Source organism: Pseudopodoces humilis, chromosome 1, assembly GCF_049639895.1.
Source record: "Pseudopodoces humilis isolate 2021_Gansu_Grassland_sample_001 chromosome 1, ASM4963989v1, whole genome shotgun sequence".
Lineage (NCBI taxonomy): Eukaryota > Metazoa > Chordata > Aves > Passeriformes > Paridae > Pseudopodoces > Pseudopodoces humilis.
In genome coordinates, this window is record NC_142200.1 from 68899670 (window position 1) to 69021803 (window position 122134).

General features: G+C 38.8%; 1 protein-coding gene across 13 annotated transcripts; it reads right to left on the reverse strand.

The window, feature by feature from the left end:
• Nucleotides 1–1245: 1245 nt before the first annotated feature.
• IKZF1 (IKAROS family zinc finger 1) lies at nucleotides 1246–70177 on the reverse strand. 13 transcript variants are annotated; one of them, XM_014256818.2, is made up of 11 exons: nucleotides 69642–69682; nucleotides 59072–59150; nucleotides 56844–56897; nucleotides 48524–48643; nucleotides 24221–24274; nucleotides 22123–22182; nucleotides 19813–20073; nucleotides 13613–13780; nucleotides 11696–11821; nucleotides 7236–7370; nucleotides 1246–3058 (listed from the first exon to the last, which is right to left on the reverse strand). In XM_014256818.2, the coding sequence occupies exons 3-11, from the start codon at nucleotides 56881–56883 to the stop codon at nucleotides 2355–2357; spliced, it is 1668 nt and encodes a 555-aa protein (XP_014112293.1). In that variant the 5' UTR covers nucleotides 56884–56897; nucleotides 59072–59150; nucleotides 69642–69682; the 3' UTR covers nucleotides 1246–2354. The 13 variants fall into 13 exon arrangements, with proteins under 13 accessions (XP_014112293.1, XP_014112290.1, XP_014112291.1 ...); XM_014256815.1 differs by lacking the exon at nucleotides 69642–69682 and adding an exon at nucleotides 69429–69493; XM_014256816.2 differs by lacking the exon at nucleotides 69642–69682 and adding an exon at nucleotides 68573–68958.
• Nucleotides 70178–122134: the final 51957 nt, after the last annotated feature.

Sequence of the window (122134 nt, forward strand, 5' to 3'; positions counted from 1 at the left end):
CTCATACAGGATCTTGGGCTGGAAGATAACAAGTGATAAAGTCTCATTATAGTTATAATGCGGGAGTAGAGGGCATCAATAAAGTCCTTTAAAGTAACTGAGCTCTAATGTGGGAATAGAGTTGACCACCTTTGGGTCTGTAGTTCATGCTGCTCATTTTTGGGGCATAACATGTACTAGTAATGTGCTTTCCCTGCTGTGGATGTATCCATGGGTCTGTGGGCATTCCTACCCAGCATTCATCTCTGGTGACAAAGCCACCGCAATGTCAGGCTCTCCTGCAGGTTCAGTGTAAAAACACCACCATGCTCACGTGTTCAGTGAAGCAAGTGCCTCACAGCTGGCATGAACAGCCAAGGCTTGAGGTTGTACAAGCACACATTTGTGATTCATTTTTTCATCAGCGTCCTTCCTCAGCTTCAGTGTTGTTTCTCCTGACCTACACCTGCAAAAGTGAAAGCAGAAGAAGGAACTCGGCATGCCTGTAGCAGTATGTGTATGTAGGAAATATTTATCAAATATAGCTGCAAGTGTAGTATCAGGCCACTCTGGCCAAGGTACAAGCAGTTCATGGTCCCATTGAATCTGTTTTATAGTAAATACATGTGCTTGTGTGCACTTGTGAGTGGAAAATGTGTGACTGTATGACAAGACTGCTAGTCTTGTTTGGTATTTGCCTGTGTTTATTGTAAAATGTCCATTCCTTATGCAGAGTGGAAGTACTTACAAATTCAGTTAATAAGATGGGTCATTTTTATGAATGTTGGCCAGGAAATATTGCAGAACCAATGACATATTTTTATGCAGCTGCAAAAAATTTTTTACCCAGTCTTAAAGCATGAGGGTGTTCAGGGACAGAAATTAAATATTTGGAAGAGGAAGCTGAGTAGAAGCATTAAAAAAGAGGTTTTTATAAGATGTGTTTAGAGTTAAAATCTGTTCATAGAAGTTTTGATTCTAACTGAAGCTACAGTACCTGCAGCAGAACCTACCATGGAGAAAGATTTTGGTGGACTTTTCTGCTTTCTGCAAAGTGCTGCAGCCTCTGGTCTCCATTCTGCAAAAACCAACTTTTTTTTTTTTTTTTTTTTTTTTTTTTAATCTGAAGATTAGTTCTATTGAAGGAAAAGTAACTCCAAGCACTTCATTAAATGACTGGTTGGGTAGGAAGTAAAGGCTCTCCACAGCTTGTGGACCTTGGTCCCTCATTAAATGGCAAATTCCAGGAAAAAAGAAGACAGCTGAAAATTTTGACTGGCTGGTTTAATTAATCTCAGTGTTTTAAAAATAATCAAGTGCAACACTTATGAGTAGAGCCACAAAATTTACAAGAGGACATCTTCTGTGCAAGCAAAATGGGATTTTTTTTATATCTAAGAGAAGGACATTTGGATATTTCCCAGACAGTTTAAAAAGATGAAAAATGTGCTTTAGAAGACTCTCCACACATATACCTATCTACTTTCTCAACTGTACATCATACTTTTCTAAATAACTAAAACTTTAAAGAAAAATTAAATACATTTTAGCTTTTATATGCAGAGAAAGGAGGGGTTGCTTAACAAAAAGTGGGGGTTTATTGTATAGGAAGAGAAAATATTTATTCAAAAAGAGCCAACAATACTCTTTTTCTATACATTAAATGCAATTCATACTTCACAGAGTATATTACAAAGGTGTTTCTTCTATCTTTTGCATTCCTGTTTGTCTGCCTAGTGACACAAACAAGGCATGTTGTGATGTAAATACCAGTAGCACCCTTCCAGGTGGAAATGTTCTACTTCTTACCACCAAAGCAACTCACAACCTTCTGGCTGGGGGTGGTCCCATCCCACCCCAGCTGTCCATGATGTCATCTGAGATGGGTCCCTCCATCTTTAGTTGAGTTCAATCTTCTCAAAACAGTCAAATAATACCAGAAGTCAAAAAAACACACATCTGGTAGAAGAGCCCTATGCTCAGGGTGTTAAGAGAGAAAGCCTGGCCACTGCTGCCTGTTGTGTCCTCGTTGTGTAGAGCATCCTGCGCGTGGTTAAGAGTTCTGGCAAGGGGGGCTTGCAAGAAGCATCAGTTCAGGGAAAGGCTTTCAGCAATGTGACTACAAAAGCTCCTACTTACATTACTAAAGGTTTTTGGTGATCAAACATTTTCAGTAAAAACTCATTTTAGAAAACTGAGTTGCAATGCATGCTACCAAAATGAAATCCCTGTTCTTGTGGGAGAACATTGCTGAACTTCTGATTCTCTTGTGATTTTTACTGTCCAGCTGACTTTTGCTTTATTTCTGTCATAGCTCATGCAGCTCCAGTAATGCAGCTGTTGAGGCTCAATGTGTGTGTGTTGAGGCCAGTGTCTTAACCCATGTGGAAACGGTGCTCCCCTCGAGTTATGTGGGAAGAGAATTCATACCTGTCCTGGCTGTGGTAGCCACACATGTTGCATTCAAAAGGATCACGGAACCCATGGCAACCCATATGGATTGTATACATCACGTGATCCAAGAAAAGGACTCGACAGTGTTCACACTTGTAAACCCTTACTTGCTCCCCATTGCTGCTGATCACTTTGAAGGCATCCTGGGAATTGTCACTACCTGCTCTCAAGACATCATATTGCCTGTTTTCTTCTTTTATAGAGATGCCATTTCTTGCATGAGCACCTATATGGTTTGTCAGGTAGATCAACCCACTGCGCTCCTCATTATTGCTCTCTGTATCTGTTGAGTCTTGGCAGCTGTTGCTGGGAGAGACATCTCGTTCAGAGGAGACAGACTTGGCTTTGGAAAGCAGCAACAAGTTTTCCACTGTGCTGTCCTGAGGGAGGTTGGAGCGAATCTGACTGTCCCCGAGAGGTTTGTGGAGCTGATACATGGGGCTGATGACAGGCACCACCTCAGAGCCACTTGGCGGTGTCTGGACAAGGGGACGCAGGGACTCTGCCCCCAGGTAACTGATGGCATTGTTGATGGCCTGGTCAATCACGTGTGTCTGCATGAGTTCATTCTCCTTCTCGTAGTTGATGCTGGCATCATATGGAAGATCGGGCAAACATTTGTCACCTGCAGTGAAAAACAGTGAGGAGTCAGAGGGCTGATTTCTACACGATTAAGGAAATTAACATAATGGATCAATAAAACAGGGAAGAAGAGAGTTGACTGAATCCACCTCTGAGATCCACATAAGGTATTCACAGTTCTCTAATACAGCTGCAGAAAAGTGGTCTGTTGGTGGTCTTTTTTAGCATGCAAAATAATTTGAGGGCTTTGGAAAAGCAAATGGATTAAAGAAATACTGGAAATAATTATACGGGGACTCATGGGAGCTACAGATCTAGTGCTTTGTCATGTCTTTCTCCTTTCTCACTGACATCTCTCATCTGCCTCCTACAGTGAGCAGAGACACTGCCTTTGTGGCTGGTGAAGCTGGTGTGCCCACACAGCCACAGCAAGCTTGGCCTGATGCTTCAGAGCATGAAGCATATTATCAATATTTTTACCTAAGGTATTAGTCCATTCTTAGACTGGAAATTGTATGGTTTAGTTTCAGACCTTCAGTTTCTTAGAAATAACCTACATCATCAACATGGTCACATACATGTCATTTGGAGAACAATCAACAAAAAATTTATTTTATGTATTGCCACCATCCCTACACACCTACCATAAGCCATGTTAGACACATTACCAGAAGCTACCCATGTTCCTAAATATTTTGTGTCAAAAAGTTATTGTGTACAGGAGTAACCAAGAATCACGGAAAAAATTTAAGTGCATTTGTAGTTGGAGCATAGTTTTCAAGGTAGAAAGCCCTATCTAGAGCAAGATTACTTGTTACTGGTAACTTTGGGAACTGATGGGATGCCAAAAGTAATGGGTAAATCTGTTTGGTTTTTTTTTATTTTTTTTTTTAAATCAGACAACACTAATGTATATTTAGCTGGATAACCCAGTAATGAAAGCTGAGTTTCACTACAATTTCCCCCCCTATTACTGAACAGATAGGAAAACATAGAAGGGAAAAGTTAGGAGTGGAAATGTACAGATGCTGATTTTATGAACATGAGCAGTCTTCTCTAACAGTGTAAACCATCAAAGTTATTACCAGGTCCTTAATAAACTCATGCAAATGTAAAGAGGTAAAAGATTTTCACAGGCTCCTATGATCTACCAATAACATATTGTTAATAGTCTGGATGGATTTTCTAGCTCTTCAGATCTGGGGAAACACTAAAAGCCACAAACATCTGTGTGAAGTGCTATCACGATTTCCTGATCAACGTGAAATTTACTGGTATGTCTTGGAAAGTCCTAATTTGTCAAAAGAAATGCTAACAGAAGCATGGAAATTTTATCAGAAGATCTGCACATTATTTTATCAACAATTTTCCACACAGTTTCTACTGAGATTGACCATTCAAAGTCAGTGAAGAGACCAAAAACCTTTTAGCATGGCACTTCTGCAATGATGGGGGCTAAAGTGTAGGAAGTCCTGTGGTCTGCATTTCCCACAAGATATGGCTTCATACCATCTCCATGCTCTGAAAGCAGAGAAAGAAATACCCTGAGCATTGCATAAGTACCTATAGCTGCTATGCTACACAAGCTTCCAGTTTCTCTTGTTTTCTTTCCCAATCATTTTGCCAATTTGGGCTAGATTATTTTTTATTCCTGATTTATCCTTTATAATGTTATACTTTTCAGGCAGAGTCGCCTAAGATTCAAAGTACGCGTTGCAAAAGACTCTTGAATTAAATACAGAAAAACTCTCTTAACGTGAATGTATACACTTTATTCAAGGAGGAAAAATTAAGTCAAAATCATTCATATTCCATGGGAATTGCACACCACTGAAAAATTGAACTGATCTTCATTATAAACAAAATTTTGGGCATCCAGAAAGCATGATTTTAATATCTGTTTCTTGGGTAGTATTTGCTTTATGTAGCATAACTAGTTGGTAGTTGCGCTGGGAGGATCAAGTGTTCATAAGAAAAATTTGTTTCCAAGCAAAGTGTCTGAAATAGACACAAAGGTAGGGTAGGCAGGTACTATTTCTATATCTGGGCAATGCAGTAATATTTGCACTCATTAAAAATAATAGCTCATTTCTGTGGTTATTAGAGCATAAGTAAATTAAACTGCTAATGGTTTGACGCACTTCAAGGTTTGCACTGCTCAGGGTTCTGCATGAGGTACTTAAACAGTAAAAATGCACTCAGAGCATGTGGGCACCTTTTCTCTTAGTATTTTTTAATCCCTCTTTTGGTTGCCTATTCTTCATTATAGCCATATGTCAACCTTTCATGAAGTTCTCACTCTCTGTTTTGGATGGCCCAGTTCTTTTGAGTTTGGGAACTATTCCAGTTTGGAATACAGAGAGAATTTTACAGTATAACTGGCTGAATTTGTTGAACAATCTCATTTTTGTAAGGTAATTAATTTTTAGTGAATTTCATTAAAATTAATTCAATTTATTCTTGAGAAAAACTAGTAAAGCAGATAACACTCCTTCCCTTATGTGAAGGATGACATTTGCTCCTTCTCTCTGGAATTCAGCACAGTATTGGGATGACATGATAATCTCCAAGAGTAATAAACATGTACCCAAAAGCTCTCCTCACCAGCTAGCCCAACCTTGTGTTAATCAGGATTTTTTCTATTGTACGAAGAAGCAGATGAGGTTTGGAAAGGAAAGGATTTGGGAGCATTTTCTTGTTAGAAAACTTTTTCCTTTTGAAGGATAGCAAATTTCCACAAATATCTGCTGTCAGTAGGTTGTCTTCCTACACTTCACCCTGAAAAACTGACAGGAAACTCTGCCCTCCTAAAACTCATAGTTAAACTGGCTTTCTTTACAGTTTCTCAGGGTAAACAGAGGAAAAGAGAACTAAACAGCCAGTCCACACTCAAGGACACATTGCATAGTACCTTTAAATTTTAGCACTTCTGGTCTTCCTGGAGCTTTCACAGAATTGGTACCTTGCCTAATGCAGTTACTAGAGTGTCTAAACTGAGTCTTTGCCTTACATATATATTGTAGTTGATATATATTTGGTATCTATCTCTACCACAACTTTTGCTCTTTAATAAGCATAAGCATTTCTCATCCTTGACGACGTCTTAGAATTTTTGTCTTTGGACTTGAATAAAGCCTTGGAATTTAATTTAAAACATTTTGTTGCACCTCCTGGCATAGCTGAAACTCCCTTTTCCTTGTCTAGGAAATACTAATTTTTCTTTCACATTTTCCTTGTTCAAGAAAGTATATTTGTATTTTCTGTCACATAAACTGGTCTCTTTTTTTTGCCTTGACTTTTGACTGAAGACTTTCTTAATATGCATTTTGTTTCAGAAAATTTAATCTGTCTCCTAGATAATAGCATTTTAAAAAATATACAGTGAATTAGAAAAGAACCTAACTAGATATGAGTATATGCTATTCTCTGATCTCCCACATTTTTAGTTATTGAAGACCGACCTTACATACCTGACAAAATATTGTCTGTGGATCTCACAAAACTGATGTAATCCCTACTTAGACAGGCCTACTAAACAGAACAATATGGGTAGCCTTCATTTTTATAGGCTTAATGTCAAATTTGTCATTATTAAGACAAGAACTGCTACGTGCAAATGGGCATGAAGTTTTTGCATCATTCATAGAATGTACACAAAGGTCCTTTCATTTAGGTACTATTTTCAGACATATTAGTGTTAATATTCACATATTAACATATTAATTTAGGCTGTAAAAATAAACAGATTTTACCAACAGGAAGAAGATTACCCAGTCTATGCTCAACTATTCACAAATGCTTTCAGAAACACCAATATGCCCAGATCTGAATGTCATTCAAGAACTGAATAAAATAACTCTGAAGGTGTGGTCCAATGCTATCCCAACAGGAAACTTCTATACCTATCTTCATGTTCTTAGGGCAACTTCAAGAATCTGTTCAGATTTGTAATTATCTGGCCTGTAAGCTTTTAAAAAGGCAGGAAAAAGACGTAAAATTGATCTCCAGATGTGAAAAATTAAACATGCAGAAATTTATGCTGGAGATGCTTAGGTGGGTTTTTCTTTCCCCAACACATCTCTGTATCTGCTTCTATAGAGATACGTATTGTTAATTTAGCAAAACAAGTAAAATTATAAAGCAAAAGTAAAAATGCTGTGATCTTTTAGGGGGCTTTGTTTTATTTCATTTTTAGGAGACAGCGAATGTTTAACTCTTACCAACAAATTTCTGAGGCATAGAGCTCTTACGTTTGGCGACGTTACTTGCTAGTCTATCCAGTACGAGGGCTCTTTCTGACCCTATCTTGCACAGGTCTTCAGCCATTTCACACTGGTTACTTTCGTCTTTTATGACTGAAATCAAATGACATCAGAAGGGTTAGGCAGGTTCCATTTTAATGGAACTGTTGTCTTAGGTTATTATTTGTCAGTCAATGTCTTTTAGCTCCCAAGCAGCTGGACAAAGGAGCTTAGCATATGAGACACAGGACAATTCTGACTCTCAGTAACAAATTACCTCATGCTGATTAATCTATGTACATGCTCATGTTTTCCTCATTTAGGACACAAAAGTGAGAGGCAAGGTTTCTGCCTGTATGTCACATAATCACTCCACCCTTGTTCTACAGCAACTTGGCATTTCTGTCAATAAATTAGGTTCTAACTTTATCCTAGACAGAAATGAAGTTCATCTTTCCACTCTACCACTGAAATCCCCCGCAATGTCCTTCCACACCTCTCCCAGTGAGACCCCCGTATGATAGTTGCTTCCTCAGCAGGAAAAATGGATAAACTTCTCAACTCCAGCAGTGGAAGCTACACCAACCCTTGTCTCCAGCCCCTTTTATCCTATAGCAAATATTTCAATACCTCCTTGATGGTATTTTAGACTTTAACAATTTTAATTTATAAAATCACACCTTCAGTGGAATACTGATTTCCAATAACCAAACCTGTTTCCCAACCTCCCGCTGCTGCTGAGGCTGTAGAATTAGAGGCTTAACTGTGAGGCTTTAGAAAAAGGAGGCTATCTCACTTTCAGTATATTTTACTTCAGTACTTTCCTGCAGAAACAAAAGGGATGTATGAAAATGCACTGTCAAACAATGACTGTGAAAAATGTATGGAAAGGTATTTCTGACTTCTAGTATTTAATAGGAAGGTGAATGCACTGAGATCACAGCACAACTGTTTTGCTGGTGGGGTTTGGAGGCTTTTTTGTTTGTTTGTCAAGGGAGAAAAAGGAGTTAACTTTACTTTTATCTGCTACTAAGATAGGGACATTTTTCCTGAACTTTTCAGTTGCTATTGAAGACGCAAAAGATGATTTTTATACTTCGATTATTTGAGCTGTTTCAATTAAGTGATCCCTTCTGCTACATTTTTCCTTCTGTGCCTGCTGAGAATTTATTTTATCACTGGATTTACTGGTTCACAGGGCCCATTGCTCTGGTACCTGGGTGTTTCTCAGTAGCTGAGAGCACATCATTGCAATCCAGTGTTATTCTAACAATATACCACAGCCATAAAAGGATGATTGTGAAAATTTTGTTGTTCCTGACATACACGAAATCAGTTCTGGTGGATAACTGTGAGGAGCAGGTGAAGTGTCCTATTCGGCAATGCCCTGCACAACCAAACTGAGTACACAACTGGTTCTTGAGTCCCTGCTGCAGCATCACATACTACAGTGACAGTGATAGTGACAATGAAAATGCCAGTGCCAATGACAGTTACAGGGAGTTTCATGGAATTATGTTCCAGTCCCATAAGACACTAAAGATTGTGACCAATACAGGCAATGTGAAGAATTTAGTCATGAAGGTGCAGAAGAGTAAAAGGTGATTATGGTACATAGTCACCATTGAACAAGCACACACCAGCATCTCATGCTGACCAAGGCTTTCAGGTACCACCTCAGGAAGAGACTTACAGAGAATGTTTTAAAGCAAACATTCAACAGGGACACAAAAGACCGAGCATTTAGTTAAAAGTTGCAATGATCAGGAAATATCTGATTAGGATATAGTGGCGTTCCTTTTCTAATTGGTTCAAGAGAGGGTAAGTCATGTATTCAACAGTCAAACTTTCAAACTTCTAAAACTATTATTAAAAAGGGGGGGCAAATTGAATCATGTACTAATCCCCAGCACTTGCAACTGAAACCCTCTGAAATTTGCTAACAAATTAATAACTATTTCTCTACAATTTGGTGTCTATGAACTGAAAAAAAAAAATTTTATCTTTTTAAACAAAAATTCCCAGTGACTGAAGAACTGTAATTGAAGCTTTCAAAACTTCATAAACTACTTCTCCTGCTGTTTTATTTAAGCCTGGTAAGACTTCAGCACACTTCCACTCAACTCAAATGCAAAACTCTGATAATATCTCTAAGAGAAGAATTTGACATGGACAGTGAGATTATAGTCCTCTAAAATAAATATTTTGCCATTAAATTTGTCAGGTTCCAATTTTGTGCTATATTTTCTTCTCTTAAAGAGAGAAAACACAAGTTAAAATTTCTTGTTCCTCTTACTCCCTTTTACTCTATCTTTCCCTTATTTAAGTTCTTTCTCAATTACATTTGTTAGATTTAGAAGCTGAGGGAAAGCTTCTACAAGTTTAGTTTCTCCCTACTGACATTTTTCTATGTATACTGCATGAAGTATTTTAAAAATGCTGTAAAAAGCAATCTTGCTGTGGCAGAATGTCAAATCAGACGCTCTAGCAGATACTTCTGTACCAACTTTTCTTGAGGCTGGGGAAAAAGGGGTCAGAATAATGGCTCTAACAGATCCACATCACACCTTGAAATAGTTTAAGAACAGTAGTATTATAATTACTAGCTTTTCTAGAGACATTATAGAATACACTAAAATTCACAGGACATCCACTCATTCTCAACTGTTTTTTCTACATTTTCATCATGCAAAATACTAGGAAAAATGCAAGAAAGTTTCATTTTTTAGAACAGTATAGCATTGACTTGTTAACTGAGGACTAAATTTCTTTAAGCATGAAGTCTTTGGCTGAATATGAGATTAAAACTCTTTAATTAATTTGATTTTTTTTCTAATTTTCAAAAGCAGTCCTATTATGTCAAATATGGAATATACAAGAAGAATATACAAGAAGAAATACATATATTTTAATGTATATACAAGAAGTGATTATTTCAAAGCATTAATTAATTCCTCAAGTTTTTACCCCACTGAGTTATTAGCTATTTAGTTGTAACTAGTGCAAGCTCTCTTGTCATGATTTGATATAAACAAGGGTCAGTCTCTAAAACTGTTTAATTTCTCATTAAAGTTTATGATTCCTGACATCAGTTTCATCTTACTAAGAGTTTCATAGTAGTTCAGCCACTCATTCACACAGATTTTCAAATTCAGTGTGCAGGCACTTAAATCGATGTGCCAGACACTGAAGACTGAAATCCCAAACCAGAATATTTGCTTCTAAATCCTGTTACCTCTTTGAGAAATAATTATTGCTGCTTTCTGTATATTATTACATTGAGGTTTTCTATTCATATATTCTGCAGCCCCTAAATAAAATTAGAAGGGATACTGCTCTAACATGCTGTCTGCAGAAGCATCTCAGTTGTATTCACGGCTATCATTATGTGCATATACTTTACATTATTTGATAGCTTGTAAAAACATATTCATGTTCTGTACAGATATAAAATATTAAATGAAGCATGATTGCAAAGAGGGCAGAGAGAACTTTTCATTTTTGTCATTTGACAAACTAAATAACATATAAATGACAGGATTAAAAAGATATGTAGGAAATGGAACTTACTGGCTGGGTTTAAACTCCACCAGAGAAGCTGGATCTTCTCCATCTAAAACTGCACATGCAAGAGGACTTTGCATGGCTAATCACTGTGATCAGTCCTATACAGATCATCTGGATCTTTGTTAAAAAGTATAATCCAAGCTCCAATATCTGCCTCCTCTCTTTCTGAGCATAGTTTTTTGATATTCTCCCAGAAATGGGCTTTACCTTCATCATTACACTAGTCTCAACACAGGTCCTTACCTCCCCCCAATTTTCTTTCAAAAGGAAGCTTGGGAAGAAGGTTGTCAACAAATTATTAGCCATTCTGGCTAATTTGTCTCAAGTCAAACTGCCTAAATTAAATATCTCTGGCTTTATGTCCTCTTGCTTGGCAGAATAAAATCAAAGCCAGATAGCTCATCCTTGTTAGATGAATTGATCCCAGTGATCAAGTGAGCCCTTTAAGCTGTGCCAGGGAAGGGGAGGAGATGTGCAGTGCAGATTATTCAGCCCTATCTAGAACACTGGAATTAAGTCTTGATTAAAAATACATTCACAAGTGTATTGCAATTTAGGCCTCCAAGAGAAGGTGGTGAGGTGATATAAGCATATTGTCTTGAGATGACAAACTGATGTTTTCCAAGCCTTGCAAGTGTTTTGCTACATGTTTGAATTGTGCTTTGGCTTTTTATTGGAGCTAAACAAAGTGAAAAAACAGCCAAATGTTTATCAAATAAAGAGTAAATCCAGACACAGTATCATACATACGGGGGATGTGCCTGACTCTCCAAAGCAAAAGTTGCCACAAATGGTACTATCGATTCTTTTGTCGTCCTTTCTCTGCATTTATAACAGGACAGCAGTATTCCCCAAATGGACACTTTTATTACCTGGATAGATGCTGCTTGAGAGATTCATGGTTTGAAGGTAGTTATGACAACGTTCTTTATGTTCTTCCAAAGAGCTGCGCTGTTTGTAACTGCGACCACAGTATCCACACTTATGGGGCTTGCCAACTGGAGAAAACACAAATTATTATGAGATTCAGATGAGACATTCAACAGAATATTAGCAATGGTAAGGACAAGAGATAAAAAGTCCACCCCAAAAATAAATACATGCTGTGGTGAAGGAAGATTTCATCAGTTTAAAAATCTAAGTGAAAAACAACTAATGGAAAATTGTTTGCATATCTTTACATCAACAGGCTAATTCTATGGGTGCTGCAAACTGATTTTAGATGATTCAGATCAGATAAAGACTGTGACATTAAATCTTTAAAAACTGCATCTACACAGGTTAGAAACTGAGACACCTTCAAAGGTCTGGGAGGAGTTTCTTTAGTGTCCAGTCGCACAGAGACTGCCAGTGGATGAACTGGTGGTGCAGGTAGAGACTTGCTTGGTTGGAGGTCAGTTCTGGTTTAAACAGAACCAGAACAACAGATCAACTCTTTTAAGAAGATCTTAGATTTTGCATGTTTTCTGCTTCTGGAAATTCAAGATAAATGGCATGATAATTTATTTTCTGTATTACACCAATCCAGATCTAGCTAGTTCTAGGAATTTTTCACCAAAAATACTGTTCTGTATACTTCTGGACTTTAATTTTCTGTCTTAACACAACAAGACTGTAATTTTATATGTGATTTCACAATTTTAAATAGTTACACAGTTTAATTTCTGAATTTTATTTATGGATTCTTAGGTGAAAATCAGATTCAGACATCCAACTTCTTTTATAATATATTGGTGTCAATTTGCCAATTGCAGGAAATAATCATTATCTATAGTTTAGGCATTGCCTCTTTAACTATGGAATTCTCAGTGTTTGCCAGGAGTGTCTAGACGAGATTTCATACATATATATATATGAAAAGCTATGTTTCAAATTGTGCATTCATGAAGATCAATAATAACAAGGGAGAGGGAGGCAAAATACTATATGTGTCCTGCTCAATCAGGCTGGGAAAAAAAAGGAGAAATGGAAATTATTTTGGAAATCTGGGATCAACTCTAAGGATCTTATTATTCAATACATGTGCTAGAGAAGAATTTCCCTAATTTTTTGGAGCACAAAAAAATCACTTTGAGAGCTCCCCTTCTGCCACCCAGAAACCAAAATCAACTAACACAGTAAATGTGCTAAATTGGTTTTACTTCACAGAAGGTATGTCACTGTGGCTTCTGTCAATGAGAGGTTCATGGTAATGGGGGAAGTGCATCTATTCAAAAATATTTATTCATGTCTCCCTATCACTGTTGAGAGAGACATGGAGAAACTCCGCCAGAGTCCTCTTCTGTGGAATTATTAACTTTCTTTCTCCCACCCTCTACCTTCTTCCCACTCTCTCTTTCAAAGTAGTTGTAATAACAATGTGCAACAAACAACTCCTGCTAAATGCTGTAAGCAGTGTTCATTCCTTAGGCTGAAGATGAATACAAGACTGTGTTTCAACTTTATATTATCCCTAACCTTAAAACATTTATCAACTTAAGTAATTTTTGTACTTCTATGAAATTGATTATTCACATGAGGCTTGTAAGATGAATCTCTAATACAGAAACTTTGAATCAGCCAAGAAGTATGGTAAAAATCCCAGTTCTTCTGGTGAAGGGTTGTGAGTGTGACGTGTTTAGTAATTTCTTTGCTGCTAACACGCTGTGGCCAGCTCACAGCTTGGTTAACCCCAAGATAGGGATATTCAGATCCTCAGTGTGAGAAGAGCTCTCAGGACAGTGGCCACCCCCATCTCCTCGGCGGGTATGGTGATAAGCAGCCCTGGTTATTCCAAAACCTTCACTTACCTGAGTGAGTCCTCAGGTGTCCCGTGAGGGCATCCCTGCGGCGGCAAGCATAGTTACACAGGTGACACTTGAAGGGCTTTTCACCTGAGTGCAGCTTTATGTGGCGCAGAAGGTTGCCCTTCTGCGTAAAAGAGGCTCCACACTGATTGCACTGGAAAGGGCGTTCTCCTATGGGAAGAAGGAGAAAATATGTGAGAACAAAAAAATCTTATGTGGTAACAAGAGAAAGATTTCAGGGAGAAAGTTGTTTTCTCACTGCTGCTCTGTGACTTCTACCGGCTGCAAGTTTGATATAACATGAGGCTTTCAGACTAAACCTGCCAGTTTCTTAATGCTTCACTGGCTGGGTCAATTTGATCTGAAAATCTAATTTTTTTTTTCTAAATCAGAATGGCACATCACAATGCAAATTCAAACTCATTTAAATAAAGTGACTGCAACATTTTGTGTTGAAGAGCCACTCTTCCTGATCAGCAGTTTTGGAATAAACCAATATCCAATTTTGCATGTTGTGGCATTTGGTGGGGTTTTTAATGTGGCTTTTTTCAAAGGGTCTTTAAAATATGCCACTGAAGCAGCAAAATAAAAAGGAAACTCATTAAAAATGCATTTCAGGATCACAAGTTCATTTCAGCGTTACATTCTTATATTTAAATGAAAGGCACTTCATTATAACAGTTATAATAACTTCTTTTCATTTACATTTTCCCTGTATTTTCCCTTTCAATTTCTTCTCCATTACCTGTCTGTCCCTAAGCAGCCAAATCAGGAAAGAAGCAGAGAAAAGAGAGAAAGGTAGAGAGTAAAATGACAGAAGTTAAGACAGTGCAAAGGAAGCTCTGTACTTCCATACCTAAGTCCAACACTTCTCTAGGTAAGGTATGAACAGAGGAGCTGCACAAACAGTCTCTGATGGTTTGGACAGATGTGGAAAAACTTGAAGAGACACAGCCTTGATTTGTCTAAACTGGTGCCTGTTATCAAGGAAGTGGATCAAAGCCTTTGCAAAAATTAATACGGCTGTTGTTTGCTTTTTAGTGTTGTTTAAAATCAATACGATATTTTATTAGTTTGGGGTTTTTTGTTTTCTTTCTTTTTTTTGGTTTTGTTTTTTTTTAATTTAAGATGCATGAGGTCTTTTCTGAAATCAGTGGGAAATAAAATACATTTCCAGTTGTATCAGATAGGAATAAAAGAAAAATTACACATAAGAGCATTCTATCAGCAAGAACTGCTTTTGCATGCCCTCAACTAAGTCAAACTAGTCTTTAAAACACATTTGCTGAACTTTGTTTCTCTTAGGCATCAGTTCATCCTGTTGTAGTAACTATAATGCATCATCATTAGAGACATCCCAAAAATGACTTATTCTTAGTTTTGATTTTTTTTGTGTGTAGAAATAACACTGTGTTTAAGATTTCAGCGCTAAAGTTAAAATACTAAAATAAAAAAAAATTAAATTATTTCTTCTCTCTCATTTAAACATCATGTATCATTTTGCACACCTAGGATAACCTTTTATGTCCATATATGTCCATATACGTGCAGCATAATAATTTTTGACATCTGGGTAATGCAGCAGGACAGCTGAAGATCAATTAGAGAGCAGCACTGTCCCAACCCAAAAATATGAAAACTCTGCCTTCAGGGCCGGCAGCTTTAGCATTCATCAAACAGCAAAATTAATCCCCTTTATGGCAAGACATTTTCATTGGTCACTTTTAAGCAGAGCAGCATAGTGCCTATCAAGGTAAATGAGCTCACTTTGTCCATCAAGTATCTCTGTTCATCTAAACTATTCCCACATCTGGTTCAGCTGGGATGGCATGCAAAAATGCCAGCATAAGCCTGATAGGACTTTGCAATGTACTTCTTAAGCCATGCATGGTATAATTAGGGAGAAAAGAAAACAGGCGTCTCTCTACTTCTTAATCTTTGGGACAGTTACTTAGTGCAGAAAGTTTTTTTCAGAAACGGACTGAAATAGTAAATAGAAGAAGTCAGCTCAGAAAGGGGGACACATTCAGGAGAAATAGTTAATTCTTACAAAGCAGCTTTTCTAGCATTCATTCCTGTTATTTTGACTCAGAGGGCCATAAGAAGACAAAACAAGAACCATAAAAGTACTCCAGGAATGAAATGTAAAGCAAAGTAAGAATGAAATGTATCTCTAGCCTACAGCTCTCCCAAGTACAGAGTGAAGCCTTGCACTAGGTGGAAAAGACAGAAGGAGCATTTCAAATGAGACTGCTGCAAACTAAATACTTCACAGAACTTAAATTGGGATTAGATGTAAGGAAGCCTGAACTCATGTTGCTGTAGAAGGGAAACTATGACCCTGAAGCTATGTGTAGCTTGGCTGGCCCTTAGCTGACCATGCTGCAACTACTGGGGTGAGGAATGCCTCCTTTATGAGCCCAGCAAAATTCCCAGACATGCCAGGACGCTGACAGCCACTGATGGAAGGCTACTGGGTGTGGTGATACCTCCAAAAATGTGGATGGAACAGGATGGAAAGAAAAAATATATAATTACTCTTTTTCTAAACAGTCTAAACAGTGTCTTATCATCTCCAGGTCTGCATACTACGTACCTGTCCTGGGCACATAGTCATGACCAAATATAGGCCCAGGAACAAAAACTGCAATGGAACCCTGAATTCAATCAGCAATTATCACCATTGCAGTGATTTGCAAGCCTTAGTAGGAGCTTGGGCCCTGGACTACTTATTCAGTGAAGAATACTTATAATCTTAATTAAAATACTTCTAATTTCTTAAGCAATGATAAGATCACCTAATGCTTAGAGACCTGCAGAGCTCTCTAAGTAAATCTGAGACATTCAGAACCAAGTAACAAGATGTGAGTGAACTAACTGGTAACTTAACTTAGTGTACATATAAGGAGGCCTTATATACACCTATGCACACACATACACAGATATCCATATATATGCAAATATATGCAGAGTGAGCAAGAGAAGCCTGAATATAGCCTGAGGTTTCAGCATCAGGGAGCAGGAGTTTCTTTCTCCTTTCAAGATCTCCTTTTTCTTAAAAACCAAACAAGTCAGTGGCAAGCTGGAGAAAATGAACTGAAAGGGAAGTGAGAAGAGTTGGGCATCTGTGAGTTGGGATTTGCTCTGAAGATACAAGCAACAGGCAAGGTGCTAGGAAGCAGTCAGTGCTGTACAGCTGCCTGCAGACAGGAGAGGGCAGAAATATCAGGTGCTGCTCTGCATATCAGCACTTGAGAGGTGTATTCATTAAAAGCAATTATGTCTTTTATCAGGTCAGGCAGTCATTTTATTTTGGCATTTAGTGTGCTAGAGTTTTGTTCACTTATCAGATATTTATTTAAGAAAACCTCACTGCATATGCAGGTTTTACATGAATTAGCAGCAAAGTAATTCATTTATGAGGCTTATTCCTTCACCAGGCGTGTATTGAAATGGGCTTCAGCATAGTAAGTTAAATGTCTGTAACAGTATATCCCATTTTGACTTTAATTTTCACAGCACAGCTGAAAGGAAAAGCAGTCACCACTGTTTCGCCATGACATCCCCTTATTTTAAACTACCAGCTCTGAATTACCACTCCTTTGCCAGCCCCTGAAAAACCACCTGAGCTCATTCAAAGAGGCTGCTCAGGATTGGAGGTGAGGATGAGGTAGGTGGGAAACCAAAGGCATTCTTTCCATGGAAGGACCCAGGGACAAAACTTCGCACCCTTTAGTTTTATTAAGTATAAAGGAAGGGGATCTCCTGAGCAAAGTGCCCCTTGTGGGGTGCTTCCACTGTAGGCTTGAACTACATTCCCTTATTAAAGAGAGGGTCTAGTTGGGAAGGGAAGAGCTCTGCAAAGGGTGGAGAAATCTTCAAGTGACAATCCTTGTGTGGTAGCACCCAAAGCACCCTTGGCAGGCAAATGGGTCCCTCTGCCAGGCAAGAAGTTCGGGGAGCTGAAGGTCTGTGCTGGGGAAATGACCTGGCACTGAGCGAGGTGGCCCCTGGGGATATTGTCACAGGGACCAGGCAGCCCAGCTCACCCTCAAAGACAGCAGGCTGGGTACCAAGGAGTGTACGAGAAACAAAGGCAGCTGTGCCCACCACCTCCCTAAAGGCAGGTATGTCCTCACACAGGCCATTCAGCCCTGGTGCAAACACTGCCATGGACCCTTAGGAACCTGAAACAGCTCCTCTGATCCAGCAACAGTGGGGGCTTTTTAACAAAAGAGCAGTCTGCTTAAACAAGCACTAAGACTTCTACCTCTAAGTACATTTCAAGTTGCAACATATTGTTTCAACCACTACAGCCTCCTCTTCAGGCTGAGGGTCTGTTTAAAAGAACTCACACAGAAGTAAATTTACATTTTAATTTTATAGAAAAGAAAGAAAAAGGAGGGGAGGGAAGGGGAGGGGAGGGAAGGTGCGGGAAGGTGCGGGAAGGTGTGGGAAGGGAAGGTGCGGGAAGGGAAGGTGCGGGAAGGTGCGGGAAGGTGCGGGAAGGGAAGGTGCGGGAAGGTGCGGGAAGGTGCGGGAAGGTGCGGGAAGGTGCGGGAAGGTGCGGGAAGGTGCGGGAAGGTGCGGGAAGGGAAGGGAAGGCAAGGGAAGGGAAGGGAAGGGAAGGGAAGGGAAGGGAAGGGAAGGGAAGGGAAGGGAAGGGAAGGGAAGGGAAGGGAAGGGAAGGGAAGGGAAGGGAAGGGAAGGGAAGGGAAGGGAAGGGAAGGGAAGGGAAGGGAAGGGAAGGGAAGGGAAGGGAAGGGAAGGGAAGGGAAGGGAAGGGAAGGGAAGGGAAGGGAAGGGAAGGGAAGGGAAGGGAAGGGAAGGGAAGGGAAGGGAAGGGAAGGGAAGGGAAGGGAAGGGAAGGGAAGGGAAGGGAAGGATCAACAAGCACTTTGTTATATCTGGGAGGTAGGCTACAGCATCTCTTCTGAGTACTAGTTGTGGCTTTTCCAATAATTATCTGCTCTTCCCTGACAGAGGGATTTATTACATACAGTTGAAGAGTACTTTGAAGCAGGCAATGTAACAGCATTGCTTCTGAACATGGCTAATCCATGTTACACTAGCAGATCGAAGGCTTCCATAGCTTGAACAGACACAGTTACTGTGACAGACAGTAACACTGAAGGCAATGGAATACACTCAGGGGCTTTTCGTGAATACTCTCCATTTAACTCTGAAAGCATTTTGTTAATCTCATTACTTAGTAATTCTGGGAAAGTTATTTAAGAAAGACTTTGAGGAAGAAAGTATCTATGTGTTTATCTCTGACTATTTCAGTCTAGTGTAACTATAAGACATTCTTACCTTAAAAATATTTTAAAATTCCCTCTCATTGGAATATTCATGTAAAAATGCCAAATCCCCAATTTATTTTCAAAGCAACTTCTGTGAAACAACAGTACAGTTTAGTTCTTCTCTTTTATCCATGAATGACATTATAGTTTAGATTGGAAGCCTAACTTTTAGAAATATCAGGCAAGGTGAGACTCACTCTTTACTTTTTCATTTCATTTCATACTTTTTACTTGTTTCAGCCTCTTAATTTGTGGCCCTCTTTGAGACTAATCAGAATTAGAAAATTGAGGCAAGAATATTCAGAACACTTTACAATGAAAAACCATCCCTATGGAACACAAAAATTTACGTGTCTCTTTTAGTGTCCCGTTCAGTGCACATTTGACCCACGACAATACTTGTTTTTACTTTGTGAAACACTGGACATGAAATGTAAGTATTTTTTGACTAAGTCTGTCAATACAGTTCTCTTAATATGTATTTTTCCAATCACTATTATAATCACTGATCCACAATGAGCTTTGCTGTTTTGTTGGAAACATTACAACTGGGTTAATTTCAGAGTTAGCTACTAATGGGTTTTTCCTCAGCAGTTCTTAAAAATTTCTTAGAAATTAAACAAGACTTGTTTAATTTTCTTTTAAATTTGATTTTTCATTTTTTTTTTGTTTCAAACCAAACAAACAGCATAATTTCTAGCCCAATAGATGGACCTCCATGAATAAGTCTCAATTCTGGTGAAGGCCAAAAGGATGTACCAAAATAATTGATTTCCAAAGGCTCACCAATGCTACATTACCTTACAAGAGGCAACACATGCACGATACAGAAAAAAAGTCTTAGTTACTAATATTTGGCCATTTCTTGTCAACTACAGGAAAAACTATGGCAGGCCTTACCAGTGTGGCTTCGTTTGTGAACCATGAGCACATTGGGACCGATGCAAATTATCCCACAGATATCACATTTTAGCTTTCCATTAGGAAGTCGAATGCCTCCAACTCCTGACAAAGCTTTGCTGCCTGAGCCATTGTGTGAGCCATTCATTTTCTCTCCTGCGGCATCAAGCATTCGTAAATCCTCTGCACATTCTTCCCCATTCAATTCACAGGCACGCCCATTCTCTTCATCACTCTGAGTTTCTATTTTTATATTACCGGCTGAAAGAAACAATACAGGATGCCACTCAGTTTGGTTACAGAACAAATAATGTGTCAAAGAAACAATCACATGAAAGGAGTTAACTTCTAAACAGCAGGTACAAAATTACTAAATAACAAATGCTATGACCTCAACTATAATTCTATGGGCAATGTGGGGAGTTTGTAACACGTGGAGCAATGAACAGTGAATATCAGTAAAACAAATACAAGGCACCCAGGGACCTGGGAACCCAAACAATATTACAAATCTGATTCTAGGTCTCTGCGATTTTTTGCATTTCTGGCTTTCTGACAATCAGGTCAATTGGAATGAAAGTTAAAATGAATCCACTTCACAGGGATTTGTCCAAAACAATTGTAAAAGTAAGTAACTCAATGGATAAAAATGAACAGAAAATGCAACATTCTCCACTTGGCAGGAAGACTCTGAGGGCTGTACTGAATCCAAATTTTTGGTTTGCAGTTCTATGGGGTAAGCAACAACAATGGGAAAGCAGAGTACAAACACTGATAAAGAAAGCAGGGTAGGGAAGGATGGAAGAATTTAAGGATATTAAAAGAGTGACAGTTGTGTTTCTGGAACAACAGGATTAGGATTGCTGAGTAATAGAAGACAATAACTAGAGTCAGAAGCTATGATTAAAAACCATTCAAACAAAAAAAGGTGTCTGGGAAAACTGTTATTACTTTATTGGATAAATCCTTTTCATTTTAATCCCATAGGTGACAAGTGCTTGCAGTAAGAAGAATTTAGGTGTAAATTTGCCATAGCCCTACAACATGTGATGACATAAAGGCTAGTAAATTTGATCTGCTATGAACAGAGAAAACTTTAACATTAAGGAAAAGGATCAAGATTCAGACAAGTTCATGCCAGTATTCATTCCTCTTCTCTCCACAGAATTGTATGATGTTTTACGTAGAAAAAAATAATCCTGGCTGTTATTTCTCTCTTTTCTAATCCACGATTTTGGTGAAAAAATACTTCTTCATTAGGCTGAAAAACATCATTTTGTTGGCCAAAATCTCACTTTCTATACAGTAAAAATCCCTCTACCTTCATTCCACCCCACCCAAAAAGAAGAAAGAATTTACTTCAGAGGGTAGCTAAGAATATGAGGGAGCTGTTTCATCCAATAAAGTCCAGGTCTTGTCCTTCTGTGGAGCATTTTCATGGCAACCTCATTCAAAAGCAATGGTGTAGCAATGTGAGAACAATGAGCTACGGACAATAATTACCTCAAGAGACTGAAAGACCTTCAAAATACCCCTTTGAAATGGAGAGGATTGAAAAGCTCTTCTCTGATACATCCTGCAACCTCACAGGTGTCCCAGAAGGACTGCATGGATGTAACTGATGAGAGTATCTGACTCAAAGTCCTACTGGGGAACAGAAGCCTAAAGGTGTTCACATTTATGAATACTGTTTGATGGGACACCGCTTAAAAAGTCTACCAATCTAGGTATTTTAATGATTTTTTCAAATATTGCACTTTCAATAGAAATCATATGTAAAACAGAGTAAGTGCATATCATAAAAGCAGTTTTCCTTTAAATTGTATGTTCTAAAAAGGGGAATAATTTAGTGATAGACAAAAACAAAATCAATGACCAAACAATGACTTAAAAAGACAGTATGACTGGTTAAACAGAAGTGATTCTGTAAATTTAATGGGCTACAACTTCATATTGCTGTTTTCACCATGGCAAATGGAAGGAATAGAAGTATTTGGCTTGAGTATATGACAAGATTTTCCACAATTTACAGCTAATTTTTTTCCTTTCAGTTATAAGAATAATAAATATATATTTATACTAAAAAATTATAGGCTCCTTGCCTGCCAGGGATTTGGAGAAGGTGGCTTTTGAAGCAAATTTTCTATTAAGTTAAAACAAAGTACTTATGAACAAAACAAAAAGCTCAGACTACTTAAGTGCACACAGACAAACATACGTTATTCAGAAATAAAATGACACAAACAAAAATCGTAAAAGTAGGAACTAGATGGAAATGCTCTGTAGTGAACTGAGTTTCAGTATACTTACTGGAAAAAGATTTGGGAATTATTGCATGAAAGTCCCTAAAGCCTTCCGCCCCGTATGCAGCTGCAATAAAGAAGGCAAACAGGATGCTGGTTTGTGGTACTGCTAGCAGAAATGTAAAAGAAGATGGCACTATTGCTATAAGATAAATACCTAGGAGAAAGACAAAACTATCATCACAGAAGCAACATAAGCAGTTTAGGACAAAGGAGGAACAGGAAAAGGACAGCTGGCAGGGGAATCCTGACTTGTCAAGAACAATTCCCATTTGTGAAAATGCCCTTTTCTTCCAAAGCAGCCAACAAGTTTTATCATGTTATCTAGAAGCATAATATGCTCTTGGGTGTTCCCCTTGCTTGAGCATTAATTCCTGCTGAAGAGGAACTCTTGCAAATGGGTCTCAAAAGGATCAATGCAGGCTCCTACAGTGCAGCTTCTTCAGAATTTATTTTTTGTCAATATGCACTCTGTCTGTGACAGAGATCTCTTCTTTACACATCCTTGTTTCTAGTCTCTCCAGTTATAAAAAGTGAAATTGTATTGTTTTATTCTCACGCCTGCTGGTCTTATGCAACGGAAGAAGAGGAAGCTCAGGTTTACATAAATATGTGTTTATTATTGTGTATATTGGCATATTTTTGGTTTGTATCTCTAAGGCTTGTCCTCACAATGTATTTATAAAAAGCAGTTGTACAGATATATTATGCCCTGCGTACTATGAGTAGCCACATACAAATTACCAGGCCATTGGGCATGCTGATACAGGTAATGCTGGAGTTCATTACTTGACATAAGCACTGACAGAGGTATTGATCCAGCCAATAGTCACTAAAGCTCTCCACAGCTATGTCCTGGACTGCTGCAGCTGTACTGCTCATTGAATATCCCCACGAAGACCAGGCTGAGTGTCCCGGATGTGCATTCATTCGGCAGTGCAGCTCATGACAGAGGCTCAGTTCACATGCAGAGTTCACTTTGCCAGTGAGAGCTGATGGACATTGAGGGCACCTAACTCACCCTGGATCCTCACAGAAATTTTATAGGTCTAATGAAGAAAAAAAATCTCTCCCTGTTCAAACTTAATACTTCTTGCAAATCTGTCTGCAATACAAGAACTAGTGGAAAGAGCCCCACTGATGCAGGAGACACAACAGGAGAGGGAAATAATTCAGTAGAAATGCTAAAGACTTTTATTAAATCTGAATAATAGGGATAGCAGGGTACACTTCCCCCCCCCCCCTGCCCCCGCCATGGGGACTTATACTGGAAATAAAAACCATCAGTGTTTTCTACCTTTGTGAGAGTGATTCTTGCCCATCCCTTTTTATAGTGGAGAAATCACTTATGGAGCAAAAACAACGTGAAAAATACCATATTTTTCATGTGCACTGATTAAGAATATTCTCACACTTTATACTGATTTCTGAAACTGTTACCCGATACAGTTTTTGTAGAAATTATTTCTACATACACACATAGCTATGTACACACATATGCAGACATTAATTAGCTTTAAAATTACTCATGGTAATAATTTCTCATTGGGTCTACTAACGCCATTAAGAATTTACTCACTAATTAATTTACTTCAGTTTGGTTGGAGGTGACTTTAAAAGGCCCTTTTTTCTATTGAAGGGGTACAGAGTTCTTTGATGTCACTGAATTGATAGCTTTTCCCCACTCCCCACTTTTTTACCTTTCCAGAGTGTGGAAAAATTACCCAAAAGCAGGGCACTGTCTGGGTCCCTTGTGCTCTCTTCTATATACTGGGAATTTCACTCTGGATTTTCTGAAGAGCATTTTAAATTAATGTTAAAACATCTGTTCAGTATTCTACAGCTAAAGGTGATTTATGTAAGTCACAGAAAAAATTAATTGATATGTCAAAGGGGAGAGAGGTAATGATATAATTTATCACTGAAGAGCAGTGTTGCTGGCTCTGTATCAGACTTAGGCTGTAGCAGTCACGAAAGCAGGATGGTATGAGAACAAACAGCGTCACACTTCCCTGAAAAGAGCTGAGCAACATGGAGATGGAAGGGAGGCATTTTGCAATGAGTGAAAGAGTTGATAGTAAGCAGAAAGGAGAAACCAAACAGACCTTCTGGGAAGCTGGACGTAGAGGGTGGCTTTCGAAGGACAGAGAAATAGGCAGCTGGAAAAAAGATGCATGGGAACAATTAGTAATTTGTTTTCAATCTACTGCCAATTTACCTTCTCTTTTAGCTATGGGACTCCCTCCCAGCTGCAAAATCCTGTGAGAATTTAGCAATGCCACTGTTCTAAGTACCTGGCTCATAATTCTGTTTGGAAGGGGAAATTCATCTTTCAAGTAATATTGTTCTCCAGTGAGATTTTTTAAGAAGTAAAAAGCATTAGACCTGGATATCAAAGGTGCTTAAAGAGTACCAGAAAAATCACTCTGAAGCTTCTGAGACGTTTAAACAACAGAGTTCCCTTATTCCATTTGATTTTTAATGGGATTTAACTTTTTATCCCAGTAAGTACTAAACTGTAGCTTGTGGCATATATCTGTCTTTAAGAACTTATCCTTTAGACTTTCTTTGAAAATAACCCAGATAATTTGGTTTTGTGTCATGCAATGTCTTGTTTGTACTTTGTAGACAAGAGCAGAGAAAGATCTCTTGAAGTTGCTGCAAATAGTTCAGGTTCATGTAATTTTTTGTTTTCATGGCTCACTTGTTCTTCCAAGAACAAGTTGATATTAGTTGATGCTTAAATGGTACCTTTAAAATCTAGGACTTCTCATGAAGACATCATAACTATTCAACCAGCAATCATACCTGATTGATTTGAACAGTACCTTATCACTCTAACGGTGAGAAAAAAAAAACTTTCACACCAACCTTTCTAACAAATGATAGAAAATGTTGCTAAAAAGGCAGAATAAGATGAAGAAATCCCACTTATCAGGCCAAAATGAATCACCTCAGCATGCCAACATGTCAATAAATGCAGGCAGGATCTCTTCTTCTTTACATAGGTACTCAGAAAACAGAATATTGTCAGCAATCCCACCTATTATTCCTGATACAAGACATAGCAGCCATTCTGTTTTGCAACAGCATATGAAAATTTTAGCACTTGGCTTTATGCACTGAAATCCTTCCCCCTTTCCTTTTTACATCATGGTCATTTACTGTGGTGTCAGCTCTGTTCTTACCCTGCAAGAGCACTGCAGGTGGAGGATGCCATTTTCAGAAACGAAAGTTGTTTTTCTACAGAATATTTAAGGAGACATTATTCACCAGCCAGACTTGACAATAAACAATGAAGGACAATTCTTTAACTTAAATTATGTTTCCATTAATAGTATCTTTCCCTTATGAGCTCTGAAGCAAGAAGAATTGTGTGGGTGTGAAAAATGACAACAAAAGATCTGGGAAGAAGAACCATAATGCCATGTCTTGTGCTCTTCCTCAGTATAATTCAGATGATACAACAGAACACAGATGGGACTGATCAAACTAACTGTTTATTTAGCTACAGAAAAAGCAGATGTGCCCAAGTGCTCTTAAAAATTACTTTTCTTCTCCCTCCTTTCTACATATAGCACTGCATTGGCCAGTTAGTCAAGCATTGTGGTATCTCTTTGTGTAAAATGCTGAAAGTTAGAGGGCATTTTCAAAGGGAAACAGAAAAAAAAAAAGTAAGGATGAATAGTAGCAGGAACAGCTGGGACACACCTGCAGGTAGAGAAGCTGGTGCTGACGGATAAGGAGATCCTCTCTGCAGGGTCCATGCTGCTTCCTTTGACTCCAAGTGCCAATCAGCCCTTGGCAGCCAATTTCTTCTCTACTCTAATTCTGGCTTTCAATCAAATGGATATTATTCCAGAAACACAGGCGTCCACAGATAAGCTATCTCCCATGGGACAACTGGTGTGAGGAGCTCCACCCATGCCATCACCCATAGCTGCTACTTCTCCCTGCTGCTGTCTGGGGGAGGTGCTCAGCCCACGTGCCAGCGCCAGTGCCTGTCAGTATGCACAGCCTGTCCTCAGGAGGAAGGAGCAGGGAACTGTGCTTCACTGCATTGCAAAGCACATCAATATGTTTTTCTAGGGGCTGCAGAGAAATCAAACTGTATGGAATCAAACAAGTGAACAAAACAACTAACAAAGTATGTCCTCTCTAGGTAAAAAAGTGGCTTTTGGTCCATTGTGCATTCTCCCAGTAGCCACCTGTTAGTTACCCACAGGGATTTTCTAAAGGACCAGCAAATATGCATTGGTTAAAGACAGATTCAAATAATGCCCTCAAATATACACCTGAAGATATGAGCCTTTTACGTAACTTCTAAATTTCTTTTCAGTAGGAAATGATCTGTAACCAAACCAAAGGGGCTGGTCTAGTACATATTTCTTGTCTTTGTTGTGACACTTGCTGGTACATTTTGTACTAGATTCAAGTTGATTTTCCAAAGAAGAGTTAACTACCTGGCTGCTTGATGTTCATCATCTGAGGTACAAGTAAAACTAAATCTTAAAGGCAAGAGAAAGAGCGCTGTCAGGAAATGCCATACTAAACCTGTTTCCCAAGTTCTACATGTATGTGTAATCCATGCTTCCTATATTGGAAATGCTCTGCTTCTTTTACTGGCTGCATGATGAAGTAGCAAAGGGAACTGCTGCAGGTTTGCTGGTAACAGACTTTATTGACCCTTCTCTGCTTTGAGAAGTAAGCTGGGAACACTTTCAAACTGGAGAGAAATATTTGCTTACAAATTATAGTAAAAACAGCACTTTTCATCCGTAAATTTTTTGTCTCTTCTGCTTTCACCAGATTTTTTTAACATGGGCATTAAAGGATGAAGGAGTAGTAAAAGGAACCTTAGCAGGAAATCTTTAAAAAGCAAAGTAACCTTAAGTAACAATGCACAACAGTGAGGTAAAAACACTACCATGAAAACATCCTCAGGTCACACAGGTGTGTCTGTGAATACACATGCTTATGTGCCGAAACGGGAACCTCTGAAGTGGCATTCTCCAAAGTCTACAGGCACAATCATTGTGGCTTATGCTCTTCCCCACACAGCAACAGTTATCCAAGAATAGCAAAGCCTCAGATGTATGATATCCTAACATTTATAAGGCATTCCCCACAAAGCATGCTTTAGTGAAAGTCATGGGTGCTAATCAATCCTCAACTAATGAAACAAAATTCTAACTAAAGGCAGTCGCACATGGCAGCTGGGAGAACATGAAGGGAGTATCCACCTTCAAAGATTAGTGTTCTGGAGAAGAGGAATGCCTATATCCAAGATTCAACAGGCAGACCAGAAGCTCCACAAAAATGGAAGAGACAGCCAGGCTCTTCCATGAAGCCATGCTGCCAATGGCTGGATGTTGTCCTTATCTGGGAGTTTCTGTGGGCATACCTTAACAACGCAAGGGCTTAAAAAGTGCAGAAACATGGTTAAGATCAGACAAAGTGATCAGTTACATATAAATAATGTGAAGTGTAGTTGGAGGGGGAGCTTGACGAAGAGAAAAGCCTGTGAAATCTGAACACACACACAGTGTATTGGTCAGGCACCAGATGAAGGCAACAGTCACTGCCCTGAAGAACAGAGCTACCACTTGGGAGCAAAGAAGTACCCTTGATTCTGTAGTTTAGGGAAAGGCAGGAAGATGAACTATTTTGTATATTGCTTCAGAGAACCTAAATTTGCCTTGCCCTGAATGCAAAGTTAGCCCTTCTTTGCAAACCCTCCCCTTTTCATATACCATTTCAGTGAGCTGCTTGCATATCCTTATTTTTGTGGCTGGCGTGGCACAGAGCTACCCTGGTTCAGAGTCAGGCCCTTGCAAGTCCATCCATGTAACAAGTCACGCATGTTAATAATATGCTGTGCCTTCACTATCACTGAACGGACACAGGGGCTTTTCCAGGGACCATTCAGCTGCCATGATGATGCCTTGAGCAATATTTTATGCAAATATACATAGTTCCCCATAGCTGTCAAAGGGTCAGTATTTCTAAATTTAGACTAAGCAGCTGTGTTTAGGTTTGGGGAGGAGCTTTTGGGTGTCGTGCCAAAGCTGTGCACTGTCAATGTCCTCTTCTGAGAAGAGGTCAGAGGATGAAATGGAGAGGAACCCAGCCATTTCAGCACTTGGGAGGGAATACACTATGAAAATTTTATTATCTTGCCTAGTCTAAAAACAAATTGCAGAGCAGAGTCTTCTGTGCTGCCCTTACCTGACACAGGGAAAAAAAAAAAACACAGGGATATTGAATGTTTATTTTAGACTAAAGCAAATAAAATACAGTCATCATTTTATGAGTGATAAAGTAGACATTCTCTCTGAGGACTGCCCAAAGAAGTTGATGCTGAGTTATGAAGCCTGCTTTAGGTCTGTTAACCCTGAGTGCTCAGTTATTTTTCTAGATGCTATTACAGATTATTCTTTTTGGCTTTTAGAATTATTATGAAAAAGTTTTGCAATCTAAATTGCTGTTTACTTGTTAAGAGTGTACTCAGCATTCCAGGAAAAGGAAATCCTAATCTACATCTTCTGGGGAAGAGGCAATATTTTTTTTACAGAAATCTCAAATAAATTCTCTGAATATATGGACATACCTGCTAGCTCCTGAGGGGAAAAATGTCAGGACAATATAAATTCCTTCTTTCTGTGTATCACAGGTAATGCTTTGCTACAGGGACCTGTATTCCCGTTCTGGCAATCACTCTGCTATGCTGAAATGGCAAGAAACCCCAAATGATGCTGGCAGACTCTCAAGCACTCAGAGATCTGGATTATTCTGAAAGTCTACAAACTCAGTTTAGTACAAATTTTTAAGAGACTTCTTGTCTTTCCTCACTTCTTGACCATTTTTTATGCTTGCAGTTTTCTTGCTTTTACCTCAGGAAAAAGAAGCACACCTTCTCTTTCCTGAACAGAATCCATCCTTAACCATACTGGTGCTATGATAAGTCATCCCTGACATTGGATGCCTCTTCTGTGAGGCATACAACAATTGTAAAGTTGAATACTGTCTTCTTGGGTCTTTGAGTGCAGAGCTAAGAGAAAAACCTAGATTTCACTAGCTTTCTGAAAAAGCTGAAGGAGATAATATTTTAAAAAGATCCACTTCTCAGAAAGATGTGGAGAAAAATGTCAGAAATTAAGACTAAATTATTTTATATAGAAAGGATATTGCAGCATCCTACCTGCACTTACTAACTCTGCTCTGCAATCACACCTCAGCTGTGACTTGAAACTACTGAATTTAGGAACCCCTGTTCCTGTCCTGAAGTATGTCTCCAAAACCAGAAAGTAACTATGCTGCAGAGTTGAAGTTTAGCTGAGTTTCTAGTGCAGTTATGCCATGCCTCCAGAAGAGAGAGGCAATTCACTCAGGCGCGACTTCCTCAAACTCTGAACAATTCTTCAGCAATATCTAAGGCTGGTGAGTGTAAAAGGTATTTTAAAATTATTTTACCTCTGTTGAATCAATAATCTGACACTTGAAACTCACTGGAAACACAGTCAAGATCACCATCTTCAGACAGTCACAATCACCATGCTGGGTATCTTACGTCAAAATGCAAACATTTTCTTAACTTGGATAGAACAACAAATCATCCAAGCCAACACCTTGCTGACAGAGCTTCAAGAGACAAGTCTTTCAAAATAATAGTTTTAAACTAAATAGTCTCGAATAGCTCCAATCACTCAACGAAATCGTGACAAGGAGCCCAGAACTGATTATTATGAACATCAGAAACATATATAACTCAGACCACAGAAATTATCCCATCAAAACCTTTATTTCTGGATGAGGTATAGAACAGAATAATCCAATATGGTCTAACTAGTGTTCAAACACAATTCCACTCATTTCAATAGGCCTATTGATTACTTTAACTTTGTCTATCAGCAAAAGATTTTTACAAAAGCAACTAAAATACTGAGGCAACTTCAGATACTAATGCAACTAGATTATCAGAAAAAAGATCACCCTGGAAAATCTGATCCACTAAGAAATTAGACCACTGTCTCAAGGAAGCAGCTGGAGAAAGTCCTTGGGACTAAGTTTTTTCAACAGCCTGATATCTCAAGGGAGCTACAGCATCTTATTTTCAACCATGTTATCTTCTAAAGATTTTTTTCATATACATACATGGGCCCTAAGAATAGTTTTTCTTTTGAGGTTCTATTATTTATTTGTTTTTTGTTTTGAAAATACAGTTTTAAGAACTGTACACAATACAGGTCTAGATCTCTGCTCAGCTTTCATTTCTACAGGCAAGTTCAAAAACACATCATGGCTACATCTCTGTTGCAGTAGTATTGTGGGAGGCCTCTACACTGGTACTGCTTGTATCTATGCATTCAAGGACACAGTGATGGTTCAGTTTGGGATTATCTTTACCTATGTGGAAAGCTTTTATCTCAAGTTACCAATCTGGAAACTTCCTGACTTTTTGTCATTTCTCTTCCCTATTTATAAATCTCTTCCCTTCACTCAGCTACCCACTCCTGCCTCTCCACTCTGATCTGCTTCTTTGCATTCCTGGAGGTGAAACAAAAGAGCTGTAGTTGTGACACTGCAGTTTCTGTGTCACATTGTAACATTTCCACATCCTCCTCACTGTTATAAAAGTACTCTAAGAGGAAGAAGGGCAAATAATGAAATATAGGAAAGCAGGAAAAGAGGAAGCAGCCAAGAGACAGCAACCCAACTGAAATGCTAAGAATTATGGAGAAGTGACAGAAAGGGAAGCATAGACCAGGAATTATACTTAGTTGCTTAGCAGAAAAAAATTAAAACCAACAAAAAAAATAGAGAGATTTAGCCCTTTTTGCCTCTACAGTAATCTTCCAGATTACAATTCCTCTCTGACATTCACCCACTTGACATGTATTCCTTTCCCCACCTCCTTTAAGACTGGCACCAAACTGTGGTGCTCTATGTGCAGCTGGACTCTCCCAACCTGAACTAACCACCAGCCCATTCCTTACCTTCATATCAAAGGCACAATTAGGCAACGGTCTTTTTTGCTGAAGGCAGCCGTGGGGGACAGAGTGAGAGAAGAGTACAGAAGGAAATTGGCTAAAGCAGAGTAGGGATTGCCTAACTGGGCAATCCTGCCTGGCTGACAGTGGATGGAGCAGACAACTTAGGAAGTCCTTCCACTGAGACCATGTGTCCCACTTGTTCAGAATGAAACTTGGCTGGAGCAGAAAGTATTTGAGATTCACATGAAGAATTTTCTCTTCTTCATTTCAAGGCAAAATAGATACAAAACAGAACATGGACTTCTTTAAGAACAGAGTGGGAACACCAGCTTTTAACAATCTTTCCTTACCTGGGGACCTTTCAGCAAGAATTTTTCTGATAAAGAGCTAAGTAGAAAGTAAAAACATGAGAAATTATTCTCTATAAATGTCACAACACTAACAGTTATACATAATTTTTGAATCAAGCTCCAGTTTTTGTCTTATCTGCTACCTAACTGAATTTTGTAGTTTCTCAGGAAGATAGTGGTGAAATCCTGCATGTAAATAAAGACAGGAGTGTTACAGAAGGGTGTATTGTGGTGTATTTATTTGTTCATCATTGCATGAAAGCTCCCTTATTGGAAGAACTGTCAAAACCATTTGAGGCTATTCTCCACAAAAGAGGTTGTCAGGTGATAAGAAATGGGCTTTAGTAAGGCTTTACTTTCTCTGAAATACTCTTGAACAGAGAATATCAGCAGGTTCAGCTCTTCTCCCTACCATCTATCTGTAAATTAGAAAGTATCTTCTGGTCCACTTAAGCAGTGTTTATTTCTTCAGCTAAAGTTAATGTAATTTAGGACATGTGGGACTTCCTACCTGAGTAGGAAGGAGTTAGCACTATGGTTCAGTGAATGGCAACAGTCCCTGAGATGGAATCACTGCTGGAGACCTGCACAGCATTTCCCATCCTGCAGCTGTGACTGTTCTCCCAGTTCCCTACAGGTACACCTGTATCTCTAGTCTACAAGGGCAGAGTTTATGCAGTGCATTGTTCTTGTAGGGCTGGTAGTGACCATGCTGTGCAATACCCAGCATATTTATGTGAGAGGAACTATGACCACTGGGAAGGTTTTGCCTAGCTTGTCATATTCTACCTACTATAGAGATGGGCTTCTCTTTATTTCATATTTGAGGGGCATGAACTGCTTTCTTCTGGCTTTACTGGTCCTGGTCTCGTTTTCACTTCAATGGAGCCCCTCTTGATGTAGTTCAGCATTTCCAAGGATAAAATTCAGTCATGCAGCAGTTAAAGAAATAGAATGTTTTGTTAAATCAAATGAACATGGTAAGAGAGAAAATAGATATGGATGTTCTCCACAGAAAATGGATGTAATTTTTCTATTTGACTTTGGATGAGAAATGTAAGGCGAAAGAGGCATAAATAGAGTATTTTTTCTGTCAATCCAGTCATAATGTTACTTACTGTTAAACCAGAACAGCTGGAAACAGCTAAGCACTGTGCTCCACTGTAACCCTAGCCATAGGAAAAGGCACAACTAGTTTGGTTAAGGAACAATACCACAAGGGGATTTTTATACTGATGTAAAGTAGGAAAAAAGAGGACATTAAACAGCAATAGAAATGGGTAATGCTTGATCCAGAACTATTCTCAGTTTCTCACCTATTATTAATAGTATTTATTCTCTAATATTGCTCATTCTCACACTTAGTGTCCTACTGCTTCAGCCTACAGAGAATTTGGTAACAAACAAGATTTTACAGCCTGAAATGGGGGCAAGACATTGGAGGCAGACTGAGGAAATCTAGGTTTAATTCCTAGCTTAGCCACAGACTTCCTGTGTGGCCATGGGAAAGGCGTTTAATCCATCATGTGCCCTTACTTCCCTATCTGCGCATTTTTCAATTCTTTTTAAATGGGGATAAGACATTGTTTTGTTTTGTTTTTTAATGGGGAACTCAAAAGCCATTTTGCTGCTTAGAGTGATTCCTATATTCAGGTACATGCCTCTAAAATGTCCTAACACATAAAGCTGAAATTTGGCCTTGCACTGGTCACTCTCCTGTTATGTGTTCCACAGAAGATTAGGGACCATGGAGCAGGCAGAACTTGTAGTTCCAAGAAAATGTATAACTTAGGTATTTGTGAAAATACTGTTCATAGTCTGTGATGTAGCCTACAGAATTATACAAAGGTAGAATTACTGTCCAGTCTAATAAACAGAAACATCTCAGAATAAAGTCTGAATAAGGATCTGATATCCTGAAATTTGGGCTTATGCGCCTACTTTATCTTCAGCTGCCCAGCCTCCCACGACCAGCCTCACTCACTTCTGTCACATCAGCACCAGGCTGGAATTTCACTCACTGCACTGGTACATCCCAGGATTTCTGCCTTTGCAAATCAGGCACAGAGCTTGGAATCAGATCTCCTCTTTTTCCAGAAGACCAAGTGATACAGTAGATTGCTTCTCTGTACTAAGATCTAATTAGACTTGAGAATTAGACTAGTTAGTTCTAGACTAATTAGAAGTCAGAAAACTAATTATTTCCTGATTCCTTAAGTGATCTAATAATTCACAGACAATATTTATTTTATTCCCTCATGTATGATCACCAAACCCTTAATTTAGTTACTTTTACCTGCTTTATATTTTTCAATTGTACTTTTCAAGCTAAAGAGATGTAGTTTAAAACAAAGTTGAGTACTTTGAACCAAACCAATCCCACTGCACCCTGAAGAAGAACACACAAGACTGTTTTGCTGCATCTGTTAGAAAAACAAATTTTCTCTCTGGTCTCCAGAATACAGTATATGGTTTAGATTGCACAACACAATTGATTATATTTCATTCTGCCCAACCTTACACTTACCTTGGCTAGGACTTGTAAAGTTTAATTAATCAATTATGTATATATATGGCCTTAATTATATTGTAAACTCTTTGGGGTGTTCTGTTGATGTTCATGCAGTGTTTAGGAGTAACAGAGGTTCTTTTCCAAGAGCCCTGTGCCACAATGTAAAATTAGAGACAAAAAAAGTCCCAACAAAACAATTGGGAAAAAAATGGCAGTAGAAAAACCCCAAGCATAATTCATTCCCTTTCTCAGTCTTACACTGACAGGAAGAGCCAAAATGGACAGAGGAGACACAGTTACATGCAACTAGAATAAGATCTGTAATAAGCTGTAAAAACTGGTGCCATGCATTCAGAAGGTGATCCAAACATGGTCACCTGTAAGGGTTAATTATCCATTTAGGCTATCATTGTTGGCATTTCCTGCCATCTCAGCATTTATGGAATATCTGAAAGTGTCTAGCAGGCAAAGTTTCTGTCAAACTTCCTCTCTGCTCCTAGTCTCATGCCCTAGCAAGTGTAAATGCCTTTTACTTGGAAGAATCCTTTTAAAAGCATCTGCCCAGTTTATGTTTAAAGTGCTTTTCAAACATTCCAAAGGAAAAGATACTGCACTGCATTTTCACCAAATACGATGGATTCTCAAGGTAGAAACACACAAATGTGTATCTTAACATGCTGTAATGTACGAACTACCAAGTTGCAGCTCTTTGTTGCTATGAAGCCAAAGAGAGTACATCAGCAGCACCCAACTCAGGATTCATAAAGCACCTAAATTTCATAGCAACACCCAGACAGTGTAGTGGGACTAAGTGTGAGGCAAATGGAAAGGTTGAAAAACCTTTCTCACTAAAAAGAAAAATAGATTTACAGAAGTTGCTGCTTCTTAATAGCTAAAATAAACTGGTATCTGCCATGGCTGTGTTGTGCTGGGGAGCATAGTGAAGTCAAGAAAGGAAATGAAATCCTGCTAACTTCATCACCTACAAACAGAAATACAGTTTGGGCTATTCGTCATACAGGCTGAGCCAGGTCATGGCCAGGCAAGTCTGTCAGAGGCTGCAGAAAGTGTGCAGACTTTCAGAAAATCAGCCTTTACCTGGTAAACTGGTCAGCAACTGGAGACAAAAATCTGGGACTGATGAATGATGCTTTGCTCATTTAGAAGAGAGAAAAAGTCAAGTTTGAGTCTGTGATAGATTGGCATTTAGGAAAACAAAGAGAAACACCTAAGGAAGTTAACACTGCTGAAGGCTGATGGGAGTTTGTCTCCTAGCCAAAAGCTGGCCATTTCTAAGAATTGACAGCAGTTTTAACCATTGAAAAGTGAGATCAACCTGTGAACATTACCTTAAGACCTAAGTCTGGGAATTTCTTGGTCTCTGTTCCCTGGCCGTGAAAGGTAACAGAGCTCCAGCTGGCTCCCGTCCCCTGCCCAGGCCATGCGGCCCGGGCAGGGGCTGGGCTGGGCCTGCCGCGGCTCCCAGCCGGGAGATGGGGCCTGCGGGGCTTGCCCCGGGCTCTGGCCGGGCCAGGCCGGTCCTTGGCTCGGCTGTAGTTTTTGCTGTGACTGAATTCACCACAGACTGCCGAGTAAAGGAAAAAAAAAAAACTCTTGACCTGCGGAGGGCTGAGACAGCGACCACACTCTCCAGAGCAGCCATGAAGAATCTTCCATCGCAGACACCTCCAGCCGCTGCTCCGGCAGAGATCACAGAACTATCTACAAAGCCTGGGCAAGATTTTAACACTTTCATTACCCAGACGAGACTTGCAGATTAATTCTTTTTTCCAGAGAAAGAAAAAGAGAGCAATCAACATGTAAAGAGACTTTATAAACTATCAGAGACAGTAAAGAATTAAGCTTCAGAAAAGGTAGAGAATAAGGAGATGCTTCAATTAAGCTGAAATATTTTTCTGTTAAAGCTATGGAGATTGACAATAATGTTCTGAAAAAACTCCTTTAATTCATGACAGAGGATATGGGGAGGAATGGAGTGTTCAGAGTTTGGATTTTGAGCAAAAGGTGGAGTAATTATGATACAGTGAGGTGCTGGAACAGAAGGGGAGAAGTAATAGTTGAAGATTTGGGGCCTTGAGAGGCAAAGAGAAAACTTCTGTTTTCCAGGGAAGCTCACAGAGACAGATGAAAAGAACTTTTGCCTTTGAATAACTCATCCTTAAAAGTGATATCCCTAGACTCATGGCCCATAACACACCTCAGAGTGATGTGAAATGGGAGGAGAAAATCTGATGACAGATTTCTGGGCAGCTGGCATCAGAGAAATAGAAAGCTGCAACAGAAATAGTTTTCTTGTGAGAAACTCCATAGATTAGCAGAAGAAGACTTCTGTTTCCCTACAGAGACTGATGAAAAGATTCTAGCAGGAATTGGGGACTGTTTAAACACCAAAGTTCCAAAGTTTGTTTTCTCTATGTTGTCATGTGAACAAGGAAATGGTTGGGTAGTGGGGGATAAAGGAGTTTTCTGGAAGTTTATTCTGGTGTTGTTATTCTTGTAGTTTTGTTAATAAACTTTCTTTACTCCTTTTAAGTTTTAAGCCTGTTTTGCTCTTGTTCTAATCCGTATCTCGCAGCAAGAAATAAGTAAGTTTTCTTGTAATTTTTTTAGTTACTGCTTTAAAACCACAACATTTATTTGGTGCGTTGGCCGGGAAATGAAATTAGCAAATCTGAACCACTACAGAGTCTGAAGTGACTTACTCAACACAAAAAGACAAAATTGTAATAGCTGATTATTTCTGAGCATAAGACACTCAAATCCCAGTAATCTTAATATTCTACTTGAAGGCCTTTAGACTCCTGGAAACTGTTAGCCATGAGGATTGTCACTTGCATTACAGTGGTTCTAAGAGCTCTCCTTGCCACCTGGATAAATGAAGTTCAGTTCATACATAGCTTTAAATTCCTTTATCTCAAAGTCATCATAGAGTCCCAGGAAAGATGATGTGAATCACAGGCTCACACCTTCACAGTAAGGTGCTTCTCAAGCATTTGAAGAAGAGAACGTTAAAGGTTTCATTTTCTGTTGTCATCTGTTTTATCAAATGGATGTGCAGTGCCCGTCAGTGGGGCAGGATGGTGGCATGCTGCAGCAAAACTTCTCAGCAAGTCTGCTGAAACTAGCTTCTGCTGATGCAAATGTGCTATTTGCTAGAGCTGCCCATGGCTATCTGATTAACTCCCATCTATGCCTGAATGTGAAAAACCCACAGTCCAGAAATGAGGATCACTGTGTTCTCAGGAAGTAGACAACTATTGGTACTCTGTCCCACTGAGGGAAAAGAGAGGGGTAAAAAACCATTTTTTTAGTTTTCAGTTTTGAGAAAACATGAGTTAACACACAGGAAGGCAGAGGACTGCATTGTGCTCAACTAGCCTGGTCTTTGTGAGGAGTTATATTTTGAACTTACCTAAAGCTCCCCAAGATGTGCATAAGGAGATTCCCTGAATACAAACTGTTTTCTGTGACAGAAGAGCAGAGGGTTCCATCACTACCTTTATTACAGTGGTACTTTTAACTGTGCTTTTGTATTTGTTAGCTCAGTTAGGTACTGAAACATCTCTAAGAAAGTTATCCAGTTAGGCAAGCATAAGCTTTTAGTGGAAAGTTGTATCGCAAATGAGAAATACAAGATATTATATCTGCATTTTCCATTAGATTATTTCAATATGTCGCCCATCTCTCCCTGTGCTGTATTATACACCCCCCCAAAGCTTCACTATGCAAACCTCAATTTGGTATTGGACTGCAAAATAATCTTCTAGAGAAAACCATTTCATGAATGTTTCCCTGTCTCTCCATTACAAACTCTACTTACATAATACTGCAAGTTAATAGAACACCTGAATGCAAGGAGGAATAGCACTTATGAGCTGCACAGGAGAATCCTTAGGGGCCCCTCACTGCTAAGACAGTAGTGGCTGGCAGGAGAGCCTTTACAGGCAAAGAATGCTGGCAGGAAGACTTGGGGGATGTGTGTTTCTCTCACTCCTTTCTCCATCTCCCTCTATCTTCATTAACTCCTTGGTGGTCCTTCTAGTACCAAGACCTTCACAGCTGCCTTGGGCCAGCAGCTTTATGCAGACTACAAAAGCCACAATGGGTACAAGTGGATCTTCCTCAGCTGTTACCCACTTCCCAAATGGAATTCACAGTTAGGTTTCTTATAGGGATACCGACAAGCTAGCAGGAACTAACCCTTTCCTCTTTTTGGTTTGAAAAAAATATTTTTATGGCATGTGTTTGTGTTGCAGAGTGTATGTTTGCTTGGTCTTAAGAAGGAAAAGCTCAGCTTTCAAGATAAATGTTCTTTTGCATATGGGGACTGTTTTTACAGAGACATAAACATAGAGAAACTTGGTTTTGCAGGCACATAATTCTGTGTGCTTGACAGACACATATTTGTATGTACATATGTGTATGCATGTACATGTAAACATGCAAAGGGGAGAATATGAATAAATGGCTCCTGATGGCTGGAAAATACACTGCCATTACAAATTTCAAAGGGAGTATTAAAGAGTATTAAAGTATTAAATTAATTATAAAAACCTTTAGAAATGGAAAACATATTTACATTGTCTTCTAAACACCAAGGGCTGTATCATGAATGATATAAATCAGCCCCTTTCTTTGAACACAGGAAAGCTTATTATTAATGCTTATACTGTACAGCAAATGTACAGACTCGTTAATGTGTAATTACAGAATAAACAATATCAGACTTCACTAGTCTATTTTGAAAGGAGAAAAAGAATTCCACTTAACACCACAATAAGCCCATTACAGGATACCAATTTTAGTAGGATCTACCAGCAATGTAGTGGCAAGATTAAACAAATGCAATACTACAGTAGAGGGAATGCCTCATTACCATTATTCCTCCCTCATATATTACATGTGTTGGGCTCCAAAGCCACTGAAGCCTTTTGCTAGCACAATTATCATTTCTCATTTTTACTTCTACTTGCCATTATGTGGACAAATGGGCAGGAAACTCAATCCCTCCCCAGAAAAGCCTAGTTCCCATTTGACTTCCAGATAAATTGTTGTAGATCCACACCTGCAGTAGATAAAGCTTCAGTGACCATGCTGGCGTTTCGGCTTCCCCACCTCCCCTCCACTGTCCAGCTGCAGGAGGTGCCAGTTACAAAATTAATTGGATTCTGGGAGGAAAAAGGACAAACCCTGACTCAGAAAGGAAGATACCACATCAGTGTGGAAGGGATGTTTTCACCTCTTTGCCCATGGCTTCAGTCTGGGAAAACTGGGAGGAGTGCTCTGCTTTGGAAGAACAGAGACATTCACAGCCTGAATTGTGAATAACAGCCAGCTGGAGGTCAGGGTACAGATGGATCATGCACAATTTGACATTTCCCTCAGTCTCACTGGTGTTTTTGCTTTGCAAACCTGGTCACAAAACCCAAGCACCCCACAATAAGGCAAACATTTTTCATAGTGAATTCTATAGGTGCATGTCCCCCTGAAAATAATTTTTCATATGGAAAGAACTGGAAAGATGTATTTGAAATCCAGACACAGCATGAGGGGTGCAGAAACAGCAGTATTCCCCAGCTTGCAGTCCCCATTTTGGGGCTAATGAAACATCCCATTTCAATGCCAACCACTGCCACTACTACTGAGTATTGCAACACATATTCACAGCAGGAAATAACAGGTTCCATAACTTGGCCCATATAATGCTGAGGTGCACAGTACTGTGAATGAGAAGGGACAGATCTCCCTCCAAAAAACCCCTAAGCCACTATTAAAAATCAGAACACAAAACTCTTAGCTTAGACAAAAACCCCCAAAACTCAAAAACCACGAAAGATTTGGGAAGTTCAAATCCATAGCAGGGATGTTTGCTGATCACAGCTTCTTACAAACACAGGATGCTTTTAAATGATGAAATATGGAGAATTAATATTTCCTCTTCTATTAATTGCAAAACAAGCTGAAAGTGTTGCCAACTTTAGTTTAAACCCACCTTTCCATTGCATTAAACACTTCTGTTGTTACTTAATCAGCAGGGAGGAAAAAATCATGCACAGATACTCTGTTATATGATGGAATTAGCAATTTATTCTAAAGATTAAATAAATAAATAAATAAATATTTGGTTTTTTAAGGAAGTGTCAGGGAACAAGTGAGTTTCTCACATCATTCCATGAAATAATCTAGAAGTTACTGAAAGCTCTGGTAAGAGCCACTTCCTTAGATGTAACATTTCCACAGTAAAAAAAATGGTTCATGTGAAAGTTCTCCTTACTCTTCAGTTTCTTCTCTTTTTTTTCCCTCCTTTTTTTTTTTCCTTTTTTTTTTTTTTTTTTTTAATTTAAACTCTGATATGTGGCATGGAATAGTGGAAGTTAATTCATGTTGTCATATTTCTCCATTTTTGCTACATTTATTACACTTCTCAAGCAAGAAAATTTTGGACTATCTTTGGTGGAGGAGAAACAAGGGAAATGGAATGTGAAAAACAAAGCAAAAAATATGTGCCTTAGCTTTTCTTTTTGGATAAGGCCTGTTTTGGCTGGAAATTGAGAGTAATTCTGTGCTTGCTCTACCTTTTTTTTTTTTTCTGCAATTCTTCAATCAGGTTCTTAATCCAATTTTTAGGTATGGATTTTGCCATGTTAGGATTGAAATCTCATTTGCATGAATAGAGGATGAGTTACTTTCAAAAATCCTATTTGGTGCCTGTGGTGTCACTATGGCTAATGGTAAAATAATAGATTAGATATCTTCTTGGGATCTCTTTTTATGCAGGTAACTTAGACACATAAATGTTTCTGAGAAACATGACCCTAAACTGCAATATGAGAACTGGACATTATTCCTAACTTCAAAATGTGTAAAAAAACAAAGAAAGAAGTGCACACCAGGGTTAATTTACTGGGAATTATGTTCCTGCATGTGCACCTTTGTAACACAAAATCTACCTGTGGGTGAGGGAGAAGGCAACAGAAGGAAGGAGCAGCAGGATATCTCTCATTGCAGGCTGAGGTCTAGCCTGCTCTTGGGCTGCTGCTCTGCTCGCTTGTTCAGGGAGGCAGCTGGATGAGGCATGACACTTTCCAATAAGCTCTCACTGGAAGCCAAAATCTTTGGATGCTATTTGATCCACTTTCACAACTTAACAGCTTGTTGTGGTCCCACACAGTCACCATAAATGGCATGCTGAGGGTAAGCCTGCACTAGTGGCTATGTCACACCTACCTACTGCCCAATAGGCAAAGCTTTTCCTGAGAGACCATCTGAGGCTTCCAGAAACCTCATATAGTGAGCTCAAAGGAAAAGGTTTGGGAACAAACCTCTCTCCTGCTGCAATGAGTGGTGTTCACTCATCCAAACAGGATCTCTTCCATCCCTCTCTATATAAAGGGCTCATTCTACATTGGGGAAAACTGTGAAGGCATGGCCATGCTGCATTCCTTCTTTGCAAATCTCGAATCAAGCCAGAGTGGCACTGTGTTTACACATTTTACTGTCGGACAGAGCCTGGGAAGTTCACGTCTAAGGGAAGAGCATAGCTGCAGATCCTCTGCAGCCAGAAACTGTCTCTTTCCAGGGAGCCACCACAGCTGGAGTTGAAATTACAGAAATGTGGAGTGGCTGAACAAAACCCAAAGAGCAGCTGGTTCCAAAACAGCACCTCTGTAGAGGCAAGCAGTCCCTGCATTGTGCCTCAGTCCAGCAGTTCAGTTTTCTGTACAGCTGCAGTACTGAAGAGCATTCAGGGAGAAAAAAAAATTGTTCAAGGTAAAAAGCAAACCTACAGCAAAGAGCAAGCAAAAATTAATACAGAACAGAGGAGTGGCTGGTGTTGGGAGGCCAGTCCAACCATATGATGAAGAATCATTCCCTTAAAACAACCTGAATTTTTGGAAGTTGTAGCTACAGATTTCTTCCCTGGCTTAAAACATGCCCATCTTCCAGCCAGAGCCTAGTGTTTCTGAGTTGAGCTGCAGCCACTGCTGAGATCCTGCTAGATAAATTTAAGTCCTGAACTAGAATGGGGCTTATCTCTGAGGCACATCTCTTCTGCTCAGATAAAGAGAACTTCCTCTCACTGCAGTTTAGATCAGCAGACTCAATCTCTGTACCTAAAGCCACACAGATAAACACACTGCATCTCTCCTATTCAAGCAATGCTCACCACTCTCCAACACTGAAGAAAAAAAGTTGCATAGTTCCCAGGCTTTTCCTGACTTTCGTGCTAATGTTCTGTTCTGAAAACACAGCTTTACCCAGCTGGTGCTCCTGAAATAGGCTGCAACTCCACAAGCTACACAGCTCTGGAGAAATAGGAGCAAAAACCCCATAGCTTCAGCACCTCCTGCAATATCATGTTGCCACACAGTGGCAACACAAATCATCCTGCTGTCATATTTCTGAGTAAAAGAATTTCTCACAAAACTAAATAAAAATAATTGCAAAAGTACAATTCTTTTTAGCATCAGTTTTGTTCTCAAGGATTTGATTTTTTTCATGTGCTATGGTTGTGACAAGAGGGCAGATTTTTACATCCCTGATCTGGCTTTGCACAGGTTGAGAGAACTGAGCTCATAATACAGCACAGCCTTCACTGGGGCTGCGGTAGCTCTGTTTTCCAGGCTAGGTCACCCTTACGTGCAAGTCTATTCTCAAAATGTTCACTCTCCATTACTTGAAGCAAGCATTTTTAAATTTTATAGAGGAATTCACCTTCAGTAACAGGGCATTTTTCCATTTGCCTTTGTGCACATTTTTCTAAGTCCTAGATCAGAACTTGTCTCCGGCACAACAGGAAATTCCCAATGGCTGCATAGACCCGGGTCTTCTGCACCTCACTCTAGCACACTGTTTCACACAACACTCATGAAAAACATACCTTTGATGGCTAGAATAGAACTTATATCCTGTATGGCATATTTAAGGACATTCATTAAATTTGTCACATGCATTCTCTAACTTAACCACCCCCATCTTCCTCTATACAAATCCCCATAAGAGTTTTGCAGACAAAATAAAAATAAGCCTGACAAAACTATCTCTGCGTTCTCCTTAAAAAAATACACATCATACAGGCAGGTTCTCACAGCATACAATACCAGTCCATAGTGGGGATTGTTACTTTGGGGTTAGAAATAGGAGCTTCTGACCAAACAAAAGGGGAGATTCCCCGCTTCCCTATTTTTAAAAGTTCCTAAAATATTTCAGCTTCAAGTTTTTCAATTCCTTTAGAAGCCTCCTCAGTTGGACTTTCAAGCCTTGTTTCAATGTGGAGGGTAAAAGACAATTTTCAAAGCTTCCAAACCATCTCAAATCTTCTGTCTGCTCTCATGAGGGCTACATCAGTTAAGACAGCAATTACCACCGATTATTTACAAAGGCTCGTCAGTTTCTACACACTTCCATACGTTTGAGCAGCAGAAATATCCATCTGAAACCTGAGCAAATAAAACATACTACACAGCCCTCCAGGTTATTTCAGGTCTCAGAATTTGGTTCTCTGAATGTCCAGGCACACACATGCCACACTTTATTATTAATCACAAGACATTGCCTTCATAGCCATTGAACATCCATAAGGAGGAGTGTGCAAAGATGTTTAGCTCCAGCGGTCTTTCTCCTCAGCCCCTTTGCCTGCCCAGTGGAATTACCAGGGCAGCAGTGAGCTGGACCTGTCTGAACCACAGGACCGATTTTGCAAGCTGGGGTGGGGCACTTCCCCTTTTGTCCTTCCTCACTTTTCCCCTGTCTGCAGCCTTTCCACACTTTTTCTCTTCACCCAGCTGTGTGTGAGTTGCAGTAGATTTATGTAATGGCAATGGTTGTGGTTGCCTGGTGGCCCCTCAGCAATGCTTGTGCCCATGCTCTCAAATGGTTGAGTTCCTTTTAAGGAAATAAAGCATCAAAGCTGCTCAGAGAGGGGACATTTGCATGCATCAGTAATTAGCACAACATGCAGGTTACAACCTCTGAATGCCCATGGCTGGGAGGGAAGACCCCAGGGTGTGAAGGCAATGACAGGGTCCCAGTGATTCCAGGCAGCAAAGTCTGCAACTACACAGGCTTCTGCTTCAATAACTGAGTTGTGGGAGGGACCCAACATCATCACTTGGTATTTCCCACTGGAAGAGAAAAATGTCAAAAAAAATCTTCCTTTTAATGTCTCTTCCCATACTTATTTATTTATAACAAATAGAGTTTATAACTTCATTTGAATCTTGTCTTTTTTCTACTGATGTCTATCACCCTGACTGGTTACTCTGGGTATACCCTATGACCGTTTCAACCCAATTTTGTGAGATTAATTCTCCCCACCTCTTAAAAAGAAGATCTCTACACATTAATTCTTCAGGCCCAGACTGTAATCTGTCACTACAGTAGTAACATTTGACTTCTCTCTTAGAATTTTATGGCCATCTGCAGCACCAGACAGCTATCTGTGCAGAAATGGTGAGCCCACATCCTCTTTCTGAGGCCACAAACACTGTGAAATTCTTTATAGGTGATGGCCACCTATGGAATGGGCAGTTATCAATAAAGCAAGGCACTGCCTACCTTTCTAGACAAATACCACCACTGCAGCAAATGGTGCTTTCTCCATGAAGTAGGGTGTGATCTACAGCCCACTGAGTCATTAACTTCCCACACAGGGGTTGAATTAGGATACAGTCTCAGAGCACAAACAGCCCCAAATTGCAACTGTTTACTACACACAGGATGTTCAGTACTGATCATCCACAAAAGGTGCACACAAAGTTTAACCTGAAACTTGCAGAGACTGAGAATTATGAAGTAATATTTCCAAAAGTGTACCATGGGAAATAGCACTGTTCAAAATAGGCCACAAAGCACTAATTCTTAATGGAATGGACTTTCAGTGGGATGTGTATTTCTAAATAAGTCAGACCAAGATTTCAAAAGGATAATTCTCTAGACCCTTAAAGAGCTGTGATAATCTTTGCTGAAAATTCACTGTGTTTTCTAGAGAAACTATCTGTAGAGCACATGGGTGAAAGGAATAAGAAGAAAATAATAAAATGTTATAGATGTCAGATCAGCCTGAGAAGCAAATTTGGGATGGAGAATAGGATAAGGAAATAAGACGATCTAGTGGACAGAGCAGCAGAAATTAAGCATGCAGAAGGAAGCTGCTCAACACATAGTGGCTTTTTTGGGGTTGCAACATTAAAATCATAGTAAGCTCATCGAGGAAATGAGGTGCCTTGATGGTGACCAGAACATCTCTTCCAATATGTTTCTGCTTTGCTGTGCTACTTGGGGTTATTACTAGAAACTGTTGATGACTTCACTTCCGCAAATTACCCTTTCACACCCGTTGATTATCTTTGCACTGGTCATAAGAAACCCATGTTTTGGGCATGAGTTGTCTCCCCTGCCTGGGGAGACAAGCACCATACATTTCATGATCCCCTGTGTACCTCCTTTATGAAATTTTCACACTGTCTAGTCATTTTAAATGGTAATTCAAAAACTGATGACACCAAATAAAATCTGGCCAGTAGAGGACTTCAACACCTTCCTACTCAGAGCAGAAGAAATATTTCAAATGTTTCTATCAGCTCTGTAGCACCACATTAAAGTGCCAGTACAGGTTTGGAAGAAACACAAAAGGAGATTTTTGAAAGCATGTGGAGGAGTAGAGCCTATCTTTTTTTTCTAAAAAAATTATTTACTGTAATCTTTGACCTTTGAAATGCTAAATTGATGAAAAAGGTAATTAAACTTTTGGGTCCAGGGTTAAAAATTATTTCATTAAATATTACTACAAATCTGAGTAAGCAAGTTGTCACTTGAACATTTCTATCTCACAGGTTGATTAAAATTAAAAACAGATTTCTCACCTAATTTCAGTAGGATGAGGTATTTATTCTTTTCATTAAACAAACTTTCAATTCCCATTGTTACTGCTATAGCCCTACATGTACAAAAAGTCCTCCAGAATGTAGAGACCCTCTTCATTAAATGTCTGACTCAAATTCCTTGGTGTATGCTTTACGGACAGTTGATCTCTCAGGGTGTTACAGGTTAAGTGGAATGCACTGTAAATCCTACACTGAAATAAATCCAAATGCTAGGGAATTCCCTTTTGATGAAGGAAACAAATGGAACATTAGGAAAGTCATACAGAGAGAAATTGCTGGCTGGCCATATCTGCTCATGCAGGGCTTGTTGGCTACCACAGGACACAGTCTAGCTCCCACCTGCCAGATGTACACAGATAACATCAGTGGGTCTGTCTTTACAATACTCTCCTGTCTATCTTTCAACCTTCAAACTACTTTTTCAAATCATTCTTGTCTACCTAAGCTTGGTGATAAATAGCAGTGAAGAACAGATCTCGGGACTTGGCAATGACAGTGTTGTACTAAACACCAAGCCTGTCTACAATGCCATGCCACTGCCTACATGGGAAGACAGCCCCCTTCACCCCTAAGACATCTATAGGATCACATAGGCCAAACACCACTCCTAAGGTGTTATTTTATTCCTAGGAAATCTTCTTTTGATGAAGATCCAAAATGTGCACAGCAATCATATTGCTCCTGATATGCCTGGGGCATGTGTTCAGATCCTCTGTAAAAAGGGAGAATTAATTTTTTTAGTATACTGCTTTCAGAGAGCTAGCTTAGAGCTAGCAAAAAGGAGCAGTTGAAGAGGTAAAAATGTATGCAGCTTTACAGAAAAGACAAACATTGCAAGCACTGGAGTCGATACCTACAGCTCATCCATAAAGCAGACTGTGAATTGTCTTTGTTTCTGTTGACTGTGGTAAAAGTCTAACTACAAGATGTAACCCTTGTAAAATAAAGAGCTATGGGTAGAGAAAGTGGCTGTAGAAAAACTGTTAATGTCAGGACATCTAATCTAATGGGTGGAAAATCTAATTTATTGCTGAGTAATGAGAATAACAGATGGAACTTATATTTAAAATATGTGTACATATTGATATATGACTGATATGACTATATGATATAGTCATATGACTATATCATATCATATATATATATGCTGAAGAATCATTACATCATCAACAAGTATAAAGTTCAACTTTGCTGGATCTGCACAACATTTATGTGCATATTAAAGAAAATTCAACATAATGAAAAATCCTGTTTGGGTTTGAACAAAGAACTTAAAAATTAAATTTTTGACTCAAGGCTTAAATATTTTGTAGGGCTAGTTACTGTGAAAGAAAGGAGACATAATTCCTTTTGAACTGATAGACAACCATTTAATGAAAGATTTTGTCCAAAGATCTTTGGACTGAAAAATAAAGCATTTAATAAGTGATCAGACTGTTAAAAAGCTTTTTTAAATACGATTTTTTTTCATAAAGTATGTCAATATGCATGTAGGAGCTGAAATTTTTGCTCACATTTTTGATAAGAGGGGATCAAATGGTAAATGAAGATGCATAAGATGATGCACTCACTACTAGCTAGTGCTGGAGTTTGGGAGTAGGTTCTATTCCTTGTGCTGACACCATCCTGCTGTATTACGCTGAATTAATTATTTTGCCTTCTGTGCCTCCCTTTCCACCTATATTCTTTACTGGACTTCCTTAGACAATAAATATTTAAAAGCACTTGCAATCTTTCTGTAAATCATCCACCCTGACCCTTACTCTTACACTAACATAAGAATGTAATAGTGAGCAATATATTTATTTGTGGGTAAATGCTTGTCCTTTGATAGTCATCCCTTTACAGAAATATTTTTATCATATAGGGCATCAATCACAGCATGCTGTGAGTCAGTGTGTTTTTTATTCCTCTTTTTTTTTTTTTCTCCTATTAGTAAACAGGCATGGTGCTCAAGTAGTGTTTAGTCTTTTTAGTGCACTACATGGGAGTTAGTGCATGAGGTAGTCAGCAGCATTGCTAGTCCTTGATGGGAGTCTAGGATCCTTAAGAATAATCAGAATTTTGCACAATCATCTCTGGATAACAATTTTAACCCAATGGATTTTATCAGTTGTGGTTTTCTGTCTAAAAGACAAGTGTTTTCTAAAGTCCAGGTGAAAAATCAAGGATAAATGGAGATCAGATATTAGAACCACAAATATATAAATACTATTTATGTTCTAATATGCATTTCTGAAGAAATCTGAATAGCAGATAACAAAATAACATTCAAGATAGAATTCAAATGAATAATAAAAATTATTAAAAAATACCTGAGCATTTACTGAATTTTTATCAAATTTGACTTTGACCTGGATCCATATATTTAATTCAATTTCCCAAACAGAAAGAAAACTGTCTTTCCTGGGGAGAATTTCATGCAACAATCATGTTTTAGAAAGAATTTAAATAGTAGGATTTTTATAAGTTCTCTGTGGATGAAGATGCCTTTCCCCAAAAAAAGGTTGCACAAAAAAACACTATGTACCTGAAGAAGATGAAAAGGCACAGGACCTGCTTGTTTATTAGCTTGTGAAAAAAAAGTTTAACATTATTACTATATCATCTACTATTATTTCTTATTATAGTGTATTTGTCATCTTACCCAAGATCCTGTCATTCTTAGAACTCTGCTGACCTCCACTACTAGTTGAAAGGTCCTCTGGTATAGGCATAGGTTCATCTGGATCATCAGGGACATCACTGGTTGGAGGACTTTCCTTTCCTAATAATGAGAAGAGCATCAATTAGTAGTCAGAGTAGTCTCATTTTCAAATAATACAATAAGAGGAACCACAAACCAAATAAAACTTTAAAAATCCCCTAAACACCACTAAAGCATGATATTCTTAGGACCAAACCCTACTCTCCTGCCAAGAAAACTTCTTACGAATACAGGGAAATTATTTTTTTTAAAAGAATGCATGCCAATGTCTCCAAGAAATTTACTGAGATACTCAGTTATTAGCCTTACCATTTTGGGTATTTGTGAGATATGTATGTTTTCCAGCTGCTATGCTCAGAAGATCCAATTTAGCCAACACAGACTGACAGATCACAAAGGTTATCAAATGTTCAATTATCAATATCAAAGGTTATCCTTTTTAAAAACTCTTCTTTCTTCCACAAGTTCTCCTTGAGAACTGTCATGGAGTGACTTTACCTTTAAGATAGCTTTGGGAGCTGAAGAAGTTGAAGCTGCTGGTGGCTGATGGGAGTCTTTTCTCCTGACCAATTATCGGTCATTTCTAAAAACCAACAGCAGTTTTGACCACTGAAAAGTGAGATCAACTTGTGAACACCACCTTAAGATGTAAAGCCAGAGCTCTCCTGTTCTCTTTGTGTTTCCGGCATCATTCAAGGCTCTGTCTTGGCCTCCTGCCCCCCCCCCCCCCCACCCAGGCCAGACAAGGCCGCAGAGGGCGGGGGCAGGGGGGAAGGGGAGAAGCAGAGCCGGCCAGCTTGGCTTGGTTTGTAGTTTCTGCTGCTGGACTGAAACCTGACACCATGAACAGCTGCAGATTTTCCAAGACTTTAACTCTTTTACTACCTGGATAAAACGTACAGATTACTCCTTTTTCCCAGAGAGACAGAGAGAGAGAGAGAGACAATCAACATGAAGAAGACAGTGAAGAAAAGAGTTAAGTTTTAGATGGAGAAGAGAGAATAAGGAGATGCTTTATAAGTTGAAATATTTTTCTGTTAAAGCTATGGAGATGGACAATAATGTTCTGAAAAAAAACTCCTTTAATTCATGACAGAGGATATTGGGAGGAATGGAGTGTTCAAAGTGTAGATTTTGAGCAAAAAGTAGAGTAATTGTGATACAGTGAGGTGCTGGAACAGAGTGGAGCAAAAATTTGAGGCCTTGAGGGCAATGAGAAAACTGTTTCCAGAAAAGCTCACAGAGACAGATGAAGAGGACTTCTGCCTTTGAATAACTTATCCTTAAAAAAATGATATCCCTAGACGCATGGCCCATACACACCTCAGAGTGATGTGAAATGGGAGGAGTGAACTGATGACAGATTTCCGGGCAGCTGGCATCAGAAAAATAGAAAGCTATAACAGAAATAGTTTTCTCGTGAAAAACACCATAGATTAGCAGAAGAAGACTTCTGTTTCTCTACAAAGACTGATGAAAAGACTCTAGCGAGAATTGGGACTGTTTTAAACACCAAAGTTCCAAAGTTTTTTGTCTCTATGTTGTCATGTGAACAAGGGAATAGTGAGAAGTGGGGGATAAAAGGGTTTTCTGGAGGTTTATTCTGGTGTTGTTATTCTTGTAGTTTTGTTAATAAACTTTCTTTATTCCTTTTAAATTTTAAGCCTGTTTTGCTCTTGTTCTAATCCATATCTCAGAGCAAGAAATAAGTAAGTTTTCTAGTGATTTTTTAGTTACTGCTTTGAAACCATGACATTTATTTGGTGCGTTGGCCGGGAAAACGAAATTGGCAAATCTAAACCACTACAGAACACAACTGGATTTACTTCGAAGACATAGTGAAGTCTAACCCACAGGTATTCTGGGGCTCCAAAAGAACTACCTCAAAAATAAAGTTTTATCTTTAACTAAAAATTCAGCTACAATGCCAGCAAGCTTCACTAATACCCACAGATAAAGCTCTGGCTGGTCCTTGTGTCTACAAGTAGTGAAGTGCCTGTAGGTAGCAGGACTTCTTAAACATGTACAATTAGCAGAGTTCAGTAAACACACAACATTGAGGATTTTATTGTCTTCTGTTTGAAAATACGAAACAAACCCCAATTCTTGAGTACACAAGGTTTTGCAGAGGCAACCTTGTGGAACTGTTTTAGTGCCAAATACAATACAGTAAGAAAAGTAACTCTCTTGCCAAGTATTGTGCTTCCAAAAATGGTGAGGTTTCTTGATTCACCCCTCAGTCACAGCATACATCTCTTGCCCATAGTAGTATCACAGTCTTGCAGAACTTCTAAAATGACTGCATATATCTCTAACAAAAGCATGCCTTGGAAACATCTACTGAAGGAATTATCTAAATGATTAGTTTAATTGAATATTATTAAAAGACTGGCCTTTGCATTAATAGAAAAGAACAGGCCCAGAGCAGAATTCGAATGCAGTAATGTTCACGTAAGACTTTTGTCTTGAAAACGGAGATGTTACCAAATTACTCTGATGTAATGGGTGCCCTTACCTTACACTGGTAAGGACAGTAATTTCATAGCACAAAGCCCTGGCAAATTAGTGAGTTTTTTTCCTAATGAGAATTCCCTCATTAAAACACAAACATCAGTTAAATCTTAAAACACTTAAATGGAAAAACTAACCCAAATATAGGTTACTTTAGTGATAGCAGTTTAGTGGTGCCAGTTATGGACTTGATCTGAATGAAGTGAATGGTTTCCACCCTGCCTCTTGGATGGATCAAAGCATTGTATTTTCCAATTATACTGATTATCATGGGGAGAAATTACAGCTAGTTTTAAGTCATCTTCCACATCAGCTGTTTTGGATTGTTTGCACAAACCTATGTTTAAATGAATGAAATGAGTATGTGACTGCATTTCTTAAGGACCCACCCATCAAACTGTGGAATAATCTCTGAGCAGGAGTTTTGAGAGCAGCATCAGGTGAACCATCCCAAACTGCAGCCAGAGGACTCCAGGGTATTGAAGAAACAGTCCTGCACCAGCAGGGAGACTAACTAGATGATTTAATAAGGTCGCACTCATACCCAGCTTCTGTGGGGTATTCTTAAATGGGAAAAGTCACACCCAGTGGATGTCAGTGCAAGAGCAAAGGCAGATTGCATAAATGACCAAGAGGGAATACAAATTTTACAGCAAAAGAAAATAAAAGCAGGAAGTAAATTCACTATTTTTTTTTCCATTCACTATTTAACTCCTTATTTAGTTTTTTCTTCAGATTTCTGGGATGTAGGGAACTTACAGAACTGACAGCAATTTTCTATTGCAAGTCCTAACCTGCCAAACTGAAGTATCTCTTATAGATAAGATGCACAAGTGAGGAGAGACAGCTGAAATATTTCAGTTTGTTCAACACATTTTGCCCCACACACAAAAAACAAACAAACAAAAAACACCAACCAAAAAATCACAGAGGTTTAATTGGAGGGCAAGCAACAGCCTGGCAGCTCTCTTCACACTACATGTAAATTATGGAAATTTGTTAAAAAGTAACAGTAATCCAAAACTACTTGTGTCTTCCGGGATTAAACTGTGCTCCCAGTTACAACATGGACATTGATGCTTTGGCTGAGTCTACGCTGAGAAGAACAATTATCCTAAAAACCTGAAGACTATTTTTGACTACAAATCAATATAAACTCATAATACCAGAACTATGGGATAAGAGATAACAGACAAAATAATAACTTTATAAGTGTGTTATTAGGCATCCTACATAGTCTAAGTAGGATACTTTGAAGTCAAAGCAGTCTTTTTGGAATAGAAACCTGTTAGCATGAGAGTACATTTGCAGTGGTGAACTCTTTGGTTCACTAAATGGGTATCAGTCTTCTATTTTTTAAATTAATAGCAGTTTTTCCAGATGGTATGAATTGGACTCGCCTCATGGACTTGGTGAGGCAGAAGCTGGAGATCAGGTCTGCTTCCCTCTTTGCAGGAGGCTACAGTTAAAACTTTAGTAAACTTGTCTTTAATGACCCATTTAATATAATTTGTTTTCTTCTAGTTACACATGATTGAGAAATCCCTACATGCAGAAGAAAGGGCGAAAACAGTGGATTTAAAATACATCCATTTATTGAGTTCTGTTTCTTGGATTCTAGAGCATCACATTTGTATTTCACACCTTACCTACATCTAAAACATTACACCATGGCAAGTTCATTACTGCATGACAATCTTACACATATAAAATCTCACTAACATTCTTTCATTCTTTTTCCGCTGAATTTAGAAATGGAAAGGGGGGGGGGTGGGGGGGAAGGTGAGAATGCTTTAATGCTTTCTATTTTAATTTCAAACAGACATGCCCAGAACAACTGGTCAAAGGAAAGGGAGCTAAACCCCACTCCAATACTTAGAGGCTAATACTGAGGAAAATTATTCAAAAGTCACATAATAGAGGAAAGTAGCATAAGAAGTGATATATAAAAAATAGAATCTAATCTTGGGGTGGATGGTGTGCTTTTTGGTTTTTAAAATTAATTATTATAAAGAGCCACCTTAGATGTAGAATTGAAGTTCTGTTTCTGGTACTGCCACTGATTCATGTTGCTCTCGGTTAAGTCATAAATAGAAAGAATTACAACTGCAGGCTGTGTCAAATATTTCTTTATTTCATTCTGCATCTCTGCAAGATGCTCTCAGATTTTCAACACTGCCATTTCTGTATAAAAATAGTCGGAGAAGAGCCTAACCTACCAGTGATGCCTGGCAAGACCCTCAGCTTCTCTCTATTTGAGTGCCCTCATCTCTGCCCTAGAAATATACTTGAAGCCATAAGGAAAGACAGGAAGGGAAAAAACTACTCAATTCAATAAGGTTTTAGTATCCTTTATTTCTGTCAAAGTCCTCAGCCTGGTGTTCCTTTAACATGTACATCCAGATTTGACAGTGATTCAGTTCATGTCAGAATGGTACTGCTGGCGCTATGACTGTTGGAAAGAAAGCCAAGGCAGGATATATTATAAAAATCTCATTCCCTATCCTTTCACAAACTAATGCTGGGTGTGTGTGTATTTAATATTGAGGGTTTTTACTTCCTGCTTTTGCAAAGTGCAGCACAGCCTGGTTTGTTCTAGGAGATCTCTTAATGTTAGATGTGGAAACATTTGTACTGTTTTTTCACCTTCCTTAACAGTTAGGCCCTAGAACCGAGAAAAAAAAAAAAAAAAAAAGAGAAAAAAAAAAGGCAGGAAAAATATTGCTTGTTAAGTGAGATATTATCTGTGTTTTCTGACTCTCTTGCATGGGTGCCGGATACCATTTGCTTAAATGTATGTCAGCTCTCTCCTCATTTCAGAACTGCAACTGCTTGTCTCATGAAATACCACTTTCAGGAGAAAAATAAAAAGTGTGAACTCTGTGCTAGTCACACAGTATTTCAGTTCCTCTAAGAGTCAGCCATGCCTGGATTCCCTGAGGTGGGAATGCCTGTGTGCACACAGAGTTTGGCTCACCCACATTAGTTTCATACTCTCCTGGCCTGGCTGGCCACTGCCACACCCGAGTCCACTGCAGCTGCATAAAGCACATGGCCGCAAAACATGGCATTTGAGCTGGGGTGACTGTTTCTAGAGACCTTCTTTATTTCTGGGTTGAAATGAAAAGCCCCAAAGAAACCCATCAAACTAAATTTATTTTTTAATTTATATTTTTTAAAAACACAACCAAGTGTGCTAGTGAACCATACCCCCTAATTCCATAGGCCTAGAGAGCCAGCTACACCTGATGAGCAATACTCATAAAACAGGAGAAATAAATGTTTTACAGTTGACAGGACAATCTCACACTCCTGAAACTGTGCAGTTATTTAACTTGTTCCCAACATATAGCAGAGCTCTGTCATCATGCAAAGAAGCATCCCAGAAGCATGTAGAAACCCAGAAGAATCCAAGGGGAAAAACTCCTTTCTGCATTCACCAACCTATGAGAAAGAAGTAGTTAACATCCCTGTATCTTCAGATCCTCTACTTTTGAGGTCTAGTAAGAACTTACAAAGAGCCAGTATCTGTGGAATCTAATCTGACAGATGCTAATTTCCAGAAGGTGAGTTCCCACATAACTCTTACCATAAATGAAAGTAAATTAGGAAGTTCTTTCTTTGGCCGGTTGTTCATAAATTCAGCTAAGAACCCAATACAAGTCAGAGCCTTTGCTCACAGAAAGTACTAGGTGCTCAGTGACAGAAACGGCAGGAAGAGCTCAAAGCAGGCTTGAATCTGTTTGTGTAGGTCTCCCTTTTATCAAGGGTAACTTTCTTTTTCAAGAAAACCCTCTCTCAGCATAGAATAGTACTATTGCATGATATGCTAGAAAAGCTAAAAGGCACTTTTAGCAGAATACTACAATACTACAGTGATTCAACTACAGAAAACTTAGAGAATTACAAATTATAGATATACATCTATTATGTATATATTTACATATCTACAAGCATTCAAAATGGCAAAGTTCCTTATAAGTTTTCCCTCTGAAAGGAAGAGGCAGACCACAAGGAGGGCAAAGTGTTTTTTCTGTTTTTCACCAATCCAATCCTTGACTCAAGGCATCATCTCCCCTGCTGCTACTTTTCACATCAAAAGAAAAACAAGCAGTGCTTTACTAAGAAGTAGCAGGTGTTAAGCTCAAATTGACACCATTGTAAAGAATAGGTGAGGGTAATCAGAGTAGCCTTTGCTGCTGCAGAGGAAGAGGAGGCCAGCGTTCCTTCCTGAAAGAGCTCATGCAAGCAGGGAAGGGTTTCTGCAGTAGGCAGAGGAGCTGGACTCAAATCATGGTGCCTCTCACTGCTCCAAGCAGATCCAAAGTGAATAAACTACTAAAACCCCACTGTTTTTCTGCAAAGGCCACAAATACTCCAGTAACTGCATGTATAGGACAGGTTTTACTTCATTTACAAATTGGGTCAACATCCAACAAACTAGTGATGTGGAAGTTTATCCAGTTTAAATTCCAAATTTGTTACCTGAGGAGCGAGTGCAACATGTCTCCACAGGGCTAACTAGGAATTACTTCTCTATAATAAACATAACTTGTAATCTCTTGGCATGAAAGATTATTATACTCTTGCTCTTTCAGACAGAAAATGTGTTTGATTTTTATTTCTCAGATGACATTGAAACTTCTGGGTTCCAATTTTTGACAAAACTTTCCAAAAATTTTTAGAAAGGAGGCAGAAAAATAACAAAAGAGAGAGGGAAAGAAAACTGTATTCATACATTTCAGGAAAACCCAGTGACATAGTCACCTACACTGTGCCCACGCCTTTACCATCTACTTCCTATAGCTGGAACCCCCTAGGTCCTGAGGCAGCAGTGACCAAGAGCTGCTTCTGAAGCAAGAGCTGCAGGCCCAGGTGTCTGCTGTGCGTGGCCTCAGTGATGGAGCTGTCATGTTCCAGGCTGAGTACTAAAAGTGAAAACTGAAAGCCATCAACCGTTGCAGTTGCCAACGTATTAGGGAAACTGGGAAAGACAGTAACTTGGCCTTTTTCAACTGTGGAGGCACAACAATATGAATATGTATTATCTTGCTAAGCCAATTTTTTAAGGAATCAATTTCCAAGAAAGTTAAGAATACCCCCAAGGAATATCAGTATGGGGTAAGACTGTATAATGACTGTATTCATGCGACTATGGGCCAAGTTTTAGAAAGCCAAATTCCCTGCCATTTAAACATATTTCAAAATATCATCTTGGACGAAAACAATTACAAGCATAAAGTCTCATGCCAATCAGTTCTCATTTTCTTTTTTCTTTTTGTTCTTTAAACGTTTTTAAACATGTATATGTAAAACTGAATGCTTTGGAAAAAAGTAAAATAATCCTATGTGGTAAATACCCTTTGTTTCTTTTTCATTAGTATTTGTTCCCTCCCACCTGGTGAATTTTGTTTGTTCTATTTATTTTGTAACAATCAGAATTTTTTTCCCAGAAGAAATGGTGTAAACATGCACCTGACCATGGTTTAGGGATACGCTACCACAGGTTTAATGCAAAATTACATCTATGCTTCTATATTCCCTTGACTTTTTTATTTACCCAGTCCCTTTTAAAAAATCTATGCATCATTTGGCTTGATATCAAGTGATATCGTTAATTATATCTCAATTCCCACTTTGGTTTTAAAAAAGACCCAAAGCAATTTTATTGACAACAAGAAAAACATTGTACTGTGCTAGAAAGATGAGCAGGAATTTAGTATTTTCTTTGTAGAAGTAAGGATCTCACCTGAAACCTGGGACATATCTTGAGCCTCGTCTGTTTCCATTTTCCTCAAGTTACCTGAGAAGAAAGGAAGAGCCTTATGTTAATGTAAAAAAACACACACACACACAGAGAAAGAAAAAAAAAAACTACCTCACACACACAGAAGGAGAAAGAAGGGGAAAGGAAAAAAACCCTTTGCTATTTAACTATAAGATTATCTGGGAAGAATAATGTATTTTTCTCTTTATTTCCTCCCTGCATACTTGCTGGAGTATCAGACTGGCACAGACCTTGATCCTTTGAAAAACAGCATTACAAAGATTTATAAAAATATCATTACAAGCACAGGAGGACCAAATTTGTTATTTATTGTTAATTTCCTACTGCATAATAACCCAAAATGCAAACTGACTGCAACAAAATTAAGCAGAAAATTAAATGGCCCTGGGTCATTGTAGGCACAGAATTCATTCTCTTGGTTGATCCATAGTTATGTTCTTTCTAATTTACTGAGCATGCATCGATGAACCTTGAGTCAGCTTGGTGACACACATACAATCAGCAATCAAAAACTGAAGCAATTTGCTGAAGAATGTCTCATTTACCCAGGCAGGGCTGCATATCTGAGCAGCAACAGCCACTACCTCCATTAATAATGAATACACCTCCAGCCACAGCAGATGGGCAGAGCAGCAGCTCCAGGCTTTGGCCCCTCACTCGCCCGGGAGCCCTTTCCTCAGATCACACCAGCCTGGTGCTGCATGGGGGAGAAGTACAGCTCCTGAAAATAGCGAAACAAGCCCAGGAGGGAGAAGGAACCCATGCCTTCCTGTTTTGCTGACAGATGGCTGGCTCTACAGCATGGTAAGCGATACCAGGAAGCTCCTGCCCTCTGCTTGCGACACACCATTTTCTGAGGAGCCAGTGACCAGTGACCACAAGCACCAGAGAGAAGCGCATGGAGAGTTAGTGGGGTAGAAACAAAACTCAGGTTCTCAATCAAAAGGGGACCCTGCAGGTCCCAGGGCTCGAGTGCTGGCTACAGACAGCTGGTGGCCCCTTGGATAACAGATGTGCTGCTGGAGCAGGTAGTCCCATCACAACTTGGTCCCCACCTTGAAGTATGGCATGGGCAGCTGAGGTAGCCTCTGGTGGAGAGGGGACAAAGAGCCCTTTGTTTAGCCATGGAATGTTAGGTGACATCTTCACCTGCTATGGCTGGCTCCACATCCTACCAAGCAGAGAAGCTGTTTCTTGTAACTGAGATGCTTGTACTGTCAAGTTTGCTTCCTGGAATTAAACAAGCACTTTATTGAAGGATGGAAGTAGAGGAGGATGTAGTTTGAGCTCCTGGGAAAGGGTTCAACTTTATCCTAACCTAGGGTAGCCCAACTTCCATGATTATTCTTTTACCAAAGCAAGACCTTCAACCTCCAAATTTCCAATCTCCAAAAATTTGGAGTAGGAAAGTGTAACAGCTATTATTATATTTAATAACTTCATAAATTTGATGGTTCACTAGCTTCTGAATGTCAACAGTACAGCTCAGATGTACTCCAATGTATTGCTGCCCCCCACCCTCCAACTTAGAAGTCCTGGCTTTCCTCACCAGGCCCATGCTAGAACTGCAAAAAGAGAATGTGCAGACTGCAGGGCCACAGACATACAGCCATAGGATGTTGAACAGATTATGGTTTATGCAGTTTGCAAAAAACACTGGGCATTCTTACAGAGCATTCTGGCTTGTTGCACATGTACCATAACACTGCTTAATATCCAATAATGCTCTGTCTTGCTTTATTCTGCACCTAAACTTTAATTCCAGACAAGCAATTTGTTTAATGTCTATATGTAGTTCTCAGAAATTACTACAGACATGCAAAATGCAAAAAAGCCACCTTCCACTCAACAATTTGCATTGGTTCTTATGGGAATAAAGAGCTTTGAATAGCTCCATTTTTAATAAAGTAGTCAGTGGGGAAAAGCAGCTTCTCTCACAGGAGGAAAAACCCTATAACTGTAGCCTGGTCAGTTACTGAAAGCATGGTGTATTTATGGCAGGTGGTAAGTACAAGTGCCTTACTTCTCCTGCAAGTATGACTTGCAAGGAAGAAGAAAAGAAAGGCAGATGCATTTTATTACTGCCTTCTAGTGTCACCCAGCTACTATTAATCAGTTGATTACTACACATTTTTCCAGAGGATTGTGAACCCTAACCAACTGAAAAGCCACTCCAAGAATATACCCACCAGAAAGGGATCACACTCAGGAAGGGCTCTTTATTCCAGCTTCACCTGCCTTCTTGCTGTTGCTGTGGCTTCAGCAGGACTGGGAGTACCAAGGAGAGGAGGAACAAAGAAGAAAGTTTCTTCAGTTTTTGTATTCCTGAATTTAACTGCCTTTGTCATGACAAGACTTACTTACACTCAGCATTTCTGCAACCTAAGCCACACACTTGTCAGCTGTACTCCTTCCTGCCTCTTACCGTCATCAAGTGGAATTCTGTTGGAAAACACTTTCCAAGGAGAATTCCCATTTCCTAATTTCTTAAATGCAGAGCTAAACTACAGGGCTGATTTTTTTTCTTGTTTGGTTTGTTTTTTGTTGTTTTATTTTTTTTAATGAAAGTAAACGAGTACAGTTTGTTGTGGTGTTTTGTTTTCTTTTTTTTTAGTCTAATAGTGTTAGCTTGCTTTCTGTGAGGTTGGATGTCTGCCTGTCCTGAAACACACACTCTCAGATCTCACACTGATGGCATCAGGGTTTACCCTTGAATTAGGTGACTTTAAGACATTCAGCAAAGCTGATCCATTTCACAGGGATGAAACACTGAGAGGAAATAGAGCTGGTGGAAAAGTGATAATGGAAATATTTTTTTTTTCCTTCCCAATAATTACTTAGAACAATTAAACATGGTTCCTAAATGTGGGTTAAGATCCACAAGCACTACACAAATTGATAAGAAAAAAAAAAACAAAAACAAAAAAACAACTTTAAAAAATGCTCAAGGGGTTTTGAATCCCTCCCAGAGGAAGATTGTATTCTTATTGTATCTCATAAATACTAATGAAATCCCAGCTAACTTCAACTTAGGCCCTGTATCAGCAAAGAATATATGACAGGACATCTGGCACCCCATCTCAGTTCTGCAATTGGTCCTGTATAGGTTTTGGCTCTGTGTCTGTTAAAAGGTTTGTCACACCAGACTTGAGCACAACAGATCTTGGGCTAAATTTTAAGTGCTAGGAGTAGCATTTACCCTTTTGCCTTTGGTATGGTAAAGCTATGAATAAGAAATCATGTCCTGATTTTCTCCCTTTCCTCTGCTCTAGAATCAGCAGAAACAAGAATTGTCACCACCTGGAAAATAAGAGATCCTATGTACGGATATGAAAATTTGCACTAAAGCATCTATTTGTTATCAATTTGTAAATAAATAAACCTTTACAATGATATATCTAAAAGAACAATGTTTTAAAAATGTTTCTGACATAAAACCCTAAAATTACGGTCTGTTTTGGTTTGCCACAAAAAAGATGATTTTTAATTTTTCATTGTTTAAGTTTTACCCATGAATCAAATTTGTCACTAGCGTAAGAAGTGTATATGGCTTCATTGTCTTCAATGCAGTCACATCTTTTTAGGTTATCAGCTAAGTTAGGAGCCCAAAGTTAGAAATCAAAAGCTGGGTGGGCACCTGACTGAAACAATCTTGCTCTCAAATGCTGAACCTGTCTCACTCTCATTTACAGCAGGAAAGGGATTAGCACCTAGGTGATAATAGATAATTATTCTATTTAGGAATACAAATAGCTTCCAAGTTTGGCCCCTTATTACAAGAGCTACAAAGAAGATAAAATTCCTTTCAAAATAGGTAAAATTATTTCTTCAAGGCTCTTCAGATAAGGAACTGTAACCTGTACACTTTCCTCTTCAGACTATAAATACCAGATTCAGAAATGACACTACTACAGTCTTTTGGAAAAAATAATGAAATATTGCAACTTTAAATTACATGATGATCAACACACAACCCTTTTGAGAGGTTATGTTGAGTTTGTTTTAAATAAGGAAGCATCTAAGTGACCATGATCATACAAAAATTTTGGATTTAAGTTAGTCAGCATTTGTCCTGAAGAAAATTTACATGTCATGAATTTCCCTCCTTGCAACTTTCTCTTCAATATAACTCATGCTATGTCTTAATAATATATCAAAATACACCCCATGAAGTACTGGAAGTACTGCTTAATTTATATCTAATGTCAATTACAACCAGAAGTAGATTTAGGACCTTTTAGAATTCCACATGTGAATAGGAAGAAGTCATTGTAAGGTCAAGATTTTCTAATCTTTCAGAATACAGCAAATTAATTATTGGCAAATCTTGGTTTATTATTTTGTCTCCCAGCAAATTCAAAAGTAAACCTCCTTGTCAAGAAAATTAATGCTTAGCATTTATACGAGGCTTCATCAATTGATATAAAGTATGTGTAAGCATGTCAGTCCTTCTACAACCCTCTTTTCTTTGGATATTAAAAGACTGCAAGATTGGGCCATTGATGTGATTCAATGGAATGACCTAATCCAATGCCAAAGAGTACCCATTCTTTTTTCTCTTCTGTGTTTCCCAAGCTAAGTATGTACTGACTTGTCTGGGACAAGATGTGCTGCACACTCAGCACAATGGAACCTTATGGTAAGGAAATGAAATCACAAATGCTGATATTTGTGGAGCCACTTTGGTCTTACACCAGCACACCTAAACCCAGAGCTGTCCTTCCATCTACAGAGAACTCTGCCTCTGGTACTGCAAGGGCTCCGCAAAGGTACACCACATCCAGATGCACGTTCCCTGACATTTTTTAGGTGCAGCCATGCTTAGCAGACAGAAAAATGCCTGAAGGAACACTTCTGTCTTGAGTGTGGCTCGCAAGGGCAGGTACACTTCCATGAAACCTCAAAGCAGAAATAAGCACTCACAAAGTCTTGAGGGGAGGGGAAATAAGCTTTTACAGGGGACCTGGTGCTCTGCAGGTGCTTCCACAAATACAAAAAGTGAGGGGAACATACATTCCTCAGTGGTGGCAACTCTGGGTAAACTGAAAAATAAGCAAAGAGGCAAACCCCAGCTTTACTCCCAGCCACGCTGGGGAAAGGCCTGACTGTGTGACCCCCACTTCTGTAAGCAGCCCCATGGCAGGAAAGGGACCGCTCACATTGGTCACTGGAGCAGCTGGCTCTAATGGAGCACTGGTGTGTGAGTATGTCTCATCTTTGTGGTCTGTGACAAGCCTCACTAGCTTCTCATCACACAGGCTTCATTTTTAGCAAATTAAAACTCCAAGTCAACAACCAAAACCGTAAAACCCCAATCCACTTTAAAACCTAAACTGAAGTGAAACTCCTAAAATGGGTCCTAGATTCAACCACCCAAGACACATAAATAGAAGTTTAATAAATAAATTCATAAAGGAAAAGGAGGTTGCAGCCTGAAAAACACAGTAAACTCCTATAGCCCTTAACACACCTGATAGGAGAATGTGCACATTAAAAACAAGTTAGGAGTTGTATCATCATATATGTGTCATCAGCCTTTTGGGGTTTAAGCTGGGAGTTGCATCTGCCTGCAGAACAATAATACAGCTGCATTTCTAATTGCACCAGAGGGTCTGGACCTAATGGAACCAAGCCTCTTGTATCCAGGGAAGTCAAGGAACACAGGGCAACCAAAAGAAGAGGTGAATGAAGACACTTTTTAAAAAGGATTTAATGTTTAGCTTCATTTTAAACCAAACATATATATACATATACATATATATACATATACATATATATATATATACATATATATATAAACAGACTTCTAACTTCATGTACAAATGTGCTAAATACGGTTAAACATTCAACGGGAAGACTGTTTAACATGGAAAAAAGGTAATCTGTATTGTATAACCAATCTTCAAATACTTGAAGAAAACTGCTAGAATTATACAAACTCATTTTAATTAAAAGCATTCAATATCTCAGCAAGCAGTTGATAATTAGCTTTATTATTGTAATTTAATATGCTACACTTCACAATCTCTGCGAATGACTCCATTTTAGAACAATTTTAATTCTATTTTTAATTTCCACCTCATCACACAGCTCAATGTAAATAATAACTACCAAGGTGAGGGGTGGTCCTTTCTGAAAACTGAGAATCGTAATGAGCACTTCTATGTCCTTCCATTTCTGTTCAAAGAAACAAAACAAATACCTCCAGGTCTTTTAAAGGACTGCATTAAAAAAGAGGTTTAAACTAAGTGGATCCATTTCTTTCCTCCTGCACTAATTCTGTATTCAGCACTTTCTACATAGTCAAGGGAGATGTTTAGTTTATTCAGTCATTTCTCTATTCCTGCCTAGTGTAAATGCTGGCTAACTACACAAATTGACAATACAATTATGAGTATACAGTGAAATTTCAATTGAAAGCTCCTGTCTGCAAAATGAAGGAAGCACTGTAATTCAACACACAAGATTAAGAAAGGAACTCTGCTAACAGTGAAGATGTGAAACATTTAAATGTCTGGCACATGTAAAATTAATTTCTGTGTTAGGGAACAATTGTGAGGGTGTAAAAAAAGTTGTCTCAAAGATCCTACATAATTCTCAGTTCTTTGGGAATTCTTTTTTCAAATCACTGACAAATGATAAAAAGCGCATCTTGTATCAAGTATGTGTTTTCCATATGTGCTCTTCCTAGCATTTTCTGTGCTTGAGCTATATTCATGTTAACAATTCATTGCTAAAGGAGATAATAAAAAAATCCATTCTTTTATTGACTTTCTGTGCAAATTACTGGACTTGGTATCATTGCAAATATGAAAAAGGTTCTTCTTTCAAATTTTTGAATTGCAACCAGAGTCATTACAAATTGTTTCCACAATATGAGAAAAATATGAAGGTAATTTTCTTAATTAAGGGCAAATATTATTAACTCATTAAACCCTGTCACCTTTATTCACTAAAAATCAAGTAGAAAAGTGGAATAAATTCACCAGAACAAAGAAAACGCACACATTTCCATCTTATAAATAAACTGACTATAAAAGGTGAGGGGTGTAAATTAAGGCACTCAATCTAAGAACACAGCATATTCTCAAGATGCCAAATAGAGCTCTTGGATATCCTTCCAGAGCTCTCATTCAAGGGGAGGCAAACAGCAGACAAAGAACTGTATTTTTTGTAAATATCTATTAGTCTGATTTAAAAAGCGGAGGATGTCCTCATCACAGTGTATCTAAATATGCAATAAAGAAAACATAAAAGTACCTCTTTATGTTGAGAATTGTTATTGCCAAGTATACCCTACAATATATCAGTAGTCAATTTGTCTGAATTATAGAAGGTTTCAGTAACTCTGCTTCATGATCACAGAATTGCTTCCTAATTTCCCTTCAAACTGTTCAGGCTCTTATGAATTATTAAAGGACATTACTAGCCTGAAAAAGCATATTAGAGACTGGTGTGATTTTTTTTTTTACCCTTAAATAAACCTAAAAATAATTCCTAAAATTAAAACAAATTAGCAAGTTCCTCCACACTATATATTTTAGTTAACTCACTCTGCTTTTGCAAATATTTTGGATCCAATCCACTATGGTCAATTCCAGCTTTATACTGTGATTGCTCTGCTGTTCTCAGTGATTTGAAACAAGCAGAAAAATGAAGCAATTCAGCGGGGAATCTGAGCTCTCTTACAGAGCAAGTTTCTCTTTCACTGAGAAAGCTAGAGCAAGTGGGATCAGAAGAAGAAATGTAAATCTTTCACATGAAATAAGCAAAATAAGCAAGAGAATCAGACAGTTCCCACTGCTTAAGAAATACGATGATTTCAGTGTGACTGTTCATCCAAGAGAGTCTGAACAACCTCTGGAAGCATTGATACAAGAAGCATGAGTGTGCCATGCAGTTCCTGAACCTGCATGGTCGTATCCCCAAGAATCCGCAATGGTACAAAGCTAAGAACATGCATGTATCTTTTCAGAACTAGGACTTACTTTTACAGCCACCACAGTGCTGGCAGTAACCTGCTTAGTGCAAAAACCCCTGTTATCTCTTCTTGTTCACCACCTTAAGGCATGGAGGAAGCTGTGCTCTGAAGAAGGGTGAGGCAGAAGTTGTCAGGGTTTTAATAAAGATGCATTGCAACATACCTTAAGGGGTACACATAATTCTGTTTAAATTTAGGAAGCAAACAAAACTCTTGTTGACTTTTAGTTAAGTTAATGTATAGATTGATGTAGGGACAAGTTGATCTTGGAAGAAGGGAGTTTTCCAGTTGAAGTCAGTACACTTTTCTGGATAGCCATTGGAGAGAGAAAACTGCTGCAGCTACTTTGGATGAGTGTAAGGTATTTAAAGTAGCCTCCTGTTTAAAAAATGCCATAAAGCTGACAAGACTGACGCTGTCTGACTTGGCTCAGATGGCATTCACACTCATCTCTAAACACTCCAGTGTCAGGTGGGGGGAGCAAAAATAATATTTGGATTACAGAAAAAATAAGTGAAGAAATACCAGGGTGGTCTTTCATATTTTGACTCTTGTATTGAGTTGCAAGCATTTTAAAAGGCTTCTCAAAGACTTATAGTCCCAGAAAACACTGATGAGAATCCTTATCTTCCACTTTTCAACTGGCATAATGTATTCCTACTGTTCTTGCTTTCTGAGTAATTTTATACTTGCTAGAAAAGTGGTGTTTGTCACTTGGGAGGGGAATTCCAGGGGAGCCAGCAGCACATCCTGCTCTACTCTCACAAGGATGACATTTTTCAAAGATTCCATTATTGCTACACTAAATTCTACTATTTTACTATTACTCTTTTTTTGGTCTAATTCTATTACGTTAAATAATAGTAGAAAGTAATGACTGGTCAAAATGTAATGAAGTACATATGTGAATCTTAACCAAAAAACAAATATTACTATAGACCCAGCTCTTCTTGCACATAAAACAGGAGAAAAAAAAAATCCCACAAGCCTTCAATGGAAGTTTTTCCTGACAAAGAGCCACACAATTAGGCTGTGATCCATGACTTTTGATATCTTCTGGACTTTTTAAGAGAACACTGCCAAAAATGATCTGCCAGAACAGCATACAATTCATTATGCCCTTGTTTTCTGTTGCTGAAATACAGACTGGACCCATTTCCTTGTTTTCTGCAAAATTGTGGTGTTAGTATAAGAAGTACCTAAGCTGGAATAAAATATATCTGGAACTGTTTTTGGCTTCATTTTGGAGTTATCCAATTTTAATGATGAGAAAGAAGTTTTGCATTGCTGTAAAACTCTGTGGATTGGTTATGCAGTTACATTTCTGCATTGCTATGCAGTGGAAGTGGAAAGCAGACAAGGTTTTTGGTATTAAGGCCCACAAGGGAAAGGAAAACTGTTATGGTAATACTGAGATGGAGACTATTGCATTTTTTAATGGTACGCTGAATGCAACACAAATGACAAAGGTGTTATTCATGTTTATGTAAGGGAACAAGCAACAAGATCATTCCTGAAGGGAGTACTGGCAGCTGGGAGCTGGGGTGGAAAGTCTGAGGTATATGACAAGCTTGTCCCTCTAATGCAACTCAGAAGTATGGGACCTGCTAAAAACGCACCAAAGCACTTTGCTCACTTAAGTGAAGTGAGCTTGTAAGCTTCACTTGTAGTTAAATAGTAAATGAGAAATATTCAGCTGGGACAAAGGATGCACATAGGATCAGTGCCTAAGCTTCTCCACTTACTGGGAGCATGAAGGGCAAAGAGAAAAGAGTCCTCTGCCCTGTCTTCCCATCATTACGATGGTCCAGAGACATTAGTGATTCCTCTTCAAATACTAGGGTCCATCTCTCCTTCCTGACTGAATTAGGACCATCAGTACAATTTCATATTATGCTTCTGTGTTCCTGTCATTTGCCCTGGAAGCCATACCCAGTAGGTAGACTCTTTCAAGGATCAGTGCATTAGGTTTGAAGTCCTGGATGTGATGGACATCCAGCATTGAACTTCCATTGACTTTAGTTTGGGCAGTCTTCTCACTCAGTGGATAAACCTGATTTCTCTTTGGCTTTTATCATAAATTTACCTTGTAATTAGGGACATAATTTCTATTTCTATTTTTTTTTTCATAAACTTGCAGTATATCATGTTCTGAGCTTCACCTACTTTACTGAAAAGAAAAAAAAAAAAAGGCACATGGGTAGTCACCAATACTAAGATTTGTGAGAAAATCTTTAAGGCTGGAGCAAGTCTGGGATAATAGAAACATGAACTACATAAAGTGCAGAGCTCTGCAGTATTTTGGACACTTCCCCCCTGCTGTTCTGCTACAGACAGCTATCATAAGGACATGAACTGTTTTAAGACTTCTTGGTCTTACACATGGTCTGCACTTGGTTTCTCATGTCTCCGGGCTTCAGTTTCAAAGGCTTTGATAAAGAAGTAAGGCATACAGCCATCTAACTAAAACTTGGTAGAGTTTTGCTAAGGATTGAGGGGGTGGGGACATAAGGCACGCTAAAGCATAAAGACATAAGGCACTGTCGTTTTAATTCAGTTTTTTGACCAACACGAGTTAAAATCAAAGCAGAGCATGCAATGTTATAAAGAAGTTATATTTCTTTATTCTATATGTTATAAAGAATGTTATATTTCATTGCATGGGAGCAATGAAACCTTTAGAAAAGAGACATAGTATCAACTACTGTATCTACTGTTATATTAACCCATGAACTGGGTAATTTTATGGCAACATGGACAAATCCATTCTCACTTTTTGGACTTACATTTTCTCCCAGTAAAGAAGAGAACAAAGAATAAACAATTTTACCTAAGTACAAATAATTTTTTTTTTGAAAATTCACAGGCTAAAGACATTGCATCCTTCATTCTTCTATTTCACTCAGGCTTCAAAACACCTTAAACTATTCAATTCACCAGCAAGTCAGAGAGCAGTGCCACAGTCCACTCAGAACATGCCCCTGCTTAGCTGATTGAGATAAAGTATTTCCAAGTATTTGAAAGGAATTTTAGTACTTATTTCTAAATGCAGCATATTATTATGCTTTTCTTTACATTTCAATGATGATTTTTAATAAGGTTTAACAGCAAGTCATACTCCATGGTACTGCAGAGTGTGTGTGAGTTACAACTGATGTGAGCAGTCAACTGAAACTAACAAAGCGTGTCTTTTGAAGGATTTGGACCTTACAGTGCATTACAGCTTTGAATTTTAAAACTAAACTATTAAAGTCTAGAAAATGTGTTGTTAATGTGAGTGAGCGAAATATTATCAGGATTATATACCTGGTTTATTTAATTTGGGTAGGGTTTGGACATCTGAACAGTAAATGCATATCGATGTAACCCCGGTAGCATCCAGATATCAGAAAGAAAAATATGTAGTCAAGAAGCTCTAAATCCTAACTTTTAACCTCCACACAAAGTCCCTGAAAACACTTCTTGCACTAAGATTCAGTGAAAGGGGAAAAAAAAAAAAAAAAAAAAAAAGAGTAAAAAGAAATAACATATTCCTCTACAACAATTTACATAGTTTAAACCAGTGGCCATACAGGTCTAAAAATTCTTGCATCCCACAAAACATCACTTTTTTAAGATAATTTGTAATCATACACTACAAAATTTTCTGACACAGAATTATTAACTTTTAACAATTTTGGAAGCACAATATCTTGCAGTGTTACCATACCTTCTAAACCAAGGTAGAAAAGCAATCCAAGAAGTAATCAGGTTTCTTGAAGCACAAAATTTAAAGTTTCCTTAGAACCGACTACTGCAGTGGGAACTCATTTCTTCACACACACATTTTCTAACTACACACATCTTCTTTAGCAGCGACAAAAGAGCGAAACCGTCCCTTCACAGACGGAGTAACTTTGCGAAGCAGGGTGAAAAAAACCCTCCAGCTGTGACAGGGTGTATGGCAAGGAGGAAAACTTCTGGTCCTCCCGCTATTTGGAAGTCTGCAACTTCTCCAATGCCGTTCCCCTCAAGCGTACTGAGGCGGCTAATTTTACAATTCCTTAATAGTTTTTAAGACCTTCGTACCTGCCCTCCCCCCCCTCGCAAACTACAGGCGCAAGCACTCGGAACGCGGGCTTTGACTGAACCTAAGTGCTATAGCTGACTCGAAGAGAACACAGACCAATCCGCATTTGAATCAATGAATTAATACTCTTTCTCGGCCAGCTCCTCATGGCTACTCATCTCTGAAATTTTAAGGAAGCACTCCAAAACACCTGGATTACACCCGAGCTGTATGTTCGGCTCAGTGTTTCAAAATTAAAAAAAAAAAAAAAAAAAAAAAAAAAAGCGCGTGTGGGACGGGGAGAAGGGGGAGAAAGGGATGGGATGGGATGCGATGGGATGGGATTGGATGGGATGACTGGGCTCTGTAGTCTGCCACTTAACGCGCCCGGCAACAACTTCTCGGCAGCATCGGCTCCGCGCAGCCCCTCCTCACCCGCGCACCACAGCCGCCCGGGGCTGAACCCCCACTCGCCTCGGGGGCTGGTGCCCGCCCGGGACCCCTCGCCCCGCGGTACCTGCTCTGCCAGGGTCGGGGCGGGCGGCAGCTGTGGCTTCGCGGCTGGTGCCGCTCCATGTGCCGGCGCTGCCCCGCGGGCGGCGGCTCCGTGCCCGGTCCCTCCCCCGCCGCTCCCGCCCGCCCTCCGCCCCGTGCGGCCCCCGCCCCAGCGGTGCCGGTGCTTGGGACGGCGGCAGACGAGCGGCAGCCCCCGTGGCGGACGGACATTTACCTGTCAAGAGGCACCTGTTCTCCCCGCTGGAAGCGCGGGAGAGGGGCCGGGCTCCGCGCCGCCCCACGGACGCTCCCGGGGCCGGGCTCATGCGGTGCCGGAACTCGGGTGGCCCCGCGCTGCAGACAGCGACCAGGCACAGCGATACGGCCGACAGTCACAGGCCGTCAACTGCAGACATCCACCTGAAACGCTCCAGAGCTAAGGGGTCAGATCATCCTTCTTTACTTCAATCTAGTCTTTCGCATTCCGTGCAAAACGCGTCCGGCGCTTTTTGTGCACTTGAATTTTATCTCCGGACCAGAACTTACGTAGCGTACTTAAAATCGGTGGCAGAGACAGTCGCTGAAATCCAGACCTTACTCTTCAGCCTAGGGGGCACGGCAAACTTGATGGAAATTGCTCATTCCTAAGAATTAAGCACATTCACACTCTGAGGAGGATAAGAATCTCATTTTTTTGCTGTGCTTCAGTTCCTCATCCTCAAGATGTGGATAACAAATACTTCCTTTCTCACATCCTACCTTTATCTTTGCTCTCATATGACAAAAGTTTAGGCATAGCTTTATGTTTGTGTATAATCTCATGTAATTAAACTGGACAATAAAAAAGAAGTTAAACAAGTGCATAGGCATTGGGAAGGAGTTTAGAATGCAAGCTCTTTGAAACTGAAACTGTTTACTACTTCCTAAAAGTTTGTACTATAGAATAAAATTAGGTCTCTGAGGGTAAGTTGAGCTATTTTTTAAAACAGAAATGGCAAGACTACCCGGGGATTTATTTCAGTTACTCCATCCCTCAGAAAAGCTCTGCAGATCTGACTGCTGTGTGCTTCACAAACTGGGATAGTATCTGTGTATGTGAGATAAGCCAGGTAGACCTGGTGCTTCTCAATTTTTTGATTTTTCACACTGCATCTTTAAAGAGATGCATAACCATCTTTTTATTGTAATTTATAGGTAGACTTTATGGATCTGATAGGGTTGAAACTCAGAGGCAAATTCTCCTCATATTTATTCCAGAAGAACCCCATGTCTTCCATCAGGTTTGCATACAGGGAATCAAGAGCATTTAATCAGTAGAAGGTCTGGTAGTTACCAGGTCATAAAAAGAAAGAAAGATATTTACAAAAGATCAACAAAAAGATGCCAGCATGTGCCTTGCAGTTAGGACTTTTCTCCAGCAAATCACACAGCATCCTCAGCAGGACTGGGAATACAGGCAGGAAGAGCTTCACCAGACACCTTCAAAAGTAGAAGCTGGTTTACTCAAGGGAACTCAGCAACTTTGCACAGATATGTGTGCTTGGATACTTCAAAGTAAAAGGACTGACACTCCTCTGGGGAATGACTCTTAGGAGCTGTGTGCTGCTCTCCTGTGCTCCAGCTGCTGCAGGGCTCATGTGGTCCAGCACACAAATGGGGAACTGATTTGGCGTATATTTTTAAAAGCAGATTTTACACTGTGCAAGCCATGCCCCATTAAATACTTGAAAAAGTTTTAAGATCAACTCAATATTGAGTTGCTAGAGATGTGTGAGCTGAGCCTGATAAAGTCAAATCTTGTGAGATGTGATCTTCTCTAATTCACTGTGTTTAGGTTTGTTAACATTTCATAGGAGCTCTCTATATTTAGTAGATGTTGTGCAAAATCCTTTTACCACTGGCATCCTGGAGAGTGACCAGCAGCAAAGCCATGGCAGTGCTCAGGTCACTGGTGCCAGGCTGCTCTGAGGTACAGCAAGTTCCTTGCTGGGAGAGCAGCAGTGGCCAGTGTGAAGAAACGTTAACTGTCTCTGTGGTGTCTCCCAAGCCCAGACAGATTTGCTTCTAACAGATCTGTTAAGGGATAGTTGCAGATACACCCTCAGGCACTTGCCTGAAGAGTCATATTCTACAATCCTCCTCTTGCAGTATTTCCAGTGACATTACTGGGAATTTTGGAGGAGCCAAATTGGTCTGTAAAGGGAGAGCAATGTAGAACAAACTAGAAGCGTCATCAGTCCCACACATTCTGTCATGTCACTTTTTGAAAAGCATCCCTTCCAAAATTTCCTGCTCATAGCTGCATCTGGACCAAAGCTAAGAACAAACTCGGGAAAAATTCAGGAGGTCTCATTCACATTCAACTTGTTATCTCCTTGTTTTGCTGGTTGATCTCTGGCATTTTCACTCTGATGGCTTTGGTAACATGAAGAATCTGTTGGAAGAACAACTAGCCTTTGGGTTTGCCTACAGGACAAGTATGATGGAGATAGGAACTAGCTACAGCACTACTCCATTTCATAGGGTAGACACACTCTAGTTATTGCTGTTTATCTTTAGGCAGTGCACAGAGATGCTAGGTAATAGGTGTCACTTTAGCACAAGCTGTTGTTTTCTCAGGCAACATCAGTTTCCCAGTCTGTTGAGTAAGATGGGGCATTCTTGTTCACAGGCTAATCAGTTTTGTCAGGAACTTGGTTACATACAGTAATACCTTGGTGTCAGGGGAGGAGAGCAGGACACAATTTCCTTCTACTATGGGAAAGTTCTAACTACAGAAGACTAAGACACTGCTGTCACCAACAGCACCCTCAGGTAGGATAAAACTAAGACTTGCAGGAACCACACTTCTTGCTTCAAAGACTGCCTAGCAATGACTGTGCATATAAAAACATGGCATGTAGGATTTAGTCTAATGTAAATGAAACCACAATTCAGTCTCTCTGTTTTGAAATACCCCCTGTGGCTCCTGGAAAAATTTTTGCTGCTTCAGCTATTTTAAATGAAAAGTTTAGTTTATACTTCTTTTTTTTGCAACTAGCTTTATATAGAACATACATAAGATTCAACTTCCATTTACATCTGGAGACAGCTACTGAAGTCAAATAATTACTTTAGATTTCTAAGAAAACTAAGAACAGAAATATTTTATTCAGAATTACAAATGTAAAATTACTTGATATTTCTTTTTCTTCAAATGCCTCAGAACAGGACCTCAATAATTTATGTAGCAGTACATTTCTAGTAATACATTTCCAGTATGTATCTGCAAGGTTTCCAGAACTCCTTAATCAGACACGAGGAAAAACATGCAGAGTCCAACACAGGGCAAGAAAGACAATGAAGGGACTAGAACACCTCTCCTATGAGGAAAGGCTGGGAGAGCTGGGACTGTCCAGCCTCAGGAATAGATAGCCCAAAGGGATCTTAATTTCTTAATACATAATGGGAGAAAAGGGAGAAGAAGCAGCCAGGCCAGGTTCTCCTCAGTGGTTCTCACTGATAGGACAAGAGACAATGGGTGAAGAAAATTTCACCTGAAAGCAAAGAAGTACTCTTTTTACTTTCACTGTGTTCAAACATTTGAGAGATTTACCAGAGAGATTGTGGAGTCTCCATCTGTACAGATATTCAAAACCCAGATGGACTTCGTCCTGGGCAACCTGCTCTGGCTGACCCTTCTTCAGCAATGGGGTTGGATGAGATGATCTAAAGAGGCTGTGAAAAGAAAAAGGTCATCATCTATTTTTCAGAGATCATTAAATATACATACAAATTTTAAAAGAAAAATGTTCTCTCATGTTAATTTTTCTGTTACTGATCCCTTCCAAACTTGTACAGCTAAGGCTGTACTTCAGTTTAAATTTCTCGACTAATTTAATTTTCAGGTAAGTGTGATAAAAATATTCTATACGAAAGGGGCTGAATTAAGAGGGTTTTTCATACACTTCCTGAGGATCTAAGTATTTGGTTTGTGCCTTTTTTTGCATTTTTTTGGTGGTTTGTTTTGGGTTTTTTTAAACATATATTACATGGATGTGCTAGAGCTGTCCATTTACAAGGTGAAGATCACAGTGTTTACAACTTATATACCCAGGCAGAGATGAAGATGTTCCTGAGCCTAGTCAGATACTGCATCTATTCCAAGAACAGCATTTGTAATCAGGCATTTCCCCACTTATAGAGTTGTGTAAGGGCTGACTAAAGTTTCTCTTGGGGAACAACTCCCAAAATTTATTCTACATGAGAAGGTAGCTGGAAGTAGGAAAAAATTATAAGTCCATTTTTGCATGGCGTTAATCTTGACTTAATAAGGAAGACATCAGAAATTTAGAATGTACTGGTCGGCAAATGGACACTTCATCTCTTTCTCAACTACTGTTATGATTACCCCCTAAAAATTCATATGGACAGAACAAAAAAGCTTAAAAGTAGGTATCTGGTGGATTTTCTCGCAAAGGTGAAATGATACAACTCTGCTGTAATTTCAGTGCTGCCTACTAAGAGGCAGAAAGCAATGTAGAGTTGTGTTAATGAACTGATGTACTTATCATAAATATTTGCCTTTTCGTTTTCTTTTAAATCTATCTCTTAAAGTCTCTTGTCTATTTTTTTCAAGTCACAAATCTCTAATGAAGCCAGATCAGAAAGATTCAGAAGTACGTTACTCTCAATTTTCAGAAAGACTAAACTATTAACAGCACTGCTAATATTTGAGGGATTGATTCAACATCACTGCTCACAAAATCTTCAGTAACAAATCCTAATTTTTAAGTTAATTTACTACTAATACATTTTTAGTGAAGATCTCTGAACAGTTGCATTGCCTGCTCTTTCAACATTCAATTGTTTTATTTGATTATGTGAATCATAATCAAATCAGTTGTTTCTGAACTGTCAAAAAATGGCAAGAATATTCACCTTTTAGTGAATCTCATACTCATTCTGTGACAGATTTGCTTTCACTGAACATTTGTATTAGTAAAGTTCAATTCAGCTTTATAAGAAACATATTCATTTGGCCCTAAAAAACAACACTGGTGTCTGTGAGATGTGCCATCTTCTACAGCCTCACTTTGCTCAGGAGACTGTTCCTGTGCATAGTTAGTGATGAATTATAACTTCCGATACTTGCTGCACTTAAGTGAAATATCTTGAGCCTAGAGAAACAAACCCATTTTAAGTAAGCTTATTTTCATGCCTTCCTATTCCAATGTATTTCAATATAGCTGAGAATATACATCTCTCTGGATTATTTTATTTATAGTTAGTGATGGCAGGTATGTGGTCAGAGTGCCATTGTGGTACGAGTACCATTGTGATCTCCATCACTTGTTCAAAACCTTTTTTATCTAACAGCAGTTAAGAGTTTCTGTTTAGAAATCCAAGAGGTAGCTGTCTTCTATTACTAACAGATAAAGCAAGCTTTGGAGATCAGTGCTGCATTCCAAGCAAGAGGTTTGGATAGTATTCACAGTGTAGTTTTACATGAACCATTCAGTCTCTTTGTACCACAGTTCCTTGGAGAAAATGGCATTGTTAACCCTTCTTTATTTAACAAGGGTATTCAGAGAACACCATAAACATTTTGAGAATTTCAAAAAGTGTGGTAAAGGAATCCATTATAAAGGCACGTCTGCAGGGCAGGCTGAACCTTCTCTGCCTTCACATTGAGCTGGGCAGATGACAAGCCAGCTGTGAGTTTGTGATGGATTAACTTTGGCTGGCTGTCAGGTGCTCACCAAGCCAGTCCCTCACTCCCCTTCCTCAGGGAGACAAGGGGAGAAGATACCATGATCATGGGTCAAGGTAAGGACCTATAGCTCATTCACTGACTACCATGATGGTGAAACAGACTCAGCCTGGGGAAATTAATTTATTTTATAGCAAATTAACAACAGGGAAGGATAGGAAAAATAAAAAGCCCCACAAAACTAAAATCCACCTCCCTTCCATCCCTTCCTTGCCAGGCTCAGCTTCACGCCTGATGCTTGTGTCCTCCCCCCTGCATGATGCAGAAGGTTGAGGAATGAGGTTTGTGGTCAGTTCATAACACCTCATTTTTGCTGCTCCTTTTTCATCACACTGTTCCTCTGCTCCAGTGAGGACTCCCTCCCAAGGGAGGGACTTTGTGTACATGGATTCCAACATGGATCCTTCTCATGGGCTGCAGTCTTTCAGGAGTGGGTTACATCAGAGTTGCTCCAGTGTGTGCTCCTTTCCCTGGACTGCATTTCATTTCCTGTTAGGAGCCTGCTTCAGCATGACCTCTGCATGAGATGCAGTGTCTTTTGACGCACATTCACCTGCTATGGCATAAGGTCTTCCATAATCTTCAGAGTAGATATCTGCTCCACTGAGATTCTCTGTGGGCTTCAAGGCACAACCTTCTTTGCCATGGTCTTCTCCATGGGCTGTTGTAGAACCTCTTCTCCAGCATATGGAGCACCTCCATTTTCTCATTCTCTCATATTTGCTCACAACTACAGCACAGCTTTCTTACATATGTTTCCTCAGAGCTGCCACCAGCCCTGCTGATGGCCTTGGCTGTTGCTGGCTGGTACTGGATCTGTCTGACAAGAGGCAGAAGCTCACAGAAGGCAGGCCTGCAGCTTCCCCTCCCTACCAAAGGTGTGCCATGTGAACTTTGATGGTAGCTTGAAGATACCAGTACAGCTGGTAGACTCCCAGTGTACAGCTGCTTACTCCAGTGGATGTACAGCAGAGGAAGGGGACATTGTATCTCTTCCCATCATCCAGATGTAGGGATGCCTGTATGTCAGTGTTTTACATCTGGGCTTCTAAAAAGCTGTACTTCAGCTTATTTTTGTTATTTACATTACCTGAAAACAGGCAGATGCCATTCGGGGTCTAGGAGTCCATCACACATGGTAGTGTGCAAACAGTTCATGACCTATATTTAGTCAGACAACAGATAACCAACAGCTACACACAGCTCAGGGAACTCAAGGAAGAGGTGAGATCCTATCAAGCAAATAAATAGGCCAGGGACTGAAGTGCAGCCTTACTGTAGTTGCTATCAGGTTTTGTACTATTTGTATAGTTTCTCTTATCCCACAGACAAAAACAGGTTCAAAGGAGAAAATTCATTATCTGGGGTAGAACATACAGATACATCCTTCCCAGCCCTGCAAGAAGAAAATGATGATTTGAAAAGAGAATGAGCAGGCTGGGGAGAGTGGTCAGGAACACTTCCAGCAGAAGTACATAAGTATTAGATTAAACCAAAGATGAACGACCTGGAGTGGATAAAAACTCCCCAAACCATGTGCTAAGGCAATGATGTTTCCAGCATTTTGAATGCACATGAACAGGAGAGGCCAGTTTTGTCTCTGACAAGGGTGAGACACAAGGTGATGAGAAGTTGAACATGAATTTCAGCTACAGACAGGTTTAGGAAGTGCCTCACCAGGGCAAAGCCATGCAGAAAGGATCCACAGCTTTCAAGCCTATTGCTTAGGTGAGGATATAATAAAGACCTTTTGAAGGGTCACCTTATTTATTCCACTCTGAAGCAACATGTATTGCACATTTTTATTATGTATAATGTTGATCCTGTTTAGAATACATACTAAGGGTGTAACTGGCACAGCATCTCTTTATCCCATGCCTGCCCCTTCCCTGGGTGTGTCCTTTATAGACAGTGCCTCAGGAGACTCAAGATAGAGATGGGTGATATTACGGTGAAATTAACCATAAAGAAAACATTTAAATAAAAATTATTAACCAGTGTTGGAGCTATTATGAGACAGAAAAGAAATGTCAGAGAAAAAAAATGTGTACCATGACTGCCCCATTACACTATAATTAGTTTATCTCTGTATAATTTATACTTAGCTCTATGTCAATGAATTCCAGACAGAGGAAGTCCCTGGCCTGCAGCAAGGCTGAAGAGAGAGAAGCCCTGGATAGCAAAGAATTTTTAAAGGTATTCTCTGAACTCAGATGTGTCCCATCCTTGGAAATTAAAAGGAAACATCTCCTTTATCTACAAGCTAATTGATATCAAACTAATTACAAGCTAGGCACCTAAATATCTTCAAACATCTATGTTTAGATTTCTAGTTTTACTTCGGTACAGTTAAATACTTCTAGGAGGAATTTTGAGTATTTCTCACTGCATATATTATATAATCAGTCTACCATCTCTTGATAGGCATCAGCTGAGTTTAATGAAAACTACTGTTTATCTCAAGGGAGGTGAACAATTATTCTTTTTTTCTGGTTCTCTAACTCCTTCTTCCCTTTAGAGACTAATATTTGACTAGAAAAATAATCATTAAGAGAGCTTATACTGTTAGATGGCGATCTAGCCCAGTTACCTGACTTAATGACACATACATCCAGTAATATGTATATATTGATGCCTTGAAGTGAATACCAGGATGTTTTGTCCTGCAAGGTAAATATTGATCAACATGTACAGTGTATTATTCCTTTGGATCAATATGCCTGTTTCTTCTTAAATCAATAAGTACTTATTCTTACATAGAGGAAAAGTTTGTCTCATAATTGGAAAAAAATTGGTATATAGCAAATGAGAACATTTTTCTTGCTTAGCTCCAACAGTTGTAGAGCTCAAGGTTCTTAAAATAAAAAAAAAAAAAGGCAGAGTGAACATGTAAAATGCTGCATAGGAGGTTCAAAAAATACTATCACTCACATCTGCTGAACCAGTATAATACACACCCACATATATGACCCAGTTTTTCAGTCAGAGAACAATGGTGCTTGCTGAACTCAGCTGAAGCAGTCAATATACCACATTAATTTCTCTGCTTTTTTGTTATTTTTAAATTCTTGGGCTATTTCTCTGTGTGTATGTTTAAACAACAGCTACAATTTTCCAGGGAATCCTGGGACGTGTTTCATGATCTTCAAGCTCTGTGTCCTAACTGTTGCTTGACATTGATAGTTGCAACGGATAGCCTGACTTTGAAATAAGAAAGATGAGAATTTCAGAACCACAGCATTTTCAGAATATGCTTTTTCCTTTATTTTAGAAATACTTGTAGGAATCATTTACTACCAAAGCTTTTCCTGACTTTGTTTTTGTGATTGCTGCTACAGGTTAATATTAGGTAAAAAAAAGGGTAAAATCAAAACTCTTCACTCCCAAACATAAATAGATTCCACACTTCAGTAAGGCAAAAAGGCAAACTAGCCAACTAGGAAAGTGGTAGTTTGGTCTACTGTAAGTGAGATTTTTTTTTCTTGTAGATCTCAGACTAAATAATGGTAATATTTCAAGGAAAAATTCATCAGGAAACAAAGTTAAGAATGCTATTTAAATACACAAAACTGAACAAATTAACCTCCTTTATGGGTATTCTCTCAGTGCCTTTCCTTCCATGAAAAATTCAGAACACGAAGAAATATCAGAAGCATTGTCATATTTGAAAAATTTAAGAATAGAAACGCTTAACAGAAATAAAAAAAAAGTAACTTCAGATTATTAACTACATCAAGGCAAAGCAAGAAAAAAAAATCATGAACATGCACTGGTTTTAATTTATTTTATGAGTAAATGCATAACAAAATAATGTAATAAAATGCTAGTTGCATCCTCTAAAACATAGTAGTTAGGGTTCTCATTTCTCTCCTCCTGCAGAAATAGTTAAGCAAAGTCAGAACCTGTCTGTTGAGCTTGGCTTTTGAGGAGGAACCTCTATTTTCAATCTCCAATATTGTCAGGTGAAAACATCTTCCAGTTCATCAGGTACATTTATACCACTACATATTGACATTTGTATCCCTCAAGTGAGTTGAGATCTCAGTGTATTTTAAGTAGTTTTAATTGACTTCTCTGTGGAAAATTAAGGTACTCTTGTTAGGACTAGTTGCCACAAGGTTGCTATTTTGGCCAGGATGGAATTTTCAGACTGCCTAGAGGAAAGCCAGTATATGGTGTCATGGGCTTCCAAAATTCAATTAGACCATTTGGGGAGACATAGTCTCCAAAAATATTTTTCCAGGGAATTGCTGAATATAATGCACACCTTCCAGCACTTGCCCAACCCATTTTATACAATGGATTTCTGAGCTCTGTGTGAGACTGCTCAGGGCTAAGCAATCCACACACCCAGTCTCCCACTGACAAGGGAGATGGAGGTCAAGTGTGGGGAAAGTTGACTACTGCTGATGCAATGTAGGAAGAAGGACCTATCCAGCAGCCCCTAGTGTGAGTGGAAGAGGCACACATCTGGCAGCCCTGAAGGTAAATCCAAAACACTGAGGGAATTGTGCTTTTTTTGCTTATTCTGAGGCAACTGTAGCACTTGGTCACCACTATGTACAGCTGTTTGACCAAAGTACTGCAAGCTGTGTGTGCACAAAAATACTTATTTTGCATCCTTATATTAATAATTAAATATCAGATGGTTTAAATTTTACTTCACTGTAACTTTATTTATGTTCACAATTTGCAAAGGTGTAACAATTGCAAATTTGCTTGGTGTGACCTCTACACTCCCAACAGACCACTTTTCTTCCTTCATGTCCTGGAACTTCCCTTCACCACTCCCACAGGCACAGGAATTTTGCAATTATTTTCCTCTAATTCTTCCAGTTTCCCCAGTAACTCTGTCCACCAAATCTTCCCTCAATCTCCCTCACACCCATTCTTACTCTCTTCATTAATTGTTCTAATCCATCTCCCCTGTTCCCATTCCACTTCTACAGCAGGCTTTCCCATCCTTAACTTCCCTTGTTAGTTACCTCCTACATTTCCCCTTTGTATTTGAACACATTGACTGTACTGTCTGCAAGCACTGATAAGATTTCCTGTATTCCATTTCCACCCTAAGAGTGTCTAATCTAGTTTCTGCACCTTTTACTCCACTGAAATTTGGAACAGCTGAACTTGGTCAGATCAGAGGACCATCTAACCCAATATTCTTTCTTACACAGTAGCCAAGTCAGATGCCTGTGAAGTATAATCAGTATGGGCAGGAATATAGAGATATTCTTCTCACTACCCCCAGCTGTTTGGGTCAAAATCTCTAATGATCACTTTAGAGCCAATTTAACAGCCAGAACTTGTTATTTTTCCCTTCTTGCCCTGTCTGCATTCTTTAACACTACCTCCCTTTGTCTTGATGGCTTCAAAACCAGTACTGACTTTAGGTTCTCCTAGTTTCATTATCATCTTTGGAAATCCCTCTTGTTCCTTAACCTTTTTTTTTTGGGAAGACTTCTGGGAACTGTCCTAGACCTCTTCATCCCAAAATCCTCCTCCAAAATAAGAAGATGTAAGGTGTTTTTCTAATTAACGTTTTAGCTAGAAATTCCATACTGACTGGTTTCTGTAATTTTCTGTTCAAACTGAAAATTCAGCCTTCTCTAACATGCTGTTGAGAATATTTCTCTAAGCCCAAGTTCAGCAGTGCAAAACCAGATGTCATTTCTCTCCGTTGGGTTCTGACCACTACCTCCTTCTCAATAATAGTATGCAAAATCACTATCCCGCCTCTTTTCACACTTTGTCACCCAAAACCCCCATCCTGAACTCGGACACTCTCATGTTTTTCACATTCAGACCATTTCAAATACTTGAAAACTATTTCTATGCATCCAACAGTTATTAAGAATTAACTCTGGGTTCTCATCCCCTTGTATCTTGGTTACTACAGTATTCTTTCTCATAAATTATTTTTTCATCATGACAAGCTCCAGTCATTATCATTCAGAATATGGATAGAGGGTTCATTATGTTTGCCTGCCCCTTTAACTGAATGGAATATTTTCCTAGATACCTTCATCCACAATTCATTCCATCACTAAAAAAAAATGAATCTGAGGGGTTTTTTTGAATCCTTTCTGACCTATAATCTTTATTGCCTATCAAAATGTAAGCTTTGATATTCAATGGGCCTTTGCAAGTTGCCTCCACCACTGAGCAATTTCTTTTTCAAACAAGAATCTTTGCTCTCACCCATGTTGCTCCTCCTCTGAGAACAGATCCCAATCTACCATTTCCTTTGTTGTTTTGAAGTTCGCATTCTTTGGCCTTGAGGAAACCAGAATTAAGGTTTCTTAAAGTTAAAAACAACAGTGTGTTTTTAATAGACATGGAAAGACTGACATTTATACTTGTAATATAGAGGGAAAGACTTCATGTGGACTACAAGATGGTTGTTTGAAGAATAAACTGGAAGTTATTTCCAATCATAAGAAATCAGTGAATATGAATACTTTCAACACCAGTGTAGCTTTGCTTCTCTTTGTAAGATACTGATTATTTCCAACACTTATAGACATAGAGTCATCATTTCAAAAGCCCTCAATACAGAACAGTGATGATAAATGCAACAACAACAAAAATCCTGATTTTATATTTTTTCTTGTAATATGTAGATTACCTTCCCAAGAAAGTGAAATACTAAACATTTTATACTAGTATGAAACCAAATTATATGAGGTCCCCTTCCTTTTTTTTTTTTTTTTCAGTTGGTGAGGGTGCTACTTAGTAGTCAGAAGGAGGATAAAGATCAAGGCAATCAAAAAAAAACCCAGGAATGATGGTAAACACTGATTGGGATAGAAGACAAAGCCTCCAGATCCTTGTCTCACCCCTGCAAGAATCATTTCAGTAAGATGAGAAAAGCCAATGCTGTCTTGATTAACTGAGAATTTTGAGGGGGTTGCTTTTCTTGAAGCACAAACAACAAAACACAAGATAGAGGAAATCATATCATCACCAGCATGAGTCTGTGGTTTGGAAAGATGAGCGGTTGGCTTCTGGCAGCTGCAAGGAATGATGGGGACTCAGATAGTGCCAGCCTGTCACATTTTCCATATGCTTTTTTGCAACACTTCCCCCCTGCCCCCTACCCCATATTTTAAAAATGCAGTAAGTATGCTGTCCAAGAAAAATGAATTACATAGCTATCCCCTCACTCAGCTATCAAATCCTTCTCCTCCAATCTACTAAATAAAGAGAGGGGCTGTTGCTTTCATGAAAAAAAAAAAAAAAAAAAAAGGTAAAATCATTTTCATGCAAGCCCATACTAGAGAATCAGGAAGGTATTCATTTTATTTTGTGTATCTAGACAGTGATTTTAATGTTATGCAAATGGAGCAGGCAATTCCTAATCTATCCTGAAATGTATGTGTCAGAGCTCTTGTGTAGTACAGGTTACTGATGATAAAAACAAGATGTGTTTTTATACAAGGAAGGCGCATGATTACCAGCTTTAGAATTTTTTCATTCATTACAAATTTAAAATAGGACAAGCCAGTGCAATGGAAACTGAGGGGTACCACCACAGAAAAAACTAGTGTCTTTTCAGAGTTAAGTTTGACAAGCATTGTTTTCCTCTCTCCTTGAAACCAGAACAGCTAGACATAATAGCAGTCTCTTAGACTTTAAAACTGTTTAAGAAAAGCTTCTATTATTCCTTAGTGCACCAGTGTTCCTCATTTTTCTTTTTTATTTTTTTTAATGTAAAAAGGAAACTTATCTCGTCTAAAGAACATCTCCAAATTCTCAGTTGAGTTGAGGTTGTCATGATAAGGCAATCTTCACATCAGGAGGCTCTTTCAGAGAGGAAGAAGAAGCTCAAACACAGGCAGGGTCAAAGCCTCAGACCCAACTGTCAAGGAAGCTGATGCACAAAAGGTCTTAAACTGGCATTTATGTTGCTGTTATATGCTTAGATAACTTAGAACAATCCAGACTCAAATCAAGACTCCTTTCCCACCTCAATCTGGAAGCTCCTCGGTTTATATTTCCCCAGTTAAGTCAGCAGCTTGGGTTTTTTTTCCCTGAGCCAGCAGTTAAAGCCCATGTACACACTGTGCATCCACAGAGATATCCCTCCTCTGCCTGAGCAAACTCAGATGAGCAAACTCAGATTTATTTGTGCACCCTGCTGGTTGAATCCCTACATCTCCTGTGGAATCAGGAAATGTGCTTGGCTACAGGACCTGGAGCCTCTTCCTCACTTGATTAAAATTATTAGGATTTAATAGGCAAGACAGAGACAGCATTACCCCAAATGGCCAACACACCAGCAGCTCAATCAAATGAACATGTTCTCTCACTACAAATACAAAGGCTCTTCTCCATTGGTAGATGGGAAACTTAAACTTCAGTCTCCTAGAGCTGTAACAGGGACAATCAGATAAAAGTCTGTGTGGGGAGAGCAGGAAGCAGGGTGAGAAGAGGAGTTTCTGCTGTGTTTTATCAGGAAAGAAAAGCAGACATTGTAGGTAAAACCAAACTATCAAAGTTGATTTCAGGGCTGTGACTATCAAATATCAAGCTGGGACTATCAGATATCAGGTTGTGTTTCCCAGCTGAAATGGATGAAGAAAAGGACCGTAAGACAGCCATGAGCAGAGCTGAGTTGTTTCCTTCATCAGGCAATGACCTTCGTGGATTTGGTTTTCAGATGTTTAGCAACACTGCCCAGAACTGCCTGTGGCTTTTGTGCTCAAGTGACACTACAGCTCCTCCCTAAAACTAAGGTTGATTAACTTCTAAGTCTATTCAGAAAGCTTCTAAAGGACTCTGACAATATCAAAGACAATATAATGGTGTTTTTCTTACTCTTGGGAATTAGGCAGCACATCACAGAGACAATATTTGCCCTAAATGGCAGCAGTCTAGGGAAATTCTGAAATCATCATTTCTAATTCAACACTGGAACATCTTTGTGTTGGAGAGAATATCCAAAAAGGCCAAAGAAGACCCAGGATCAAGATGTGGATCTCAAATCTCATTTCTAAACACATGAAAAATATGCATTCAATTCCACCCTGCTTTGTCATGAGATAAACAGGCAGAAAATACATGGAAATATCAATATAGACAAGACTTCACTTGGAAGTAATGCTAGTCGAAGGATTATCCTCTTGTAAGTATCAAAGATAATTTCATTGTGTACAGTGCTTCTACTATATGGTACAGTATGTAACTATAAGCAGAGAAGATTTGATCAAAGTCATAAGGGATGGTGAGACTGATCACCCAAGGCTGACTAGAACCCAGCCCAAGAAAAAACAGAGAAAAAACAAGCAGTAGGAATAAGGATCTGGAGCACAAAAACAAGGAAAACACCTCAATTTTTGCAAATTGCTTCATTATCTGACAAGTAGACAAGCCATCAGTTGAGTCTGCAGACCAGTCCTCAGTCAAATTCAGGTTTTTTTTTTCTTTTTTTCCCTTTCTTCTTGTGAGTGAATGGAAATGTTAATTTCAAAACGGATTCTGTTTCTCATTTAAGTCACCTTGAACCATTAGTTTGCTTCAATCATCCTTCAAATCTAGGTTTAACTAGATTTATGCATCCAGTGTTTACTGAGAAATGGTAACTACCATACAGTAAAATAATTCCATAGAAAAGGTTTTCATTAAAATCAGGGAACAGGTGGCTTCCCTCATACAGAAATACCTCACATTGACTAAAGTTTCCTGGCAAAACTGCGCTGACTTTTGAAAAGATGCAAGGTTCATCATCCTAAAAATGACAAAGAAAACTTAAACATAAGCCCATGTTTGAAAATTAGTCTCATTAGACAATTTGTATTGCTATGTATGATGGCCAGTTTTAACCTCAAACCAGTTTTAAACTCAAAAACCTACAGAAAAGTTAAGGATAAAATAGGAAATCTGGAAAATTGTATTTACAGAGTAAGAGTAAAAATGTTGGTGAACAGAAATCTGCAAAGCCTCACTAAGCTGGTGCTGAGCAAGGAATCTGTTGGTCCCGTGTTATTACCAGAATGTATACTTCATTAGCCCAGTTACCAAAATCAAGTACACTACGTGGCCAAATAGGGCTTTACTTGCACAAACACAGGGTCTTTGCTCTACTTATTTTCTGTGTTACTGAAAAGACAGCCATCTGTCTTTTTGACCAGAGTGAGGGTTTCAGTCTCAGGACAAAATAAGAAACTGTGCTAATATGTCTATGTAAACAAGGAGGCACCCTGATTATGTTGATCCTACTTTGAAAAATAGGAGCAAAGAGAAAAAACCAACCAACTTCCTCCACCCCTGACATTCAGATTTTATTGTAGAGAAAAAAGGAAGACCTTTTCATTTCCTCAGAATGATCATGACTATTTCAAAATTAACACTTAAAATATTTACTCAACATAACATCAACATTCATAATGTTTTAAACAAGTCTTATGCGTGGCCAAGTAATATGCAGATATTTGCAAAATGACTTGTCAACATTACCTCTGAGGTGTGTTTTAATGAAAATGTGAAATTTAAAAAAAAAAATTGTTTTAATGCAAGCTTTCCAGTGCAGTCAATAATAAATGTAGCTGAGCAAAAATATTAAATTTGAATTCAAATGAGCCGTAAATACACAGTATCTATCAGGAGTCTGTGGAAGTGATTTAGTAAAATAAGCAATATTCTGTTGCAATATGTTAAAAATTAGATGTTTGAGGGAAGCTAAGGTGTCTGGATCCTGTTATATGGGCTGTATACCAGGGAAGGCTTTGTTTGTCTTATGGAGTCAATGGAGTTATGAGAAATACAAGCATTTAGCTAAGTAATTGCATAGGAGAAAACATGAAGAGCTTGGCACATGTTAAAAATTATTCCCAATTAAAATGTTATTTAATAAACAAGCCCATTTTATTATTATGTATTTAAAAAAATTAATAAGTGACTGATAAACAAGTAATTATGAGGGTAATAAAGCTCACCATTCTGATTAGGGAAAATATTCATTTCATGACCATCCAGTGATCCTTTTTCTACCACAGCTGTCAAAAGAGGCAGTATGTAACCATTTAGAGATGGTATGATAGTTGCTGTGCTTATGTTATACTGCTATTACATTTTATATCAATAAAATGCTTTCAAGCTCATTCTTGGGATAATTATAGATCAGCTTGCTTATACATTAACTGCTCTTGAATCTTCCTTCTTCAGTCACAAATAAACTGATGCAATTTTGCTGCTGGGGTTGTGAAGCACAGCATGGATTTATAGCTTTCTGCCTCCTGTCAGCATTGCTCAAAACAGAGAACTCCTAGTCAGGCTGTGGGCAAAGTGCTTTGCCCCTGCTCTCTGACTCCAGCCAATAAAGTCTTGGTAGAAGGGTCCAAACTTATGAGATGCTGATCACCCACACTTCTCACTGCTGGCTAATGTAACTTGTCATCCCTGCAGGCACCCCTGAAATGCACTGTAACAGGCTGAGATAGGAAAAATTGGTGCAGGAAATAAAAAATTACAGAACAGATTCAATGTCTGGTAAATGAACAGATTTTCAACCTAGGCAGAGATTAGAGAGCAGGTAAATTATGTTCCTGCTCCTAGTTTAAGACACTGTTTCCCCTTAAATTTTTCTGTTCAGGGAAACATACACACGTAGTTGTCTGCACATTTCTTTTTTGCACATTTTAGGCAAAGGAAACCTTGTAGAGTGAGAAAATCCTATCTAGGCTTGGACTTCAGTTTTTGGGAAGACTAACTTCACTCACAAAATAAATTGTTTCCCCAGCAATTTTTAAAATAGTGAGCCATCTGTCTTATCTGTGTACATTGGTGGAAAACAGCTAAGGCATGAGATAAGGAAATAGATTCCCCCTCAAAAACAGATTTTTTTTTTTTTTTGGTCTCCCCAAAGGAAATAGATGGCCCACAGAAATGTGGTATCAATTATTCTCTATTTTTCCCTTTCTTTTGCCAAAAAATGTAATTATGCTTTGTGATATAGCACAGGTGAGCTCCATGGACACTGAACATTGATACTATATTCCTAAAGAGAAATTGTCACTGTCCTTCCCCAAGACAGTGTCATGGAAACAAGATGTGTTGCAGTGGGAGGCTATTTTTCCAGCGTGGATGGTACAGTAGTCCCCAAAAGCCCCTTGCCAGCAGCAGAGTTCAGCTGGTAGCACATTAGGGGGCTCCTCACAGAGGAAGATGGTACTGTGGTGTTTGGTGTGATAAACAGCAAAGGGAATGATTATGCTTTGTGAAGCAGAAGCCCAACTGGCTCTCTTCCTTGATATTCACATCTTTGCATGGCATCAGCCAGAGAATTAAGAGATAAAGGCTGAATATTTATTGTCTCACTCCTCAAAGCTAGTATTTTTAAAAAAAAAATCATGCACAAGGCTTCATTTCAGCTGAGAACCATGAAAGCAATGAGTGATCCATACTTCTGGAAAAAGTTCAGTGAACACTCAGAGCAAGAGACGATTGTTGGGAAGTCACTGTGAAATTTTCTTTTAAAAAGAAAGACTTAAAAGAACACAGGTGCAAACAAAGTAAAACTTCTGGAAATAATGTGTTGAAAGTTTAATCCTGCAGTTCTCAGTTCTAAACCATCTGGGCTAGTAGGAACAGGAAGGGGAAAAGGAAGTAAAAAGGTAGAAGGTGAAGTCATAAAATGCTATGCCATCTATTTTTATTTGATATACAAATAATAGCATCTATGTTTGGTTCAAAGCTAGTTCAAAACTAGGATGCCATGTAAGGAAAGTTTGTTTTTCAGCTGAACCCTGAAGAAGATTATTAGTCCCGCTGCCACACTTAAAAGGGAGATGGCAAGTGTTTAAAAATTTGTTGTGAACTATAAGAAAAAGGGAAGAAATTCTTATAAAAACTATAAAATGCAGGAGGTGAATTCTTAGAACTTGCAACCTCTTAACTAATGTCCTGATTCCCATTATTAGATAGTATGTAGGAAGTGACTCTAAGATTATACTCATATGAAGGATTTTTTTTGTGTATTTAGGGCCCTACCTGTGTTCCCTCATTGTGTGCACTCTCAGTTCTGCCATTCTGAAAAAGTGGTGTGAAGATCATCAGCATAAGAAAGGAACATGGGCATTTAACAGCAAGATGCAAGAAACTGCAAGCTGCCCACACATTAAAAAACTTAATGTAATTTTGGATGCATTTGAGAAGCATTATCCCTTAAAAACAATTTAAGAAGGAACAATTTAAAAAAGAATTACCAAAATGCAATAGTTAATCTGGAGAAATGTAAACAGTACAGCACATCATATCCTGTGGGGTGGGCTGGAAAAACAAAAGCATCCAAATTCTTTCTCTTTGTTTTTGACAGTTTTCTTTCGAAGGAAAGACTCCCTGAAAAATACAGTCCCAAGCACCACTCCAGAAAGGACGAGTGCAGGTGTTCCATTTCTCACTCTGATGAGAGAACAGGACAAAAATAATATTCTCCCTTTTACAAGAGGATTGTTTGTTTCTACTTTTTTGCCATTGCAAACCTGAAAGACTGACTTGCTTTCTTTGAGAATTTTTCATTTGAGAATTTTAATTACTGTTTAGAACATACTGTATTTTGCCAAGTAAGATTATAATAAGAAATTTAGATCCTATTTCCAGGAGCATCTTGGAAACTAAAGCAATTATTTCTCTAAATAGACTTCAGTTCTCAATTGCATACTAGCAGCAGCTGCTCACTGCTCACTACAATAGGTGTCCTAACCAAAGATCCATGCTTATACAGTTCAAAACGGACAAGAGGGGTTCTTTTATTCAGGTCTCCTCTGTTCCCATCATTGCACTAGGCAATGATTTTGTGGGGAAAAGCATAGGCAGGTAGAGACCTTCTCCTTTGCCTCCTTATTGCCATAGTGTTTCCCACCCACTGAAGCACTAGATGTTCCAGATGTGACAGAAAACTCCAACGGAAAGAAATTTCTTGTTCTGCAGTCTCTGCTCTTAGACCAGATCATCCCAAACTCACACTCGCTACTTAGGAACCAACAGTGGATTCACACATGAAAGCTGCCCTGGTTGCAAAGGCTGGATGTACTTAAAAGGACATTTCTATCATCCATGTCCTCTTGACAATAATATGCCATAGTTAAGGCCCCATGTCTTGAACCACTGCAAATGTCATGTGCAGTAAGATTATGAATGGAATTCTGCAAATTTTACAAACATAGGGCAAGAAAACTGTTTCTTTATTTTGAATATTAAAATGCTTAATTAATTAAAAAACCAGCATAACCCTGGAAGGCATTTTGAGTGGTTTGGTAGTTCAACTGACACATGATATGATACTTTTATATGACATCATCTATGGAATATAACTTTTTTCCCCCTGGGAATCTGTTTGGAAAAACAGTCAAGATCCTAAGTCCTTCTCCACATTCCCACACAGGTGTTTCTCAGATCTAGTCACTTGCTTTGATAAGAAACATAAGGGACAAGGTGTGTCTTTATATCCATAAACAAAATAAAAGCATGGACTTACCCTAGCAAGTGTATAACTCTGCTTCTCCCTGAAAGTAACTTAAAAGAAGGAGAATTTAGGGAATTAAGTAGAATACTGTATATGAGGTTATATTTAACTTCCACATACTAGCAATTCAGGATCCATTTCTGATTAATAGATACTCTATACACTATGGATGAAATATAGGTGTTCTTTGGCTATGGGTACATCAGCTTCTTGCTCAGCAAAGTAATATCTAATATCTAGATATTAATTCTTTAAAACATTTTTACAAAAAATTGTGGTCTTCAGCAGCTCAAGGCCTACTGGAAGTTAAATAACTGCCGCAGCAGTTCTGCAGTGAATGCTTCCAGGATTGGTGCCTGAAAAGCAGGATATCCTGTAACTGTGACCACTGCAGTGACCACTGGTAGAATCAGACATCTGAGAAATTCGGGATTTTGGGTTTGCTACTGTAACCTGAAACCCAAAGTTAAAAAAGCAGACTAGGTTCTTCTGTTAGATACCCGAGCATTTGCATGGATACCTACTCAGCATTGTTGGAGACACCAACAAGACTTCTCTTAAAATAAAGTCATAGAAGAAACAGGCCTTACTCTGCAGAGAGTCCAGGTAACAATTTTATGTTTACAGGTCAAAAAATTGCAAAAAAAACCCTAAAAGCCACTGGCTTAGTCCAGACAAAAAAAAAAAAAAAAGCATTGGTCATAGAGCAAATGAATGTCAACAAATCCATGTGCAACAATCCAAATTCAGTGTATTCATTGTGGAACAAATAATGACACATGGAGGAAAAAATGCCTGGAAATCAGGCAGGAGTGGAAGTAGCAAAGAAAGTCTAACTACTTCACAGTCTGCAGAATGTCCCTGTCTGCAGGAGTCCCTGCAGAATGAACTGTTAAAACTGAAAAGAAAATGCATCACTGAACTCAGAAAACTTTCATCAGACAGAAAATGTTGACATTGACTATGGACTTGCATTGACCTAAACCTACTAATTATTGAAAAGAAGTCACTGATTGTTCCAATTGGTGAGGTACTTACTTGTGTCTTCTCTCCTACCCCAAAGACGATGGCCAGTTGAGATGGGAGGATGAGATAATGAGCATCTGCTGGGTGATTGAAAAAAAGATGGGGGAGGGATAGAGTCAGGTAATAATTTTGAAGGTCCTGCCCTCAGAAGTGATGATGCCAACAGGTTGGTACCTATGGGCAAGCTGTAAAGAAGTCTCTGTGCTGTGGGTCCATACAGCTACAACCCACACATTTGAAACCAAAATTTAAGATTCAGGGTAAGGTTGGGTCAAGCCGAGGCAGCAGTGGTGGCAGACACTCTGAGGAGGGCAGGTTTCCCAGCAGTGGAACAGAGGGCTGTGGAAAAGGAGAGTGGGTGTATTGTCTTGCGAATATATATCTTTGTCTCTTGCTGAGGGCCCAGGATAGACACTGTGACCAAGCACCAGGTGGGAGAGGAGAGTCAGAGCAGTTCAGAGAGGGTGAATGTCAAATTGTCCATGATTGCCAACAGACATGCAACACATCTTCTGTAAAGTGCTTGGGTAACAGGAAAAGAGAGGACATTATGTTATCATCAGGAAATAGGAGATAATGAAATAGATGCCAAATAAAGAATGCAAGTTGCAGCCTAATAAAATAGTTCCTCTTTTCTACCCCACTTTTTTCCTTTCTAATTCTGAAACAGTGTTTTGTCCAATACACATCTCCTTTTTCATTTCATTGGGTTTGAAAGAAAAAACTACCCAATGATTATACCCAGTCACGTGTATTCTTTTGAAATATGAACGAATGTAAACTTTGCTTATTTGACACCCTAAAGCTGAATAACATTCCTTGAGCTGGAAGTGGAGTTTCAACCCAGTGGACCTTGGTTATATACAAACTCACAAATTTTCACTGAATTCTAAAACTGCAAAGGAAGATTTTTCACATAAGAGAACTTGTATCCAATTTCTCACTTAGCTCTACTTCTGTGAACAAAGGCATTTTCCCATTGTAAAATTAGGTGATGAATACTCCTTCCTCACAGAAGGAATCTTTGCCTGAGAACAAAAAAAATTTTGAAAAGTGCATGCCAAGTTACATAGAAACTGCTCTAATCCTTGTTCAGTGGTCATGGTTAGCCATCTTAATATATTTAATATAGACTTAATATATCATCTAAAGGGAGAGTAAATTGCAGGTCCCATTCAAAGCCATGTGAGATTTCCCCTGCATTTTTGCTGTTTGATACATCCTTAATTAAAACTCCCTATATAAAAAAATACTAACACACCACTCATTTCCCCCAAAGTAGATAATTTGTCCCTGAGCTTCCAAGCCTCAGATGCTTGAAGCAGGCTCTCATTTTTTGCACCTCTTTGTGGAGAACTCAGCCCTTCAAGCTACATCTCAGTGAAAGTAAGAGTCAATCATTAGAGATAGACACAAACAAACAAAAAATCCCAAACCAAACCCCCCAAAAACATCCATCAAATTGTTAAAAAAAAGTCACTTTGAATTTTTGTCTTTCTCCATTACCAGATTTCAATTGGAGGGGAAGAAATTTCTGAGAGTTGAGGAATGCTGTCTGGTCAAGTATATAGATTATAACAATAATACCTACTACAAGAGAAAGACAAATCCAGTAATGACAAATATTTCAGCCATGGGAAATTTCCTATCATAAATCACTGGAATACATGACTCTTCCTACACCATTTCTGCCCAGCCTATTTGGAGATTGTCTGAGTACACACTCTGCCAGCTCACAAAGAGGAGCTGCAAACATATTCACAATTTCCTCTAACTGGTATCTTTCAGTCCCACCTTTCCCTTCAGCTTCATCTAGGCAGCTCAAACTTCTCATTTAAAGCAAACGCCCCACTCCACCTCCACACGAGTATTAACAACAGTTATTTTTGCACAAACTCTTTCCCTTGCACTCTCACTGAGACGTTTGCTGGATGTGACGAAGCTGACCCATCTCTTCCCAGTGCCTCCCAGGTTCAGGATGCACCAGTTCACTCCCACGTGGCTCATTTCCTCCCACATCTCGGTTTCAGCACCTCCCACTGACCTCTGCAGGAGAGTAAGAAGCCTTGACTATATATAGTAAGGTGCTGAAACATTTCTCACATAATCTGTGTGGGCAGAAGGTGGGAGAAGAGAACATGCATCCTGCTTGGGAGCACATTCAGACTTGCCTCAATAAAAGTTGTTCTTCCTAAACATCAACAGTTTTAGTGTAAATACTTTGAATATACCCTCATGTACTGTAAACTTGTAGACTTGAGCTATTATGCATCTCTGACTTGTCTTTTAATTATGGACACAATGTTTTAGTATCTCCAGAGGGAAATAGTTATAACAAAAACTACATATTACTCTAAATTTGATCTTAAACATCAATTATTGTAGGTGTCATATAACTAATGTCAATTCTCACTGTACCACTCAACTTCTGGCCTTACTGAGAAACTGTTTTCTTTCTGAGGAACTGGCAGAAAAATCTAAAACAACCAGCCGAAAAACCCCCCACAAAGTAAAAGCTTTCAATAACAGATTTCAAAATTTGAAATTTTTCATCTGTGTTGTGTTTCCTTTTTCAGACATTCTCTCTCACCTACTCCATGCTCTAAATATTCAGCTGAAATGAACAATTTGCACATAAATAATTATAACACTTAATAATTCAGCAACAAAATCAACATTCTTTTCCTTTTTTTAAAATACTTTCTCAAAAAATTTTTTTTTCATTTTGTAAATCCTCCAACTGCACTGGAAACAGCTTTGGCTAACAGACACTACTCCTAAACTGCCTGTCTCATACACCACACACGTTGCCAAAAAAGGACTTCAGTGGTTGTTTGCAGCACCCTGGCAGGTATATGTGGCACTGCTGGAGTCAGAGTCTCACCCTTAACTAATGTGACACTATTGGTAATTTTGGCAGTGATGGCTTTCTCAGCTCAAAAATGCTCCCATTGAAACAGAGTTCTGAACTAACTTGGCTGAGTCTTTTTCCATCTAAGAGTCTTCCTCTCTGCATTACATATGGACCTTTAAGCTCCCTGCTTCATCCATACACACTTACGTGAGGTGACAATGAGGAATAAGGAACTTTAGGCTTGGATTCTGAGATTACCCTACCACTGGCTCTATGTAGCTTGAGACCATGCCTTTGTCTCTGAATTCAAGTCTTTTTCCTGAAAGCAAAAGCCTATACAGTGTCTTGCAGACCAGAGTCATTCAGGCACAGATTTTCTCAGGAACGCAGATACAGTCAAGCATGAGAACAAGCACCTTGGCAGCATCACCTCAGTGAGCCGTGTGACAAAGGTGCTACTACATAGCTTATGAAGACTCATCCTTTAAAATCCAACCCTTCCACTATTGACTGTGATAGCATTCTGGCTTCTCTAGGAATGAATGCAAGCTATAAAATATAACTCTGGGTCAAAAATAAACTTTTAAGGAAATAAAAAGAAACAAAGGCTAATCAGAAATCATGATCAGCTATCCTCTTATAAGCTGATCAAAATCATGATCAGCTATCCTCTTATAAGCTGATCAAAATCATGATCAGCTATCCTCTTATAAGCTGATCTTATCAGGGTTGAGTCACACGAAGTATAAACTAATCTCCAGGAAACAAGCACCCCCTATACTCTTGCTCTAGAAATTCTTTGAAACACCTATTTTTTTGCCTCTGTGTCACACAGAAACAATGTGAAACAGTAGGGAAAGCAAAAAGCAATAGTGAGGCATCAGCCAAAGTGATGTTCTGAACTGCCACTACATTATTCTTCAAACAGATATTCCTCCAACAAGATAAAATTTGCTTGGGTTCTCCATCTATCCTTTGATTTTGCTTGTAGGCACAGGTGGAGCCACAAGAGCTCCATCTCCCATTTTTTTCCTTCAGAGAATTCCCTTCCTTGTGGGGATCCTCCACAGCTGGCAGCACTTTTTTCTGTTTCTACAGCAGCTTTAATACCTCCTGCACTGGATTGAATGCTACAAAGCATAGTGGGAAATTATGGACCAGAGGTGGGGAGGAAGCATCTTTAGGAGGAAGCAGAAAATAAGCTTTTCAAAGGATGAGAGAATGAAAAGGCCAGATAGCAGATCAGTAGAGGAGAAAATACACTCTATCTTTAGGTCTTTAGATTATAAAAACAAAGTGCAGAAGCCACGCAGCTGTAACTAACAGTTTTCAAGGCACAGACACACAAGAAAAAAAATAAATTAAAAAACCTCAGGCTTTAGCTGATGTTCAGAGCAATTCCTGGAAGTTACCAGAATTAGAAGCACTGCAAGAACCTCAACAGACTCACATATTTAAAGGGATAATATTGAAATCCTACATGATGGGCAAATAACTAAATAAAAAAATAATTTTTCCATAAGAAGAGAAGACCAAAGGCATGGTGCTATAAACTTCATTATAGCTATACACCTGAGGAATTAGCTACAGGTCAGATTTGAAAATCAGTTCTTAATAATTTTTCTTAAAATATATTACTGTAAGAGGACATGGATGTACCTACAAATCAATCTTACTCCCCTCCTGAAAATAAACCCCAAATACTAAATCACTATGTTATAGATTTAAACTAGATTAATATTTTTGTGTTTCTTCTGAGTATGAGAGGAGGGCTATGATTCCCCATTGTCTTGTCTCTTGTAGACCCCATGAAAACCAAATGCAGAGGAGACTGGGTGCACCACTGTATTTGTATTACCACTGAAGTGTGAAACTCTTCCAGTGGAGACTGTCCTGTGCTTGTGTATTTCCTGTAGTGTCATAAGGTTATACCACAACTATATATCGTGTGCACACTCATGGGAGAGTATGTATTTTTTATTTTGGATTAAACTCCCACTCCAATGAATTTGCTGTCTAAGTTTCTTCCAGTTTCAGTTGATATATTTTTTTATGTAAAATTTTGTCATTTTCTCTTTCTCATTTCTAGCTGTAGAAGTCTTCAGGAATGTGCAATACAGGCTAATTTTAATTCTTCAGTTCCAGAGTCAGACTTTGGGGACATGCTCAAAGAAAAGTCAATACACAAAACTAAACTGCCTTTAGTGTTAAGCCTCACTAAATGTGTGAATTTTGTCAAATATCTGCCTTTTTGCCTTAGTTTCCCTAAAACTAAGGTTAGGCTCTATTGATGAAAAGCCCTGTAAAAAGAACAAGGAATTATTATTATTGCTATATACTAATTAACCCTTCAGGGAACTGTAAGAAAAAGCATAAAAAGCGGCACAGCTTCTCCTCTCCCAGCTGGACAGACTTGAGGCACTTTGGCAGGGCAGTACAGGAAAGTTTTCGGCTAGATTCACAAGAGGCATTGGAGCACACAAACCCAGCATGTATGTGCTACTAGTATCCATTCCACTCAACAGCAACACTAACCCTACTGATACTTTTGTTTCTTTCAGGGCAACCCCTGATCTCCAGGCACAACTGCTAGAGAGTCCAGATCCCTCTGAGCAGCTATGCACTTCATTCCATGGTGGGATTCATATTACTTTATGTCAGCAGCTTTTAATAAAGCCAGTCCTATAAAAAAGCACAAATGGCAGTAGTAGGCTCATCTTACACATTGAATAAATTAAATAAATTGGTCAGCTAAAATACTGAAAATGCAAGTTTAGATCCTACCCTGAGAGATGCAGAGCAAGCACTTTGAATCTACTGCCCAGGTCTGTTGAGGAGAAGTCCCTGGGGTGTGATCTAGAGGAAGAATAAGAGTGACATTTGTAAATTGATCATTGCTCATGGTTTCCATACCTACCCTGCTGTGGTTTAACTTACAAGAAGAGAAGTGATTTTATTAAACTCTTGAAGAAGGAGCAAAGGATAGTTATACCATCTGTTTCCATCTGGAGAGATTTGAGGTTATATCAATACTAGTTTGACTTGAGTCTTTGCTACAGTGCTGCTGTGGTATCCATTTCAGTAAATTCCCTAGTAAAAGACAGGTAGACTGCATGAGGACTTCCAAGATTATTGAAAAGCTGTTTGATATGTGAGGAAGTGTGAAATCAGGAAGCAAGGCACAGGTGATGGAGGACTCCATAGCACTGCTTTTCAACTTGAACACAGCTTAAAACTTCTAGGCACATTGTGTGTCCACTCAGTGCAGTATTTTTCCATATGACATCTCACATTACTGAAGCCGGAGTCAATTTGGACATGTGTGAAAGTAACTGGAGGTTTGCAACATGGGGGCAGTGTCACTTCTCCTGGATAAAATCAGAGAGCAGACCTGAATGGTACATTATCCGATATTGACTATCCAGGTACTAATGACTGCTTAACTGGCATTTTCTAGATTTTTAGGGAATTTGCTGTTAGGAAATATGAACAAAATTAACTTTCAGTTAGCAAGTTATTTTTTATTAAAAGAGCCTCACAATAAAAACCTTACCAAATAAATTGTTATTGATATTTACCAAATTCTTAGCAGGGACAGTCTTTATCTCTTTGCTGCTGTGAAGAAATAAAAAAGAAAGAAAAATCTGGTTGTTGACCTAACCTGTCACTTTGCCTTAAAAAGCATAAAACGGCAGAAAGAATAACTTTGTACCTGTTTCTGACTACCTTGTTTCTATCAGTTCCTTTGATAACATTCAAACTTTGATCAATCCCTTTCCTACCTCATCACGTCATAAGAGAACAAGCTTCTAGAACCAGAGGCAAACAAACATGTCTCTTGTGACCAGTGATCAAATTCGTTCCTCAAAGCTGTCGATAATTCCCAACACGGGCTGATCAGCTTTTGCATGCATGGAATCATTTGCCTTCCCAAAAGCCTATTCTGGCCATCCTTTGCTCATGAGTGATGAGTGTAATTGATGGCAACCCTGTGCCATGTGCTCTGGGATGATCTTGCTTGGGCAGGGAGGTTGGACCAGATAATCCACTGTAGTCCATTCCATCCTGATCCATTCTGTGATTCTATGATTGCTACTGACAGTATTGTATAAATTTTTCTGGAGAAAAAGAGTGGCAGTTCTAGATTGTTTTGCATGCAGTTAGTAAATGAGTCAGCACCTTCTTGTAAAACAGTAGTAACTTCAAGTGTACTGAATCACGGTTTCAAGGTAATCTAAGGATCTCTTATTTGCACAGGCAACACATTTTCTGTTTGCTTCAGCAGGGAGGCTATTATACTGAGACTGAAAAAAAGGGGTTGAGGTCTCATGTCTTATTCTGAGATCAGCATTTAACTGTTTCAGTGCATTGCATCTGCATCTTCTCTTGAGAGTTTTAATATATTCTTCTAAGTCATGGCTAAAATCTTCCAGAGGTAAATGTACAGTCCACCCAAACTGCTAACTCCATGTTGTCACAATCTTTGTTAATGAGTGTGTGCAAGGAAAAAAGAAACTGTGAAAAAGAAACAGAATGTTGAACATATATTAAAAAATAAATAATTCTTTGAAAATGAATCATTGTTTCTTCTGGAATGAAATTTCCCATTCTTTATATGTTTCACTCCTTGACCTTCCTGTGTGTCTCTCGGTCACTCTCCCCTCCTCTTGCTCTCTTCCCACATCCTTGCACATTTAACTCAGACAGAGGCAGTGTACTCAGTGGCTGCCTTTGGGTGACATTTCTTGGCATTTCTGGCAATAAGCACAGGTTTCCTGGTCACCTGCCCTCTGCCATTAGTTGAGGCAGGGGTCAGCCTCTGTTTTCTCTCAGTTCAGACTCTTTTCTATATACAAGCATGAATTCCCCAAAATGGCTGGTAGGAGCTTAATATATCTTGTGATCCCTACATCACATCAACTTTAGCTGATAGTCACCAACCAGTTTGCTTGCTGCCTAAAGTGGTGTAGGAGCACAGCCCCATAACCCTCATGTTCTTAAGAAGGAGGCCAAGAATAAAGGAAGATCTCACTACAAAAGACTATAATCTCACTACAATGAGGAACATGGTAAACTTAGATACTAAAAAAATGAGGTTAAAGTTCAGCAAATTAATCTTATATTGGCTAAACCTGCACTTCACAGTTTCTAAACATTTCCCTGATTTTCCTGACAAGATAGGGGCAGCAGCATAACTCCACAGGAACCAAAAGCAGTAAGTGCTCTCTACAAACTGTCCTCTTCCAGTTGAAAACAAATCCAGGTTTTTTTCACTCTCAGGTAGGACTTCATTATATCACAATTTGTCCTTCATAAGCCAAAACCTCTTTGTGCTGTAACCACTGGCAGGAGTAACTTCACTGGGAGAAAGAGATTCCTACATCCATGTTGCCAAGTGAGTTCAGAGTTAGGGCTGTGAAGTTGTTCTCAACACCAGGGCTCATTTCCAAACTCGTGAAATTAATCCCATGCAATTTTCCCACAAGCTCATGTGTGGAAAGCACAAACGTATTTCCCTATAGAGGTAAAAGTATGCAATCACCCTATCTACTTTAAAGATATAATAAAGTCCGCACTTTACCATTCATTCTATAGTCCAGTGCTTTGGTATTATTATTTTGTATTATTTTGTTGCTTTCTTTTTACTCAAGGATTACTTTGGTAAAATCTTTCTTTCATATCCTCAAAGGAAATCAGAATGCCACATTTCCCATTGGCAAACAGCATTCTCAGCCATCTGAACACTTGGTGTACCACTGAACAGCAAGGCTGTGCAGCAGATAGTATTTATAGTACATTTTATGAGACCAAAAGTTGTCAGTTAAACCACTAGAAACTAATAAGTAGGCCTAGTGTCATTTGAATTGTCAACAGGATATAAGCTAAGAGGAACACCTACATTTTTTTAGGCTTTTTCACAAATAAATGTACTGTTGATAGTCATGCTTGACTTTGTAGGAATGTTCTAAATAAGGACTATAGTAATTTCCTCCATTGCAGCAGTAATGATCATCAGACCACTAAAACACACTCACTCCATAGGCATGCCTAATTCTTGAATGTGATCTTGCTCAGAAACCTGTGTTTTACAGTAAGTGTTCTCACATACTCTAGTTATTTTTTCAGGGAGAGAGCTAGCAACAGAAAAACCACAACACTGAAAACTGTTTCTATGATGGAAAGGGTGAATGCTAAAGCACACAGAAGAGGGAAATATTATTTCATTTGATAAACAGAAACCCCCTTTGTACTAAGTAACATTTTTAAGTGCATTAAAGCCAGTGAATGCATTGCCTTAAGTGTGAAATTTCATTTGTGTATATATGTATATATACACATATTTATATATATAATGTATATTTATGTGTAACAATAGCAAAGCTTTCTTTCAATAAAATAAATCAAATTCTCAATTGATGAAATTCCATTCTTTCTCCTTCACCCCTCCCTAAATCATGTGCTATGAGAGAAGCTACTTTACACAGCTTTGAAGAGGTAGGTAATTGTCCAGAGGCAGAGGTTCTCCTTGCCCTTCTGTAATAAATACAGAGTACCAAGAAACTATGGATGAAATATAAGTCCATAAGATTTGAATCTGCCAGTTTCAGATCCAGTACACTCAGAATAGATGTGAATCTACTTCTTCGTTTATTCTACTTCTGATTATCATTAATACTTACCTGCATGATCAAAGAAAATCTAATTGGTTCCAAATCCCTAGGATAAAATGCAGTTCAGTCAGTTCCTGTAAGATGAAAAATCTTAAATTTTCACTGACAGAACAGCCTGATGCTCTTGTAAGTTAAGGTTTTGAAAGTTTAACACTAAACCATTTAAGTATACTTAATCCCAACCTAGAATTACAAGATGAAGTGCATATGGCATCCCAAAAATGTAAATTACTATCTGCTCAAAGAACATGTGCTTTTAAACAAAGGCAGAGATTTCCCTGAAAAGGGAGGCTGAGGAACTTGACTGTGCACACACTTATAAAGAAGAAATCTGCGCCACATTCTTTCCAGTTTGGAATAGGAAGTATATGTGAAAAATATGGCGGAAAAAATTTTTCTAGAAATATATCAGCCTGTTTGAAAAAAGCAAGTAGTGAGACTCTGAATAAGTAGCAGAATTTGCAATGATTTTTGCTATTAAAATTTAGACAGGGCTTCTATAAAAGTTCCAGTGTGCCTTTTAGTTGTGCCTTTCTTCATTATTCCTCTCTTCTTCAACAGAGAGAAAACACTGCACTGTTCAGTATGAGCTCTGAACTTATGTGCAGTTGATCTTAAAAAGACAGGCAGTTTGAAGAAACCTGTGTTTAAAGCCAGGAAGGATGAGTTCATTGTCAAGAACCTCTATTCCTATAATTTGGCAAAACAAAACACACTGACAAAAAAGAAAACCAAATCTCAGAGATGAAACAGAAATTTTAGATTTCTTCCACACTGGACTTGAGATAATAAAGAAAATAATAAAAAAAAGAAAACACGGAGTACACTTCTTTCTGATACAGCAATGTTTCCAGCACACCTGGGATTTTGCAGTGGTATTTATCAGATGATGTGAGAGTATGGCTGGGAGCAACAGCCGACATTAAGTCAGAGTTGCTTGTAGGATGGAGCCCCTGTAGTTACTCACGTCATGTTGCATTTGCATATGGAGATGGAGCCCTCTAGCACGGACTGACTTAGCCAAGACAGCTTCAGACTAGCAGTGCTACAATAACAGCAGTTATTGTAGAGACTCCAGTGCAGGTTTGCTTTGGCTACCCCTGGCGCTCCAGGCAGATCTGTACAGCCCACAGCAATTGATGTTTTTCTGACTTGGTTACAGTGGCACTGGGTACTTGAGCTTGACTGAATCAAGGCAGAGCTGGAGCTGTGATCACGCACAGCATGCCCCAGCTGCTGTGCCCAGAGTCCATACAGCTTGCTCTGGGCTCAACTGATTCTGCTGGTGGGGAGAATCTTCTTTATAAAGGACATCTCTCGTCATGGCCCCTCTTTCACCAGGCAGACAGCACGGCAGAGCTACTATACTGGCTTAAATTTAACCTAGGACTCCTCTGATGTGAAGGGAACTGCTGAGATGCAGGCTTTCTTTGGCACTCTGGTATGCAGGGATGCAAACTTGATTCCATGTGATTCCTTCCTGCATCCCATGTTAAGGCAAGGTGCTTATCAAAACAGCCTTAGCTGAAGCCCTGCCAGTTTAGATCAGCTGTGAAGCTGGGCAGCCCTGGACATTTGTGCTTGGCATAAATAAGCAATTTTTTCACAGGCAAATGAACACAATGAGTTATATATATATATATATATATATATATATATATATATATTTCTTGTCCATTTATATTTCTTGGAATCTCTTTGCCATGAAATGAAACACAGATGTCTTTATGCTAGTCATCTTGAAACTAGAAATGCTTATTACTAGACACAAGTGACTGATATTTAAAACTGCGTGCTATTCCTCATTGTGTACCAAACTGGAATAAGTCACTGTCTGGGATATTTATCCTACATCCATAGTCTAGGTCCTGCTTGAAAGCATGCAGTAGGAATCATGATCTCTCCAAAAAGTACCTGATACCAGAAGGTACTTCTGTCCCTAGATAGAGAATTAGGATATACAGGCAGAAAGCTACTTTTGCAGAGCAAAGGCACTGACACATTCCCCTTATTACCTAGCAGAGCTCACTGCTCTAACTGGGTCACTCAAATCCTGACACCATGCATGCAGAAAAGTCTGTGCATAATACAGTATCCTACAAGAATCACCACACAAAAACTTCCAAGGAGGAGAGTTCAGCTGCAGCCCAGCTAGGAGAGCAGGAGGCATTTTTCCTACAAGGAGAAACCTCTGCCCCTGCCCCAAGAACACACTACAGAGATGTGGACCAGGGTTTTAAGACAAGCACTTTGTCAGAAGGAGTGCAACCTCACCTGTAACTAAATGCTTACAGGGATGTTCAGAATGTAAGTTTTTTTTCGTCTGTGAGATCTTAGAAGGTAAGGGAGAAGAACCAGTGAGTGAGTCATCCTATCCAACCTTCCTTCTCAGCAGGGTCATCCTATACAGGATGCACATTATACAGGATTGCATCCAGACAGTTGTTGAATATCTCCAGATATTCAATTCAAACCTGCTTCTCTCGAGAAAGTTCCCTGCTGATCAGACATAGGTCATTTTGTATCTAAAGCTATCTTAATTCCATGTTCTATTTTCAATGGATTTGAGAAATATTTGTGGGTCAAAAGATGTCTCCCAAACTTGGAGCCTCTGCCTCCAAGCTGGAGAGAAATCTCAGTGGCTACTAAATATTAAATGTCTAAATATACATCTACTAGATCTTCTCTTAGCAAGCTCTAAACTGTCCACTTGATTTCATAACAGAAGTATTTTCATGTGTTTTTAGACATCTTCAAACTGAGACTATGATAATTCATTTTTATTTCTTCACTTGTGGGAAATTTTCTTTGGAATTGAGGCAGATAATCACTGGTATATCAAATTGCTGCTGTAAGCAGAAGAAAGTGAGTTTAAGTGTAAGTGAATTGCCATATAAAAGGGAAGCAGTAGCAGAAATAGAAAGCAAAGAGTATTTCAGTAATTTTTAAAATATTTTCCTGCATTTGGTTACAAGGATAGATTTACTTTAAAAATAACTAAGTTTTCAATGGAATAAATATCCTATGCAGTTATCTATCTACTTTCTAGGATCTAGCAAGCAATCCACTAGTTTGATTCTTTTTCACTTGCACAGCTTGCAGCAGACTGAATGCTCCAGGGATTTCACTGCCTGAATTCTGTGACTTCTGTGAGAAACTATCTCAGCAGTCTTCTTTATCAATTGGTATCATAGTGTGATATTATATCTTTGACTCTGTTTTCAGTGCAGTCACAGTTCAAGTACATGGTTTATCTGCCAGCAAAACGGTCTGTTCCAAGCCCACAGAAGTCAGGAACAGCCTTTCTGCTGGTTGGCCACATCACAATTAAATAAAGTTCTATCACAAATAAATCAGAATACTTAACAGCATGTAAGAATGCTAAATTAAGAAAGATATTTCTTGAGGAGGCTTTTTTTGTTGTCATTTTAAAGTCATGTCTTTGGAAGAAGAGGCGAGGCTTTAGGCCACAGCATTGTAAGTCTACTTTATATCCAAGTAAGTTATACTTCAGTCACACAGTTTATCTGAACAATTATTATTCCTAACTACAGTACACCTGAAAGAAAAGACTACTTAGTTCCTTATAGATTTTCATGAAGAAGAATAAAAGAATACTTAAAAATACTGAGGTAGTACTCAACCTTCTGCTCATTCCAGCTGTCAGAGTTCAGAGTGCAGTAAAAACATGAGTTACACCAAATGTTCACACCAAACAGTATGGTCATTACTGGGGCAGATGCATTCTCTTCCTTATAAGAAGAGTATATAAAACTTATATAAGTTTTAGTCCTTATACGTATGATATCTTTTTCCTCTGCCTGTTGAAGCTAATGTCTAAGGCAGAAACAAAAACCAAAACTTCAAACCAGTTCCTGTGTCTAGCTTCATAACATTTCAGACAGTTTAGTGAGGTTGGGGTTGTTAATCCTTTTCTGTTTTAGTTTGAGGACTGGGGGGATAAACAACACACTCTTAAAATTTGCAATAGATCTGTTGCTAGATAATGTGTGTGGGGTTTTCAGGTGATCAGTATTTGCTTGACTCTGCAATCACTGGTTATCAATGAATTCAGTAGTAGCAAAATTTCTCCATATATTTCCTTGGTTTTCTGCAAACCCAAGACCATATGTTTATAAAGCCATGGGAATTTTGCCTGCGCCCTCAGTCAAAAGAAACTTTTACGTAATATGCCTATACACCTATCCTTTCCTAGCTGTTTACACACCCAGACACTTGCTTCTTTTCTTTGACAAAGTGATATTTGTGGTCTGCCCTTTAACTCACATTCACATCTACATCGCTTCCCTTTACCTTCCCCTGCTGTCACCAGTCATTTTACCCTCATCTCCACTTCTTCCTCCAGTCAATGTATTTTCCAGCCACATCTCCCTCTATCTCAAAGTTGTCAAGGTTCACCATTTTGGTTGCACTCTTTCTCTCACTGCCAGCATGCTCATTTCCTGCACTTCTCCAAACCTCGATCATCCCTTATTGTTTCTTCCTTGAGTAAGGAACTTACAGACAAATAGCTTTGATTCACATATGAAGGCTATATCAAATATGGACACTGATGAATATTCCGCTTTGACAGGTTTTTTTGGAACAATGATATGGCAGGGAAAGCCTTGTCAGCCCGGCTGTGGTGATAATGTCATGAAGGAAAGCAGCAAAGTTCCAGTCTTGAGCTTCCCCAGCACTCAGGAAAGCTCCCTTCCCTCAGGCCACCCTGCAACCTCATTGAAGCCACCTTTCTCCCTGACCTCTTCCTCTTCAGCAAAGTCAAAATACCTGGAAAAGAGATTATCTAGCCATTTGGTAGGTCTGCTTATGCACATATTTACTGGGAAAATCAACAGAAACTTCTAGCATGATGAAGTTAAGCGCATGTGTAATTATTCACAGAATGAGGCCCAGCGACTGCTGCCCCTCTGGAAAATGGCGGCGCTGCCTGACACTTCCTGGTCAAGACTGCTGTGGGAGGCTCCAGGGAACAAACATAGTTCACAGACAAAGAGAAAAACCTCAACCCACTGAATCTATAAACCACTGATGTCTGTATTAGACATCCTCAGCTATAATAAAACATAATTATGAGATCAAACTGATTTACTTAATGACAATAAAACCCAAATTGCAATGAATTTAACTTGAAGAAAGCCTTAACGAAGAAACCATTACAGGGCAATTTTTTTTAATACTAACTTAATAGAAACTTTCAAGCAAGCTTTCCACAAGCCCATATTTTAAAAAAACACCAAACAATAAACAACAAAACAATATAAAGCACATACCTTTGAGTAGCTGGGAGAGCTGTGCTGCTTGGGATGGAACCTGTGGCCCACTGCTTTCCAGAGGCACTGCACCTCAGCACAGACCAGGACTCACCTGCTACCCCACAGGGCAAGGTCACTGAGGGCCTGATGATAGCTGGGGCTGCCTGGGTGCCTACACTAGAGCCCGGGCTTGTGGGTGCTGGGATAGGTGAAGCCAATAAAGACCCATCAGTGGCCTGACATCATTTTACAGGAACTCCCTGAAGAGAGAAAAGAATAATCAGCACAGGGTTGGTCACAACTGCAAAATGGCTGCCCCCCAGGACAGTGGGAGAGCCCAGGCAGGGCTGCAGTGCCCAGTCAGGTACTGCCCCAGAGGTGGTGAAATGTCACTGTCAGGCTTGTGTGCTTGTCCCAACACCTCCCAAGAGTCATGGCCCTGTGGGGAGGGATGGCTGTGGCATGGCTGGAGGGGGGCCTGCCAATTCCAGGAGCTTATCCTAGAGTCAGCATATTTGTTGTCTCCATATAAAGAAGCAAGATGAGATGCTGTCTGCCCTTCTCTCCTGAGTGAGAGGTAACTCTCTTGTAGTTTCCAAATCTGCATTTAAAATCCATTTTCCATGCAAAACAGTGCTCCCTTCAGACAGGTCCATGGCTGCCTGCAGTGTGCAGTAACAGGCTCAGTCACACGCAGCTCTAGCCAAAGAGTATCCTGGACCACATGTTTTTATTTTGTGGAATTGTTTTGTGAACTATATCCTGATGTCTTCTAAGCACCTCAGGTCTTCAAAGACATTCAGCAGAGAGGTGAGGCTCAGATCTCCCCTGGTGGTCTGGTCCCAGCTCAGCACAGGTATAGGGAATGTCACCTTTCCTTCTCTGACTAAAAACAGTGACATCAAACTGCTCATTGTTTAAGCAAAACAAAAACAAAGAAAAAGGAAGAAAAAAAAGATAGATAAGAGCACGTACCAGTTTTAAAAATGGTCTTTGATGATGTTTCAGTGGAAGTTAGGGTTTTAGCTAGATGCTAGAAGGATATGGCATTACCTGCTATGTACTCTTATTACTAAACTAGCTTATGACAGAAGCAATATCCCCCTATGTATCTCTTGTCAATGTTGTGCAATAATTTCCACTCTAACCCACTTTTCTCCATCACCCACCTAAACTGCTTGTGCAAATTTTGTCCTTCAGGGTAAAAATTTCCATGCCTGACCTCTGCATGAAACTACAATTTTTTGGAATTATGAGGTAAAACAGTCTTCTGAGAATAAGAGAAAAGGAAAACACACTTCTCTGTGTAAAAAAACAACCCAAACAAACCTCACCCCAAAATAGAATTAAAAAAATTTCACTGCTTTTTCATAGTTCTGGGGATAGTGTAAAAAAATCATTATAAAAGGAGTCTTGTAAAAGAGCAGAATATTGCCTATGCTCAAACACTGCCATGTTGGACTTGACAGCACCATGCAGCTGCATGCTTTAGTAAACAGGTGAAATGTATTTGTATATAAGTAGTGTAGAAAGTATATACTTTTGGCATTATGTATCTTTTTATATACATGTTTATACATATGTACAATAAAAATGTGCATGATTATGTACAAGTGTGTGCTGTTCTCTATTCACAAACTGTATATGTAAGTTTGAAAGGTACCTACTGAGAATCATACTGAATTTTTTGATGGGAGAAGATGCACTGCCTGGCAAAGACACAGCTGCAATATTTGTCACCAGACAAGTTCCTGTCTAGACTGGTTAAGGTAGGCAATGGTTCAGAAAGTACTGTCAGGATCACTGACTGAGGGCCCATTGAATTTTATCATTTTTCCTCTACTTGTTTTGAAAATTTTAGGACTGCAATTTCTTAAAGAATGCAAATACCTATGGGAGGAAGGCCTTCTTGTGTTGGCACAGATGATAAATGTAGCTTCCCCAGCTGCTCGTCTCCTCAGATGCCAAGGCTCCGCTTTAGTCACAGACAAGCAAAGCTAAGGCAAATATCTACCAGGCAAGATCTTTTCTTTCTTTTCTCAGAGAAAGAAATTTTTATACAAGGTGGTGAATATTTGGCATGCTTCAGAAAATGAAATAATTCCCTTTAAACTATTGTTTTTCTGTTTTAATTGCCTAAGAAATTCTGCAGAAGGATTTAGCTAGCAGAAACTTGATCATTGTTAAAAAGTGAGAAAACATTTTACAGTGTAAGTTCATCTAATCACTTGGAAAAGAAATTTCTCAAGACAGCATGCAAGCAGGCAATATCTGCTATAACCACTGCTGCTCCCTTTTGCTTCCTTGCTGTCACTCCCAGGTAAGCCATGACCTGGAGAGATGCTGATTTCAGTGACATGCAGTCCCTTCAGAGCCATCATATCTATTGTGCTTCCAGTGTTGACTGGCTCTTCTCTGCATGCTGGGGCATTCTTATGAGCACAATTCTTCTTAAAAACAACTAAATTGAAGTTAGGACTGATGTCATTACTGACATTATGCTCTTTCCATTTTACATAGTGTATCTCTGGTTGTAACTAAAAATGGCGCAGTTTTACATTTAATTTTAGAAATCATACTGAGTCACATAATTCCCTCCTTCTATTTGCAGTTTCTTAGCTTCTCTTCTGCAAATATGAAAAGCATGCCTTTGACAAAGCTCTTTCAAGAAAAGACAGACAGAAGTTATTTTCAAGTAGATTATCTGAAGCACCAACAGTTGGTCTTATTCTATCCATACTAAAATAATTCTTTCTTTGGCTTTAGTGTCTTTTATTTAAATAATAAAAAATAAGAGAAAGTTCTATCTGAACAGAAGTTCTCTGTACCATGCCATCAGACCAAGGGTGGTTAGGAGCCCGTGAGTTTTCTCCAGATTCAGGTGGACGAAAAGATTCCTTGCCTTGACTGTGCCCTTAGTAGGGTGTCAGTCAAGGTTCAGCATAATTCCTAAAACATTATGTGATAGGAGTTTCCTATCTTTGGAGACGGCACTTCAATCCAGAATGAAAAGAGTGTCATAAGAGAATATTTTAAATTAGCATTAGCTCTGTTTGTACAACAGTTGTGCATATGCTATTGAAATTCTATTGACAGATCTGGCATCTTACAAGTATTTGTTACACACTCTTGACTGTGGACAGGATTTCTGAGCCTAAGAGAGTTTCAGCCTGTCAGGGGCTCATCTGTTCCGAGGGGAAAAGTTCCTGGGAACAGTTTTCTTTCCAGGATTGTGTTATTGTAAATAGATAATATTTCTCAAAACAATAGTTAACAGATGTTCTTGGTGTGTTTTCTCTGGTCCCACCAACGGGACCAAAGAGGGTGTTGTCTTAACCTGGACTGAAACACCTTATAAAAAGGGGTTAGGAACTCCTGGAATAAAGGCTTCTTTGCCTCACAAAGCAGCTGTGTGTGTCCTATTATCTGAAGCACCCTCAATATATGTCCATCAGCAACACTTGAAAGTTTTGTATTTTTTGTTCTCTGACTGTACAACCTCATAACAAAATGAAAAGTTGTCTTAAAATATTTAGCAAAACTTCAAGCAAACAAATAAGAAAAAAGAGAAGGCTTATAAAATTCCATTACTCTAATTCTCTGGTTCAAGTATTACTAATACTGAAGTTTAGTGAACAAGCAAAGCTTCTGGACTTCATATGAGAAGGCTTTTCAAGATTAAAAAAAGTTATTTTTCAAAAGACTCAACCTCTTGGGCTTTTCTGGTTGTGCACTGTGTGTTCTCCTTGCAAGGTACACATGCTGTATGTTAGAAATAATGCTTTCTCGTGAAGAGTAAACAGTTTTATAAAGACTAATTAAATTAATCTAATTGTAAATCACACTAGTTTCAATTAATTAAATGCCCCAAAGTAAACATAAATTAATCACCTTGTTTAATTGGGATATCCACAACTCTTTCATGGTTCTATCATTTTGAAACATTATAAGCAATTCATATTTTTGAATACGACTAAAGAGTTTCCTGACCACTGGAGCTGAAGTGGAATGGGCTCATAATAAAGTATCTATTAAAACATGATTGGAAAAAGCTCTATAGTTCATACATTGGGTCAGTTAATCTCTATAGATTTTTTTAATGCTGCTGCTGGAAGGCTGGTGTTGGAGAGTGAGAGAGAAAGAATGCAACCTTCTTTTCTGTACTTCATGGATCCTTAACCCTTATTTAAAGACAACTTTGGATTTTAGACCACATAACTGCTCTTGTAATTATATCAAACAGTTAAAAAAAAAGCTAGTTAATGATGTTCAACATAAGTAATCATGTTAAATAGTGAAATTTAATTTCTTAAAAACTTAAATCCTCATATCTTTTGGAATGCATTGTACTGTAGGATGTCTGAGTAAATTAAATTCTCCCCTGCACACTAAAACATCAATTTCCTTATGGTAATTATCTGCTAGATTGGATCTGTCAGTCGCAGGGAAGCATGCCTGACATTATACCCTTTTTACAAAAAATGATTACAAAAAATTAAGACGAATGAGTAAAATTAAGGCTGCGGCTGGTAAGCCTATATAAAGCTCTCATAGATCATTTTACATAAGCTACCATTGTACTGGATACTAAGCTTTTAATGACTAGTTGCATAATTAGGTGAAGGCCATTAAAGAACAGCAGGGTAACTGATCACAGAGATAAGAGCTAAAAATGATTTTAAGCCAACTAGAAGCAATTTATTATACACAAAAACACAGGTCTAAATGAAATGTCTGGATAGATGAGGAACTTCTGAAAATTGACAGGATTTCCTTCCTAGGAAAGTTTCACAAATATGATGGGAACATGTCTTTGTCATATTAGTTAATTTTTCTCTGCTATTCTGTACTGCAGAATTGGGGTAGTGGGTTGGTTTTTTATTTTTAAAGGCAGATGGACTGTAGCAATGCATTTCATTAGCCCACTTGAAAGGTAAATTAGAGTGAGGAGTAGCTGATATAAAGGAAATTCATAGCACTCTGCCAGCAAGTGTTATATGGAGGCAGGTTAGTTGTTGCAAGTCAACTGAAACGTGTCTGTGCTAAAAAAACATTCATGCTAGAGAGCTGCCTCTAAGAAAGGTTTAGGGTTGTAAAGTACCATATTGCTCTTAGAGCAGTGCAAAAATCAGTATGTAAGTAAATTCTCTTATAATGAGCAGTCACTTGGGGCCGAGACAGAAAAAGAGCCCAAGTACCTTGAAGGTAGCTGAAGGTCAAATTTTGAGGTAACCTACTCTCATATGGAAAGCCACATCCCTAATTTAAACAAAAGGAATGTGGGGAGGGTGCCTAAAGAGAGGCAGGAATGGCAGGTGAGGGTGAAAACCTGAAGGTGGGCTGTATGAAGTACTTGGTGTGTAGGCACTTTAAACCAGACAGTGGGAGATACACACATACATATCTGTACATAAACATACACACAATCACATACATGCATTAGCAGATTTACTGTATCTGCATAAAACCCTATTATTTATACTAGGAGTATAGCCTTTAACACCAAAAAAAAAAAAATCTACAAAAGAAAGATGTATTTCTAATCAAAAGAATCTAGACACTGCTTTCCTTTCCTTCCTCCCTCCTTCTCACATCTCCTTTATGTGGTATGGAAGTTTATTAGTCTCCTGACTTAAAGTATTCAAGTAGACTGGATAAACCATAAGATGCCTGGAGGTAGGGGGGGTGTCCAGAAGAGGGCCACAGAGATGGCTCTGGGGCTGGATCGCATCATCTAAGGACTTGGGAATTGGGTTACTTTACCCTGAAGGAAAGGAGTCAGATGGAAGGGTGTAGTAGGTTACAGAATAGACAACACCAGGTGTTTCTGTGAGGTTCAATGAATGCTAAGTCACAAGAGGCAATGGTCAAAAATGGGAACGAAGGCACTACAAGAAAAATAAGCTCAAAAGGAGAGTTGGGAAGCATTGGAATGTGTTGCCAAGAGAGGTTTTGGAGTCTCCATTCTTGGAGAATTTTCATAATCCAGCTGGGCAAGGCCCTGAGCAAAATGCTTTGTCTTCATCATTGGTCTCATTGTGAATTTGGAGCTTATACAGATGACCTCCTGAGCTCCCCTCCAAACTAAATTTTTTAAGATGCCATGATTATTTTCTGAGGCTTATGGCCTTGTTATTCCCATCACAGTTGTTAGTTCTATCCATATTTCTTCTTCCCAAGGACATATCCTAATTCTCAGGGGACAGGGATTGGGGAAACAGTTTTTTATTGCTGCTCATTTCTGGAACTTCATCTGACTTATGTATGTACATTATCAGGTAACTATGCAAGCTCTGAAGAAAATTTCTGCCCTTTTGGCTATATGAGCTAGCTAAACACCACTGGCGACTGTTCCTGGCTGTACAGCAGGACTAGCTATACTATTAGATTTTTAGTCTGGTGTTCGGTATATTTTTGCTCCATGATGAACAGCATTCTTCTTCATATGCCCAAAAATGTCTCAGACATAAATTTCAAAATATGCAGAAGCTATCAATTCTTTTTATCTGTGGCACCCTTGTTTTGGAGTCTTGCCAACAGTATGGATATTGGCTATTCCTTGACCCAAGTGCCATCAAATGGCTCTTGATGTATTTTAATTCACCAGTATGGTCATAGCCTCAGTGTTCAGGCAACTTTCAGGCCAAACAGGCAGCCTCAGGATGTACTGGCAGTTGTACAGCTTGAGGTATATTGTGGGGAGGAGAATTAACCTCAGTTTTTTATTTGAATAATTAAATTCAATTTGATTTCCGGTTTAGGCATATATTACCTTCCATGCCCTGAACTTTTAGCCATTGGAAAGCTGCAGCCTGATTTACATAGCACTGAAGTCATTGGATACTGTCATGAAAACTTTTCATTTTAATCACTTGCTTTTGTGTTGTGGCTTGCCTTCTACAAAATCTTCAATAATTTCAATAATTTCTTCTTTATTCTTTAATTATTTTAAATGTAAATTAATTTGATCTACAGACTGCTGGCTGTGTCATTTTTTGAGAAATGTACTACTAGCATAGTTACTCTTTCAAACTGATAGTGGCTAATACAATTATATGCACTTTTTCACTGATATCTGATGTGTTAATTAACTGGAAAACATTTTGATTGGGGTGACTGCTTACCCAAATTATTTAATTTTTCCATACAAGGCTGTCAGAAAAAAAAAATGTAAATGAACCTAGGAAGTTCTATGAGATTTCACAGTAATAGCAGTTCAGGTTAGGGTTAGAATTAGAGAAATAGCAAAAGCAACTTGATGCCTGCAGGAAAAGAAACTAGCTAGCATTTTAATTTCAATTTAAAAAATAGTAGGAGAACTTAGGTTTTGCCTATCCTTTTTTCTCCATGATTTTCTTACTTTTTTACAAAGCAGAGCTCTCTTATCCAATACTAAAGAAGTGTGTATGTTAGCAGATGAAAGTTAAGAGAAGTGAGAGCATGATGTAAGTAATTGGAAATTACGTCTGTACCTGGTTAACTGGACAGGACTTCTTTCTGATCTTGGGTAGGCTTTTTTATCCTGAATTGACTGGCTGTCACTGGTGAATTGAACATGACAGAAAGCTGTAACAAGTTTTTTTCAGCTGAGAGCTTTATCTTTACTTAATGCAGAATACTCTGGACATTCTTTCTTCAAAAATACGAAGGCCCTGTAAGAAATGGTTCATTTTTTGAGAAAATCTAACTTTTTTTAACTATCGAATTATCTATCTATTTTTTTTAACTTAGAAGAAGTTGACTCATTGAATACTCAAGGGTTCTTGTTGAGGGAAATTCATGGATTTAACAAATGCACTCTTACTTTATTGAATACCTGCAATATTTGAATGTTAGATTTCATACTAGCAACAAAACAGTTAACTAGATTAGGTGATGTAGAGTGAGTGTTCTGTGGGGTTTTTAGAGGTCATAAATATCAGTGAGAAGGCTTACAACACAGGATTCAGAAACATGTATGCTGTATGTTCTAAAACTGAGACCAAGCAATGAGCTGAGAGACATTCATCATTTATTCCAATTCTGAGAATGCTGGAGTTCATGGCAAAATCCTAAGATAATGAGCGTACATATAATTTGCATATACAGATTTGTTTCATACATGATGACAAGGAGCCATACAATGCCATTTATCTAAAGATGGAACCTGATTATTGTCTTTTTAATGGCTGCAAATTGTCTATATATAGAACAGATACTGCTAGAGGCTTGCAGTATAAGGAGAAAAGGCACCTCTTATGCCACTCCAGTGTGATCAGCTGCTGAATTAGTAATGCTCCAAAGCTGCCCTTGCAGGCAAACAAAACTACCAGTCAGTGAAATGTAGACGTCTAAAGGCCTTTGACTTTTAGGGCCTATATGTAATAAACTTACTCGATATGCTCATTTCTAGACCAAGTAATGAGCACAGAGCAGCTGCAATGGTTTTGCCTGGTTACATAAGCAATTACACTTAGACTTGCTTCCTATTTCTCTGAGAAGCCCCCAGTGAAAGTCACATTTTGTAAATTAGGGATGGTTTGGGCACTTACTTCCCTTCTCAGCCTTTACAGACTAGTTTCTGTCTGCTCTCAGAGCTGGTGTTTTTCAGAGAAGATATGAGGCACAGTCTTGACTTATTGCCATTAAATGTCACACATGGGTATTTGCACGAGAAGGGGTGTCCTCAATACTAACTGCAAAGACAGCAATTACATATTCTAAGTGCAAATGGACATGCAGGAGGTGATAAGCAGGCATCCTGCCTCAGCACTCAGGTCAGTGTTTTGGGAGCAATCTCTGTTGGGATGGCTTGATACATACTTTGCTGGGCTGCTTTGTACTCCTGTACACTGGGGAAAATATAGAGTCCTGTTCTAAGGTGAAAGTCAGTCCTTTTGAATCCCACATTGCAGGGGTGGCAGAAAAGACAGCAAGGGCTAAGAGATGCTGAGACACAAAACAAGGAGATTTTAGCTGTCGATGAAGGGGAATACCCCAATTAAGCATTTTTTTCTCCTCTGCTTTGCCAGACTTCATCAGGTAAATTGTACATATTCTCTCACTTTCTGAAAGCAACACAAATTCACTACTTGTTCATGATGTTTTTCTGGTTTTAATTGCACTTTATCAAATAAGAGAAGTTTCCATCCACTGTAAAACAAACAAAAGTTTCCAGCTATTAAATGCTTTTGGTTTCTGACTTCTTTATAAGTACCTTATTTTCTCCAGTCATTTTCAAGATTTCAGGCTAGGATCACCACTGCTTCTTATATAATTTTCCTACTATGAAGTTGTTTATGTGCATTGTTTACCCAACAGACATTTCTCTTTCACTTGGTATATTCATTACTAAATAATTCTGTGAGAAGATACAGGCCACTGATTTTTTGCAATTTGCATCTCCATACTCTAAGCTATGTTGAAAGCAAAGCTTTTTGGTCCTCTTGCTTTGGAAGTACATTAATATTTCTATGACCTTTACTACATGGCAGATGAGAAGCATTAGGAATAAAATAACTAACAAACCAAAGGAAACCAATTTTAAAAATATGTATTTCTGAAACGAGCAAGAGGAAAAAGAATCTATTCTAAAAAAATATGAACTTCACCTAGAGTTATGATAATTACTCTATTGGACCTATTTTCCCATATCAATATCTTTATGATCAATCCACTCAGCATTATGCATAAATATATTTGAAAAGGTTTAGTAGCTATGCATACAAAAAAATATAAATACTATTTAGAGATATTTAGAAATAAATAGAATAGTTTAAGACATCATCCCATCAAAGTGATCATATTAAAAGCATGGTCACTATACTAACAACTACTTTACACAAAATGACTTCAAATCATCTGACTTCCAAAGCCTGCTGGTTCTAAAGAGAAATTCTGTGAAACAAGATGCAAATGTAGTGACTTGTGCATGGTGTAAATCCTCTGCTTTAGAAGACCATACTTTCAGAAGGCTTTAGATGACTGTAGGAGGAAAAGCAGCTAAATTCTGCCCAGGAAACCATTTCTCTCACAGCAACATTGTTTTTCAGTGCTTTTACTACACACCGGAAGCCAACTCTGTTACTGTTCATACAGCTGTCGATTTTTGGATCTGTTCTCAAAGGAACAGTTGCAAAAATAATTTCTAGTGATTTGAAATTTGACTGCTTTATGAACCCTGCATACAGTTTAACACCATCAGTGATTCAGCAAGGCATATAACAGATGGAAAGCAAAAGTTGCCCCATGAACTGAAGTATTTGTTCACTGGTTTCTTGTTCATTTGAGGGAAAATAGATTATTTAATAAAACTCTTTTTCATAAATTTTCTAACATATACTTTCTATCTTATGCTAAAGCATCAAGTGAAAGGATATTCAGGCCGGGGGAAGATGTGTGGGTTAATTCTCTTTAGGGTAGTGTGGAAGAGTTGTAAAATTATAAAATAGCAATAACCAGATCGTCATACCATGAATCTCTTGAATCTAGAAGGGTTTAGATTAAATGAAGTGGGTACTAGTTACAGGGTGGACACAACGGCAAGAATCCCCTTCTGTCTTTACTATCAAGAGCAATGCTATTGCATCCAACAGAATTGGGCTAGACCTTAAATTGGATGTGTCACACTTATGTTTTAATTACTACTTTTCTTTGTTCTTCTACATGAAAATTTTCCCTCCTTGAGATTTCAGGGAATACTATCTTTTAATTTTAGGGAAAAAATATTTATTTTTTATAATCATAAGAACTCATTGGGAAAGAAATGTTTGAAAACATGATTATTGTTGTTTTAGTTTGTTTATTTTAGGTGAAATTGTGGAGGCTCGGGGGCCTGTTGTCAGGGTGCCTCAGCCCTGGAGGGGGCAGCATGGGAGAGGGGAAATGCCCCTCTAGGTTAGGGTGGGGAAAACCTTGTTTCCATGGCCTTTTGCAGTGACATGTTAGTGTCTTTTGGGTTCTGGTGTTCTGACGGTTTGTGGGAATTGGTGTCACCCTTGTTGAGCCCCATCTGCCATTTATGTACCCTTCCCTCCTTCCCAGAATGTTCTTCCTTCCCTTAACCCCCATTGGCTCTGTTTTGCTGCATTACTCCACCCCTGTTATCCCCTTGGTTCTCTCAGCCTTTAGCCACACCCCTGCACCACTTTCCTTTGTCCCTATTGAACCTCAAACCTCAGATCCAACCTTTTGCCCCTCATTTAAACGTGTGCCCGTAGCCCAATCCTTCGCTCTCATCCCTGAACCTGTTTGAGGCTGTGTTCAATAAACCAGTTGTCAGATTGCCGAATGAGAACCCATCCCTTTGTCTTAAATCATCAGCATTTTCTACAGTGTGTTCCAGGCTGCACAGTGTGCACAGGCCATTCTGGGATCTGATTGTGGCACATGCCATAAATGAAACGAGGGATTTCTTTATAGTTTGGATACAAGCATTTCTCTTGCACTTGGTCTTTAAGTCCTAGAGATTAATATTCTTTATTGAAATGTTTAGAGAAAGTGAAAGTAAGTAGAAACCAACTTTAAAAATACTTTTCCTCCTCACTGTTTAGTTTTGGGATTTTTTTTCTTAATTAATATCCTCAGCTTGATCCATCAGTATGAAGAAATGTAAAACATCCTTACATTTTTTTTACAATTTGGATTTCTCTAGAGGATTTCCAAGACACAATTTCTCCTCATTAGAACCAGAGGCTCTTAATCAGTCCATAAAGTCAGAGGAAACTATGCTGAGTTATCCAACCAAGAACCCACCCATTTTAAATATATCTCTCATATTCATAGATTATCGTGCATTAATTATGCCATGTGTAAAATGTTTTTATACATAAAGCAACCAAACTGAACTTACTTGAGCAATGGCATCTGTCTTTGCAGCCAATGTTCTCAGTCCAGTGTTGGCTTAAAACGTAATCTGTAATCAGCTAGTTTGAATGAAATTTAAGTTTCAGTTCAAGATACAGCAGTGAGACTGCACTGCATTGCACAAAGACAGTTCCTACATTTGTACCTAATGTCACATTACTCTTTGCACTACACAGCTGGGGCTCTGAAAGATTTAACTGGAATCCTTCTCAAGCATAGAACAACACATTCTTTGTAACCAATTACAAATCCACAAATATTTTTACATGGTACATAATAATTTGACAGGCTATAATAAGCCAAATTTGCAAAAATGGCTGTGTTTTCATCTAAAATATTAACTGGCTTGTGTACATGTGTAGCTCAAAATGGAGAAGAACAAAAGGCAAAATCAGGTTGCAACCTTCCTCTGCCTCAACATATGCTTTAATTTTGCACATGTACATGCTAGGTATAAATTTAATACATACAGAAAAAGTGATTAGATGAAAGCATCACTTTTAAAAATCTGTGTCTGGTGATTTGTGCATGAAGAAAATACAGAAAACTAGAATTGTAGAAGTTTCTGTGTAAGTCAGACGTTTCAAGAACTGGTATCTTTCTGGTTCACTTCAGGATAAACAACTTTATACAGTCTTATTGGGGGAAATGGTATACCCTAGTGTCTTGCTTAGCTGTCATCTCACATTCCCTAAGGGCTCATGTATCATCTGTGACTGAGATTTGCACAGCAATGTCAGGGATTTGGATGCTTAGTTCCCATTATTGTTGCTGAGGATCTAATCCCTTTGTTAAAGGATGTTAGTTGTTTCTATGGATTTTGTGTCATTTGGTTCTATGGTTTATTCTCCCTACTTTTCAGTATTTCCAGTGTCTTCAGTCTACTCTTGAAAGGGTCTTTCACCATTGGTGCACTTTGTAGTCCTTCACCAAAAGCCCTTGAGTGGCTGTGAAAAAGCTACTTCTTACAAATGTTTTGACACATGTATGAACCTTAAAATCTGGAGAAGCCTGTACTGGAGAAAAGCAAGCATTAGAGGTAACAGAGAAGGAATATAGGTTATTCAGATAACACTACAGACCTCAGGACAACATTCTGAGGAATCTACGAGGCTGTCTGAATTAGAATAACTCTTGTCTCTATTTTGGCCCCTGGAGCACAATAGAACTTCCTGACTGACAAATTTGCATTTGATCTTCTCTTTCTCTGGCATGCTCCTTCCTCATGTTGTCTACACCAACATCAGAAAATAAACAGTACCAAGACAAATGCTTAAGAAGTCCTCCATCTTCCATGTTTAGATTTTTCCCTATTCAGATTAAGCATAAAAGAATTTAAGCATGGGTGTAAGGAACACATTCTTAATTAGCCTCCAAACCAGGGAACGTAACTTGGCTCCTTTTATTCACTACACACACAAAGCTAGTACAGGTAAAGGTTAAAATCTCATTCTGTGACATTGAACCATCTTTGCAAGGCACAGCTTGAGAAGGTCTGCTGCCCTGTAACGATTTCATAGTTAATAATACATTCACATATGTGTGTCCACAGTCCACATTTGTGTGTGTATGTGTTTGTGTGAGTGTGTATACAAAATATATATGTCAATGTATGGAACAGCTACGGCATCATTTTCAACCTTACTTAAGAAGGCACTCTAGTACAGACAAGTTTCAAGACTTTGAATTTTGTCTCTTCTTGTTCTTAATATGGTTTTAACTGTCAATGTTAGTAAGTCATAAATATGAGAATAATGCAATAAGAACTCTCACAAATACCCACTTCTGTATTTTTTTTTTTTTGTTCTATATTTAAAGTGTCTGCAGATCTTCATATATTTCCTTCCTCCTCACTGTCAGACATTGAGGCTCTCAGTTATCCAGGTAAAAAAGACTGGCATTCTCCGCATTGTAATAGTTTTTTATTCTGCTTTGAAAAAAATCTGAGGACCAACTGGAGTTAAGAAAAAAGTCCTAGGTACTTCTACTGAGTCAACTTCCATGTTTTGCTGTGTATCTGCAGTCACACAGAGACAAGGAAAAAAAGGACTTTTAAAATGTGCTCTCATATTCCTAAACATTCTCTCTTTTACTCTCTCACTGCTTTCTTCACAAACACCTATGCCCATTGGCCTCAGAGAATATTAATAATTTGCAATATTCCATAGTATTAGAATCAGCCTCTTTAAGATCAATGGTAGTAAGTCTTCCTAAAGAACTTCTCCAGCCTTTCTTGAACATATACACACACACATGCACAGACACACACACTCACACATACAGCTGTTTCACAACTAATCTGCACAGTACATGTGCAGACCTGCAATGACCATGACAAATGCTTTCAAGCCCTGTGCTGCCTAAAGGTCATGCTGGAGATTTAGTTTTCAAGCCTTCTAAAATATTTTGTTGGCACTGTCACCTCTGCTTTAGATGCCCAGTTCTCTTGGCTGACACAGGACTGACCACAGGCATTGATGTTCACTCACTCTCCACATAAAAAACATTTTTTTGACCTAGAAATAACTTTTGAAATCTTCAAAGCAACTTGCTGAAAGTTGCTTCTCAATTCTCTCAATAATCAAGAAAGTTGCTTCTCTCAATAATCAAACAAAATCTAGGACTTCCTTAGATTAACTATGGTTACCAATGGGTTCCATGCAACCTGAGATACAGTTGGATTTGTATTTTCCAGGTAGCAATGGACACAAGACAAAATAACACATAAGAATTCCTTCCTATGCAAAGGCTAAACAAATCTGCCAGAATTTAATTGCACTAGGGGACTTTAAAACACAGTTTTCTGTTTTCACCTTGGAATTACCTGGAAATAAAAATAGATTAAGAATACATCAATAAAGCTTGACATATAGAATCACTATTCATATTCAAAGATGAGAAAATCATATTTCTACTGTTTTGTATCTTATACAATCCTGTTGACTTCAGAACGCTTGACACTGGTGTACAGGATTTTACAGTACATCCTGTGGGAGCACCGTGCAATAGAAATACAGTGCAGAAATGGTTGCATGCTGCCTGGTCTGTCTGATATTGCTGATACTTTTGACAGGAATAATTATTAGACCTGGTTAGCAGTACACGAGAGACTCCATTTGATACCTATAGTTGTCTTCAGGACACTGGCCATATGTTATAGACAGCAGTTATGAAACATCCACCATATGCAATCGCTTGCTACTTAGAAATTATTACAATCATTGCTTAAGAATGAGCAAAGAGACAAAGAAAGGGGCCACCATATAAAAAATGGTAAGGATGAGATCACATCCTACATCAAAAGCAAGTGGAGGCAAAGTGTCTGACCCCAAATTATGGGAATAATCTCTCTTCTCTTCACCTCTCCACTATAGTCTAGTTTTACCTGTGACCCCTGAAATCAACAGGAATTTTATAATTTATTTTATAAAGTGAAGGAATCAAATATTAAGCATGTCTCTTTTATGAGCATCAGTAACTACTGTTGAGGGGAGATTCTCAGCATCCATCATAATTTTATATAGCAGTTCCATGAAGGACTAGAATGTCCTATCTTAGTGAACACTAACTTACTCCACAAGTAGGACCATAGACCTATTACAGTTTTGCAAACAGGAATACTGTTGCCTCAGGGAAATGTACCATATAGCTCAGGCAAAGGGTGGCAAAACCTGCTCTGCAATCTCTGGATATGATTATGCTTGCCAGTTTATTCCTACACAACCTTCTTCAAAAAGGTCAGGAGATCCTGTCCTGGTTCTGGAAAGTATCCAGGAGCACAGAATGAGAACTCTGTTCTTGCTATACACTAAAAATAAAGAAAATTCCTCCACTGTGAGCTACACCCACAGTAACATCTGTGAAAAGTAAAAAGAAGTAACTGAAGTGTTTTCTTCAGATCACAGTGGTGCCTGTCAGTTTTGCTCTTGAATTCTGGTACCTGAATGAAGTCTCTCAATGATCTTTGCTAAGATGTATTTGCTTTTTTTATTTGTCTGTGACATTTACAAACAATTTAGAGGTGCATGAGACTGCTTTGACTCTAGCTTTATCAGATTATGGAGGCTCAGGGTTTTGTTGCATCTTTCCATTCCCTGTCAACAGCAGCCCATACCTACAGGTGACTACCTATTTTCCAAGTGTAATCACAAGAGGAAAAGAGCAGATATGACTGGATGGAGGGCAGCAGAAAAGTAAGTCAGGGCATCCATGAAAATGGGGAAACTCTTGAAAACTCTTTAAAACTCATGCAGCTCCATCAATCTCCTTCAGCCTTTTCTGGATACTTTTCAGTGAGTGATGAAAAAAAGTGTGGTGTGTTGTGAACAGAATCCTAAGGCAAATTAAAAGTTTAATTAGAAGATAAATTTCTCAGGAAAACATGGAAACTTGGAAAAGTGTCACCATATCCTAGATCACTATAGATAACAGGAAAGCAGAATCTAAAGCACAAAATCATAAAGAGAGAAGAGAAACAAATAGTTACAAGCTATTAGGGAGAAAGGCTGTTAGTTCTTTGACATCATCAGAAGCTCTTCATGCTAACAAAAGGAAAAGGATTTTTCAGCTATTTTGAAGTATCCAGATCTTTTGAAATCAATAAGTTAGACATCTAAGTACTTATATTGTCCCACAGTTTTAATCAGCCTTGTATGGAAGAGCAAGAGAGAATAAAGATTTCTAATTCACCTCATGAGGCAGCCATGATATTGATGGGGAGCTGTTACATGCCAGCCATGGGTGGGGAGACAGAAATCCACTACTCAAGATCCAGATGCTCATCAGACAAAACAGCCTTGTTCATTGTTTAGAGCTCAGTTAACTACTCAATTCAAACCTCC

What these genes read in the sequence shown, in the direction of transcription:
- IKZF1 (XM_014256820.2), bottom strand. Translation starts at nt 69,732, where the DNA reads ATGAGCCCGGCCCCGGGAGCGTCCGTGGGGCGGCGCGGAGCCCGGCCC. An exon ending in AATTCCCAAATCTTTTTCCA is followed by an intron (nt 20,074 to 22,122) that starts GTAAGTATACTG and finishes TGTTTCTTTCAG; the next exon opens with CCGGTAATATAAAAATAGAA. An exon ending in TCACAAACGAAGCCACACTG is followed by an intron (nt 13,781 to 19,812) that starts GTAAGGCCTGCC and finishes TTCTTCCCATAG; the next exon opens with GAGAACGCCCTTTCCAGTGC.